The sequence below is a fragment of the Coregonus clupeaformis genome, chromosome 23, assembly GCF_020615455.1.
Source record: "Coregonus clupeaformis isolate EN_2021a chromosome 23, ASM2061545v1, whole genome shotgun sequence".
In the NCBI taxonomy this organism is placed as follows: Eukaryota; Metazoa; Chordata; class Actinopteri; order Salmoniformes; family Salmonidae; genus Coregonus; species Coregonus clupeaformis.
Window position 1 is genome coordinate 54036769 of NC_059214.1, and position 122083 is coordinate 54158851.

General features: G+C 45.1%; 2 protein-coding genes across 7 annotated transcripts; one reads left to right on the plus strand and one right to left on the minus strand.

Moving 5' to 3' along the window:
• Nucleotides 1-2867: 2867 nt before the first annotated feature.
• Nucleotides 2868-4039, minus strand: LOC121555095. The gene is made up of 2 exons (XM_041868902.2): nt 3117-4039; nt 2868-2979 (listed from the first exon to the last, which is right to left on the minus strand). The coding sequence occupies exons 1-2, from the start codon at nt 3921-3923 to the stop codon at nt 2869-2871; spliced, it is 918 nt and encodes a 305-aa protein (XP_041724836.2). The 5' UTR covers nt 3924-4039; the 3' UTR covers nt 2868.
• A 1981-nt stretch (nt 4040-6020) lies between these two features.
• LOC121555105 lies at nt 6021-87302 on the plus strand. Of its 6 annotated transcripts, XR_006657307.1 has the most exons (38): nt 6021-6335; nt 26907-26980; nt 27072-27105; nt 27336-27376; nt 27819-27870; nt 28785-28822; nt 30026-30215; nt 32975-35116; nt 38703-38830; nt 41157-41384; nt 41541-41604; nt 42171-42307; nt 42425-42496; nt 45477-45570; nt 45685-45734; nt 45858-46063; nt 58558-58625; nt 59153-59285; nt 65325-65493; nt 65569-66174; nt 67883-68664; nt 69241-69339; nt 76909-77155; nt 79351-79479; nt 79659-79813; nt 80154-80273; nt 80379-80599; nt 80799-80971; nt 81098-81318; nt 81407-81621; nt 81746-82027; nt 84195-84294; nt 84493-84698; nt 84782-84932; nt 85055-85184; nt 85316-85382; nt 86945-87008; nt 87164-87302. XR_006657307.1 is itself a non-coding variant. In XM_045206764.1 (37 exons), exons 1-37 carry the CDS (start codon nt 6267-6269, stop codon nt 86954-86956), a joined length of 7905 nt encoding a protein of 2634 aa, XP_045062699.1. In that variant the 5' UTR covers nt 6021-6266; the 3' UTR covers nt 86957-87302. The 6 variants fall into 6 exon arrangements, 4 of the variants coding, with proteins under 4 accessions (XP_045062699.1, XP_045062697.1, XP_045062700.1 ...); XM_045206764.1 differs by having other exon boundaries at nt 86945-87302; XR_006657306.1 differs by having other exon boundaries at nt 6023-6335; nt 85316-87008.
• Nucleotides 87303-122083: the final 34781 nt, after the last annotated feature.

The window sequence follows — 122083 nt, forward strand, 5'->3', positions numbered from 1 at the left end:
TCTCTCTCTCACACTCTATCTTTCTCTATCGCTCATGACTGATCACCTACCTGGAGGAATCTGGAATCCCTGAGGGTCTCCATGGATACCGCTGGAAGCTGTCATAGTCTGTAGATCTCTCTGGAGCACTGTGTGTGTGTGTGTGTGTGTGTGGTTAGGAGGTTGGACTCCTGAGGCCCAGGTGTTTATCGTGGTGTCTAAACAGGCATTTTTGAGGGACACACCAGAGCCTCTAAGGTCCTGTCACCACCAGCCTGTTACTGTGGACACTGCCCCAGGTCTCTCTCTCTATATTTACATCTCTCTAACATCCTCTCTTCCTTTCCCTCCATGTCTTTCTCACTCCCTATCCTCCACTTCAGTCATTTCTTCTTTGCCTATCAAATTTTCCACACAGTTTTCATGAGCTCTCTCTAAAGAAACGTGCCATAATAATTTTTGTATTTGATATTTTTTTTATTAACTTCCCTGAATTTGAACATTGGAAGTATTCCAGTGGTATAACATGTTATTAAAGCTCCTGTATGAGGATGGGAGGGAAGGGAAACATTCAGGTCTCATGACAGTGTGTGTGTGTGTGTGTGTGTGTGTGTGTGTGTGTGTGTGTGTGTGTGTGTGTGTGTGTGTGTGTGTGTGTGTGTGTGTGTGCGTGCGTGAGAGAGAGAGAGAGAGAGAGAGAGCGAGAGCGAGAGAAAGAGAGTGTGTGTGTTTATGGTCAGGTCATAAAGGACCAGCAGAATTCAGATCAGGGGAAGTCCACAGACAGGTAGCTCATTAGTACCAGAGGAAACAGACAGAACAGAGAGAGAGAGAGAGAGAGAGAGAGAGAGAGAGAGAGAGAGAGAGAGAGAGAGAGAGAGAGAGAGAGAGAGAAAAAAAAGAGAGCTGAGAGAAGAGCTTCAGTAACATCTGGAACACCTGCTTTGGGCAGACCAGGAGGAAAGAACAGACACTCAGCAACATAAATATGAGCTATTATCATGTCACACACGGAAACACCATACGGCCTGTTACTAATGATCCTGTCACGGCGCAAGTGTGTGTGTGTGTGTGTGTGTGTGTGAGAGAGAGAGAAAGAGAGAGCAAGTGTGTGTGAGAGAGAGAAAGAGAGAGACAAGGGAGAGAGAGAGAGAGAGAGAGAGAGAGAGAGAGAGAGAGAGAGAGACAAGGAGAGAGAGAGCGTTTTGGGGTGAGTCTCTGAGCTTAAGGGTGACACATTTCTCATAAAACCAATCTCCCCCTCTCCATCTCACCTCTCTGCTAGAAGAAGAATATGTAAACAGCTCTTTATTGATTTCTGTTATTATTTTATGACCAACTTCCACATGATTTAACATAATGCAGACAGTTGCCTGTGCTTCATTGCTATTGTGTTGGAGAGATAACTTAATAACTCTAATTAATAACAATATGAGCCTCTGATATATACACATAATAGCACATACACATACACACACACACACAGACACACACACACGTGCGTGTACACCGACACACAAGCACACAGAAGAAAATGTATCGCTAGTCCTGTTCGGAGAACTAAAAGTATTGTGGGGACAAGACAAGGCCAGAGTCAAACAGATCAACAGCAGGTGTACACACTCCTCTGACCTTCACTCTCTCTTCTAAGTTCCAAAATGTTTCTCACTCTCCCCCACTGTTACTCCTCTCTCTCCTGTCACTCTAATCGTAGGAGTTCAGACTGCTCTACACAGTTAGTGTGTCCAGATGTGTCTTATAACGTAACCTCTCCTCCCTCTTAACCATAAACTACAGCACACACATATATGCACACACACACGCACGTACACACACACATGCACACATAAATAAACACATACACACACACACACACACAAATATGCATGCATGCACACACACACTGCCGCCTCCTCCTCTTTCCCACAGCGCTATAACTCACCCAGTGAAAGGGTCTATTTGACCTCTCTGTCATCCTCCATCCTCACAGGGAACAGAGAAGCCACACCTGGACCACAAACAGACATACGTGACACACACACACACACACACACACACACACACACACACACACACACACACAGAGACACACACAGACACACATACAACACCACACCACACACACACAAACACCAGGGCCTGCCCATGGTCTGATAACCGTAAACAGGTCACCATAGGTATATTAGTAGTGTGGTCTCTGAGGGGTTCAACCAAAACTCAACCACATTCAACCAGGAGAGGCAAGACACATCCCTGTGAAGCTACTGGCTTCCTGCCCAGTGTAGAGCAGGAGTTTCCCTTTAACCACTGGTTATAAGCAAATAGTATATGTATTTCTATACAAAAATTGTTTTTGTATTATGTTATAATATACTACTATACTATACTATACTATACTACTATACTACTATGAGCGAATGGAATGGCATCAAACACATGGAAACCATGTGTTTGATGTATTTGATACCATTCCACCTATTCCGCTCAGGTCATTACCATGAGCCCACCCTTCCAATTAAGGTGCCACCAACCTCTTGTAATTCTCACTGAGTGAACATCTGAGTGAAAATACTAAAATGAATGCGAGAGGAATAAGCAAATACAGTATCTATGTTTCTGACATAGGTTAGTTGTTATTAGTTTATAGTTGTGATCAGTGGCACCTGTCTGTCTGTCTGTTTCAATGGCTGAGCAGGACAGTTCGCCATCAGAAGCAACACTTATACTGTAGAAGGAAAATACCTCAAGGAATAATAAACCACCATGAACTCAAATTGCCTTACTAATGTTGTTTATTAAATTAAATTAAATAGAAAATCTCAATTAAAATTTTTTGTGCAATACACCTTAATCAGGGATGTGTATAATCCCTCCTGACTACTTTCTTCTTTAGGGGCCATATTTGTCTTCCTTCGCCCTCTCCTTTTTCTCCCTCCTCTTTTTGGTTATATTCTTCAAGTAGCCTCTTATTCCAATGTGGCATGCACTTTTGCTGTGCACCTGGAAAAGGGACACAGTATTTTCACTCTTCAACCTCTACATTAATAATTTGGCTTAGGCTATTCTTTACCAAACCAACGATTCTGCATTATCCTTCTAATTATTAAAATAAATAAAATATGCACAGCCTAATCTACCTGTGCCTCTTTTTCCTGCAGAATCTTCTTCTGGGCTATCTCCGCTTCCATGTGTTGCATCAGTTTGGCCCATCCATCTTCTCTTAAGCTCCAAGCAATCTCCATCATCTGCATCTGGTCTGATAACCTGGCCTTGTCCTTGGCCCAGTCTCTCTGCTCATTTCCCCAGGCTTTCTCGGTCTGGACAATTTTCACCACCAGTCTCTGCATGATCTCCTGGAGTGCAGTTTTCTCTGTCTCTGCCATCTTGATCTCTGCCTCTGTTGTTTTCGAGGCACACTGGAGATCCTTGATGATCTTTTTAAAGCTCTCTGCATTATCTATTAGAGCAGATTTCTCCCTCTTCCAAAGCTTCTCCAGTTTTGACCACTGGTCTGAAAACATGGCTTTGGCCTTGGTCCAGTCTTCCTGCTTTTTCCCCCAGGCTTCCTCTGTCCGCACCTGTTTCTTCACCAGTCTCTGAATTATCTCCTGGAGGGCAGCTTTTTCTGCCTCTGCCCTCTCATTCCCTCTGGCCATCTCCTTTAGAGCTTTCTCTTGGACTGCATATTTATTCTGCTCCCACTTTACGCTCATTTCCAACTCCTGAATGTTTTTTATCAGGTGCTCATGCTCAGCTCTCCTCTCTCCTTCCAACTTTTCCTTCAGACGCTCAAACCTTGACTTTTTTTCAGCCGTTGGAGTAACATCAGAAGCAGCCTGCTCTCTCCTCACCACTGCCTTGGCCAGGGGGGCATCTCTAATAATCTCCAACTCCTGAATTTTTCTCATCAAATGCTCATGCTCAACTTTCCTCTCTTCTTCCATCCTTTCCTTCAGACGCTCAAACCTTGATTTCTTTTCAGCCGTTGGAGTAGCATCAGAAGCAGCCTGCTCTGTCCTCCCCACTGCCTTGGCCAGGGGGGCGTCTTTAACCCACACAACCTTAGACACCTGTCGAGACAGACACTGTTCAGTAGTTAATAGCTTTCTGTCCTTGGTTGCAGATACTGAAGGTTTTACTCAGCCTGGCTGTGCACTGTGCTGCTCTAATAGATATCAAGTTCAGACATTGTTCTGTCTATTGTCCTAACATGGTAACATGGTCCTAAAATAAAATACTTTATTTAGCTATATGTAATTGCACTTATTCTCCATTCTCTCATTGAAGTGACAATCAAATGAAATGTCAGTAGGCCTACAATGTCCTGGTGTTTATCAATATAGTCTACCAACAAACTATTTTACAATGCATGTTGTAGTAGTTATTACTTTTACTTTGAATGTAATGAGTCATACTTTAACATGTTCAGACTTACAGGTGGCTGTTCAGTGTCCATCACTTTGCCCTGCATTAGGGCAAGTTGTAGGCTATATTACAGGAATCCCTCTCACAAATATCTATAGTCATGGCTTAAAAATGCCCATAATATACTGTATTTTACTAATTCCAATCATATTTCTAAAAGCCATTTTAACCTAGCAGGAAATTAGTATCGAATTGTATCATCTGATTATCTTATTGGCCTATATTATAGCCTAGCTCCTTACAGCATTGTTTAGGCTAGCCTACCTGTTCTTCCTTCCTCCAAGATTTTCGCTGCATGGCTGAAAAACAAACCAAATTAATTTTGTCAATATGGTTATGCTTAAAAACGTTGATAGGTGGTGCGTTACACTATCCTACTGTTTGTTTTTGTCCTGGACAAGCGCAGGCCAGGCAGTGCGCTCTGATTGCGCAATAATGGCTTTGGAGCGTCTGCTATGTGTGTCATCAATGGCTATCAGTTTGATTGATGTTTGATAAATTGTCAACTAACGTAAATTAAATATGATTTTTTGCGTGCAAATCCAATAAAAATGGAAACAGTATTGATTCAGACAGTTTATGTCCATGATATTGCATGTTGCCTAAATTCTAATCTCTAATATTGAACCATATATAGCGGTACCATGCCCAAAACTAGAATGTGATCGATATTTCTACCATTGTACCAACATCAGAAACACCCAAACGTTTTTCTCCAGGGTCTCCTCTCCTGCAAGAGGTTTGGGCTCAATGAGAAAATAGCACATGTAGACTAACTACTGTATTTCACCTTTTAAAAGTTAGTAAAGCTGCTGAGATACTCAATCGCTTGATCTGCCAGAAACTAACTGGTTTATGCCCTCCACTTCTCCTGAGAGATAAAACTATTGTGAAAAATAATCACATTTCCCATTTTTCTCTCTCTCTCTCCTTCCTCAGTCTCATATCTCCTCTATTTCCTTGCAGCCCCCGCCCCACCCCATACTCTTATGAAAGACTTTCACGTGAAAACCTATCACATGCGAAATTGCATTTTCACATGTGAAAAACTTTTACATGTGAAAATCGATTTTGCACTTTCAAATCTAACTGTCACATGTGGAACTCTCACATGTGAAACACATGTGATCACATGTACAATTCAATTGATTTTTTCACAAGGGTTGTTAATCCATCTCCATTTAAACCCGCTCCTCCATATCGCTCTCTCGCTCTCGCTCTCTCTCTCTCACGCGCGCTCTCCGCCGGCGGCATATGGGGCAGGAACATGAGTCATATTTCATTAGGACAACACAAACTCTACACAACACAGACCCGCTGCGTCCCAGTCCAGACCACAGCAGAGTGCATTAGCGGTAATGATAGATCACAAAGGCATTCACTGGTAGGATGCGGAGAGGGTGAAACAACAATAATTCAACAGCAAGTGAACCCCTTCACTTTTCAGAGATTGTACACTGGGTGCATGGTGAGATTGTGCGATGCACTGTGCTTCCGTTCAAAAACGCGCTGGAAGGAGCGTGTGCCACATTGTTTCCGTTTGTGCGTGTGGGTCATTGGTGTGAGTGTGTATAGGTGTGTAGTGTCTTATATAGATAGCTGCGCTCCCCGCCGATGTTTGAACTTCGTGTCTGAACCTATAACCGATGCGTCACGTCGGCTCTGTCATTCGAATCCGCCGGTACGCCCACGCACATCACACGCTCGCTCCCAAGACGACACCGACTCCGTGACTCTCCAGTTGAGCTGGTGACGCTGCTCGCTCTCAGGCGGTAGAACGGGATGTTTGGCATTTGTACCGATTTGTGCTCGCACGGTGCGTCTTCTGTGAGATGGACCGAGGAGATGACCAGTGACCAAACATGCCTACAGTCCTCCGCGACAAGGAAAAACTTTCCAACGTCTGGTCACTGCTTCGATGCGCTTTTCAGGTGAGAAGAGATACATTAGGCTATCTATTCAATCAAGTTTATACGATAGTCAAGAAATAACATTTGTTTTAGGTTTTAGTTTTTCTTTGTTTTACTTGAAATATAGTATACTCTTTTGTAAAAAAATAATAATTGAACTTTATTTTTCGTCTGTAGGCTATTGTATTTCCGTTCTCATTTCAATTTACTGTAAAGTGAAACCGAAATGAATTATATGGAATAATGCAACAAAGCTAGTTAAGGATTTATTGCAAATTCAAAACAACAATTGATATGGTTTGAAATGTTATATTGATTTATACAGTCTATGGTTTGAATAGTCACGATGAGATGTAAAAGCAGTTGAGGAGTCTTGTGGTTAGAGACAGTTAAACCCATTTCCGTCGTTTGACAGGCCAAACGCAACCTTCTGTTTTCAGTTTAGATTGAAGCATGCACTGTTCTAAATATAGAAACGGTAAGAGAACTATGAAGACATTCAAATCCAACTGTACTACAAGTTCATCATATTGAATATGAGATCACATCGGTCTATGTGCGCTGTATAGGTAACAGATGGTTGTAGAATAGTTGGCCTGTATGCTGTTTGTTTGCAGGTGTTGTGATGGGTTGAGGTTGGTTTGGGCCGCTGGAGACCGTGGTGTGTGTCTGGGGGATTACGCTACCATTACTGTACCCTGCTGATGTGTTAATAGATGTGTGAAATGCATTTAGCATATTATGCACACATTCTACAGCTACACATTGAACACAATGACAGAGGTGCACCTCCACACACACACTCTCTCCCTCTCTCTCTCTCTCTCTCACACACACACACACACACACACACACACACACACACACACACACACCTCCATGCCAGTGCTTGATCACGCTGTGATGTGTGATTTGAAGGAGTCAGGCGCAGGAGGGTAAATCACAGTATACAGAGTTTACTCCATAATCCAGCGTAACCAGCCCAGTGCGCAAAACAGGCGCACAGGGAAAAATACCCCGGCAATACAAAATACTGAGCTCAACCGAGCTACTAATCCTCACAATGAACAATCACCCACAAGGACAAGGGGGCAGAGGGAACACTTAAACACGTACTAATGAGGAGAATATGAACCAGGTGTGTGTAATTGACAAGACAAGACAAATGGAATGATGAGATATGGAGCGGCAGTGGCTAGAAGGCCAGTGACAACGAACGCCAAAGCCTGCCCGAACAAGGAGGGGAGGCAGCTTCGGAGGAAGTCGTGACAGTACCCCCGGACGCGCAGTTCCAGCAGCCAGGAGGATGCGGAGCAGGGCGACCCGGATGGCGACGGTGGAAATCCCGCAACAGGGAGGGATCGAGGATATCCCTCGCCGGGTCCCAGCACTGTTCTTCCAGATCGTACCCCTCCCACTCCACGAGGTACTGAAGGCCCCCCACCCGACGCCTCGAATCCAGGATGGAACGGACGGAGTACGCCGGGCCCCCCTCGATGTCCAGAGGAGGCGGAGGGACCTCCCGCACCTAAGTCTCCTGGAGCGGAACAGCCACCACCGGCCTGAGGAGAGACACATGAAATGAGGGGTTAATACGGTAATCATGGGGGAGTAATAACCTATAGGTAACCTCGTTGATTCTCCTCAGGACTTTGAATGGCCCCACAAACCGCGGGCTCAGCTTCTGGCAGGGCAGGCGGACAGGCAGATTCTGGGTCGAGAGCCAGACCCGATCACCCGGTACGAAGACCGGGGCCTCACTGCAGTGGCGGTCAGCGTTGGCCTTCTGATGATGCACGGCGCGTTGGAGGTGGACGTGGGCAGCGTCCCATAGTGCCGGAAGACGTGTGTAAACAGGACCTCCGCAGTTTGCAGGGCCGTGGGGAGACCGGGCAGAGGAAGGAGGCGGCAGGCCTTGGAAAAGTGGTCCACAACAACCAGGATGGTGGTGTTACCTTGGGAGAGGGGAAGATCGGTAAGGAAATCAACACTCAGCTGAGACCATGGTCGTTGTGGAACTGGTAAAGGTTGTAACTTACCCGCTGGGAGGTGCCTAGGTGCCTTACTCTGGGCGCACACCGAGCAGGAGGAGACATACACCCTCACGTCCTTAGCCAAGGTAGGCCACCAGTACTTTCCGGTCAGGCAACGCACTGTACGATCGATACCTGGGTGACCAGAGGAGGGTGACGTGTGTGCCCAGTAGATCAGACGGTCACGGATAAGAGCAGGCACGTACTGCAGCCCAGATGGACACTGAGGTTGAGATGGCTCTGTGCGTAACGCCTGCTCTATATCCGCGTTCATCGGCCATACTACCAGCCTCTCCTCTGTGTCATACAGCCGTGACAATGTGTCTGCCTTCACGTTCTTCGTACCCGGGATGTATGATAGTGTGAAATCAAACCGGATGAAGAATAGGGCCCACCTGGCCTGGTGAGGATTCAGCCTCCTCGCTGCCCGGATGTACTCCAGGTTACGGTGGTCCGTCCAGACGAGGAAAGGGTGTTTCGCCCCTTCGAGCCAATGCCTCCACACGGTCAGGGCTCGGACAACAGCCAACAGCTCCCGATCACCAACGTTATAGTTCTGCTCCACCGGGCTGAGCTTCTTAGAGAAGCGCAGTGGTCTAAGGCACTGCATCGCAGTGCTAGCTGTGCCACTAGAGATCCTGGTTCGAATCCAGGCTCTGTCGTAGCCGGCCGCAACCGGGAGACCCATGGGGCGGCGCACAATTAGCCCAGCGTCGTCCAAGGTAGGGGAGGGAATGGCCGGCAGGGTTGTAGCTCAGTTAGTAGAGCATGGCGTTTGCAATGCCAGGGTTGTGGGTTCGATTCCCACGGGGGGCCAGTATGAAAAAAATAAAAAAATAATGTATGCACTCACTAAATGTAAGTCGCTCTGGATAAGAGCGTCTGCTAAATGACTAAAATGTAATGTAAAATGTAAAGAAGGCACAGGGGCGGAGCTTGGGTGGCGTGCCCGAGCGTTGAGATAGGACAGCGCCTATCCCTACCTCGGACGCATCCACCTCCACTACGAACGGTAGTGATGGATCGGGGTGCGCCAGTACCGGGGCTGAGGTGAGCAGACCCCTCAGGTTACTGAAGGCCCTGTCAGCCTCATCAGACCAGTGGAGCCGGGACGGCCCACCCTTCAACAGAGACGTAATGGGAGCTGCGACCTTGCCAAAGCCCTGGATAAACCTCAGATAGTAGTTGGCGACGCCAATAAAGCGCTGCACCTCCTTAACCGTGGTTGGAGTCGGCCAATTACGCACGGCTGAAATGCAATCTCCCTCCATCTCCACACCTGAGACGGAGATATCGTGGACGTAGATCGGGGTGCCTTGTAAGGATCCGACGGCGAGCGAGTAAACTGCCTCTTCCATCAATCCTATTAGCCAACGTTCAATCCTTTGAAAATACATTGGATGATTTAAGATTACGGTTATCCTATCAACGGGACATTAAAAACTGTAATATCTTATGTTTCACCGAGTCGTGGCTGAACGACGACATTGATAACATACAGCTAGCGGGCTATACGCTACATCGGCAGGATAGAACGGCTGACTCCGGTAAGACAAGGGGTGGCGGTCTGTGTATATTTGTAAACAACAGCTGGTGCACAAAAGCAAATACTAAGGAAGTCTCGAGGTTTTGCTCTCCTGAGGTAGAGTATCTTATGATAAACTGTAGACCACACTATTTACCAAGAGAGTTTTCATCTATATTTTTCATAGCTGTCTATTTACCACCACAAACCAATGCTGGCATTAAGATTACACTGAATGAGTTGTACAAGGCCATAAATCAACAGGAAAACGCTCATCCAGATGCAGCGCTCCTAGTGGCCGGGGACTTTAATGCAGGGAAACTTAAATCCGTTCTACCTAATTTCTACCAGCATGTTAAATGTGCAATCAGAGGAAAAAAAACTCTAGACCACCTTTACTCCACACACAGAGACGCATACAAAGCTCTCCCTCGCCCTCCATTTGGCAAATCTGACCATAACTCTATCCTCCTGATTCCTGCTTATTAGCAAAAACTAAAGCAGGAAGCACCAGTGACTCGGTTAATAAAAAAGTGGTCAGATGACGCAGATGCTAAGCTACAGGACTGTTTTGCTAGCACAGACTGGAACATGTTCCGGGATTCTTCAGACAGCATTGAGGAGTACACCACATCAGTCACTGGCTTCATCAATAAGTGCATCGATGATGTCGTCCCCCACAGTGACCGTACGTACATACCCCAACCAGAAGCCATGGATTACAGGAAACATCCGCACTGAGCTAAAGGGTAGAGCTGCCGCTTTCAAGGAACGGGACTCTAACCCGGACGCTTATAAGAAATCCCGCTATGCCCTCCGACGAACCATCAAACAGGCAAAGAGTCAATACAGGACTAAGATTGAATCGTACTACACTGGCTCTGACGCTCGTCGGATGTGGCAGGGCTTGAAAACTATTACAGACTACAAAGGGAAGCACAGCCGTGAGCTGCCCAGTGACACAAGCCTACCAGATGAGCTAAACCACTTCTATGCTCGCTTCGAGGCAAGCAACACTGAAGCATGCATGAGAGCACCAGCTGTTCCGGATGACTATGTGATCACGCTCTCCGTAGCCGATGTGAGTAAGACTTTTAAGCAGGTCAACATTCACAAGGCCGCAGGGCCAGACGGATTACCAGGACGTGTACTCCGAGCATGTGCTGACCAACTGGCAAGTGTCTTCACTGACATCTTCAACATGTCCCTGACTGAGTCTGTAATACCAACATGTTTCAAGCAGACCACCAAAGTCCCCGTGCCCAAGGACTCTAAGATAACCTGCCTAAATGACTACCGACCCGTAGCACTGACGTCTGTAGCCATGAAGTGCTTTGAAAGGCTGGTCATGGCTCACATCAACAGCATTATCCCAGAAACCCTAGACCCACTCCAATTTGCATACCGCCCCAACAGATCCACAGATGATGCAATCTCTATTGCACTCCACACTGCCCTTTCCCACCTGGACAAGAGGAACACCTACGTGAGAATGCTATTCATTGACTACAGCTCAGCATTCAACACCATAGTGCCCTCTAAGCTCATCACTAAGCTAAGGATCCTGGGACTAAACACCTCCCTCTGCAACTGGATCCTGGACTTCCTGACGGGCCGCCCCCAGGTGGTAAGGGTAGGTAACAACACATCTGCCACACTGATCCTCAACACGGGGGGCCCCTCAGGGGTGCGTGCTCAGTCCCCCTCCTGTACTCTCTGTTCACCCATGACTGCATGGCCAGGCACGACTCCAACACCATCATTAAGTTTGCCGACGACACAACAGTGGTAGGCCTGATCACCGACAACGATGAGACAGCCTATAGGGAGGAGGTCAGAGACCTGGCAGTGTGGTGCCAGGACAACAACCTCTCCCTCAACGTGACCAAGACAAAGGAGATGATTGTGGACTACAGGAAAAAAAAGAGGACTGAGCACGCCCCCATTCTCATCGACGGGCTGTAGTGGAACAGGTTGAGAGCTTCAAGTTCCTTGGTGTCCACATCACCAACGAACTATCATGGTCCAAACACACCAAGACAGTCGTGAAGAGGGCACGACAAAGCCTATTCCCCCTCAGGAGACTGAAAAGATTTGGCATGGGTCCTCAGCTCCTCAAAAATTCTACAGCTGCACCATCGAGAGCATCCTGACTGGTTGCATCACCGCCTGGTATGGCAACTGCTTGGCCTCCGACCGCAAGGCACTACAGAGGGTAGTGCGTACGGCCCAGTACATCACTGGGGCCAAGCTTCCTGCCATCCAGGACCTCTATACCAGGCGGTGTCAGAGGAAGGCCCTCAAAATTGTAAAAGACTCCAGCCACCCTAGTCATAGACTGTTCTCTCTGCTACCGCGACGGCAAGCGGTACCGGAGTGCCAAGTCTAGGTCCAAAAGACTTCTCAACAGCTTCTACCCCCAAGCCATAAGACTCCTGAACAGCTAATCATGGCTACCCGGACTATTTGCACTGCCCCCCCACCCCATCCTTTTCACGCTGCTGCTACTCTGTTAATTATTTATGCATAGTCACTTTAACTCTACCCACATGTACATATTACCTCAACTAGCCGGTGCCCCCGCACATTGACTCTGCAACGGTACCCCCCTGTATATATAGCCTCCCTACTGTTATTTTATTTTACTTCTGCTCTTTTTTTTCTCAACACTTTTTTTGTTGTTGTTTTATTTTTACTTTTTTGTTAAAAATAAATGCACTGTTGGTTAAGGGCTGTAAGTAAGCATTTCACTGTGATGTCTGTACCTGTTGTATTCGGCGCATGTGACCAATACAATTTGATTTGATTTGATTTGATTTAATGCAGTATCCGAGGAAGGAGACGGACTGCTGGAAAAACAGACACTTTTCTGCCTTGCCATAAAGGTCATTTTCCAACAGTCGGGCCAGCACTTTGCGAACCAGGGACACATGCTTGGCGCGCGTAGTAGAATACACCAGAATGTCATCGAAGTAGACCACTACATCGCGACCAAGCATGTCCCGAAACACCTCGTTCACAAAGGATCGGAAGACGGATGGAGCATTCATCAAACCGTAGGGCATCACCAGGTATTCATAATGCCCCGTGGTTGTGCTGAATGCTGACTTCCACTCATCCCCCTCTCAGACACGCACCAGGTTGTACGCACTCCGGAGATCTAATTTTGTGAAGAAGCGCACCCCATGCATTGACTCGATCATTGAAGGAATGAGGGGGAGAGGATAACTAAATCGTATCGTCTCCTTGTTCAGTGATCGATAATCAATGCAAGGGCGCAGACCGCCATCTTTCTTCTTCACAAAAAAGAAACTTGAGGAGGCGGGTGAAGTGGAGGGACTTATAAACCCCTGGCACAGGGACTCGGTGACGTATGTTTCCATAGCCTCCATTTCAGCCTGTGACAGGGGATACACATGACTCCTGGGAGGCACAGCGTCTACCCGGAGGTTTATCGCGCAATCCCCCGCCCGATGAGGTGGTAACTTGGTCGCCTGCGTTTTGGAAAACGTGTGCGCCAAATCAAGGTATTCGGGGGGAATGGGCAAGGTGGAGGTACTGTCTGGACTTTCCACCGTGGTTGCACCAACGGAAAGACCGAGACACCTACCCTGACACTCTCGCGACCACCCTGTGAGAACCCTCTGCGGCCATGGCCTCCCAAGTGGCGCAGTGGTCTAAGGCACTGCATCGCAGTGCTAGCTGTGCCACAAGAGATCCTGGTTCGAATCCAGGCTCTGTCGTAGCCGGCCGCGACCGGGAGACCCATAGGGCGGCGCACAATTGGCCCAGCGTCGTCCAGGGTATGGGAGGGAATGGCCGGCAGGGATGTAGCTCAGTTGGTAGAGCATGGCGTTTGCAACGCCAGGGTTGTGGGTTCGATTCCCACGGGGGGCCAGTATGAAAAAATAAATAATAATAATAATAATGTATGCACTCACTAACTGTAAGTCACTCTGGATAAGAGCGTCTGCTAAATGACTAAAATGTAAATGTAAATGAGAATGTGGGGTTGTGGAGTGCTAACCAAGGGATACCTAGTACCACAGGGAAAGCAGGAGACTCAATGATAAAAAACGTGACTTGCTCGCAATGAGTCTCGTGGGTAACCATAGTGATTGGTGTGATAACTTCCCTAACAAACCTGGACCCTAATGGTTGACTGTCAAGTGCTCTGATGGTGAGTGGATTGGATAGGGTAACCAATGAAATGCCTAGACTGTGTGAGAATGCCCTGTCCATAAAGTTCCCAGCTGCGCCTGAATCGACTAGCGCCTCACACTGGGGAACTACAATGTGATCAGGAAAGTGGATGGTACAGTGCGCAGCAGAGGGCTCTGAACAAGTGTGGGTGTTCGATACCTGGGGTGATGTGAGAGTGCCCTGCCTGCCGCCTCCAGACCCAAAAGAACGCTGACGACATCGTGCAGTGTAATGTCCCTTCATGCCACCAGAGTGACACTGGCGCTGTCGTCCTCCTCTCTCTCGGATCGCGGCTCCACCCAGCTCCATCAGCTCGTGATCCGAGTGGGCCAAGGTTGGAACGGGCAGCATGGTGTCCCGGGAGGTTAGCTCGCTTTGGACGTCCTCCCGTAGATGGCACCGGAAGTGGTCGGTAAGGGCCCGGTCGTTCCACCCGGACCCAGCTGCTAGAGTCCGAAACTCCAAGGCGAAGTCCTGCACAGTCCTCGTCCCCTGCCTCAGGTGGACCAGCCACTCGCCCGCCTCTCGACCTTTGGGTGGTTGTCCAACGCGGCTCCTCCTTCGTTCCGGACCGCGTTGGCCCACTCCAGGGCTTTCCCCAAGAGGCAGGAGACGAGGCCGGACACCTTCTCCCGCTCCGAAGTGGCCGGCCCGATGCTGGAGAAGTAGAGCTCCAGTTGGAGGAGGAATCCCTGGCAGAGAGCAGCTGTCCCGTTGAGCTCCCGTGGTCGGGATATATGGATCCCTATGGGTGCTGGGGTGTGGGTGGCTGGATCCGGTTGCCCAGCTGGTCTCGACAGATCGGGTCCTCTCTTCTCCAGGTGTTGGACGACCTGGAGAACCTGATCCATCGCTTCTCCCAGCTGGCTAGCATTGTTGAATGCTCCTGGACCCGTGCCATGACTCCAGGCATGCGCTCCTCTCCTGCTGACTCCACAGCAGGTGGGTGATTCTGTGATGCGTGATTTGAAGGAGTCAGGCGCAGGAGGGTAAATCACAGTATACAGAGTTTATTCCATAATCCAGCGTAACCAGTCCAGTGCACAAAACAGGCGCACTGGAACAAACATGCACACGGGGAAAATACCCCCAAAAAATACTCAATACAAAATACTGAGCTCAACCGAGCTACTAATCCTCACAATGAACAATCACCCACAAGGACAAGGGGGCAGAGGGAACACTTAAACACGTACTAATGAGGGGAATATGAGCCAGGTGTGTGTAATTGACAAGACAAGACAAATGGAATGATGAGATATGGAGCGGCAGTGGCTAGAAGGCCGGTGACGACAAATGCCGAAGCCTGCCCGAACAAGGAGGGGAGGCAGCTTCGGAGGAAGTCGTGACACACGCAGTCAGACAGGGGAGTGGAGTGACTCATGCACACGCGCACTCGCACACGCAGAGTGAGAAAAAGAACAGTCTCAACAGCCAATTATTGCAGCATATCCAAGGATATATATATATATATATATATTTATTTTTGCCTTTATTTATACAGGTTTTTCTTATTGAGATAAAATCTATTTTTCAAGAGATACCTGGTCCAACAACAACCACCAGTATTTTAGGAAGAAAGATAATGAGTAGAAAGAGGGACAGTAAAAGGGGACTAGAGATAGAGAGAAGAAGGACAGAGGAAGGTAGGATGGGGGAGAGAGAGAAAGGGGGGAGAGTGGGGGGAGTGTGGGAGAATATGAGCATCCCTCCCGTCATCAACAGCTGTGATTGTTTAGATATGATTCACCAACCAACATCAACCTCCCCTCAACCGTGTGTGAGTGTGTCCATTTCATACATGCAGTCCTGACTCCTGACGCCTTTTTAGATCCACTGAATCATCTCTATTACGATTAGGAGGCGGTGGATGCTCTCTCTCTCTCTCTCTCTCTCTCTCTGTCTCAGAGATATAGTACTGAAAGCATAAGCCACAGCTAACTAGCAAAATGTGGTGAGTAGTTGACTCAAAGAGAGAGAAAGACAATAGTTGAACAATTTTGAACAAATTAATTTCTTCAAAAATGAAGGAGAAGTGAGAGACAGAGAGAGAGAGAGCTATCTATATATATATATTTTTTCATGTTTCACTTTCACTTGCAGCTAGCTAGTTTATCCTACTCAAACACCCGACTCAAACAGAGAGGGATGCTATGTTAGCTAGCTGGCTATGGCCATACAACACTGGAACTCTTCCAAGTCAAGGTAAGCTTTTGGTTTTACGAATGTATTGCCACCGGGGCCCGCCGGTGTAACTGCTAAACTGCTTGCTGTACACTGTACTGCATGATTGTAGCGGGTTTACTAACGCGTTAGTTCTAGTAGCTATATTGACTATGACATTATAATATGGTGACAGCGATGTAGGCTGTGTGTAGCGGTTAGCGGTTATGATATGAAGGTTTGGCTTGGAAAGGTTTTTTCGCCTGGTCACAGACAGCTGATGTCCACAAGCAAAGGGAAAAGGTGAGAGGAGGAGAGCGCGTAGTTGCGAGAAGTACTTCTACAACGATCAAAGGAATCATGCTGTATGTATGTGGCTGCTATGAAAGTGAACTGTGTTTGCGTGTGATCAGGGGTGTATTCATTCAGCTGATTCTGTTGAACGAAACGGGGATAAACATACCTGTATTTGTCCAATAGAAACTCTCGTTTGCAACTGTTGGACTAGTGATTACACCCTAGATCAGCTAGCTAGATGCAGGCAAGAGTGTGCAAGGCGGTATTGAATGTGTCAATGTCTGTCACCTTGATTACTCAAATTTCTCTTGACCTGTGCACCTATGTTGTAAACTTTCATTCATAGGCTAGGTTGTAGCAACCTCATGATGCGTATAGGGAAAATTTGAGTGTCATGTAGTAGCCTAAACCTATTTATGTTACATTGAGCTGGGTAAATGAAATATGAATGACAGTCATCCAATATGCTGTAATATAAATAAGGCCATGCTCATAACATTTTTTATTGTCCTCCCTCATCTTAAACGGCACACACAGCAACTGGTAACAACATAACAAATATTTAACTTCAATAGTTTGGTTAAGTTTCTCTTGCACAAGGGTAAACCTGGTTTATGTGAGTTTTGCTAAATACACTGAACAAAAATATAAACAAAACATGCAACAATTTCAAAGATTTTACTGAGTTACAGTTCATATAAGGGAATCAGTCAATTGAAATAAATTCATTAAGCCCTAATCTATGGATTTCACATGACTGGGAGTACAGATATGCATCTGTTTGTCACATATATCTTTTTTTAAAAGGCATGGGCGTGGATCAGAAAACCAGTCAGTATCTGGTGTGACCACCATTTGCCTCATGCAACGCGACACATCTCCTTCGCATGGAGTTGATTAGGCTGTTGATTAAGGTCTGTGGAATGTTGTCCCACTCCTCTTCAATGGCTGTGCGAAGTTGCTGGATATTGGCGGGAACTGGAACACGCTGTTGTACACATCGATCCAGAGCATCCCAAACATGCTCAATGGGAGACATGTTCTTGTGACATGGGGCCATGCATTATCATGCTGAAACGTGAGGTGATGGCGGCGGATGAATGGCACGACAATGGGCCTCAGGTCACGGTCACGGTATCTCTGTGAATTGAAATTGCCGTCGATAAAATGCAATTGTGTTCGTTGTCCGTAGCTTATGCCTGCCCATACCATAACCCCAACACCACCATGGGGTAATCTGTTCACAACGTTGACATCAGCAAACCGCTCGCCCACACGACGCCATACAATCTGTCTGCCATCTGCCCGGTACAGTTGAAACCGGGATTCATCCTTGAAGAGCACACTTCTCCAGCGTGCCAGCGGCCATCGAAAATTTGCATTTGCCCACTGAAGCCGGTTACAACGGCGAACTGCAGTCAGGTCAAGTCCCTGGTGAGAACGACGAGCATGCAGATGAGCTTCCCTGAGACGGTTTCTGACACTTTGTGCAGAAATTCTTCGGTAATGCAAACACACAGTTTCATCAGCTGTCCGGGTGGCTGGTCTCAGACGATCCCGCAGGTGAAGAAGCCGGATGTGGAGGTCCTGGGCTGGCGTGGTTACACGTGGTCTGCGGTTGTGAGGCCGGTTAGACGTGCTGTCACATTTTGTAAAACGACGTTGGAGGCGGATTATGGTAGAGAAATGAATATTCAATTCTCTGGCAACAGATCTGGTGGACATTCCTGCAGTCAGCATGCCAATTGCATGCTCCCTCAAAACTTGAGACATCTGTGGCATTGTGTTGTGTGACAAAACTGCACATTTTAGAGTGGCCTTTTATTGTCCCCAGCACAAGGTGCACCTGTGTAATGATCATGCTGTTTAATCAGATTCTTGATATTCCACACCTGTCAGGTGGATGGATTATCTTGACAAAGGAGAAATGCTCACTAACAGGGAGGAATGTAAACAAATTTGTGCACAAAATATGAGAGAAATAAGCTTTTTGTGCGTATGGAACATTTCAGGGATCTATTATTTCAGCTCATGAAACATGAAACATGGGACAAAGACTTTACATGTTGTGTTTATATTTCTGTTCAGTATAGTTACAACGGTAGTCCTGTTTTATCAGAGTATTGGATATAGCCTCCGGTGTTAACCTGGTTCGTATGGGTAAATTTGGGCTGAAGTGCAGGGATAGACGTAGTATGTTGAGCACTGGGGTAGACTTGTTTTATATGAGTATCAAGCTTAATGCCCATGAATTTACCTGGTTTATGTAATGGGGTGTAGAGATGTACCAGGCTCATACAGGTCATGGGTCTGAATGGACTTCTATTGCCCTTTCTGGTAACACGTTTCTTGTAGAAAAACAGTGAATGAGGCTGGGGAACATGTGTTATACCACTGTACTATGAGTTTATCTATGAAATGGTTAGAGTATACAGGTCAGAGGTCACAGGACTAAGATATGCAGTTTTGGAGTGTGCAGTGGATAGCTGGATATATGTAAATGTTGATGACTTGGTGGAATACAGGCCTTGGCAAAGTGGGTAACAGGGCTGAGATAGGCAAGTAACAGGGCTGAGGTGTTTTGGCAAAGGAACTGGAGTCTATGGGTAATAAATAGGGCTTATAGGGCTAGGATATGGGTGTATCAGGACTTGATTGCATTAATATTAGGACATTGGCATGTGGGTGTTAGGTTTAGCACATTGGGGTAACAGGGCTGGGGTGTGTGGGTAATTGGGTTTAGATGTGTGGATAAGTGGGCTGAGGTATATAGATATTGAAGCTTGGGAATAGGGGTAAATGTCTGTTAATTTTATTATAGGCAGAGCACTGTATGTATAAAACATACTTTTTCACATACCTTTCAATATTCTTTTTCAAAAAGCAATATGGCTTATAGGGGTTACTAATTGTATAAGATGTGCATAGTGGGCATATCTGGAAAAATGTGGGAACAAATGAGTTAACACTAGGATCAGCAGAAGGCTACAGTAATGGTGGTGCAATACCCCCAGACACACACCATGCTCACTGCAGATTAGCTTACTTTACTTTGGCCAAACACAACAAACAGACAAGCAAGTCTCAGTGAATAATCTTGTTGATGTAGGCTCACATGCCCTGGTTGGGTTTCGCAACCTATATCTGACAAGGCATTCTCATTGGTTACTGGAAGACCACCACTGTATAGACCTCCACAACACCTGTTTTATCTTACTGTGTTGATGTTTCTGTCTCTATGACTTTTCTCAAACCGTTTTTCTGTCAAGGATATTCTAGGAGTTAGAGATGGTTGACTTTATACTCCTACCTGGCCTACAGGACCATAACTACTGCACTGATCTACACTGCTCTGCACTAGCTAATCAGGTGTGTAGTGCTGGGCTGGAACAAATGTGTGTGTTGGTACACGTTACACTTTCTCCTCTCTTAGTGGTGGTTGCCCTGAGGCTACTAGTAGCAGGCCTTTGGGGGAAATCTCTGTTGCTGTTGGTAGCTGAAGCTGAACAGAGCATGTTTGACTGTAGCCTGCCTACTGAAATACTGTCCCACTGTGCTGTTCCCAGTCTACATTTTCCTAGCCAAAAGACTAGCACAGGAAAGAGAAATGGAGAGAAGGGATGGAGAGAAATAGAGAGAGAGCAGACAGAGAGGAAGGAGAGAGGGAGAGTGGGGAAGGAGAGAGGAGAAATAGCAGAAGAAGAGGGAGGAGGAGAGGGAGCAGAGAAAGAGGGGGGAAGGGAGTGGAGAGATAGCGGCACACTGCTCACCTGGGAAGGCTTCTTGTTGTGAGAGGGGAGTAAGGGATGAATCAGTGTCCTTGGTTACTGAGAGGGAGGAGAGGAGAGAAAGGAGGAGTAGAGAGAGGGAATACTTGCCCTCTGGGTTTATGGGGAAAATGTTGTGTTTATGAAGAAGAGAGGGGAGAGGAAAAGAGTGAGAGAAGTGAATGCTGTATGTGTGTGTGTGTGTGTGTGTTAGACTAAATTGAATGAAAGGATACATGCTTCTCAGAGCAGACTCTCCTTACTCTCTTCAAGAGCGAGCTCTTGCAGACTCTACTGTTCTATCATGTAAGGGTTGGTGTGAGGTGTGACCCTGGTGCGGTGCAGGATAGACAGTAGGCAGTAGGCAGAGATGGTGAAACAAGGATCTTTAATGGTGGTCCCGAAGCCAGGATACAAAACAACGGACTTAACACGATAACAGAAAGGTGGAGCAAATAAATCTCCAAAAACAGACAGCCAAAATACGAAATATAGTAACTGAAATAATAAAGAAACAGGGAGAACACTTCTCAAGTACCTGTACAGACACTGATTAGTACTGCTGAGCATAGAGACACTAGCAGAGAAAACTGAGCAAGGGAACACAGGGAAGTGAGGGCATAAATACACAGGTGAACAGGTAGACACAGGTGACACCAATAGGATCATGATTAGTCCAGACTGTGAGTGAGAAGGTGCCTAAGGTTGTCGGAGGAGGACACCTAGTGGATCGCTCCGGAACTGCGACCCCCTCCTGTAACACTATCACACATGTCCATCTGTTTCAACTCTCTCTCTCTCTCTCTCTCTCTCTCTCTCTCTCTCTCTCTCTCTCTGTCACACACACACACACATTCACACACACCAGTGGCGGTTGGTGCCGTTTAAGATTAGGTAGGATTTTTTTTAATGGACATGGCCTTCTTTCTATTACAGCATATTGGATGACTGTAATTCCTATTCCGTTCACCCAGCTCAATGTAACATCGATAGATTTAGGCTACTACAAATTTTCCCTATACCCATCATTAGGGTTGCTACAACCTAGCCTACGAATGTATGTTTATAACGCAGGTGCACAGGTCGCGAGACAAATTGGAGTAATCAAGGTGACAGACATTGAAACATTCAGTACCGCCTTGCACTCTCTTGCCTGCATCTAGGTGATCTAGGGTGTAATCATTACTCCAAACAGTTGCAAAATGTTCCAAACAAAACAAGAGTTTCTATTGGGAAAATTCAGGTAGGTCTATCCCTTTTTCGTTCCGTTTGTTTCAATTTAATTTTTGAAGAAATATGTTCAAAACTGTTCAACTATTGTCTTTCTCTTTGAGTCAACTACTCACCACATTTTATGCACTGCAGTGCTAGCTAGCTGTATCTTATGCTTTCAGTACTAGATTCATTCTCTGATCCTTTGATTGGGAGGACAACATGTCAGTTCATGTTGCAAGAGCTCTGATAGGTTGAGGACATCCTCCGAAAGTCGTCATAATTACTGCGTAAATCTATGGAAGGGGGTGAGAACCATGAGCCTCCTAGGTTTACTATTGAAGTCAATGTACCCAGAGGAGGACGGAAACTAGCTGTCCTCCAGCTACACCATGGTGCTACCCCAGAGAATGCTTTTGAGGCTGTTGAGAGTGCTGTAGATCTTCATTTCAAAACGGTTTGTTTTAATCAGTTATTTGATGATGTGAATATATTTAGTATAGTTTTATCTAAAAAGGATAACTTTTTTAAACGTTTCACTATTTGTATTTTTCTGAAATTCACTGAGTAGGATGGTCCTCCCCTTCCTCCTCTGAGGAGCTTCCACTGACACACATTCACACACACACGCACACACGCACACCCACACAGCCATCAGAACAGATAAGGCCTGACCTTTTCCAGAGCCTGCTTCCTGTTCAAAGCGATACAAAAGTCGGCATGGACTAGACACACTCACACTCTCACACACACACACACACACACACACACACACACACACACACACACACACACACACACACACACACACACACACACACACACACACACACACACACACACACACACACACACACACACACACACACACACACACACACACACAAAAATAAAAGAGCAACAATAAAATAACAATAACGAGGCTATATACAGGGGGTACTGGTACCGAGTCAATGTGCGGGGGTAAAGGTTAGTCGAGGTAATTGAGGCAATATGTACATGTAGGTAGGGGTAAAGTGACTATGCATAGATAATAGATAATAAACAGCGAGTAGCAGTAGCGTAAAAAAAAAGGGAGGGATTGGCACTAGACTTGGCACTCCGGTACCGCTTGCTGTGCGGTAGCAGACCGAACAGTCTATGACTAGGGTGGCTGGAGTCTTTGGCTATTTTTAGGGCCTTCCTCTGACACCGCCTGGTATAGAGGTCCTGGATGTCAGGAAGCTTGGCCCCAGTGATGTACTGGGCAGTACACACTACCTACTACAGCCCCGTCGATGAGAATGGGGGCGTGATGAGTCCTCTTTTTTCTCCTGTAGTCCACAATCATCTCCTTTGTCTTGATCACGTTGAGGGAGAGATTGTTATCCTGGCACCACATGGCCAGGTCTCTGACCTCCTCCCTATAGGATGTCTCATCGTTGTCGGTGATCAGGCCTACCACTGTTGTGTCGTCTGCAAACTTAATGATGGTGTTGGAGTCGTGCCTGGCCACGCAGTCATTGGTGAACAGGGAGTACAGGAGGGGACTAAGCACGCACCGCTGAGGGGCCCCCGTGTTGAGGATCAACGTGGCAGATGTGTTGTTGCCTACCCTTACCACCTGGGGGCGGCCCATCAGGAAGTCCAGGATCCAGGATCCAGTTTTGAGGCACCATGGTGTTGAACGCTGAGCCGTTGTCAATGAATAGCATTCTCACGTAGGTGTTCCTCTTGTCCAGGTGAGAAAGGGCAGTGTGGAGTGCAATAGAGATTGCATCATCTGTGAATCTGTTGGGGTGGTATGCAAATTGGAATGGGTCTAGGGTTTCTGGGATAATGGTGTTGATGTGAGCCATGACCAGCCTTTCAAAGCACTTCATGGCTACAGACGTGAGTGCTACGGATCGGTAGTCATTTAGGCAGGTCACCTTAGTGTTCTTGGGCACAGGGACTATGGTGGTCTGCTTGAAACATGTTGGTATTACAGACTCAGTCAGGGACTTATTGAAAATGTCAGTGAAGACACTTGCCAGTTGGTCAGCGCATGCTCGGAGTACACGTCCTGGTAATCCGTCTGGCCCTACGGCCTTGTGAATGTTGACCTGCTTAAAAGTCTTACTCACATCGGCTACGGAGCGCGTGATCACATAGTCATCCGGAGCAGCTGATGCTCTCATGCATGCTTCAGTGTTGCTTGCCTCGAAGCGAGCATAGAAGTGATTTAGCTCGCCTGGTAGGCTTGTGTCACTGGGCAGCTCGTGGCTGTGCTTCCCTTTGTAGTCTGTAATAGTTTGCAAACCCTGCCATGTCCGACGAGCGTTGGAGCCGGTGTAGTACGATTCAATCTTAGTCCTGTATTGACTCTTTGCCTGTTTGATGGTTTGTGGGAGGGCATAGCGGGATTCCTTAAAAGCGTCCAGGTTAGAGTCCCTCTCCTTGAAAGCGGCAGCTCTACCCTTTAGCTCAGTGTGGATGTTGCCTGTAATCCATGGCTTCTGGTTGGGGTATGTACGTATGGTCACTGTGGAGACAACGTCATCGATGCACTTATTGATGAAGCCAGTGACTGATGTGGTGTACTCCTCAATGCTATCGGCAGAATCCCGGAACCTATTCCAGTCTGTGCTAGCAAAACAGTCCTGTAGCTTAGCATCTGCGTCATCTGACCACTTCCTTATTAACCGAGTCACTGGTGCTTCCTGCTTTAGTTTTTGCTTATAAGCAGGAATCAGGAGGATAGAGTTATGGTCAGAGTTGCCAAATGGAGGGCGAGGGAGTGCTTTGTACGTGTCTCTGTGTGTGGAGTAAAGGTGGCCTTGAGTTTTTTCCTCTGGTTGCACATTTAACATGCTGGTAGAAATTAGGTAGAATGGATTTAAGTTTCCCTGCATTGCCTCTGGATGAGCGTTTTCCTGTTTGCTTATGGTCTTATACAGCTCATTGAGTGCAATCTTAGTGCCAGCATCGTTTTGTGGTGGTAAATAGACAGCTACGAAAAATATAGATGAAAACTCTCTTGGTAAATAGTGTGGGCTACAGCTTATCATGAGATACTCTACCTCAGGCGAGCAAAACCTCAAGACTTCCTTAGTATTCGATTTTATGCACGAACTGTTGTTTACAAATATACACAGACCGCCACCCCTTGTCTTACCGGAGTCAGCCGTTCTATCCTGCCGATGTAGAGTATATCTCGCCAGCTGTATGTTATCTATGTCGTCGTTCAGCCACAACTCGTTCAGCCATAGTTTTTAATGTCCCGTTGGTAGGATAACCTTGATCCTAGGTCTCACGTTGAGGGAGAGGTTGTTGTCCTGGCACCACACTTCCAGGTCTCTGACCTCCTCCCTATAGTCTGTCTCATCGTTGTCTGTGAAAAGGCCTACCACCGTTGTGTTGTCTGCAAACTTAATGATGGTGTTGGAGTCGTGCTTGGCTACGCAGTCATGGGTGAACAGGGAGTACAGGAGGGGACTAAGCACGCACCGCTGAGAGGCCCCCGTGTTGAGGATCAACGTGGCAGATGTGTTGTTGCCTACCCTTACCACCTGGGGGCGGCCCATCAGGAAGTCCAGGATCCAGTTGCAGAGGGAGGTGTTTAGTCCCAGGGTCCTTAGCTTAGTGATGAGTTTTGAGGGCACCATGGTGTTGAACGCTGAGCTGTAGTCAATGAACAGCATTCTCACATAGGTGTTCCTTTTGTCCAGGTGGGAAAGGGCAGTGTTGAGTGCAATAGAGATTGCGTCATCTGTGGATCTGTTGGGGCGGCATGCAAATTGGAGTGGGTCTAGGGTTTATAGGATGATGGTGTTGATGTGAGCCATGACCAGCCTTTCAAAGCACTTCATGGTTACATGGCTACAAATCTAATAACTTGTATGCGATGAGGATTGGCACAAAGATCTCTCTCTCTCTCTCTCTCTTTCTGGCTTCCTATTCAGAGCTGGGCTCCTGTACTCAGAAATAGCAGATAACAGATAACAGATAGGATAGTTCACTGGGCACTGTCTCATAATCGCCCTGACAATTATCACCTCGATCATCAAAACCCTTGTCCTCCCTCTGGTAGACCAATGCTTCAGGGACATCACTTGCAAACACACACGCAAGCAAGTACGCACGCACACACACACACACACACACACACATACACTAACAAAAGAGAGATCACAAAGACAGCTACAAATATGCACAAAATACACAGAAGTGGATGTACATTATACACAAAGCGGTAGGAACAAAAGACAGGTTGTCACTCAAAACACATCACAGCCACAATAGAGGAAGAACCTGTTTCACAATGTGTATACGCTGTATCATGACACCTCTGAATTCACACACCGACACACACAAACATGCAGACACACACACACACACACATAGACATACACACAGATCATGGACAATTTATCACAGACACCCTACATCCCCCATCACCATCCCTCACCCTAATGTCTTTCAATGGTCAATGGTTAGAGTTAGATCTGCATGTTCTTTAGCTTAGCCAATGATAGTCACAGCAATGAACTGAATCCCATAGTGATGTGTTCCAGGCTAGAAATAGGCAATGGTGGAAAAAGTAGCCAATTGTCATACTTGAGTAAAAGTAAAGATACCTTAATAGAAAATGACTCAAGTAAAAGTCAAAGTACCCAGTAAAATACTACTTAAGTAAAAGTCTAAAAGTATTTGGTTTTAAATATACTTAAGTATCAAAAGTAAATGTAATCGCTAAAATATACTAAAGTATCAACAGTAAAAGTATAAATCATTTCAAATTCCTTATATTAAGCAAACCAGACGGCACCATTTTGTTGTTTTAAAAATGTACGATTAGCAAGGGGCACTCTCCAACACTCAGACATCATTTACAAACGAAGCATTCATGTTTAGTGATTCCGCGAGATCAGAGGCAGTAGGGATGACCAGGGGATGTTCTCTTGATGAGTGTGTGAATTGGACCATTTTCCCTGTCCTGCTAAGCATTCAAAATGTATTGAGTACTTTTGGGTGTCAGGAAAAATGTATGGAGTAAAAAGTACATTATTTTCTTTAGGAATGTAGTGAAGTAGAAGTAAAAGTTGTCAAAAATATGAATAGTAAAGTAAAGTACTTTTACTTAAGTACTTTACACCACTGTAAGCAGGGATGTAGAGAGTCATCTGAGCCCCTGTTTCAGAGTGAGTCCTGAGTCATGATAAATAGCACATCACTCCCTCTAGTGCCATACACCTTCTTTTGGCAAAAATATCCTCATAGGGCACTTAAGCCTGTACCATGAGTCAACCACAGAAAACTCAAATTCTTATAGTGTGTGTGTGTGTGCGTGCGTGTGCAGATGCTTGTCAGTAATGTTAGTAAAGTCTATCCAATCTCTGTGACCTCTGACCTCTAACCTTCCTACCCCCAGGACATTAACCACCCTGGCTGTCCCAGCAACCCTCAGGAGGTGGCCAGGCCCAGAGCTTCCTCTACAACCCTAAAGTAGGCCTGTGTGTGTGTGTGTGTGTGTGTGTGGGGGGGGGGGGGGTTAAACTTCATCAATATCTCTCTCTCTCTCTCTCTCTCTCTCTAGGAAGCAAAGCAGCACACTACTCAGCACAAGCAATGTATGTATTCACAGTCTAAGGTGTGTGTATTTGTGCGTGAGTGTGTGTGTGTGTGTGTGTGTGTGTGTGTGTGTGTGTGTGTGTGTGTGTGTGTGTGTGTGTGTGTGTGTGTGTGTCTGGAACCTTTCTCTGTCAGGCTGCTCAGGATTATATTATAAGAATTAAATGAATATGTTTGTCATGCCAATGTGTGTGTGTGTGTCCTCACTCCCTCTCTCTCTCTCTGGCAGCTCAGGGGGATGACCCACCCTCACCTGGCGCCTCAAAAATTGTAAGTGGGACATGAGAAACACGATCTACCTAAGGTCACCGAACAGTGGGGCCATGAGCCGGGGCTGTGATCCACACACACGCACGCACGTACGCACACACACACACACACACACACACACATGAACACACACAGAGGCAGTAGTACTAATCTGTCAGTTTTAGTTGTGCTGCAAACATGACGTAAAAACACCAGGACACCAGGTCAAAGGTGACCTGACATTTGTGTGAACTTTTCCAGTAGCAGAACAAAGAGTCTCCTAGCTTATTAACCCTTTATATCCTCTCTCTCAGTCAGAGGTGACATGTACCTCATTACCCCCTCAAAACTAGACTGTATACTTTTGTATACTTCATACTTCACTTCACTTTTACTTTACTTTAGAGTACCTTTACTTTACTTTAATCTTTCTCTTTACGTATGTTTTTCTCATTTTTCCCAGCATGCTCGCTGATGACTTGAAGCTCAGCAGTGACGATGAGGATGCTGACAAGGTAGGGAAGCCCAGCAACATTCTACAAACCTTTCGGAAAATGTTTACAACATTTCAGAATGTCTCTCTCTCATGACCTGAACTAAATGTTTCCTTACTTCCATCCGCCCTTTCTCTTTCCTCCCTCCTTCCCTCCACCCTTCCTCCCTCCACCCTTCCTCCCTCCACCATTCCTTTCTGCTCCCTCCAACCGTCCTTTATGTTCATCCTGCTGCACAGTAAAAAAAAAATAAAGCCAAAGTATTTTGGGGGGTAACTAGTAACAGGACTTTGTAACTGAGTAAGTTGGCTACATCCCTTATTTGAGGTTGAATGAACAACATAAGAAGGAGAGGAGAGAAATAGTTAGTTGGAAGGTGTGGTAGGAAGAGGGGGGAGAAGAGTGAGAGGGGCTCCCTGCAGTGAGTGTGGTTCTGGGCCAGGGCTGGAGTGAGAAGGAGAGAGAGAGAGAGAGAGAGAGAGAGAGAGAGAGAGAGAGAGAGAGAGAGAGCTCTCTGTAACTTGCTTTGGCAATGTTAACACACGTTTCCCATGCCAATAAAGCCCTTAAATTGAATTGAATTAAATTGAAATTGAAATTGAATTGAGAGAGAGAGAGAGAGAGAGAGAGAGAGAGAGAGAGAGAGAGAGAGAGCTTTGGCAGTGTTAACACACGATGCCAAGAAAGCCCTTAAATTGAGATTGAATTAAAGTGAAAGTGAAAGTGAATTGAGAGAGAGAGAGAGAGAGAGAGAGAGCTCTCTGTCTATTAGACTGGAGCTGCATCTCACACACATACACGTTTAAAGTGACGTCCCCTCCTTCTCTCCATTTCTCGATCTGTATTGATTTGATAGAACTGGAAGCAGATATCGTCTGGCACATAATGAATAACACCAGTCTCTTTTCTCTCCTTTGCTGTCATCTCTCTACTAGGGCCCTCAACGGTCAGCCCCCTGGGTTGGTAACAACAGGTACTAGATGTGTCTACTGCATTACGTGTGTGTGTGGGGGCAGCAGGCGGAAGAAGGCGGAGGGGGAGTTGCATTTCATTAGCTATTAGCAGACAGTCTCCTACACTAATAACCAGCTGCAGACTCTCTATGCTACGCCAGCTAAACTAAAGGTAAGGGAAGCTTTCAAATGGAATGGGTTAGCACTTTCATTGGCACTGAGTTACAAGCATGTAAATGCACAGTAGAGAGAGAGAGAGAGAGAGAGGTCTGTTTATAAACAGCGGTGTATAATAGGTCTTTATTTGAGGAGGAGTTGGTGGTGGGGGGATATTGTCGAAGGAGGGGGACAGCAGTTAGGGGTGTAGGTTATAATAATAATAATATGCCATTTAGCAGACGCTTTTATCCAAAGCGACTTACAGTCATGCGTGCATACATTTTTGTGTATGGGTGGTCCCGGGGATCGAACCCACTACCTTGGCGTTACAAGCGCCGTGCTCTACCAGCTGAGCTACAGAGGACCACATTAGCTATGCAGAGAGAGTTGAGTAGGGGAAACCTGCTACTACTGCCTGTATGAATACATTTAAATTTTTTACATTTAGCAGACGCTCTTATCCAGAGCAACTTACAGTTAGTGAGTGCATACATTTTCATACTGGCCCCCCGTGGGAAACGAACCCACAACCCTGGCGTTGCAAGCGCTATGCTCTACCAACTGAGCTACAGGGGAATAGAAGGCCCAATGTGTCTGTGTCTGACCATAGCTGGGTCTATTACTGAACATTCAGTGTGTGTGTGTGTGTGTGTGTGTGTGTGTGTGTGTGTGTGTGTGTGTGTGTGTGTGTGTGTGTGTGTGTGTGTGTGTGTGTGTGTGTGTGTGTGTGTGTGTGTGTGTGTGTGGGGAAGTAATATGAAAGGTAAGGATGTGTGAAATGTGACAGCTGGATGATAGACCAACCCATGTTTCTCTCTCCTGGTCACTCTTAAACACACACACATACACACACACACACACACACACACACACTGATAGTGATAAATGAAGAGGGCCTACAAGTGTGAATGCCCACATATTGTTTGTGTGAGTGTGTGTGTGTGAGTGTGTGTGTGTGTGTGTGTGTGTGTGTGTGTGTGTGTGTGTGTGTGTGTTCGTGCATCTGTGTGTTTGTGTATCTGTGTGTAAGCTGACCCTTCTCTGGTGTGTGTGTTGATTGACAGTCTGTCGGAGCAGCACACACACACACATGGTGGGAGGGTGAGACATTCCAGCTCAGACTCTTCAGTCTCAGACTCCTACAGTGAGTTGGAGGAGGAGAGCAGTAGCCAGTGCTCCCTTAGCTCAAGCCCAGAAACACACTCCGATCCTGGGACACCCACCGATGCTCAGGCCCTTGACTGCACCAAGGAGGTAATACCACCACGATCACTGTCTGTCACACTGCTGTCTGTCTGTCTGTCTGTCTGTCTGTCTGTCTGTCTGTCTGTCTGTCTGTCTGTCTGTCTGTCTGTCTGTCTCTATACCATATCTCTCTTTAGCTACCTCTCTCTCATGGCATTTCTCAATCTCTCTCTTTTTAGATATTTCTCTCTCACCCTTTAGCCTCTTATACCCTTTTACTCTCTTTTTTCTCCATCCCCCTTTTTCTCTCTGCCTCCTCTCATTTCAGATTCTCTCTCAATTCAATTCCATTCAAAGCGCTTTATTGGCAGGGGAAACATATGTTTACATTGCCAAAGCAAGTGAAATCTATCTGGTGAGGGGGAGGGGGAGGGAGGAATTAGGAATGCACGTGAGCTAGCATAGGGAGGGGGTGAGGGAGAGGGGGTGAGACCAGGGGGAGGAAGCAGGGGGAGGGGTAAGCAGGGGGAGGGTGGGGGAAAGCAGGCAGAAGAAGGCAGAGTGGAGTTGCTGTAGGAATTAAAGTTTGGGTGTCATGTCAACAAGCCCAGTCCCAAATAGGAAAGCCCACGGGAGGTGGGAGTCCCGGAGATTTGGTTTCACGCTAGCATTTCATTAGCAGTTAGCATGACAGTCTCCCACACTAATAACCAACTGCAGATTCTCTATGCTACGCCAGCTTACGCTCAAATAAGCTCAACTAAAGGTAAGGGAATCTTTCAAATGGAATGGGTTAGCAGTTTCATTGGCACTGAGTTACAAGCATGTAAATGCACAGTAGAGAGAGAGAGAGGAGAGAGAGAGAGAGAGAGAGAGAGAGAGAGAGAGAGAGAGAGGGGAGAGAGAGAGTGGTCTGTTTATAAACAGCAGGGTATAATAGGTCTTTATTTGAGGAGGAGTTGGTGGTGGGGGGATATTGTCGAAGGAGGGGGACAGCAGTTAGGGGTGTAGGTTAGCTATGCAGAGAGAGTTGAGTAGGGAAAACCTGCTTCTACTGCCTGTATGAATAGAAGGCCCTATGTGTCTGTGTCTGACCATAGCTGGGTCTATTACTGAACATGCAGTATATCAGGCCCCAATAGAGGTGGTGAGGGTGGGGGGTCCATGTGTTTTTCCTCTACATGGAGCGTTACAGTGTCTCCCAAGGAAGGGAGTATTTATTTACTGATTTCTATTGCCTTCTTGTCAAATAGCGCCAAGCCAGAACAAACTGAGAATTGACTAACTAGTTCCTGAAAATCATGCAAAGCATACTGGGAGTTTCCTTCCTCAATTGAAATACAATCAATCTCTGAGCTGAAGAGAGATCTTATCTATGGATGATCGAATTCTAACTGGGGTTTCAACCGAGCATATTCTGCGGGTGCCAGGGTTGGAAACAGTGCTCCAGAATTCCAGGTAGAGGGAAGGAGGGAGGGAAGGGAGGGAGGGGGCAGAGAGGGTACAAGAGATGCAGTGTCTTCTCTGGAAAAGGGAATGAGGGAGGGGGGGAGTGTTTGAGTAGAGGAGTAGAGGTTTAAATAACTCTGGTCAGCTACTGGAGAGAGGGAGCTAGATGGGGAGAGCGAAAAAGAAGACTTAGGAAAGCAGTGAGTAGATCCTCTTCTTTTTAAAACTCTCTTCTCTTTCTGGGTTACTGAGTCAGTTGTGTGAGTCATTTGATAAATGGGAGGGGGGGCTTTAGCCTCTGTCAGGGCAGATGTGTGTGGATTCCAGTGGTAGTAAAAAATGAAGGAGGGTTGAAGAAGTAGTCAATTTAAAGGGCACTGTTCAAAGTTTGAGCTTCTTAGACTATGGTTGAACGAGTGGCAGTTTTTACAGTGTTTTCTCAATGTACTCTACATGTGCAGTGTAGAACAGTTTAAAAAAAGTGGAGTTTTGACTGTGGTGGTAAGAGTGAAGCTGGGAGTGAGTAATGTGTGTTGGTAGTGTTTGTTCAATGGGTTGTGTGTTTTTAAAATAGTCCAATGTGTGTCCTGGTTTTCGAGGAATCTTTCGTTTACTCATGTCACTGTCACTTGCTATTTTCCCCTTAGTCTCTCTCTCTCTCATTCCATGACTCTATCCCTCCCTCCCCTTAGTCTCTCTCTCTCTCTGTCTCTCTGTCTCTCTGTCTCTCTCTCTCTCTCTCTCTCTCTCTCTCTCTCTCTCTCTCTCTCTCTCTCTCTCTCTCTCTCTCTCTCTCTCTCTCATTCGATCACTCTATCCCTCCCTCCCCCTTAGTCTCTCTCTCTCTCATTCGATCACTCTATCCCTCCCTCCCCCTTAGTCTCTCTCTCTCTCATTCCATCACTCTATCCCTCCCTCCCCCTTAGTCTCTCTCTCTCTCTTCACAGAAAAGTGTGACCATAAGACAGAACCCCCTCATCCTTCTTTCATCCTGTTCCTCACTACACACTTTAGAAACTTTAATAAAAAAAAAATATTGCACTGGCCTTCATTCAACATATCAATATTCTTGTGGGAAAAAGCTATTCGAATATATATAAATAGAATTTCTCGCTGATCAGGACAATTGTTGTTTTTGGCTTAACCCCAAAACCAGGTTATCTGTTTTGATTGAATATAGTCCAAGCACTTTCTGCAAGTTAATTATAGTGCAAGTTAGTGTTTAGAACCAATATGGATGTATCAAAGGTACCAATATGGATGTATCACATGATCCCTCTCCTTTGTTGATCCTACCTGACTGTTTCTCCACTCATCCCTCTCTCCTTAAATCTGTCATCCCTCTCCATCCTCTCATCTTCCTCTCTCTGTTTTCTTAGACATATCACTCCTTCACCACTCAGTGGCAGCTGGATAAGTGGCTGAAAAAAGTCCCCAAAAAATCCTCCTCCTGCGACCAGGATCCCAGCAATCACGACCACGCCCAGAGAGCTACAGAGCACCGGTCACCCGCCCCAGACCCCCACAGAGCCCCATCTCCATCCAGATCCAGAGAGGACTACAGCCCCAGCCAGAGCCCTGTTCCCAGCCCGCGCTTCAACTACAGCCCCAGGCATAGCCCTCGGCCTAGCCCTGGTTACAGCCCCTGCCCCAGCCCCTGTCCCAGTCCTAGCCCCAGCCCAAGACACAGCCCCATCCCTAGCCCGGTCCCCAGTGTCTGTCCGAGCCCCTGCCCAAGCCCCAGAGCCAGCTGCAGCCCTAGTTCCATTCCCCGGCACCCCCCTAGGAGTCCTAGTCCTAGCCTTACTCATTCTAGCCCCCGCCGCTATCCTCAGGTTCGGAGTCCTTATCAGGAAAGCCTCAGGCCTCCCACGCGGCCTAGCCTAACAACCAGCCCGAGCCATAGACCCAAAATCAGGCCCTGGATTGCCCCTGTACCCAGCACTGAGCCCAAGAGCAAACCAAGACACAGTCCATATCCTCAGCCTCCGCTTCAGCACAACTCCAGGCCTAAACCCACACAGAGCCAGCCTGTTCCCACTCCCAAGACTACAGCCAAGGCAGCCCCTGCTCTGAGCACTGAGCTGAGCCACAGGCACAAACACAGACCCAGGCCTAGTCCCAACTCGAGTCCCAAGCTTCATTCTCAGCCTAGCTCGAAACACGACCGCACTCTAGCCCCAAAAAGCCAACACCTATCAACCTCTGGACAAAGGCCCAAGGAGAGTAGCAGACACAGCCACAATTCCAACTCCAACCCCAGGCCCAGGTTTGGGCCTAGTTTGACAACCAGACTCAGTACCAGTCTCAGTCCCACACCCAGGGCCAAGCACTTACCCGCCACAGACCATAGCAGAGAGACCAGCAGTAGAGTTGGTCACTGTTCCAAATCGAGCCCCAAGCCACATTCTCAGCCTAAGTCCAAAGCTAGTTCTGGGCCTCGCGCTAGATCCAGCCCCAGCCCTAGACCCAAAGTCAAGTCCCGGGAGGCCCCTGCTCCCCACCCAAAGCTTCCACAGAAGAAGCCCCAATCCAGGGAGAGAAAACAGGAGGTGGACAACCAGAGAGAGACCCATGCACCAGAGAGGCAGGTAGACAGGCAGACAGAGGGAAAGGGGGAAAATGAGGTAGAGAGACAGGCAGAAAAACAAGGAGAGAGGCAGGGGGGGAAACAGAAGGAAAGAAAGGGGGAGAGACAGGGAGAGAGAAGACTGGCGGAGGAGCAGTTGCTAAGACGCCCCTGGGTCCAGAGCTCAGAGGAAGAGGAGGAAGAGGACATAGAGGAGAGAAAAAGGAGGAGGGAGGAGAGAGAGAGAGAGGAGAAGCGCAAGAGGAGGAGGAAGGAGCAACAGCAGCAGCAGAGAGGCGAATGGCAAGCGGTCCAGCCCAAGCAGAGACCTCACACCAACAGCGAGCGACGCCGCCATCCCATCGACCCACAACGCCACGGGACCAATAAAAAGAGGAAGAGTGAGGAGGAAGAAGAGAGACAGTCTCAGCAGGACCCTTCCCCTCTGCCGTCGCCCTCCTCCCCCACTCCTGTCGTCCCTCCCACGGACTCCTCCTCCTCTTCATCATCTTCCTCTTTGGTGTCGGACTCGGAGCCCGATCTGACTCCCAACGTCACCAAAGTCCAGGCCGACTCCACATCAAGCCAGCGTCCCATCCCCAGAAGAGGATACCAGGGCCCGGGGAGGCCCGCGGATAGCAGGCCCAGAGTGCTCTACCCCAGGCGCACCACCGCATCCAACCCAGGCCAGGGGCAGGAGATCCAGGGGAAGCAGAAACTCTACACCCTGGTCCCGTTTGGACGTAGTGAGCAGGCCGCAGACTCCCATCGAGGCCTGAGAAACTTGGTGGTGCAGATAGACCTCTCCCTGCTCGACAGAGTGCCTGATACTACGACAGGCACCCGAGCCTCTCACAAACACTCTTCCTCCTCCTCTTCCAAGCAGAAAGAGGCCATGAGACACCTGTGCATCCCCGAGACAGAGGGAGGAGACAGCAAGAGGAAACGCAAGGTAACACACATACTCCTTCTCTTTTTTTCTCTATAGACCTATAAACAAGATACAGTGGGGAGAACAAGTATTTGATACACTGCCGATTTTGCAGGTTTTCCTACTTACAAAGCATGTAGAGGTCTGTAATTTTTATCATAGGTACACTTCAACTGTGAGAGACGGAATCTAAAACAAAAATCCAGAAAATCACATTGTATGATTTTTAAGTAATTAATTTGCATTTTATTGCATGACATAAGTATTTGATCACCTACCAACCAGTAAGAATTCCGGCTCTCACAGACCTGTTAGTTTTTCTTTAAGAACCCTCCTGTTCTCCACTCATTACCTGTATTAACTGCACCTGTTTGAACTTGTTACCTGTATAAAAGACACCTGTCCACACACTCAATCAAACAGACTCCAACCTCTCCACAATAGCCAAGACCAGAGAGCTGTGTAAGGACATCAGGGATAAAATTGTAGACCTGCACAAGGCTGGGATGGGCTACAGGACAATAGGCAAGCAGCTTGGTGAGAAGGCAACAACTGTTGGCGCAATTATTCGAAAATGGAAGAAGTTCAAGATGACGGTCAATCACCCTCGGTCTGGGGCTCCATGCAAGATCTCACCTCATGGGGCATCAATGATCATGAGGAAGGTGAGGGATCAGCCCAGAACTACACGGCAGGACCTGGTCAATGACCTGAAGAGAGCTGGGACCACAGTCTCAAAGAAAACCATTAGTAACACACTACGCCGTCATGGATTAAAATCCTACAGCGCACGCAAGGTCCCCCTGCTCAAGCCAGCGCATGTCCAGGCCCGTCTGAAGTTTGCCAATGACCATCTGGATGATCCAGAGGAGGAATGGGAGAAGGTCATGTGGTCTGATGAGACAAAAATAGAGCTTTTTGGTCTAAACTCCACTCGCCGTGTTTGGAGGAAGAAGAAGGATGAGTACAACCCCAAGAACACCATCCCAACCGTGAAACATGGAGGTGGAAACATCATTCTTTGGGGATGCTTTTCTGCAAAGGGGACAGGACAACTGCACCATATTGAGGGGAGGATGGATTGGGCCATGTATCGCGAGATCTTGGCCAACAACCTCCTTCCCTCAGTAAGAGCATTGAAGATGGGTCGTGGCTGGGTCTTCCATCATGACAACGACCCGAAACACACAGCCAGGGCAATTAAGGAGTGGCTCCGTAAGAAGCATCTCAAGGTCCTGGAGTGCCCTAGCCAGTCTCCAGACCTGAACCCAATAGAAAATCTTTGCAGGGAGCTGAAAGTCTGTATTGCCCAGCGACAGCCCCGAAACCTGAAGGATCTGGAGAAGGTCTGTATGGAGGAGTGGGCCAAAATCCCTGCTGCAGTGTGTGCAAACCTGGTCAAGACCTACAGGAAACGTATGATCTCTGTAATTGCAAACAAAGGTTTCTGTACCAAATATTAAGTTCTGCTTTTCTGATGTATCAAATACTTATGTCATGCAATAAAATGCAAATGAATTACTTAAAAATCATACAATGTGATTTTCTGGATGTTTGTTCTAGATTCCGTCTCTCACAGTTGAAGTGTACCTATGATAAAAATTACAGACCTCTACATGCTTTGTAAGTAGGAAAACCTGCAAAATCGGCAGTGTATCAAATACTTGTTCTCCCCACTGTAGTTGTACAGTGCCTTGCAAAAGTATTCATCCCCCTTGGCATTTTTCCTTTTTGTTGCTTTACAACCTGTAATTTAAATGGATTTTTATTTGGATTTCATGTAATGGACATACACAAAATAGTCCAAATTGGTGAAGTGAAATGAAAGAAATTACTTGTTTCAAAAAATTCAAAAAATAAATAACGGAAAAATTGTGCATATGTATTCACCCCCTTTGCTATGAAGCCCCTAAATAAGATCTGGTGCAACCAATTACCTTCAGAAGTCACATAATTAGTTAAATAAAGTCCACCTGTGTGCAATCTAAGTGTCACATGATCTGTCACATGATATCAGAATATATACACCTGTTCTGAAAGGCCCCAGAGTCTGCAACACCACTAAGCAAGGGCCACCACCAAGCAAGCGGCATCATGAAGACCAAGGAGCTCTCCAAACAGGTCAGGGACAAAGTTGTGGAGAAGTACAGATCAGGGTTGGGTTATAAAAAAATATCTGAAACTTTGAACATCCCACGGAGCACCATTAAATCCATATAAAAAAATGGAAAGAATATGGCACCACAACAAACCTGCCAAGAGAGGGCCGCCCACCAAAACTCACGGACCAGGCAAGGAGGGCATTAATCAGAGAGGCAACAAAGAGACCAAAGATAACCCTGAAGGAGCTGCAATCTCCACAGCGGAGATTGGAGTATCTGTCCATAGGACCACTTTAAGCCGTACACTCCACAGAGCTGGGCTTTACGGAAGAGTGGCCAGAAAAATGCCATTGCTTACAGAAAGAAATAAGCAAACACGTTTGGTGTTCGCCAAAAGGCATGTGGGAGACTCCCGAAACATATGGAAGAAGGCACTCTGGTCAGATGAGACTAAAATTGAGCTTTTGGGCCATCAAGGAAAACGCTATGTCTGGCACAAACCCAACACCTCTCATCACTCAGAGAACACCATCCCCACAGTGAAGCATGGTGCTGGCAGCATCATGCTGTGGGGATGTTTTTAATCGGCAGGGACTGGGAAACTGGTCAGAATTGAAGGAATGATGGATGGCGCTAAATACAGGGAAATTCTCAAGGGAAACCTGTTTCAGTCTTCTAGAGATTTGAGACTGGGACGGAGGTTCACCTTCCAGCAGGACAATGACCCTAAGCATACTCCTAAAGCAACACTCGAGTGGTTTAACATTTAAATGTCTTGGATTGGCCTAGTCAAAGCCCAGACCTCAATCCATTTGGGATTCTGTGGTATGACTTAAAGATTGTTGTACACCAGCGGAACCCATTCAACTTGAATGAGCTGGAGCAGTTTTGCCTTGAAGAATGGGCAAAAGTCCCAGTGGCTAGATGTGCCAAGCTTATAGAGACATACCCCAAGAGACATACCCCAAGAGACAGCTGTAATTGCTGCAAAAGGTGGGGGGGTGAATAGTTATGCACGCTCAAGTTTTCTGTTTTTTTGTCTTATTTCTTGTTTGTTCACAATGAAAAATATTTTGCATCTTCAAAGTGGTAGGCATGTTGTGTAAATCAAATGATACAAACCCACAAAAAATCCATTTTAATTCCAGGTTGTAAGGCAACAAAATAGGAAAAATGCCACACGGGGTGAATACTTTCGCAAGCCACTGTACTGTAGCTAGTTTAGCATGGAATACTAATGTCACCCTTTACTGAGACCTGAAGTCCTTTTTACTTCAGAACTACAATATTAATTAATTAATTAAATTAATTAATTAATTAATATGCCATTTAGCAGACGCTTTTATCCAAAGCGACTTACAGTCATGCGTGCATACATTTTTTTTGTGTATGGGTGGTCCCGGGGATCGAACCCACTACCTTGGCGTTACAAGCGCCGTGCTCTACCAGCTGAGCTACAATAGCCTGGTGTCCGTGGTTCAACCATAATATGTGTTTCCTCCCAGTCAGAGAATGGAGTCCAGCACCACAAAGAGAGTAAGAGGAGTAACTCCCACACCAACGACCCCTCTACCCACACAGAGTCTACAACTCAAAGACGTCTAGACCCTCACTCAGACACCAGACACAACTGGTGAGACTGGAACACACACTCTCATACACACTCTCATACACACTCTCATACACACTCTCACACACACTCTCATACACACTTATACACACTTATACCCTCTCATACAGAAAACACTCATACACACTTATACACACTCTAATACACACACACACACACACACACACACACACACACACACACACAAACACACAGATATACACTGAGTATACAAAACATTAAGGACACCTGCTCTTTCCATGACATAGACTAACCAGGTGAATCCAGGTAAAGGCTACAGTATACAGTGCATTCTGAAAGTATTCAGACCCCTTGACTTTTTTCACATTTTGTTACGTTACAGCCTTATTCTAAAATGGATTAAATAACAAAATATTCCTCATCAATATACACACAATACCCCATAATGACAAAGTAAAAACAGATTTTTATACATTTTTGCAAATGTATAATGAAGAAACCCCCGGAAATATCACATTTACATAAATATTCAGATCCTTTGCTCTGAGACTCGAAATTGAGCTCAGGTGCATCCTGTTTCCATTGATCATCCTTGAGATGTTTCTACAACTTGATTGGAGTCCACCTGTGGTAAATTCAATTGATTGGTCATGATTTTGAAAGGCACACATCTATCTATATAAGGTCCCCACAGTTGACAGTGCATGTCAGAGCAAAAACCAAGCCATGAGGTCGAAGGAATTGTCCGTAGAGCTCCGAGACAGGATTGTGTCGAGGCACAGATCTGGGGAAGGGTACCAAAAAATGTCTGCAGCATTGAAGGTCCCCAACAACACAGTGGCCTCTATCATTATTAAATGGAAGAAGTTTGGAACCACCAAGACTCTTCCTAGAGCTGGCCGCCTGGCCAAACTGAGCAATCGGGGTAGAAGGGCCTTGGTCAGGGAGGTGACCAAGAACCCAATGGTCACTCTGACAGAGCTCCAGAGTTCCTCTGTGGAGATGGGAGAACCTTCCAGAAGGACAACAATCTCTGCAGCACTCCACCAATCAGGCCTTTATGGTAGAGTGGCCAGACGGAAGCCGCTCCTCAGTAGAAAGCACATGACAGCCCGCTTGGAGTTTGCCAAAAAGCACCTAAACAAGATTATCTGGTCTGATGAAACCAAGATTGAACTCTTTGGCCTGAATGCCAAGCGTCACTTCTGGAGAAAACCTGGCACCATCCCTACGGTGAAGCATGGTGGTGGCATTATCATGCTGTGGGATGTTTTTCAGTGGCAGGGACTGGGAGACTAGCCAGGATTGAGGCAAAGATGAACGGAGCAAAATACAGAAAGATTCTTGATGAAAACCTGCTCCAGAGCGCTCAGGACCACAGACTGGGGTGAAGTTTCACCTTCTAACAGGACAATGACCCTAAGCACACAGCCAAGACAATGCAGGAGTGGCTTCGAGTCTCTGAATGTCCTTGAGTGGCCCAGCCAGAGCCCGGACTTGAACCTGATCGAACATCTCTGAAGAGACCTAAAAATAGCTGTGCAGTTGTAACAGTGTTGCTTCCGTCCCTCTCCTTGCCCCAACCTGGGCTTGACCAGGGACCCTCTGCACACATCAATAACAGTCACCCTCGAAGCACCGTTACCCATCCCTCCACAAAAGCCGCGGCCCTTGCAGAGCAAGAGAAACAACTACTTTAAGGTCTCAGAGCGAGTGACGTTACCGATTGAAACGCTACTAGCGCGCACCGCTAACTAGCTAGCCATTTCACACCGGTTACACAGTGACGCTCCTCATCCAACTTGACAGAGCTTGAGAGGATCTGCAGAGAAGAATGGGAGAAACTCCCCAAATACAGGTGTGCCAAGCTTGTAGAGTCATACTCAAGAAGACTCAAGGCTGTAATCGCTGACAAAGGTGCTTCAACAAAGTACTGAGTAAAGGGTCAGTTTTTTTTGCAAAAATGTCTTCAAACCAGTTTTTCCTTTGTCATTATGGGGTATTGTGTGTAGATTGATACATTTTAGAATAAGGCTGTAACATAACAAAATGTGGAAAAAGTCAAGGCGTCTGAATATTTTCTAAATACACTATGTAAATGTGATATATCCGGGGGGATTTATTATGCATTTGTAAAAATGTCCAATAACCTGTTTTTGCTTTGTCATTATGGGGTATTGTGTGTATACTGATTAGGGGAAAATAACAATTTAATCAATTTTAGAATAAGGCTGTAACGTAACAAAATGTGGAAAAAGTCAAGGGGTCTGAGTACTTTCCGAATGCACTGTATATACACAGTCTGATACATACATACACACTCTAAAAAGTACTGACTGTGTCTTTTGGGGCTTGTATGTGTGAGCAGGTTCTTAGAGGACTATCTGGACAGTAAGAGGCCAATGTCCCCCCTGTCCCCTCTCTCTGACACCCCCGACCCCACCAAGCCCCCCATCAAAGCACAGCACCCAGAGCCTAAGATGGAGGTTGAGTGTTGTGTTGGGGTGTCAGGGCAGCCCCAGCCCGAGTGTGAATCATGGGGACCTCCTTTACGACGGGCAGGGGGACAGAGAGGAACCGTACCCAACCATGAACCGTGAGTGACTGACTGAAAAATAAGGCCACTGTCAGTCTTAATGACCACATTCTACAGCCCAACCTAGACCGTCAGAAGCAGTCAGTAGCTACCACATAATAATATATTTGTCTGCTCTTTCCTATTGACTTCCTCCCCCTCTCCATCCCTCTGTAGCCCACATCATGCTGAGTACTACATGCATGAAGCCAAGAGGATGAAACACCGTGCAGATGCCATGGTGAGACTGGTTCAGGACTGTGTTAGGACCAGAAGGACTGTTCTAACACTGAGTTAGGAATGTTCAAGTTGCACTATGCAGAAATCGCGCCGCCATTTCCTGGTTGCTAAAACTCTGATAGTTTCCCTAATTTCAGTTTATGTGACAAAATAAGCTAGTATAGTGTAGAGAATCATTGTACCATCTAAACTGCTGTGAAATATATATTTTCCATAACCAAAAATATTGTATTTTCAGCTGTTTGAAGCTGGTGTACAAAACCAAAAGCAAAAACAAAACTTAAGACCAGGAAGCATAGAAATAGCGCACATAGAACAGATCTACCGCTACTTAGACTTGCTTTCAGGTAGAACGATATATCTATAACTCACATTTCTATGTGAATTTGGTCAGGTCGCCCAAAGAATTACATATTGCCACTTTAAGACTGTTTCAAAGATATCAGTAATATTTTTAAGATAAGTTAGCTAAAATGATAAGGACCCTTTTACTCGATTAAGTGGCTAGTGAGCTCTTCCAACTTCTTTCATCTCCTATCTCACTTACCCAGTCTCTCTCTGTCTCAGGTGGATAAGCTGGGGAAGGCAGTGAACTATGTGGATGCTGCTCTCTCCTTCATGGAGTGTGGAAAAGCTATGGAGGAGGGTCCACTGGAGGCCAAGTCTCCCTATACCATGTACGCAGAGACGGTAGAGCTTATCAGGTGAGACACACACACACACACACACACACACACACACACACAAACACTCACACAGACTCACACACAAACACACACACACACACACACACTGTAACAGTGATCCTCTGTGGTTGTCAGGTACGCCATGAGGCTGAAGAGCCACTCTGGCCCAGGGGCCAGACAGGAAGACCAACAGTTGGCCGTACTGTGGTACGTATGTCACTAGCAACGATCGTTCAAATTGATGAAAGGTCAAAAATACAGTTCTGATCAATGTAAAATCTGCATAATGGAGTAAGATACTCAATGCTTTTTGAATTTTAAAAACCCATCAAACATTGACTGAACCATTGTTTAATGAGATCCAGAAAATCTATGGAATCCAGACAGTTTACGTGGCAATTTCAGTTTAATGTCAAATATCAAATGTTTTCTTCTTTGAAACAACCATGCCAACATTTTTTTTAACCATAAATGGCCTATTTATGTGTTTTGTTATTACATTGATGGAGTAAACTTTTGGAAATACCAACTAATTTGCATATACTCATGGCCATAATTAAAAAGAATAGCATAAAATTAGGCCTACTCTCTATACAATCGGCATCTTTCTTTGGTAGGCCTACCAACCCCTCACAATCTCCCAGCTTTCACCATGGCTTTCATTCATATTCATGATTGTTTTTGTCAAATCCTCTTGCATATTCAACATTAGGTGGAGACTGTGTTTAAGAAAAGGATAGTCACCTAACCTAAATGCCCTGCTCTAGAATTTTCAAGTGCAGAAATAGTTGTTGGTTGTTAATTTGGGAGCGGCTTCCATTGTGGCTGAGTTAGGCCTACTTTGTAAACATTAAATCTCAACTTTTTCAAACTCTACAAAAATTAACACTAACCTGTGCAACGATCGCTTTCGTGTCTTTCTTGTGATATAAATATTGTTTGTGAGTTTAATCCCTGTCAAATCAAATCAAATGTTATTTGTTACATGCTTCTTAAACAACAGGTGTACACTAACAGTGAAATGCTTACTTTCCCAACAATGCAGAGAGAAAGAAAATAGAGAAATAATAGAAAAGTAAAACACATAATAATAAAAGTAATAATAAATACACAATGAGTAACGATAACTTGGCAATATACAGGGGGTACCAGTACCGAGTTGATTTGCAGGGGTACGAGGTAATTGAGGTAGATATGTACATATACTGTAACTAGGAATAAAGTGACAGATAATAAACAGTAGAAGAAGCTTATGTGATGAGTCACAAAAGTTAGTGCAAAAAGGGTCCATGCAGATAGTACTGGTAGCAATTTGGTTAACTATTTAACTAACTATTTAGCAGTCTTGTGGCTTGGGATTAGAAGCTGTTCAGGGTACTGTTGGTTCCAGACTTGGTGCATCGGTACCGCTTGCCGTGCGGTAGCAGAGCGAACAGTCTATGGCTGTAGTCTTTGACAATTTTTAGGGCCTTCCTCTGACACCACCTGGTATAGATGTCCTGGATGGCAGGGAGCTCGGCCCCAGTGATGTAGCGCCTGCCAAGCAGTTGCCATACCAAGCGGTGATGCAGCCAGTCAAGATGCTCTCAACGGTGCAGCTGTATAACTTTTTGAGGATCTGAGGGTCCATGCTAAATATTTTGAGGGGCCCCCGTGTTGAGGGTCAGCGTGACGGATGTGTTGTTGCCTACCCTCACTACCTGGGGCGGCCTGTCAGGAGAGTGAGGTGTTCAGTCCCAGGGACCTTAGTTTAGTGATGAGCTTTGAGGGCACTATGGTGTTGAACGCTGAGCTGTAGTCAATGAACAGCATTCTCACATAGGTGTACCTTTTGTCCAAGTGGGAAAGGGCGGTGTGGAGAGCAATAAGGATTGCGTCATCTGTGGATATGTTGGGGCGGTATGCAAATTGGAGTGGGTCCAGGGTGTCTGGGATGAGGGTGTTGATGTGAGCCATGACCAGCCTTTCAAAGCATTTCATGGCTACAGATGTGAGTGCTACGGGGAGATAGTCATTTAGACAGGTTACCTAGGTGTTCTTGGGCACAGCGACTATGGTGGTCTGCTTGAACATGTAGGTATTACAGATTGTGTCAGGGAGAGGTTAAAAATGTCAGTGAAGACACTTTCCAGCAGGTCAACGCATGCTCTGAGTACACATCCTTTTAATCCGTCTGGCCCTGCAGCCTTGTTAACCTGTTGAAAGGTCTTACTCACATCGGCTACGGAAAGCGTGATCACACAGTTGTCCGGAACAGCTGGTGCTCTCACGCATGGTTCAGTGTTGCTTGCCTTGAAGCGAGCGTAGAAGGCATTTAGCTCGTCTGGTAGGCTCTTGTCACTGGGCAGCTCGTGGCTGGGTTTCCCTTTGTAATCCGTGATAGTTTGCAAGCCCTGCCACATCCGACAAGCGTCAGAGCCGGTGAAGTAGGATTCGATCTTAGTTCTGTATTGATGCTTTGCCAGTTTGATGGTTCTTCAGAGGGCGTCAAAGTGTCGGCGTTGAATAGATTCAGACAAAACCACACTATGTGCCATTGTTTACATTTTGAAGGGGACTTGCTTGTGTTTGAGCCGGCATAATGCACGTTTGCACAATCATAACATCGACAGGGAAATGTTTTTTGTACAAGCAAGAGTTAGAATGTTGTTAGATTAATTTGTATTTTAAGAATAATGACTAAAGGATTTCACCCCAAATACAGTATAAATGTGTAAACTGTTAGAATTATCAACCCACTAACAGAAGGGGGGCGGGACTAAACATTCCAGAGTAAGGAGAAAGGTGGAAACTGTTTAAGAAAGCCTCCTAAAAGGTGGGCGGAGCAAGGTGCCTTTGTGTGTAAAGGGGTATAAAACAGTATGTATGTGTTTTGGGCGCCAGAGCTCTCCATGACTAACAAATGTGCATTGCTTTTCTTTTGAAATAAATCGGTCCAGCGACAATTATTTGACAAGTGAATTTACACCTCACAAAAACAGGGGAATAATGGCGGGGCATGGTGGGCGGGGCATGCACATTGCTAATGTCACTTCCTCTCTGTCATTTCCTGTCTATTATTACCCACCTAGAAAATAATCACCTATAGGATGTGGATTATGTATTTATTTACTGGGCATTTCTCGTGTGTGTGTGTGTGTGTGTGTGTGTGTGTGTGTGTGTGTGTGTGTGTGTGTGTGGTCCCTAGTTTCCGGTGCCTTGCTCTCCTGTACTGGCAGATGTTTCGTCTAAAGAAGGATCATGCCCTGAAGTATTCCAAAGCTCTATTGGACTACTTTAAGGTACAAACCTCACCAGCAGCTATTTTAACTGCTGGATTTAGTATGATGCAATTAAAAGCAGACGTGTTAGATTAGATTGGTTAGATTGTAACCGTGTTTTATCTGTCGTCCCAGAGTTCTCCAAAAGTGCCTACTACTCCCCCAATCTGGAGCGACTCGGGAAAGTAAGAAAGACTCGCTCTCTGTCTCTCTTACCCCCCCCCCTCAATCACTCCAATGTTTTTGTGAATGTAGTATTACATTGATTTGACCTTAGTGAAGTATCATTGGGTTCTTCTCATCAACAGGGGCACAGGGGGACCTCCCTCATCACTCTCCCCGAGCCCCTCAGCCCTCACCCTGGGCTCTCACACTAGCAGCTCCCCCTCCTCCCTCATCAGCATTCCCCAGCGCATCCATCAGATGGCAGCAAACCACCTCAACATCACCAACAGTGTCCTCTACAGCTATGAGTACTGGGAGGTAGCAGATAGCCTGGCCAGAGACAACAAGGGTAAGAGAGACTATCTCTTTATTAGCAAATTAATAGATGGCCTGAAATGACCTCTTTGGTTTTTTTTAGAGAGAGAGAGAGAGAGAGAGAGAGAGAGAGAGAGAGAGAGAGGGGAGAGGGAGAGGGAGAGAGAGATATATGTACATAGTCAATGGTAGGCTAAGAGGGGACTCCTACGGTAGGTACACATATAGCTCATGTCTTGGCAGTAGTACTAGACTACTTTATCACTGACCTCAACCCAGTCTCTTAGAGCGTTCACAGTCAGTCCACTGACACCCCTATCAGATCACAGAAAATGATGTATGGATAAACCACTTCTCCAATCTTTTTGGCCCTATAACAAAGAACAAACAGCAAAAACATATACATGATCAAATAAAAATCTTAGAATCAACTATTAAACACTACCAGAACCCACTGGATTCTCCAATTACATTGAAAGAACTACAGGACAAAATACAAACCCTCCAACCCAAAAAGGCCTGTGGGGTTGATGGTATCCTAAATGAAATGATAAAATATACAGACCACAAATTCCAATTGGCTATACTTAAACTTTTTAACATCATCCTCAGCTCTGCCATATTCCCCAATATTTGGAACCAAGGACTGATCACCCCAATCCACAAAAGTGGAGACAAATTTGACCCCAATAACTACCGTGGGATATGCGTCAACAGCAACCTTGGTAAAATCCTCTGCATTATTATTAACAGCAGACTCGTACATTTCCTCAGCAAAAACAATGTACTGAGCAAATGTCAAATTAGCTTTTTACCAAATTACCATACGACAGACCACGTATTCACCCTGCACACCCTAATTGACAAACAAACAAAACAAAACAAAGGCAAAGTCTTCTCATGCTTTGTTGATTTCTAAAAAGCTTATGACTCAATTTGGCATTATACGACATTATAAAATCCATGTACATAAACAACAATTGTGCGGTTAAAATTGGCAAAAAACACACACATTTATTTCCACAGGGCCAGGGGGTGAGACAGGGATGCAGCTTAAGCCCCACCCTCTTCAACATATATATAAACGAATTGGCGAGGGCACTAGAACAGTCTGCAGCACCCGGCCTCACCCTACCAGAATCTGAAGTTAAATGTCTACTGTTTGCTGATGATCTGGTGCTTCTGTCCCCAACCAAGGAGGGCCTACAGCAACGCCTAGATCTTCTGCACAGATTCTGTCAGACCTGGGCCCTGACAGTAAATCTCAGTAAGACAAAAATAATGGTGTTCCAAAAAAGTTCCAGTTGCCTGGACCACGAATACAAATTCCATCTAGACAGCGTTGCCCTAGAGCACACAAAAAACTATACATACCTCGGCCTAAACATCAGCGCCACAGGTAACTTCCACAAAGCTGTGAATGATCTAAGAGACAAGGCAAGAAGGGCCTTCTATGCCATCAAAATGAACAAAAAATTAGACATACTAATTAGGATCTGGCTAAAAATACTTGAATCAGTTATAGAATCCATTGCCCTATATGGTTGTGAGGTCTGGGGTCCGCTCACCAACCAAGAATTCACAAAATGGGACAAACACCAAATTGAGACTCTGCATGCAGAATTCTGCTAAAATATCCTCTGTGTACAACGTAAAACACATAATGCATGCAGAGCAGAATTAGGCCGATACCCGCTAATTATCAAAATCCAGAAAAGAGCCGTTAAATTCTACAACCACCTAAAAGGAAGCAATTCCCAAACCTTCCATAACAAAGCCATCACCTACAGAGAAATGAACCTGGAGAAGAGCCCCCTAAGCAAGCTGGTCCTGGGGCTCTGTTCACAAACACAAACAGACCCCACATAGCTCCAAGACAGCAATACAATTAGACAACCAAATCATGAGAAAATAAAAAGATAATTACTTGACACATTGGAAAGAATTTATTGTATAGAATGCTATTTGGCCCTAAACAGAGAGTACACAGTGGCAGAATTCCTGACCACTGTGACTGACCCAAAATTAAGGAAATCTTTGACTATGTACAGACTCAGTGAGCATAGCCTTGCTATTGAGAGAGGCCGCCGAAGGCAGACCTGGCTCTCAAGAGAAGACAGGCTATGTGCACACTGCCCACAAAATGAGGTGGAAACTGAGCTGCACTTCCTAACTTCCTGCCAAATGTATGACCATATCAGAGACACATATTTCCCTCAGATTACACAGACCCACAAATAATTCCAAAACAAATCCAATGTTGATAAACTCCCATATCTATTGGGTGAAATACATTACATTTACATTTACATTTACGTCATTTAGCAGACGCTCTTGTCCAGAGCGACTTACAGTTAGTGAATACATATTTTTTTTATACTGGCCCCCCGTGGGAAATACAGTGTGCATCACAGTAGCAAGATTTGTGACCTGTTGCCACAAGTAAAGGGCAACCAGTGAAGAACAAACACCATTGTAAAAACAACCTATATTTATGTTTATTTATTTTCCCTTTTGTACTTTAACTATTTGCACATCATTACAACACTGTACAGTGGGGGAAAAAAGTATTTAGTCAGCCACCAATTGTGCAAGTTCTCCCACTTAAAAAGATGAGAGAGGCCTGTAATTTTCATCATAGGTACACGTCAACTATGACAGACAAATTGAGGGGAAAAAATCCAGAAAATCACATTGTAGGATTTTTAATGAATTTATTTGCAAATTATGGTGGAAAATAAGTATTTGGTCACCTACAAACAAGCAAGATTTCTGGCTCTCACAGACCTGTAACTTCTTCTTTAAGAGGCTCCTCTGTCCTCCACTCGTTACCTGTATTAATGGCACCTGTTTGAACTTGCTATCAGTATAAAAGATACCTGTCCACAACCTCAAACAGTCACACTCCAAACTCCACTATGGCCAAGACCAAAGAGCTGTCAAAGGACACCAGAAACAAAATTGTAGACCTGCACCAGGCTGGGAAGACTGAATCTGCAATAGGTAAGCAGCTTGGTTTGAAGAAATTAACTGTGGGAGCAATTATTAGGAAATGGAAGACATACAAGACCACTGATAATCTCCCTCGATCTGGGGGCTCCACGCAAGATCTCACCCTGTGGGGTCAAAATGATCACAAGAACGGTGAGCAAAAATCCCAGAACCACACGGGGGGACCTAGTGAATGACCTGCAGAGAGCTGGGACCAAAGTAACAAAGCCTACCATCAGTAACACACTACGCCGCCAGGGACTCAAATCCTGCAGTGCAATAGACGTGTCCCCCTGCTTAAGCCAGTACATGTCCAGGCCCGTCTGAAGTTTGCTAGAGTGCATTTGGATGATCCAGAAGAGGATTGGGAGAATGTCATATGGTCAGATGAAACCAAAATATAACTTTTTGGTAAAAACTCAACTCGTCGTGTTTGGAGGACAAAGAATGCTGAGTTGCATCCAAAGAACACCATACCTACTGTGAAGCATGGGGGTGGAAACATCATGCTTTGGGGCTGTTTTTCTGCAAAGGGACCAGGACGACTGATCCGTGTAAAGGAAATAATGAATGGGGCCATGTATCGTGAGATTTTGAGTGAAAACCTCCTTCCATGAGCAAGGGCATTGAAGATGAAACGTGGCTGGGTCTTTCAGCATGACAATGATCCCAAACACACCGCCCGGGCAACGAAGGAGTGACTTCGTAAGAAGCATTTCAAGGTCCTGGAGTGGCCTAGCCAGTCTCCAGATCTCAACCCCATAGAAAATCTTTGGAGGGAGTTGAAAGTCCGTGTTGCCCAGCGACAGCCCCAAAACATCACTGCTCTAGAGGAGATCTGCATGGAGGAATGGGCCAAAATACCAGCAACAGTGTATGAAAACCTTGTGAAGACTTACAGAAAACGTTTGACCTGTGTCATTGCCAACAAAGGGTATATAACAAAGTATTGAGAAACTTTTGTTATTGACCAAATACTTATTTTCCACCATAATTTGCAAATAAATTCATTAAAAATCCTACAATGTGATTTTCTGGATTTTTTTTCCTCATTTTGTCTGTCATAGTTGACGTGTACCTATGATGAAAATGACAGGCCTCTCTCATCTTTTTAAGTGGGAGAACTTGCACAATTGGTGGCTGACTAAATACTTTTTTCCCCCACTGTATATAGACATAATATGACACTTCTTTATTATTTTGGAACTTTTGTGAGTGTAATGTTTACTGTTAATTTCTTATTGTTTATTTCACTTTTGTTTATTATGTATTTCACTTGCTTTGGCAATGTAAACATATGTTTTCCATGCCAATAATGCCCTTTAAATTGAAATTGAATTGAAATTGAATTGAATTGACAGTGAGAGAGAGAGAGAGAGAGAGAGAGAGAGAGAGAGAGAGAGAGAGAGAGAGAGAGAGAGAGAGAGAGAGAGAGAGAGAGAGAGAGAGAGAGAGAGAGAGAGAGATCAGTTTGTTCAAACTAGGTTTCAGTGTTTTATTAGATTTTATCTAACTCCCCAACCCCACCCCCCACCCCCGCTTTCTCTATATCTCTTTCCCTCTCTCTCTCTCTCTCTCTCGCTCTCTCTCTCTCTCTCTCTCTCTCTATCTCTCTCTCTTTCTCTCTCTCTCTCTTTCTCTCTCTCTTTCTTTCCAGAGTTCTTTAACTACTTGAACACCCTGTCGGGGCCGTTGACTCTCCACAGTAGTATTACTCATGCAGTCCAGTACACCAGACAGGCTCTACAGTGGATACGCATCAGTGCCAACGTGGGTTAGTGGAGGGAGGGGCGAGACCACAGAGAATGATAGGAAAAGCATCCCTCTATAGTTCCCATTATGGCATCTGTGAGCGCACCGGCAGCGCCATTGAGGCAATCTCCATTTTTAAGTAGTCCATTTTATTCTTCACAGTTGGCTGATCCCTCCTGATGACCTGGTTGGACATGACTCCAACAGGAAGTTGACTGTCACCCAGTTGACTACATTAAAATGGTGGAAGCCCTCAATGGCGCTGCCCATGCTAACACAGCCTTTTGGCCTCTAGAGGCCTCTATCAATCTCTATGGGAGAGACCCAACAACCTGGTCTACGGGAAGGAGGGAGAGTGGGACACAAGTGATTAGAAATGGAAGATTCCCTCTGTATTCTACGTTTTAAGGATTAATACTCTTCAATTCTCAGCATGTATCATAAATTATGGACTGGATTTATACACAGTTGCTCCTTTCCTGGTGCTCATAGTGCTTCACCTTGTATGGGGGAAGGTGTTGTTAATCCTGCAAACAGGCAAAGGAACTGTTTTAGTATATCTTTACTCTTCATCTTCAGATTATCAGTGCAGATCTATAAACTTGCACATGGATTTAATGCCTTCAAACTCGCTGCTTTGCCAAACGTGCCACATATGTAATGACAAAACACACACAGAAACTGTCTAAAAAGGAAATGGAAGAGAAACATGGTACAGTGCACCTGTGAAGACTTTATGATTTCTCTACTGTACAAAATAACTAGAGACATATGACCTGGACTACATCTCCCATGGGCCTTACCAGGATTAATGGTTTCATCAGGGGAAAGGTGAAGTTGGGATTTTGAGTTTTATTTTGGACTGTCAGACCACTCATCCCAAAATGTAGACCAAGTTACTGGGAGCTATTTTGTATGACTACACTGTGTGATGGCCCTTTTAAGAACATTTTGAGATGCCTTTCACTTTTTTATGTATGTTGTATGTGCAATAGGTGTGTCAGATTATTAGTTTTTAACAAAAATATCCAAAAGATGGCATTTTGATTTTGTTTTGTTGCCGAGTGGATGGGCCAGCATTCATGTTCCTGTCTATGCAAAATTGCTATTTATAATATGGTGTAATGTAATTATCAAAAGTTGCATACCGAATTATATTTCATAAATGTATTTTTGATATTGCAATTTGTATGAATCTCCTTGTTTGTTGAAGCAAAGTTGGTATATGACCCCCTATAGCCTAACAACAAGGATTTATCCCCAAATAGAAAATGTTCACTGACACCTAGTAATCGCTCAGATACATCCTAAATTATATTTGTGTCCCCGCTCAACTTTCCATATTTAGATGAAGGTGTGTGTGTGTGTGTATTCCAGTTAAATGTATTTCTGATCAGACTGTGCTTCTCTCCTCCATCTCTCCCTGTCTGACTGACTCCCTACCCACTGGGCACACACTGGTTGAATCAACATTGTTTCCATGTCATTTCTACGAAATTACTTTGAACCAAAGTGGAATAGACATTGAATTGATGTTTGTGCCCAGTGGGTAGCCTCACTTTCTTTCTGCTCCCTCTCTCTCCCCCATCTTTCTGTCTTTCTTTCTTTCTCTGAGTAGGTTGTCTGATAGAGCTAGTTATTTTTTTCGACATCACTTATTACCCTGATGCCCTTTGCACCAATAGGAAGACTGCTATGGCAAGCCTCAGCATCCGCTGTCTGGAACCATAGCAACAGCTCGGAACAGCCAATGAGACTGGGGAGGATGTAGACTAGCCTACATCTGTGCGCGTGACAGGCGCAATACAATTACACCCGGAGAGAACATTTTTAAAAGCATCAGATAATCTATATTTAGAGTTGGCTACTGTAGATGAAACATGACAATGGAACAAACTTGAAATATCACATTTGCTTTGACTTCATGCATCGAATGTGCTTCTGTGGGGTTAACGGGTTTATGAATTAAATAACGAATGTGCATTGCACGCCATCCATTCAGTGAGATCACTGGAGCAGAGATTGGAATTGAACTGATAGTTTAGATGTTGCTGTTCACATCCGCATAATGTTCAGCGGCTGATAACAGATATTGCCACACGTTCCAACAGAGACTTTTGAGATAACGGTTCACCCAGTAGCAGTAGGCCTACACTGGACTGAACTGAAGTCTCAGAGCTCCACAGCGTTTCGGTATTCTCCGCATGTACGTCGCCCGTGCGTCATTTTGTGTAGTTTGTGCGCGTGCTAGGTTTGCTGGAATAATAGCGCCATCTGCTGGCCGGTTGGGCTAGGGTTTCTGAGGACACCTGGGCCAGTCTGCATCGAAACAAAAGATAAAAAAGTATCATTTTTCTGTCGCACTTTCTGTCACACACTCTGCCTAGTCTACACACAGCCCTCTATTTGGACTCTGGGACTCTAGTCCGCTTCTTGGTTGCATGCATGGCTTTTTTTCCGCCGAGAGCCATGGCTACCATAAATTATATGCATATTGTATATTGCTTGTTTCAGTGATCAGTCCAGGGCCCAGTTTCCCAAAATCATTTTAAGTGTAGGAATTTAGATGCTTTTGAGAAACGGGGCCCAGACAGTTTACTGCTTTGCGCTCTCTCTCTCTCTCTCTCTCTCTCTCTCTCTCTCTCTCTCTCTCATATGTTTACATTGCCAAAGCAAGTGAAATAGATAATAAACAAAGGTGAAATAAAAATAAAAAATAAACAGTAAACATTACACCCACAATGGTTTTAAAGGAATAGAGACATTTCAAATGTCATATTATGGCTCCCGAGTGGCTCAGTGGTCTAAGGCACTGCATCGCAGTGCTAGCTGTGCGATTTTCAGACCCTCCAGTTTAAGTGGAGGAATAAATACTTATTTCTGCGGTGGAGACCGATGAGGTATTAAAGGCTAGGACATTGGCAATGAAATGGAACGTGACACTTCACAGCGCTGCGTCAAGTGTAGTGTTGTTGACTCGCCACGGGGTGGCACGATAACCCCAGCCAACGGCAATGGGAGCTATCACTGACCCGACAGGGAGGGGGGTTTAAGGCGGTAAACAGTGAGGGGAGGAGCCAGGGAGTTGAGAGAGGGAGAGAAGGGAGGTAGAGAGAAAAAGCAGACAGGCTGCTGAAAATGGAGAGCACACGGAGAAAGGTGATCAGAGATTATTCAAGAACCCCGAGAGCATGTAAAAATAGGAAGACCACAACAGTTACACTAAACTCAAAATAAGGAATATCTCCACCGCCTAGACCCTTTAGAAGAAGAATCCAGCCTGCGACAACGACATTTAGCTGCTTGATTTCAGCACAAGATCAAGTCAGTAAAAGAGAGAAAAGGTGAGTAGCAAAGTGACTTCCGCTTTTACAATGGGAACTGTACAGTGTGGACACTTTGTAGCACACACTCGTGCACCTCCTGTTTATTCATTGTTGGGCAATTATGTAACATAATTTCGACCTAAGCAACGTGTCCTCACTGCACACAGAATTTGTGTACAGTCTGAATTGATACTCTGTAGCGCTGCGACACGATTCATTCGGTTACATTTGTTATTTACTAGCTAACTGCAGCTAGCTTGATTTGCATAATGATCTCTTTCTGCTTGCTTTTTCTGATAGTCTTCATTCGAGACTAACGTGGCTAGCTGAGCTTTTTAGGTCTGTGGTAGTGAAAATCACATGGAACCACACTAGCAGACAGACACAACATGACGAAGCAAGCAATACATTTCCCACACAGAATCAGGCGTGGATCTAGCTAACAAGCTTAGGGACACACATAGGAAATCGTCAATGCTAGTCCGTATGCATAGCTATATCTAGCTTAAAGTAAAATTAACCCCATTCGTGTGTCCAGCCAGTGCTCGTCATGCAGGTCGACCACAAATCCTTGTTTGTGTTCTGATCGAGGAGGGAAAGAGCAGGGAGGGGGGGGCTAACTAGACCTGTAGCCAACTCCAGCAAGGCCAGCAAGCATGACCACAGCAACCTGCTTACTTTAGCATTTTCAGTACAGTAAATTCAGTCAGTGAGGAGAGCAGTGGTGGCACAGCACAAGTCATGCTCCATAACAGCTCTCAGACAAAAAGGAAGAGGCTGCAGTTAGACTGATGTCTGCTGCTCTGCTCTTTGTACTGATTTTGATTTTCTTTGTAATGGAAATGAGTAATAATTGCTCTGACTTTGCCTGCTTTAGTAAATACATACTCTGTCCCTCCTCACACTCAGCATCTCTCTCATATCTAGCCTGACCGTCTATGCCTCTGGTGACAGCCTGGTACCAGCCCTTTTTTGATTGATTTATTTCACCTTTATTTAACCAGGTAAGCCAGCTGGATAAGAGCGTCTGCTAAATGACTAAAATGTAAATGTAAAATGAGAACAAGTTCTCATTTACAAGTGCGACCTGGCCATGGTAAAGCAAAGCAGTGCGATTAAAAACAACAACAACACAGAGTTACATATGGAACAATCAAAACGTACAGTCAATAACACAATAGAACATCTATATACAGTGTGTGCAAATGTAGTAAGTTATGGAGGTAAGGCAATAAATAGGCCATAGTGCAAAATAATTACAATTTAGTATTAACACTGGAGTGATAGATGTGCAGAAGAAGATGTGCAAATAGAGATACTGGGTGCAAATTAGCAAAATAAATAACAATATAGGGATGAGGTAGTTGGGTGGGCTAATTACAGATGGGCTGTGTACAGGTGCAGTGATCGGTAAGCTGCTCTGACAACTGATGCTTAAAGTTAGTGAGGGAGATAAGAGTCTCCAGCTTCAGAGATTTTTGCAGTTAGTTCCAGTCATTTGCAGCAGAGAACTGGAAGGAATGGCGGCCAAAGGAGGTGTTGGCTTTGGGGATGACCAGTGAGATGTACCTGCTGGAACGCATACTACGGGTGGATGTTGCTATGGTGACCAAATACAATTTTATTGGCCACATGCACCAAATACAACAGGTGCAGACATTACAGTGAAATGCTTACTTACAGCCCTTAACCAACAGTGCATTTATTTTTAATAAAAAAGTTAAATAATTAACAGAGTAGCAGCAGCGTAAAAAGATGGGGTGGGGGGGCAGTGCAAATAGTCTGGGTAGCCATGATTAGCTGTTCAGGAGTCTTATGGCTTGGGGGTAGAAGCTGTTGAGAAGTCTTTTGGACCTAGACTTGGCACTCCGGTACCGCTTTTCGTGCGGTAGCAGAGAGAACAGTCTATGACTAGGGTGGCTGGAGATAATGATCTAAGATAAGGCGGGGATTTGCCTAGAAGTGATTTATAAATGACCTAGAGCCAGTGGGTTTGGCGACGAATATGTAGTGAGGGCCAGCCAACGAGAGCGTACAGGTCACAATGGTGGGTAGTATATGGGGCTTTGGTGTCAAAACGGATGGCACTGTGATATAATACATCCAATTTGCTGAGTAGAGTGTTGGAAGCTATTTTGTAAATGACATCGCCGAAGTCAAGGATCGGTAGGATAGTCAGTTTTTCGAGGGCATGTTTAGCAGCATGAGTGAAGGAGGCTTTGTTGCGAAATAGGAAGCCGATTCTAGATGTAACTTTCGATTGGAGATACTTAATGTGAGTCTGGAAGGAGAGTTTACGGTCTAACCAGACACCTAGGTATTTGTAGTTGTCCACATATTCTAAGTCAGACCCGCCGAGAGTAGTGATTATAGTCAGGCGGGCGGGTGCAAGCAGCGTTCGATTGAAGAGCATGCATTTAGTTTTACTAGCGTTTAAGAGCAGTTGGAGGCCACGGAAGGAGTGTTGTATGGCATTGAAACTCGTTTGGAGGTTTGTTAACACAGTGTCCAATGAAGGGCCAGATGTATACAAAATGGTTTCGTCTGCGTAGAGTAGAGGTGGATCTGAGAGTCACCAGCAGCAAGAGCGACATCATTGATATACACAGAGAATAGAGTCGGCCCGAGAATTGAACCCTGTGGCACCCCCATAGAGACTGCCAGAGGTCCAGACAACAGGCCCTCCGATTTGACACCAACTTTATTGGCTGATCCCTCCTGTTGACCCTGTTGGAGTCATGTCCAACCTGGTCATCGGGTGGGATCAGACAATCTTGAAGAAGAAAATGTACTACTTCAAAACGGAGATAGCCTCAATGGTGCTGCCCAAGCTGTCACGAACCCTGTAATGGCACAGATACAAAGATGAGTCCTCTATCTATGTCTATGGTCCAGCCATCCCTGCTGCTTAAATGCTGCTGCAGAGTCAGGTAGTAGTAATACAGCGGGAGGCCCGTTAGAACTGTTCTGGAGACAGGTGTATTTTTAGCTCATAATGGTAAAGGTCATAACAGCGCCAGATAAAGCTGATCCTAAACCAGCAAATGTTGCAGGGCTAGATTAAAGACTCTGACTCTCCTACGTCTGTCTATTTTTCTCGGCTACTTTCTCTTTGTCTGATTGATTACTTGTCCATGGATGGGATGTAGGCCTAGGTTTAACCCCATATCTCCACCTCTTTCTTACTGCTTTCTACTCCATATAGGTTATCTGCCAATGTCTATTTCTGTCTGTTTCCCCTCCTCTCTTTCTTTTTTCTGTGCCTTGCTTTGTCCATAGCATTTCTACCCAAGGCTACATCCATTCTTTTTTTCATTTGGCTTCCTTCATTTTCTCCTTCTTGGGAGAATTTAAATTGCATACTCCTCGCGTCCTCTCTCCTCCTTCTCAAAGAACCATTGGAGGAGAAGGGCAGAGGGGCGGGACCTCTGTCTTTCTCATCCAATAGGTTTTGAGAAGGAGGTGAGGATGTGAGGAGTATGCAATTGAGATTCTCCCTATGTTTGATGTCACCTCCCTTTGAACTGACCTGAGTGTGTTCTTCCTGCTCGTGCTCATTTGCATGATTGGAGCACCTGGCCCTGGCAGGATATAAGTCACACGCTGCAATCATGGCAGCCAGCTACAGGTGATGGGCAGATTGGGAACACAGACGATCAGTGTTAAACCTGACTGCTTGTTCATTCAACAGATGTGCCATTCTCTGCTTTTGGATTCTTGTTGGCTGGCGTTCAGGCTCCCTCTCTCAGGGCCTATGTTAGGACAGGCTTACTGGCCTACTCCCTCTGGTCGAGACATGGGTCACAGACCAAGGCTGGGGTCAGTGCTAAAAGGAGAGTACACTCCAAAATCAAAAGTTGATGAGCTCTCTTTGCGCTTGGAAACACCCTCCTCATGTCAAATTGGACAACAGCCTGATTTGATTGCACTCAAAAAGCCCAATAGAGGAGGTTTGAAGAGAAATCGGTTTGAGATGAGCGCTACAATGCTCAAGGCCAGAACTAAAGGGTCCAGAGACATATAATTAAAAAATAATGTAATAAGAATGAGAGTATGAGGATTGTTTCATCATAATCACACCCTCTGAGATGGAGGCACACACAGGATATAGGGTGAGAGCGGAGAGCATCAAGTGTGAGAAAAATAAAATGTTGTAGAGTGTGTGTTTGAGGGACAAAGAGACAGACCAAGGAAGGTAAAATTATATGGTAAGAACACATTGGTCACCACACTTTCCCACACACGCTGTTGTACTGTTCTTCTAGGGCGGGGCCTGATGTAGATCTGCCTGTATCGATCACTAATTACAATACAAGCCTAATTAGTGTACTGAAGTTGGCTGATCGATCACCTAAAAACCTGATAACAAACCCACTGTGGACTGACTCCTTGTCATATAGATATGGCTCCTTAAAACACACTATTTCTCTATTTTTTTCTCGCACTCTCTCTTTTCCAGGTTTTCTCAGTATGAGTCGAGATGGACGGAGGAAGAGGGACAGGGATGACAACGGTTGGGCTTCCAGGGTGAGTAACTTTCTGTTTCTGTTGCCATGGAGACCCACGAGCGTGGCATTATCTGTTACATTGTCCAATTGGCTCACTTTAGCTCAGTGGGATAATATGGTAGTGCTAGTGCATAGTGAATTGTGCAAACAACCTAGGTTGATACCTGTGTGATTATGTGTACTTATGACTACTGATGAGAAAGGAGAGGCTAAGAATATAAAGTAGGAGAGAGTGTGCTCTGTATATGTCAGGCATGATAAGGTTTTCATCCTTAATTTGGCACTCCATTGACTTTGCCTGGAGGCCTGTTGCATGTGTGACTATCAGTCTGCAGTGAGTATTTCATGGTTTCATGTTAGAACAAATTCTAAAATGTGTGTAGCGGCGGCAGGTAGCCTAGCGGTTAAGAGCGTTGGGCTAGTAACCGACCAGGTGAAAAATCTGTCTGTGCCCTTGAGCAAGGCACTTAACCATAATTGCTCCTGTAAGTCGCTCTAGATAAGTGTCTGCTAAATGACTTAAATGTAAAATGTGTGTGTGTGTAGGGTGGCTACATGGCTGCTAAGGTGTCCAAGCTGGATGAGCAGTTTAAGATGGACGCCCCCAGAGAGAAACAGAAAGATGGAGCCTGCTCTAGCATCTTCACTGGGGTGGCCATCTATGTCAACGGGTACACAGGTGAGACACATGGGCATTAAGGCGTCAGCATGGTCTGGCTAGGCCAACCGAACGAGTGTGCTCGCATACTCCCTTAAAAGACCTTCGCTTGAAAAATGAGAAAAAGTGGCAATAGTACTGTTTATCCATCTTGAGACGCTGTAGCCAGCATACACTTCCTCAAAATAGTCCGAATTAATCTAAGATAACTCAAGAAATCGGTCATTAATTTTGACGTTTTAATCGCGCAATTTTACATCTAACTAAGCTGTTTGGTGCAGTATTTCAGAAGTTGAAAAATGTGCATGAAAACGAGTCCTGTCTCGTTGAATGACAACAAACACTTAATTGAAGGATCCCTACTGTTGACCAATCACTGTCGAAGGGGGCGTAGACTTCGGCTACCGACTTCAGCTTGCCTCGAGATAATTTGTGTGCATGAACAGCCGGAAAAAACCTTGCCGAAGATCAAAACAAAGAAAAATGTCACAAAATGTCGTCATAATATACGTATACTCAAACTGTTCCTAACTGTTTCGGATGGGAAGCATGCGGATGCCTTTACACCATACCCACCCTTCTCCAATTGATTCTATCCTTATCCCTCCTATGGATACTAAATACAGTCCTTAATGCTTTAATGGAGGTAGTAACCCATTTATACTTTCTAAGCAATTTTACTTTGATTGCAATTATTTCTCTAGAGAGACTGTGTGGGTGTGTAACTGCGATGTATGGACTGTGTGTGCATGTGGACTGTACAATAGACTGGCTCCAGTTGTTAGATAAGCCATAGAAGGCTTTTTTGGGATTGCTGTGCGGTCGACACGTTCTACCTCTTTAATTCTGTTTTCCCACACTGCCTTCCCCTCTCTCCTTTTATCCCAATCTCCATCTTTCATTCTTTTCTCTTTCCCCCTCTTATCTCCACTTTTCAATTTTTACCCCATTTCTTCTCAAATTCCTCTTTCCACCTTTCACTCTTTCCCTTAATTTTCTCCTCATTTCGCTTTTGTACCCTTTGTCTTTCCTCCTCTTCCATCTTCTCGTTTTCTTTTCACCTAGAGGAAATATAAATTGGATATGTAAATGATTTCTAAGAATATCACAGGGAGTACATGGAAATAACCTCTCACTCTCATATTTATATATACAGTGCCATCGGAAAGTATTCAGACCCCTTGACTTTTCCACATTTTGTTAAATTACAGCCTTATTCTAAAATTGATTTTTTAAATAAAATTCCCTCTGCAATCTACACACTACCCCATAATGACAAAGCAAAACAGGTTTTTAGAAAATGTTGCACATTTATTAAAAATAAAAAACGGAAATACCTTATTTACATAAGTATTCAGACCCTTTGCTATGAGACTCGAAATTGAGCTCCGGTGCATCCTGTTCCCATTGATCATCCTTGAGATGTTTCTACAACTTGATTGGAGTCCACCTGTGGTAAATTCAATTGATAAGGACATTATTTGGAAAGGCACACACCTGTCTATATAAGGTCCCACAGTTGACAGTGCATGTCAGAGCAAAAACCAAGCCATGGGGTTGAAGGAATTGTCCGTAGAGCTCCGAAACAGGATTGTGTCGAGGCACAGATCTGGGGAAGGGTACCAACAAATATCTGCAGCATTGAAAGTCCCCAAGAACACAGTGGCCTCCATCATTCTTAAATGGAAGCAGTTTGGGACCAATAAGACTCTTCCTAGAATCTGCCACCCGGCCAAACTGAGCAATCGGGGGAGAAGGGCCTTGGTCAGGGAGGTGACCAAGAACCTGATGGTCACTCTGCTCTGACAGAGCTCTAGAGTTCCTCTGTGCAGATGGGAGAAACTTCCAGAAGGACAACTATCTCTGCAGCATTCCACCAATCAGGCCTTTATGGTAGAGTGGCCAGATAGAAGCCACTCCTCAGTAAAAGGAACATGACAGCCCGCTTGGAGTTGCCAAAAGGCACCTAAAGGACTCTGACCATGAGAAACAAGATTCTCAGGTCTGATGAAACAAAGATTGTCCTGAATGCCTGAATGCCAAGCGTCACATCTGGAGGAAACCTGGCACCATCTCTACGGTGAAGCATGATGGTGGCAGCATCATGAGGTGGGGATGTTTTTCAGCGGCAGGGACTGGGAGACTAGTCAGGATCGAGGCAAAGATGAACGGAGCAAAGTACAGAGAGATCCTTGATGAAAACCTGCTCCAGAGCGCTCAGGACCTCAGACTGGGGCGAAGGTTCACCTTCCAACAGGACAACTACCCTAAGCACACAGCCAAGACAATGCAGGAGTGGCTTTGGGACAAGTCTCTGAATGTCCTTGAGTGGCCCAGCCAGAGCCCGGACTTGAACCCGATCTAACATCTCTGGAGAGACCTGAAAATAGCTGTGCCGAAACGCTCCCCATCTAACCTGACAGAGCTTGAGAGGATCTGCAGAAAATAATGGGAGAAACTCCCCAAATACAGGTGTTCCAAGCTTGTAGCGTCATACCCAAGAAGACTGGAGGCTGTAATCACTGCCAAAGGTGCTTCAACAAAGTACTGAGTAAAGGGTCTGAATACTTATGTAAATGTCATATTTCAGTTTATAATTTTTTATAAATTAGCAAAAATTGCATATATATACACACACACACACAGTTGAAGTCGAAAGTTTACATACACTTAGGTTGGAGTCATTAAAACTCATTTTTCAACCACTCCACAAATTTCTTGGTATCAAATTATAGTTTTGGCAGGTCGGTTAGGACATCTACTTTGTGCATGACACAAGTAATTTTTCCAACAATTGTTTACAGACAGATTATTTAACTTATAATTCACTGTATCACAATTCCAGTGGGTCAGAAGTTGACATACACTAAGTTGACTGTGCCTTTAAACAGCTTGGAAAATTCCAGAAAAATGTAATGGCTTTAGAAGCTTCTCATAGGCTAATTGACATCATTTGAGTCAATTGTAGGTGTACCTGTGGATGTATTTCAAGGCCTACATTCAAACTCAGTGCCTCTTTGCTTGACATCATGGGAAAATCAAAAGAAATCAGCCAAGACCTCAGAAAAAAGAATTGTAGACCTCCACAAGTCTGGTTCATCCTGGGGAGCAATTTCCAAACGCCTGAAGGTACCACGTTCATCTGTACAAACAATAGTATGCAAGCATAAACACCATGGGACCACGCAGCCGTCATACCGCTCAGGAAGGAGACGCGTTCTGTCTCCTAGAGATGAACGTACTTTGGTGTGAAAAGTGCAATTCAATCCCAGAACAACAGCAAAGGACCTTGTGAAGATGCTGGAGGAAACGGGTACAAAAGTATCTATATCCACAGTAAAACGAGTCCTATATCGACATAACCTGAAAGGCCGCTCAGCAAGGAAGAAGCCACTGCTCCAAAACCGCCATAAAAAAGCCAGACTACGGTTTGCAACTGCACATGGGGACAAAGATCGTACTTTTTGGAGAAATGTCCTCTGGTCTGATGAAACAAAAATAGAACTGTTTGGCCATAATGACCATCGTTATGTTTGGAGGAAAAAGGGGGACCTGCAAGCCGAAGAACACCATCCCAACCGTGAAGCACGGGGGTGGCAGCATCATGCTTTGTTGCAGGAGGGACTGGTGCACTTCACAAAATAGATTGCACCATGAGGAAGGAAAAGTATGTGGATATGTTGAAGCAACATCTCAAGACATCAGTCAGGAAGTTAAAGCTTGGTCGCAAATGGGTCTTCCAAATGGACAATGACCCCAAGCATCCTTCCAAAGTTGTAGCAAAATGGCTTAAGGACAACAAAGTCAAGGTATTGGAGTGGCCATCACAAAGCCCTGACCTCAATCCTATAGAAAATATAGAGGGCAGAACTGAAAAAGCATTTTCGAGCAAGGAGGCCTACAAACCTGACTCCGTTACACTAGCTCTGAATGGGCCAAAATCCACCCAACTTATTGTGGGAAGCTTGTGGAAGGCAAACCGAAACGTTTGACCCAAGTTAAACAATTTAAAGGCAATGCTACCAAATACTAATTGAGTGTATGTAAACTTCTGACCCACTGGGAATGTGATGAAAGAAATAAAAGCTGAAATAAATCATTCTCTCTACTATTATTCTGACATTTCAAATTTTTTAAATAAAGTGGTGATCCTAACTGACCTAAAACAGGGAATTTCTACTAGGATTAAATGTCAGGAATTGTGAAAAACTGAGTTTAAATGTATTTGGCTAAGGTGTATGTAAACTTCCGACTTCAACTGTATGTGTATACAGGACATGTAGAGGTCTGTAATTTTTATCATAGGTACACTTCAACTGTGAGAGACGGAATCTAAAACAAAAATCCAGAAAATCACATTGTATGATTTTTAAGTAATTAATTTGAATTTTATTGCATGACATAAGTATTTGATCACCTACCAACCAGTAAGAATTCCGGCTCTCACAGACCTGTTAGTTTTTCTTTAAGAAGCCCTCCTGTTCTCCACTCATTACCTGTATTAACTGCACCTGTTTGAACTCGTTACCTGTATAAAAGACACCTGTCCACACACTCAATCAAACAGACTCCAACCTCTCCACAATGGCCAAGACCAGAGAGCTGTGTAAGGACATCAGGGATAAAATTGTAGACCTGCACAAGGCTGGGATGGGCTACAGGACAAAATAGGCAAGCAGCTTGGTGAGAAGGCAACAACTGTTGGCGCAATTATTAGAAAATGGAAGAAGTTCAAGATGACGGTCAATCACCCTCGGTCTGGGGCTCCATGCAAGATCTCACCTCGTGGGGCATCAATGATCATGAGGAAGGTGAGGATCAGCCCAGAACTACGGCAGGACCTGGTCAATGACCTGAAGAGAGCTGGGACCACAGTCTCAAATAAAACCATTAGTAACACACTACGCTGTCATGGATTAAAATCCTGCAGCGCACGCAAGTCCCCCTGCTCAAGCCAGCGCATGTCCAGGCCCATCTGAAGTTTGCCAATGACCATCTGGATGATCCAGAGGAGGAATGGGAGAAGGTAATGTGGTCTGATGAGACAAAAATAGAGCTTTTTGGTCTAAACTCCACTCGCCGTGTTTGGAGGAAGAAGAAGGATGAGTACAACCCCAAGAACACCATCCCAACCGTGAAACATGGAGGTGGAAACATCATTCTTTGGGGATGCTTTTCTGCAAAGGGGACAGGACAACTGCACCATATTGAGGGGAGGATGGATTGGGCCATGTATCGCGAGATCTTGGCCAACAACCTCCTTCCCTCAGTAAGAGCATTGAAGATGGGTCGTGGCTGGGTCTTCCAGCATGACAACGACCCGAAACACACAGCCAGGGCAATTAAGGAGTGGCTCCGTAAGAAGCATCTCAAGGTCCTGGAGTGCCCTAGCCAGTCTCCAGACCTGAACCCAATAGAAAATCTTTGCAGGGAGCTGAAAGTCTGTATTGCCCAGCGACAGCCCCGAAACCTGAAGGATCTGGAGAAGGTCTGTATGGAGGAGTGGGCCAAAATCCCTGCTGCAGTGTGTGCAAACCTGGTCAGGAAACGTATGATCTCTGTAATTGCAAACAAAGGTTTCTGTACCAAATATTAAGTTCTGCTTTTCTGATGTATCAAATACTTATGTCATGCAATAAAATGCTAATTAATTACTTAAAAATCATACAATGTGATTTTCTGGATTTTTGTTTTAGATTCCGTCTCTCACAGTTGAAGTGTACCTATGATAAAAATTACAGACCTCTACATGCTTTGTAAGTAGGAAAACCTGCAAAATCGGCAGTGTATCAAATACTTGTTCTCCCCACTGTATATGTGTGTGTGTATGCTTTACTGCTCTTTAATGTCTGCCCCTGTTCTTCCTCTCTGGCTTTTGACCCTGCCTGTGTGTGTGCGCATAGGGGGGCCAGTATGTAAAAAGAAAAAATAATAATAATGTATGCACTCACTAACTGTAAGTCGCTCTGGATAAGAGCGTCTGCTAAAAATAAAAATGTAAAGAGTAGAATGTGGATATCAGCGCTAGTTCCATTCAATTCATTATATTTCTATACCTAGACCCCACTGCGGACGAGCTGCGCAGGCTGATGATGCTGCATGGGGGTCAGTTTCACATGTACTACTCCCGTTCCAAGACCACCCACATAATCGCCACCAACCTGCCCAATAGCAAGATACAGGAGCTGAGGGACAAGAAGGTGATCCGGCCGGAGTGGATCACTGACAGGTGGGTGTTGTGTTTGTGTGTTGTGTAATGTAATCTACATATAGTGTTTGAACATTCCTTTTTCCCTGCCTTCAGTATCAAGGCTGGCCATCTCCTGTCCTACCTGCAGTACCAGCTCTATGCCAAGCAGAAAGGCCTGAGCTTCCCCAGTGTGTGTGTTCGCCAGGGCCAAGAGGCTGCAGGAACCAGCAGCGGGGAAACCCAACCCAGCCACGGCCTCCCCGTACCCAGCCTCAATAACCTCATACCTGGCCACAACAACCCAGCCCCCAGCCTTGGGAAGCCCAGCCATAGTCATCTACACACAGACAATCTCCTCCCCCAGCATAATCCGCTAGCTGGCCACCTCAACCCCCAGCCCAGCCACTCGCTCCCCCTCCCCAGTCACCTCTACCCTCAGTCCAGACACCTTAGCCCAGGACGCGGCTTCCTCAGCCCCTTCTCCTCCAATCACCTCTACTCTGACCCAGGACACATCCCCCACCACCCACCCAGCCAAGGGCAGCCCAAGCAAGGCTGCATCCGGCCTCTTGCTCCAGCCGACACCCACCCGCAGACCCCCGATCCCATCCCAGCTCACCCCAGCGATGAGCACTCTAAACCTGGGCACGCACAACCTCAGTCCAGCCCCTCCTTCTCCAACCACCTCCAGCACAGCTACCGGGATCTGGACTTCAGACTGTGAGTGTGTTTGTGTTTTGTCTATGTGTGTATTGATACAGTGCCTTCGGAAAGTATTCAGACCCCTTGACCTTTTCCACATTTTGTTAGGTTACATCCTTATTCTAAAATGGATTAACTTGTTTTTTTCCTCATCAATCTAGACAGAATACCCTATAATGACAAAGCAATAACTGGTTTTTAGAAATATACCATTTACATAAATATTCAGACCCTTTACTCAATACTTTGTTGAAGCACCTTTGGCAGCGATTACAGCCTCAAGTCTTCTTCGGTATTACACTACAAGCTTGGCACACCTGTATTTGGGGAGTGTCTTGGCTGTGTGCTTAGGGTAGTTGTCCTGTTGGAAGGTGAACCTTTGCCCCAGTCTGAGGTCCTGAGCGCTCTGGAGCAGGTTTTCATCATGGATCTCTTTGTACTTTGCTCCGTTCATCTTTCCCTCGATCCTGACTAGTTTCCCAGCCCCTGCCACTGAAGAACATCCCCACAGCATGATGCTGCCACCATCATGCTTCACTGTAGGGATGGTGCCAGGTTTCCTCCAGACGTGACGCTTGGCATTCAGGCCAAAGAGTTCAATCTTGGTTTCATCATGGTCTGAAAGTCCTTTAGGTGCCTTTTGGCAACTCCAAGCGGGCTGTCATGTGCCTTTTTACTGAGGAGTGGCATCCGTCTGGCCACTCTACCATAAAGGCCTAATTGGTGGAGTGCAGCAGAGATGGTTGTTCTTCTGGAAGGTTCTCCCATCTCCACAGAGGAACCCTAGAGCTCTGTCAGATTGACCATCGGGTTCTTGGTCACCTCCCTGACCAATGCCCTTCTCCTCTGATTGCTCAGTTTGACCGGGCGGCCAGCTCTAGGAAGAGTCTTGGTGGTTCCAAACTTCTTCCGTTAAAGAATTATGGAGGCCACTGTGTTGTTGGGGACCTTCAATACTGCAGAAATTTTTTGGTACCCTTCCCCAGATCTGTGCCTCTACACAATCCTGTCTCGGAGCTATACGGACAATTCCTTTACATTTACGTCATTTAGCAGACGCTCTTATCCAGAGCGACTTACAGGAGCAATTAGGGTTAAGTGCCTTGCTCAAGGGCACATCAACAGATTTTTCACCTAGTTGGCTCGGGGATTATAACAAGCGACCTTTTGGTTACTGGCACAACGCTCTTAACCACTAAGCTACCTGCCGCCCCAGGTAGCAGAAACCTCATGGCTTAGTTTCTGCTCTGACATGCACTGTCAACTGTGGGACCTTATATAGACAGGTGTGTGCCTTTCCAAATCATGTCCAATCAATTGAATTTAACATAGGTGGACTCCAATCAAGTTGTAGCAACATCTCAAGGATGATCAATGGAAACAGGATGCTCCTGAGCTCAATGTCGAGTCTCATAGCAAAGGGCCTGGATCCTAATGTAAATAAGCTTTTTTTTTTTTTTTTTTTAAATAAATTTGCAATAATCTCATCTGTTTTCGCTTTGTCACTATGGGGTATTGTGTGTAAATTGAGGGGGAAAAAAGTATTTAATCAATTTTATAAATAAGGCTGTAACGTAACAAAATGTGGAAAAAGTCTGAATACTTTCCGAATACACTGTATATGTATATTGGTGCTGGCATAATAACATACAAAAGTAGGGTGCACATAAAGAACATTGGTTTCACGTTGTGATTCTAAATTCCCACGTCTCTCTCTGTCCTAAAGGAATGGATCATTACTGACCTCCTATGACAAGACGAGGACCGCCCAAATAAACTGGGTGCAAGACGGGGGCATTGAGGACCCCTGTCCTGTCAGACCCCCAAGAGGGGCGAAGGACCCCCCTCTGACCAACGGTCACACCCACCCTGTGAATGGTGCCTTAAAGCCTCTGGATCTCTCCCCCAACCCCACGCGACCCACCACGGACAGAGCCCTGAACCTTGACAGCAAGTCCACAGGGGTGTCTGTGTCCCTGCATCCTGCCAGCCCCCTATCCAACTCCTCTTTGAAATCTGACCCCCCCAAACTTCTCCACAGCCCCCCCAGAAACCCAACCCCTCCCCTTGTGTCTCACTACAGACACCACGCACAACTGGCCAATGAACAGAGACCCAAACCCCCGCCGCCCACCTATCAGGAGGCAACGGCTGCCTCGGCGTCCCGCCCCCTCGATCTCCCACCTCCGAAGCCCTGTCAATCAGATTCCCCTCCTGAGAAACCCCTCCCCCTTGCTAACCCAAACCCCTCCCCTTCTCCTGTCCGTCTGAATGGCAGTCACCACAATGACTTTTCTCCTAACCCCGCCCCTCTGGAAACCAACCACCAATCATCACTGGCGAAGACTGGGGGGATCATCTCAGAGTACTACTCCCACTCTCGTCTACATCACATCTCCACGTGGAGAAGTGAGTTCTCTGAATATGTCAACACGCTGCAGAGCACGAGGAGGGCCACAGGCGCCACATTCCCCGGGACAGACAGGCTCAGATGCCAGAGGAGAGAGGGTAAGGAGGAGGAGGAGTGTGTTTGGAAGGGATGGATTGGATGGTCTCTATCTGATGACATGTGAATTCTGATTACTCAGTCATGTCTCTCTCTCTCAAATGTCAGTGGAAACATTCTGCATGTTGTTAATGTCATCAGGGTTTATGGAAGGGTGAGTCTGAGTGGAAACATTCTGCATGTTGTTAATGTCATCAGGGTTTATGGAAGGGTGAGTCTGAGTGGAAACATTCTGCATGTTGTTAATGTCATCAGGGTTTATGGAAGGGTGAGTCTGAGTGGAAACATTCTGCATGTTGTTAATGTCATCAGGGTTTATGGAAGGGTGAGTCTGAGTGGAAACATTCTGCATGTTGTTAATGTCATCAGGGTTTATGGAAGGGTGAGTCTGAGTGGAAACATTCTGCATGTTGTTAATGTCATCAGGGTTTATGGAAGGGTGAGTCTGAGTGTGACACATTTTGCTGACCTTATTACGTGAGGAGTAGCTGTGTGTACATGTTAGTGTGTGTTTCTTATTCTGTGTATGTTACAAGTCTGTCTCTCCTGATTTGTCTGTCTGTGTGTTTGTTGTTCAGGTTCCTCAGCTGCTCCTGGCCCTCAGTCCTGTATCCTGCATGTGGACATGGACTGTTTCTTTGTCTCTGTGGGGATCAGACACCGGCCAGCCCTCAAAGGTGCGCACACACACACACAGGGCTGTGACGGTCATGGAATTTTGGATGACGGTTATTGGTCAGCCAAATGACCACGGTCACCGTAATAACCATTAGAATACCCCCCCCCCCGAAAAAAAAATAATAATATATATATATACACACACTACCGTTCAAAGTTTGGGGTCACTTAGAAATGTCCTTGTTATCGAAAGAAAATAAATTTTTTGTCCATTAAAATAACATCAAATTGATCAGAAATACAGTGTAGACATTGTTAATATTGTAAATGGCTATTGTAGCTGGAAACGGCTGATTTTTAATGGAATATCTACATAGGCATACAGAGGCCCATTATCAGCATCCATCAGTCCTGTGTTCCAGTGGCACGTTGTGTTTGCTAATCCAAGTTTATCATTTTAAAAGGCTAATTGATCATTAGTAAACCCTTTTGCAATTATGTTAGCACAGCTGAAAACTGTTGTGCTGATTAAAGAAGCAATAAAACTGGGCATCTTGAGACTAGTTGAGTATCTGGAGCATCAGCAATTGTGGGTTCGATTAGAGGCTCAAAATGGCCAGAAACAAATAACTTTCTTCTGAAACTCGTCAGTCTATTCTTGTTCTGAGAAATGAAGGCTATTCCATGCAAGAAATTGCCAAGAAACTGAAGATCTCGTACAACACTGTGTACTACTCTCTTCACAGAACAGTGCAAACTGGCTCTAACCAGAATAGAAAGAGGAGTGGGAGGCCCTGGTGCACAACTGAGCAAGAGGACAAATACATTAGTGTCTAGTTTGAGAAACAGGCGCCTCACAGGTCCTCAACTGGCAGCTTCATTAAATAGTACCCGCAAAACACCAGTCTCAACGTCAACAGTGAAGAGGCGACTCCGGGATGCTGACCTTCTAGGCAGAGTTGCAAAGAAAAAGCCATATCTCAGACTGCCCATTTTAATATTTTATTTTTATTGGCCAGTCTGAGATATGGTATTTTCTTTGCAACTCTGCCTAGAAGGTCAGCATCCCGGAGTCGCCTCTTCACTGTTGACTCTTCACAGCCTCTCTCAGCCTATTGCGGACAGTCTGAGCACTGGTGGAGGGATTGTGCGTTCCTGGTGTAACTCGGGCAGTTGTTGTTGCCATCCTGTACCTGTCCCACAGGTGTGATGTTTGGATGTACCGATCCTGTGCAGGTGTTGTTACACATGGTCTGCCACTGCGAGGACGATCAGCTGTCTGTCCTGTCTCCCTGTAGCGCTGTCTTAGGCGTCTCACGGTACGGACATTGCAATTTATGGCCCTGGCCACATCTGCAGTCCTCATGCCTCCTTGCAGCATGCCTAAGGCACGTTCACGCAGATGAGCAGGGACCCTGGACAACTTTCTTTTGGGGGTTTTCAGAGTCTGTAGAAAGGCCTCTTTAGTGTCAAAAAATTTCATAACTGACCTTAATTGCCTACCATCTAAGCTGTTAGTGTCTTAACGACCGTTCCACAGGTGCATGTTCATTAATTGTTTATGGTTCATTGAACAAGCATGGGAAACAGTGTTTAAACCCTTTACAATTAAGATCTGTGAAGTTATTTGGATTTTTATGAATTATCTTTGAAAGACAAGGTCCTGAAAAAGGGACATTTATTTTTTTGTTGAGTTTATATACAATACCAGTCAAAAGTTTGGACAAACCTACTCATTCAAGGGTTTTTCTTTATTTTTACTATTTTCTACATTGTAGAATAATAGTGAAGACATCAACACTATGAAATAACACATATGGAATCATGTAGTAAGCAAAAAAGTGTTAAACAAATCAAAATATATTTTATATTTGAGATTCAGTTGGTAGAGCATGGCGTTTGCAACGCCAGGGTTGTGGGTTCGATTCCCACGGGGGGCCAGTAAGTCGCTCTGGATAAGAGCGTCTGCTAAATGACAAAAATGTAAATGTAATTATTCAAAGTAGCCACCCTTTGCCTTGATGACAACTTTGCACACTCTTGGCATTCTCTCAACCAGCTTCATGAGGTAGTCACCTGGAATGCATTTCAATTAACAGGTGTGCCTTCTTAAAAGTTAATTTGTGGAATTTATTTCCTTCTTTATGCGTTTGAGCTAATCAGTTGTGTTGTGACAAGGGAGGGGGGTATACAGAAGATAGTCCTATTTGGTAAAAGACCAAGTCCATATTATGGCAAGCACAGCTCAAATAAGCAAAGAGAAATAACGGTCCATCATTACTTTAAGACATGAAGGTCAGTCAATACGGAACATTTCAAGAACTTTGAAGGTTTCTTCAAGTGCAGTCGCAAAAACCATCAAGCGCTATGATGAAACTGTCTCTCATGAGGACTGCCACAGGAATGGAAGACCCAGAGTTACCTCTGCTGCAGAGGATAAGTTCATTAGAGTTACCAGCCTCAGAAATTGCAGCCCAAATAAATGCTTCAGAGTTCAAGTAACAGACACATCTCAACATCAACTGTTCAGAGGAGACTGTGTGAATCAGGCCTTCATGGTCGAAATGCTGCAAAGAAACCACTACTAAAGGACACCAATAAGAAGAAGAGACTTGCTTGGGCCAAGAAACACAAACAATGGACATTAGACCGGTGGAAATGTGTCATTTGGTCTAGAGTCCAAATTTGAGATTTTTGGTTCAAACCGCCGTGTCTTTGTGAGACGCAGTGTGGGTGAACGGATTATCTCTGCATGTCTATTTCCCACCGTAAAGCATGGAGGAGGTGTTATGGTGTGGGGGTGCTTTGCTAGTGACACTGTCTGTGATTTATTTAGAATTCAAGGCACACTTAACCAGCATGGCTACCACAACATTCTGCGGTGATACCCCATCCCATCTGGTTTGGGCTTAGTGGGACTATCATTTCTTTTTCAACAGGACAATGACCCAACACACCTACAGGCTGTGTAAGGGCTATTTTACCAAGAAGGAGAGTGATGGAGTGCCGCATCAGATGACCTGGTCTCCACAATCCCCCGACCTCCACCCAATTGAGATGGTTTGGGATGAGTCGGACCGCAGAGTGAAGGAAAAGCAGCCAACAAGTGCTCAGCATATGTGGGAACTCCTTCAAGACTGTTGGAAAAGCATTCCAGGCCTTATTCTGAAATTGATTAAATGTTTGTTTTTTCCCTTATCAATCTACACACAATACCCCATAATGACAAAGCAAAAACAGGTTTTATTTTTGTTTTACAAATGTATTAAAAATGTAAAACTGAAATATAACATTTACATAAGTATTCAGACCCTTTACTCAGTACTTTGTTGAAGCACTTTTGGCAGTGAGTACAGCCTCAAATCTTTTTGCGTATGACAAGCTTGGCACACCTGTATTTGGGGAGTTTCTCCCATTCTTCTCTGAAGATCCTCTGTCAGGTTGGATGGGGAGTGTCGCTGCACTGCTATTTTCAGGTCTCTCCAGAGATGTTCGATCGGGTTCAAGTCCGGGCCACTCGAGGACATTCAGAGATTTGTCCCGAAGCCACTCCTGCATTGTCTTGGCTGTGTGCTTAGGGTCGTTGTCCTGTTGGAAGGTGAACCTTCGCCCCAGTCTGAGGTCCTAAACACTCTGGAGCAGGTTTTCATCAAGGATCTCTCTGTACTCTCTCTGAACACGGTCCCGTGTAGCTCAGTTGGTAGAGCATGGCGCTTGCAACGCCAGGGTTGTGGGTTTTATTCCCACAGGGGGCCAGTATGAAACTGTATGCACTCACTAACTGTAAGTCGCTCTGGATAAGAGCGTCTGCTAAATGACTAAAATGTACAGTGAGGGAAAAAAGTATTTGATCCCCTGCTGATTATGTACGTTTGCCCACTGACAAAGAAATGATCAGTCTATAATTTTATTGGTAGGTTTATTTGAACAATGAGAGACAGAATAACAACAACAAAATCCAGAAAAACGCATGTCAAAAATGTTATAAATTGATTTGCATTTTAATGAAGGAAATAAGTATTTGACCCCTCTGCAAAACATGATTTAGTACTTGGTGTCAAAACCCTTGTTGGCAATCAGAGGTCCGACGTTTCTTGTAGTTGGCCACCAGGTTTGCACACATCTCAGGAGGGATTTTGTCCCACTCCTCTTTGCAGATCTTCTCCAAGTCATTAAGGTTTCGAGCCTGACGTTTGGCAACTCGAACCTTCAGCTCCCTCCACAGATTTTCTATGGGATTAAGGTCTGGAGACTGGCTAGGCCACTCCAGGACCTTAATGTGCTTCTTCTTGAGCCACTCCTTTGTTGCCTTGGCCGTGTGTTTTGGGTCATTGTCATGCTGGAATACCCATCCACGACCCATTTTCAATGCCCTGGCTGAGGGAAGGAGGTTCTCACCCAAGATTTGATGGTACATGGCCACGTCCATCGTCCCTTTGATGCGGTGAAGTTGTACTGCCCCCTTAGCAGAAAAACACCCCCAAAGCATAATGTTTCCACCTCCATGTTTGACGGTGGGGATGGTGTTCTTGGGGTCATAGGCAGCATTCCTCCTCCTCCAAACACGGCGAGTTGAGTTGATGCCAAAGAGCTCCATTTTGGTCTCATCTGACCACAACACTTTCACCCAGTTCTCCTCTGAATCATTCAGATGTTCATTGGCAAACTTCAGACGGGCCTGTATATGTGCTTTCTTCAGCAGGGGGACCTTGCGGGCGCTGCAGGATTTCAGTCCTTCACGGCGTAGTGTGTTACCAATTGTTTTCTTGGTGACTATGGTCCCAGCTGCCTTGAGATCATTGACAAGATCCTCCCGTGTAGTTCTGGGCTGATTCCTCACCGTTCTCATGATCATTGCAACTCCACGAGGTGAGATCTTGCATGGAGCCCCAGGCCAAGGGAGATTGACAGTGCTTTTGTGTTTCTTCCATTTGCGAATAATCGCACCAACTGTTGTCACCTTCTCACCAAGCTGCTTGGCGATGGTCTTGTAGCCCATTATAGCCTTGTGTAGGTCTACAATCTTGTCCCTGACATCCTTGGAGAGCTCTTTGGTCTTGGCCATGGTGGAGAGTTTGGAATCTGATTGATTGATTGCTTCTGTGGACAGGTGTCTTTTATACAGGTAACAAGCTGAGATTAGGAGCACTCCCTTTAAGAGTGTGCTCCTAATCTCAGCTCGTTACCTGTATAAAAGACACCTGGGAGCCAGAAATCTTTCTGATTGAGAGGGGGTCAAATACTTATTTCCCTCATTAAAATGCAAATCAATTTATAACATTTTTGACATGTGTTTTTCTGGATTTTTTTGTTGTTATTCTGTCTCTCAATGTTCAAATAAACCTACCATTAAAATTATAGACTGATCATTTCTTTGTCAGTGGGCAAACGTACAAAATCAGCAGGGGATCAAATACTTTTTTCCTCACTGTATGTATATACTGTATTCTATTATACTGTATTTTTGTCAATGCCACTCTGACATTGCTCGTCCTAATATTTATATATTTCTTAATTCCATTCTTTTACTTTTAGATTTGTGTGAATTGTTAGATACTACTGCACTGTTGGAGCTAGGAACACAAGCATTTCGCTACACCCGCAATAACATCTGCTAAATATGTGTATGTGACCAATAGAATTTGATTTGTGTAGATTGATGAGGGAATTTGATTTATTTAATACATTTTAGAATAAGGCTGTAACGTAACAAAATGTGGAAAAGGGGAAGGGGTCTGAATACTTTCCGAATGCACTGTGTATACCTAATATTGAGTTGCACCGACCCCTTTTGTCCTCAAAACAGCCTCAATTCATCGGGGCATGGACTACAAGGTGTCGAAAGCGTTCCACAGGGATGCAGGCCCATGTTGACTCCCATGCTTCCCACAGTTGTCAAGTTGGCTGGATATCCTTTTGGTGGTGGACCATTCTTGATACACACGGGAAACTGTTGAGCGTGAAAAACCCAGCAGCGTTGCAGTTCATGACACACTCAAACCGGTGAGCCTGGCACCTTCTACCACACCCCGTTCAAAGGCACTTGAATCTTTTTTCTTGCCCATTCACCATCTAAATGGCAGACATACACAATCCATGTCTCAATTGTCTCGAGGCTTAAACATCCTTCTTTAACCTGCCTTCTCCCCTTCATCTACACTGATTTGAAGTGGATTTAACAACTGACATCAATAAGGGATCTTAGCTTTCACCTGGACTCACCTGGTCAGTCTATGTCATGGAAAGTTTTTAATGTTTTGTATACTCAGTTTATATGGTGGTCGGATCCAGACCGATCCAATCCAAGTGAGGGAAGCAGCAGAAAAGCCAATTTCTAAGCTACTTTATTATCCGGAGCTTAGCGAGGGAGAGCGGAATGGAGCAACTAGCAACAGACAGGAGGGGCCGTGCCGTGTGTGAGTGACACCGGGTTCAGAGGGAGAGAGGGACAGCAGCAACCACGCCAACTCTCGCTAGTTAGACAAACTTCTAGCTTCCATGTGTTATTTATCATCCCATTTGAATACATAGTACCCGTCTTCTTGACTGCATCAAACCGAGTAGAGAAGCTAGCTAGTTAGCAAGCAGCTTGATGGCTAACTAGCTAACATTACCATCCTGCATCCCACTGCTGTCTTTCCTCTGACGCTAAGCAGGGTTAGTCCTGGTCGGTCCCTGGATGGGAGACCAGGTGCTGCTGGAAGTGGTGTTGGAGGGCCAGTAGGAGGCACTCTTTCCCCTGGTCCCAAAAAAAATATCCCAATGTCCCAGGGCAGTGATTTGGGACATTGCCCTGTGTAGGGTGCCGTCTTTTGGATGGCACTTAACGGGTGACACTTATCGTAAGAGTAGGGGTGTTAACCCCGGGGTTCTGGCTAAATTCCCAATCTGGCCCTCATACCATCGTAGCCACCTAATCATCCCCAGCTTCCAGTTGGCTCATTCATCCCCCTTCCTCTCCCCTGTAACTATTCCCCAGGTTGTTGCTGTAAATGAGAATGTGTTCTCAGTCAACTTACCTGGTAAAATAAAAAGCTAGCTAGCTATGCTAATTGAGGCAACATGCTTTTTCTCCCCGTCCTAATTACAAATAACAACTACTCCGTTCAGATTATTAAGTATCAGCCTAACGTTACCTGTTGGCTCTTACCTGTTGGCTCTTGGTCGCTGTAGCATATCCTTCTCATTTAACTTTTAATTCCGTCATTTTATTTTTTTCATCTTCCGTTGGTTAGATAATCTCCTAACTTGCTTTGCCATACACTGAGGCGCTTTGGCTCTATGACTGTAGTGCGGTTTGATGACTTGTGATTGGCCAACAACAACAATAAGTTACACGTGCCACTCGTGAAAAATAAGCAACATAAATGATATAATGTTCTCTGTCTTTCTCTAGTGGGTCTGCACGGTTCCTTATGGGCAAATCAGTTGTAATTACACATACCCGAGACCATCTTATCAGAACTGATTTTTTTTTTCTTCTTAAAACATTTATGACTAACTGTCGGTTATACGGTAATTGTGCCAGTCCCACACACACACACACACTCTCATGTATTTGTATGCCACAAATCTAGTCCTAAACTGCCCAGTGCCCACTAACTGCCCACCTCCTCTCCTGCCCCCAGGGAAACCAGTAGCTGTGACCAGTAACTGTGGTCCAGGTAGAGTGGCCCAGAGGGCTGGTGTTGACTGCCAGCTGGAGCTGCAGTACTACCAGAGGAAATACTCACATGCAGGTGTCTCAGAGAGGAAGGATGGGGACCTGGAGGAAATGACCGCGGCAGAGAGTCACGTCTCCCACGGCAACGGCATGGACCTGGACACAACTTCCCTCTCTATGGCTGAGATTGCCTCCTGTAGCTACGAGGCCAGGTAACTCTCTGTCTCTCCACACTCACACACCAGGGTTAGGCTCAATTCAGAATTGAATTGAGAATGCCTTCTTGAATATAATTTTATACGGTGAAATTCAAATGCCTCTTCTTTTCTTTTATTAAGTGTAGTCAATACAAATGTACATAAAACATAAAGCATGTCATTATATACATGCATATACAGTGGGGGAAAAAAGTATTTAGTCAGCCACCAATTGTGCAAGTTCTCCCACTTAAAAAGATGAGAGAGGCCTGTAATTTTCATCATAGGTACACGTCAACTATGACAGACAAATTGAGGAGAAAAAATCCAGAAAATCACATTGTAGGATTTTTTATGAATTTATTTGCAAATTATGGTGGAAAATAAGTATTTGGTCACCTACAAACAAGCAAGATTTCTGGCTCTCACAGACCTGTAACTTCTTCTTTAAGAGGCTCCTCTGTCCTCCACTCGTTACCTGTATTAATGGCACCTGTTTGAACTTGCTATCAGTATAAAAGATACCTGTCCACAACCTCAAACAGTCACACTCCAAACTCCACTATGGCCAAGACCAAAGAGCTGTCAAAGGACACCAGAAACAAAATTGTAGACCTGCACCAGGCTGGGAAGACTGAATCTGCAATAGGTAAGCAGCTTGGTTTGAAGAAATCAACTGTGGGAGCAATTATTAGGAAATGGAAGACATACAAGACCACTGATAATCTCCCTCTATCTGGGGCTCCACGCAAGATCTCACCCCGTGGGGTCAAAATGATCACAAGAACGGTGAGCAAAAATCCCAGAACCACACGGGGGGACCTAGTGAATGACCTGCAGAGAGCTGGGACCAAAGTAACAAAGCCTACCATCAGTAACACACTACGCCGCCAGGGACTCAAATCCTGCAGTGCCAGACGTGTCCCCCTGCTTAAGCCAGTACATGTCCAGGCCCGTCTGAAGTTTCTTAGAGTGCATTTGGATGATCCAGAAGAGGATTGGGAGAATGTCAGATTAAACCAAAATATAACTTTTTGGTAAAAACTCAACTCGTCGTGTTTGGAGGACAAAGAATGCTGAGTTGCATCCAAAGAACACCATACCTACTGTGAAGCATGGGGGTGGAAACATCATGCTTTGGGGCTGTTTTTCTGCAAAGGGACCAGGACGACTGATCCGTGTAAAGGAAAGAATGAATGGGGTCCATGTATCGTGAGATTTTGAGTGAAAACCTCCTTCCATCAGCAAGGGCATTGAAGATGAAACGTGGCTGGGTCTTTCAGCATGACAATGATCCCAAACACACCGCCCGGGCAACGAAGGAGTGGCTTCGTAAGAAGCATTTCAAGGTCCTGGAGTGGCCTAGCCAGTCTCCAGATCTCAACCCCATAGAAAATCTTTGGAGGGAGTTGCTCTAGAGGAGATCTGCATGGAGGAATGGGCCAAAATACCAGCAACAGTGTGTGAAAACCTTGTGAAGACTTACAGAAAACGTTTGACCTGTGTCATTGCCAACAAAGGGTATATAACAAAGTATTGAGAAACTTTTGTTATTGACCAAATACTTATTTTCCATCATAATTTGCAAATAAATTCATAAAAAATCCTACAATGTGATTTTCTGGAATTTTTTTCTTCTCATTTTGTCTGTCATAGTTGACGTGTACCTATGATGGAAATTACAGGCCTCTCTCATCTTTTTAAGTGGGAGAACTTGCACAATTGGTGGCTGACTAAAAACGTTTTTTCCCCACTGTACAATAGTGTTGAAACAATTGATTTTCAGGACATACCCTTAAAATGAATGATCAAGGAAAACAAAACCTGTATGTGAATGTTATAAATTTATGTTTAATTAATTATTTTAATTTGGTTAAATATGGTGGAAATACTGCGTTTCCCAGAATGCATTAGTTTAATCCTCAAATTGACCCTAAGGCCTTCAAAAAGAAGCCAAACAAATGAAATGGTTGGTGGAAATATAATTGGCTATTCTAAGCACTAAGCTTAAAATAGTATATGAACATTGCTTCCAGAGAAAAGGGATATATTCTTTGGTATCTGGAAGTTGACTTGCTCTTAGCCTATCTAATGTCCTATGTGCATTCCTGACGGGGCAGAGGTGCATTCCAACGAGGCCAGGTTCCATACACACTCACACACGCTCTACCCTATAGTAATCTGTAGTCTCTTTTTTTTCTGTCTGTCAGGCAGGCAGGTGTGAGGAATGGGATGTTTTTTGGCCAGGCCAAACAGCTGTGTCCCTCCCTGCAGTCTGTCCCTTATGACTTCCAGGCTTACAAGGAAGTGGCACTGGCTATGTACGAGACCCTCGCCAGGTACGGATGTAGGGATTTACAGATACTCCATCTCTCTCTTTTTCTCGCTCACCTCCCTCTCCCTTTCATCTGCTGTTAGTCATGACCCCCATGACTATTCTGATTCCTTTGTTACTTGTTAGGATTGTAGCACAATCTCATCTGATAAACAACAAGTTGATTAAACCCCCCCTCTGTAGTTATACTCACAACATCGAGGCTCTGAGTTGTGACGAGGCGTTGGTGGATGGCTCCGCCCTGCTGGCTGAGTTGGGTGTTACACCTGAAGAGCTGGCCAGTGCCATCCGGACAGACGTCAGGGAGAGGACAGGGTGCACTGCCTCGGTGGGCATGGGTGAGTGGTGCCACGCCTTCCTCTGCCACCCCTGGGTAACATTCTGTATGCACAACAGGGGAGGAAACGTTTGCAAACGGAGGGGGCATTATCTAGGTTGTGTTTATGCACCAAATGGCAGAAAACAGACTGAAACAGGGAGGGACTCTTATCTGGCCTTGTCCAATAAGAAATGCTCCTTTTTATTTTCCACTTCAAAATGTTTTGCTACAGTGTGCTTGTGCTCTACTGAATACGACCCTGAACTTCTAGGGGAGCAAGGGGAGTTGACTGCCATTGTTTAGCATATTTTCCCTCCCACTCAGTCACACTTGTGACCTGTCACCTCTGACCTCTCCAGGGTCCAACATCCTGCTGGCGAGGATGGCGACCCGGAAGGCCAAGCCGGACGGACAGTACCTCCTGAGGTCAGAGGAAGTAGACGACTTCATCAGGGACCACACGGTCACTAGCCTGCCAGGTGAGGATACTACAGCACCACCTGGTGGACACACTGCAACTGATCATCTTTCTGGTGGTGCATTTCATCATCTCTACCCATCCCTCTACCCCTCCACAATCTCAGGTGTGGGCCGTTCTATGGGCGGGAAGCTGGCGTCTCTGGGTGTGAGGTCATGTGGGGACCTGCAGCAGGTGTCTCTACAGCGGCTGCAGAAGGAGTTTGGCCCTCGCACCGGGCAGACCCTCTTCAGGTTCTGTCGAGGTCTGGATGACCGGCCCGTCCGCAGCGAGAAGGAGAGGAAGTCTGTCTCGGCCGAGATGAACTACAACATCCGCTTCACACAGGTCAGGACCAGATTTGGTTAGAGCTTGTTTGATCTGGTCCACTCCACACAGGTCATAACTGGTTTATACTGGTCAGAACCAAGGCTTATTCAAGGAGGCAGAATACTCGGTCAGAATGGAATATCTTGTGTAGAACCGATGTTCTTCTTTCACTGCTCAAGGTGAGAGGCTTTTCTGTCACTCCATTCTCTCTCACCAGGTGGACGAGGCGGAGTCGTTCCTGACCAACCTGTCCATGGAGGTACAGAAGCGTCTTCAGGGGGTGGGGCTTAGGGGTCGCAGGCTGACCCTAAAGGTCATGGTGCGTAAGGTGGGGGCCCCGGTGGAGCCATCCAAATATGGTGGTCACGGCATCTGTGACAATCTGGCCAGGTGAGAGAGCAATCGACAAGAGTGACACACTGAGGGGACATAATTCACTCACCTCTCTCCTTATCCATTTCTCTGTCCTTCTTTCCTCTTCTCTCTCCCTCTGTCCTCTCTTTCCTCCTCTCTCAGGTCAGTAACCCTGGCCCAGCCGACAGACAGTGGTCAGCTGATAGCCAGTGAGGTCATCAAGCTGTTCCACGCAATGAGGCTGGAGGTGCAGGACCTGAGGGGGGTGGGCCTTCAGGTGCAGCTCCTTGAGGGGGCCCACTCAGCCCCCCATGGCCCTAAAACGCGCTCCATCAGAGACATGCTTCTGGCGCAGCGGCCACCCACCCAACACAACCACACAGGTGTGTGTTTGTGTGAGATCTTGTTAGTGATTACCTAAAGGAGTCATTCTTCGAGCCATTCATTAACCTCTGCTCTCTCTCTCTTCAGATTCGCTACCTAATGCTCCTGTTGCTGACTCAACCACCAATCAGGAGAAGAATTCCTCTGCCAGAGTCCCGCCCCCCTTCTCCACTCTCCGCCCTCCTTCACCTGCTGATCCAATCCCAGGGACGAGTAAAGAAGAGCCGCCGCCCCCTACACGCACACCTAACCATGTTCGGACACGCCTCAACATCAGCATCGAGGTCCCCTCTCCTTCACAGGTTCTCCACTCCTAGTTCACCAGTGCATTGCTCTCATTGAAAATCCATTGGGTTGGCTATGTTTTTGATGCATCATTTTCGGCAGTTTGAAAGCCGCCCTTACTTGTGTGTGTCCATGTGTCAGGTGGACCGGTCAGTGTTGGACGCCTTGCCTGCAGAATTGAGAAAACAGGTGGAGCGCTCCTGGACCCACAGAGACGCAGAGGGATCCCACAACGGGTCACACCACCGCCCCTCTAGCCCTCACCCCTCTTCCCCTCTTTCTTCCCCCTCGTCTCCCCTTCTACCCTCCTCTCCTCCTCCCCCCGCTGCCCTTCCTGTAGGAACACTGGTGCTTCAGATCCCCAACCAGCCTGGACAGACCGGCTCCACGGGCATCATACTGGAACTGCCTGACTTTTCCCAGGTACACACACAAAAACATTCTCATTAATGCCAATACCCCCATTACACACACACACATACAGTACCAGTACCTATTCATTCTAGGGTTTTTCTTTCTTTTTACTATTTTCTACATTGTAGAATAATAGTGAAGACATCAAAACTATGAAATAACACATATGGAATCATGTAGTAACCAAAAAAGTGTTAAAATATATTTTTGATTTGTTTATATTTGAGATTCTTCAAATAGCCACCCTTTGCCTTGATGACTGCTTTGCACACTCTTGGCATTCTCTCAACCAGCTTCATGAGGTAGTCACCTGGAATGCATTTAATTAACAGGTGTGCCTTCTTAAAAGTTAATTTGTGGAATTTCTTTCCTTCTTAATTGGTGGAATTTCTTTCCTTCTTAATGCGTTTGAGCCAATCAGTTGTGTTGTGACAAGGTAGTATACAGAAGATGGCCCTATTTGGTAAAAGATCAAGTCCATATTATGGCAAGAACAGCTCAAATAAGCAAAGAGAAACGACAGTCCATCATTACTTTAAGACATGAAGGTCAGTCAATACGGAACACTTCAAGAACTTTTAAAGTTTCTTTAAGTGCAGTTGCAAAAACCATCAAGCGCTATGATGAAACTGGCTTTCATGAGGACCTCCACAGGAATGGAAGACCCAGAGTTACCTCTGCTGCAGAGTTCATTAGAGTGTGCAAAGCTGTCATCTAGATAGAACTGCCAAAGGGGGCGGAGTTGCAATCTACTGTAGAGATAGTCTGCAGAGCTCTATCATACTATCCAGGTCTGTGCCCAAACAGTTTGAGCTTCTACTTCTAAAAATCCACCTTTCCAGAGATAAGTATCTCACTGTTGCAGCTTGCTACAGACCCCCCTCAGCCCCCAGTTGTGCCCTGGACACCATATGTGAACTGCTTGCACCCGCCCACCCGACTAGAATCGCTACTCTCGGCAGGTCTGACTTAGAATATGTGGACAACTACAAATACCTAGGTGTCTGGTTAGACTGTAAACTCTCCTTCCAGACTCACATTAAGCATCTCCAATCCAAAGTTAAATCTAGAACCGGCTTCCTATTTCGCAACAAAGCCTCCATTACTCATGCTGCTAAGCATGCTCTCGTTAAACTTACTATCCTACCGATCCTTGACTTCGGCGATGTCATTTACAAAATAGCTTCCAACACTCTACTCAGCAAATTGGATGTAGTCTATCACAGTGCCATCCATTTTGTCACCAAAGCCCCATATACTACCCACCATTGTGACCTGTACGCTCTCGTTGGCTGGCCCTCACTACATATTTGTCGCCAAACCCACTGGCTCCAGGTCATCTATACATCTCTTCTAGGCAAATCCCTGCCTTATCTTAGCTCATTAGTCACCATAGCAGCACCCACCCGTAGTATGCGTTCCAGCAGGTATATCTCACTGGTCATCCCCAAAGCCAACACCTCCTTTGGCCGCCATTCCTTCCAGTTCTCTGCTGCAAATGACTGGAACGAACTGCAAAAATCTCTGAAGCTGGAGACACTTATCTCCCTCACTATCTTTAAGCATCAGTTGTCAGAGCAGCTTACCGATCACTGCACCTGTACACAGCCCATCTGTAATTAGCCCACCCAACTACCTCATCCCTATATTGCACCCCAGTATCTCTATTTGCACATCTTCTGCACATCTATCACTCCAGTGTTAATACTAAATTGTAATTATTTTGCACTATGGCCTATTTATTGCCTTACCTCCATAACTTACTACATTTGCACACACTGTATATAGATTTCCTATTGTGTTATTGACTGTACGTTTTGTTTATTCCATATGTAACTCTGTGTTTGTTGTTTTTATCGCACTGCTTTGCTTTATCTTGGCCAGGTCGTAGTTGTAAATGAGAACTTGTTCTCAACTGGCCTACCTGGTTAAATAAAGGTGAAATTAAACAATAAAAAAGGCAAAGGGTGGCTATTTGAAGTATCTCAAATATAAAATATATTTTAATTTGTTTAACACTTTTTGGGTTACTACATAATTCCATATGTGTTATTTCATAGTTTTGATGTCTTCACTATTAGTCTACAATGTAAAAATAAAGAAAAACCCTTGAATGAGTAGGTGTGTCCAAACTTTTGACTGGTAGTATATATTACATCTCTCTCTCTGTTTGTAGGTTGACCCGGAGGTGTTTGCAGCGCTCCCCAGAGAGCTCCAGGAGGAACTGCGTTCAGCGTACGGCCGCAGAGAGACCGCCCAGGCCCAGGGGATCATGGGTAAGACCAGAGACCAAAGATGTAGAGCAGAAAACAGTATATCCATCCAATACACTGGAAAGAACCGTAGACGTTCGACAAATTATAGAATTCAACTCTCTTTGCATTACCCCCTTATCTCTCTCCATCTCTAACTCTCACTCCTTTCCTCACCTCCTTTGTCCCCCCCCCTCTCTCAACCACTCTCTATCTCTGTAGCAGAGCAGAGGAACCCCCTGTTGCAGCTGAAGCAGGTAGGGGTGGGGGCGGGTCGGGTGAAGAGGCGCTACAAGAAGAAGAACGCCAACTCCAGCCCCGCTAAGAAAGGCCCCTCCCCTCTAAAGAAGCCCCACCCACCAGGAAACAGCCCCGCCAAAGCCCTACAGCACTCGCTCAGACCGAGGGACCTATCCAGCGGCCTCAAGGTGAGCCTCTAGACACTTATCCAAGGTCAGTTAATGTTTTTCTGAATGGCTTAATGATTGGCCCTGAACTGACCCCCAACCAGCTGGAGAATGGACCTTCCACATCCTCCCTAAAGCAGGATGTCCCAGAGACTCTGTCTAAGTTCACCCCTCGCCCCGAACCCACCCTGGCTGGAGCCTGTGATTTCACGGACATCCGAACACTCCTCAGAGAATGGGTCACTACCATCTCAGGTACAGAAGGGGGAGTGGGTCGGTCAGTACCATCTCTGGGAATAAGGGGACATTTGCTGTCATACAGTAGTAGTTGTGTTTTTGACTGTTTGTTAATGATGTGGTTGTGTGTGAAAATCCAGGTCTTTGTCCTTTCCCCCCGCCCTCAGAACCCATGGAGGAGGACATTCTGCAGGTGGTCAAGTACTGCACTGATCTGATCGAGGACAAAGACCTGGAGAAACTTGACCTGGTCATCAAGTACATGAAGAGGTACGGTCCACTCATGGTCTAACTCTCCCCTCTTCTCAGTCTCAGTCAAGGACCACTGGGCCAAGGTTAGTACTTTTCAGTTTTGTCCTCTGTTCCATTCATTTATTTTCACGTATCCTATGTGATTGCAGGTTGATGCAGCAGTCTGTGGAGTCTGTATGGAGCATGGCCTTTGACTTCATCCTGGACAACGTGCAGGTGGTGGTACAGCAGACCTACGGCAGCACTCTGAAGATCATATAGGAGAGGACACGGCAGGCTCTAGCCAAGTCTCAAATCACACCCTATTCCCCATATAGTGCACTGGTCAAAAGTAGTGCACTAGTATGTGGGGGATAGGATGCCATTTGAGATCCAGTTTTGCTCCTCCAAACGCTCTGCATCAAATTGTTCTGTTTGTTGTGCCACTGTTTCATCATCAAACTATTACATCATAATCCTGTGGGAGGAGCTGTGTCCTAACCTGGACACTTGTTCTCTTCTTGTGACATCACAGTGAAAGAGTTCTGTGGCATTGTGACATCCGCACAGCCAGCTCCATAGAATTAGGAATAATAGGATCTCTATGGCAAGCTCTCTATCTGACTATGACATCAGCAGAGCCTGACCTGCGTTTTGTGTTGGCTTCATTATAACACACGTCAGCAGAACAGAGCACAGAAATCGTCTGCAATACACTTCAGCAGCCTGAAAATCAACTCGGCCCAACACGCACTGTCCCAACCTTTCATTGGCCGGGGGGGGGCAGGAACCCTCCTTCTGTAGCCCCTATTGGTCAGGACCCACTGAATCTCATGAGTGATGGCTGACTCAGCCATTAGGTGTGTGAATATGCCAAATATCACAGTCTGATGCCTAGAGATGGTGGCCATGGAATCTCCTTGCCATCTCGACGGTCTACTCTGCCCCCCCACCCCTTTTCTGTGACATCCAGGGTTTGGAGGCAGAAAGAAGGAAACCATAGACATCCACTCTTCCTGGTTCTGTTTCTTTTCTCTCTGCTTTTTACCAGTCGTTCTGTTACTCTAAGCTCTGCCACCATAGCCTCAGAAGTATCTGCAAACTGACATGGTAGCAAAAAGATGCAAAAACACCATGTTTGGGAGATTGTTTTTGGTTTGGTTTTTAAAAAGCAAGCAATTTTTTGTACCTTTCCTCTGCAAAAAAGTGCCAAGCCTTGTTGTTATGGCATGTAAATAGTGTTTTCAACACCTCTTGTTAAGTTTCAAAAGAAAAAGCTTGTTTCTATATAGACATTCTTATTTGTTTTCTCTTGTATTGGTTACAAGTAGTGTGTTATTAACTGTTGTTAGTTCTCTTGCTCTTTCATCGTGGGTGTGTGTTTGTGATGGGATGGAAACCAGAATTTGGCCAAAGCCCTTATGTTACTTTTTTATGCAACCTCTATAGGTTAAGACAGAATCTCAATGGTCTGAAGTGGCTTCCTCTCCTTCAACTACACTGATGAGAAAATATAGGAGAATCAATACCGTATCGCTTTGGATAGCTACTATGTGACGTGCAGATTTATGAAAGGAGGTGAGGAGAGGAAGCCATTTTAGATTGTGAGGCACCCACTCTCCTTATGAGCTGTCAATGCTCTCTGACATTAAATGAAATGATAATACTCGCTTGTGACCTCACAATGTCACACACATTAAATGTTCTCTTATTGTGACATCGCGGGATACAAATGTTCAAGAGAACACACATTTGTTGCAAAAAGAAGAACTGACAGTTTTCTCTCATTGTGACATCAGCAGAGTGGATGACATGGTGGTTTTGAAATGGTTTCTACTGTACCTGATCCATAATCATATAACGGTGAGTATGCTGGTGAAATTATTGTAGTTCTAAACACAGGACACAAGCAGACAACCCGTAATTCTGAGTTTATTTCCTTAGAATTTGTATGCTGTGATCTCTGAGTGAATGTGAAATACTCACTTTTCCTTTCATCTGCCCTAACTCTACTAAAGGGAAGGGCCAGAAGGAATTATCTCATTGGACAGTGTACCTGTCTATCACGACTGACCCGTGCCTGAAGACCTGAAGCTGTGACATCATTTGTATGTTTTCTAAGAACTTGTTAATAAACTTGGAACTTATAAAATTCTTGATTTTGAGTTGGTGTGTGATTTTCAGTTGGTGTTATTATGATCCTTTGAAAAGGATGATTAAACAAGGCAAAAGTAAACGTGTCGTCCCCCACGAATGATGCAGTGCTCCCCTTGGGCCAATCAGTGTAATTTTGTAATATACAGATCTCTATGGCAATACTCATTCACCCAAGTTTTGTCAAAATGGGGCCAGTGGTGTCAGAGATCACTTGGATTAGCTAGATTCATATGCCTGAGCATGTGTGCCAAATTTCATCACTTGAGTCAAACAGATCAAGAGATATCAACATGTGCCTGTTATAGCGCCACTGTGAGGTCGATATGAATGCTCTTGCAAATGTTGAGTCTTGACAGTGTTTGCAACATGTGTACCAAGTTTTGTTACAATATGAATATCCTTGACTGATTTATATGCATTTAGTTGCCAGACCACACCCACATGAATATTTATTGGCCAATAGTGGCCATGTTTTGGTTACCAGTCTGGAAAATATTGCATTGAAAGAACTTTTCCATACCCTTACAAAAAAAGATTGCAGTTTTGAAACTGCAGTAAAAGTGCAGTAACTGCAGTCGACTGTGGGATTTTGGATGCAGTAATTTTTGCCTTGTCTGGCAGCGAAACAGTTCATTCAGCCTCATTTACTACCTTTTCAAAAAACATAGCTGATATGGCTGACTTGCTTAAACAAATGTGGTTTCTACTGACAATTGAGATGTACAAACTATGGCATAAGAGGCAATCCGTAATTTCGATTAAGACATTAATGAGCGAGCTAGGACGGACGTAGTCAATGTTACTAGATGTTCAGTACTTTTGAAATGTACAACGACAGAATTCAGAACATGGGCCGATCTTACAGTATTCTCCCTGTACACCAAGTCAGAACCGTAGGATAAATAAAGGGGGCATATAAGCAGACAATGAAGCTCTTACAATATTTGATGATGACATTTCTCTAAAACAGGCTATAGGCTACATGTGCACCACCAAGTCGGAGCTCTAGAAAGAGGCCTGAGTTCCCGACTTGGAATTCCGAGTTGGATGACCGTTCAAAACGTATTTTCCCAGTCGGAGTTCATTTTGTCCCAGTTGTCTTGAACTCACTGAAGTCTGAGATTTCCCAGTGTTAAGTTGCGTCAATTCAAATCTGGTATTAGGAACAAAAGAGGTCAATACGCGTCTTCTAAAATAGACTAGTATTTTAATTCATGCAAACCACTTCAATGGTAAATATGATGTTCGTATATACGGGTCCACTGAAATACCACGCAGGGCACTCAGAGAACTAAGCCATTGTTATAAGTTCTTCTTAAAATACTCTGACAGAGATAGTTCCCGCTCCCTGCTGGCCAATCAGAGTAGAGACTGAGCGTGGTTTAGACTTACTCAGCCAATCGTTGGCGCACAGGCTGGTCCCAGACCCTTGGCGCTTCACTGTTGCCAGGTGTCTAGTTGTTTTGCAACTTATCCAGAAAGTCAGCACTTTTGCAGTACACATGTCCTTGAGTATGATGGTTTAACAAAGAGGCAGTGTGTATGTGTCTGTGAGAAATACAAGTTCTTATCTCATCCTACCCCCTAACGTTCCTCACATGAATCACAGCTTGTTATGTGAAACAATTTATATCAGTACAGTACAAACCTTTTATGTTTAATCATTAATGCATTCTTTCTAAGCTAGTCATCACATCTAGATCCCCACACCAGTTCAGTGTTTCCAGTTGTTTTGAACGCAGCAGAAGTCATGCTGGATTGACAGCATGGCCAATGTTGAATGTTTATACTTTTAAGCTTGGAAAAGAGACCCTTAAACCCAGACTTGGACCACATATCCACTCCACTGAGTAGCAGGCTAGTGATTGCTTTGCAATGCTTGCAGTTAGCCACTGATTCCTTCCAAACCACTCATTGTTGAATTTGTGATTTCCAACTTGTTGTGTAATGTTTATGTCCAATGGCCAATGAGCACCGATACGTTTTATGTATAATTTCTCTTCATATGACAAGGATTGAAAAGGATTTGCCAGTAGATTGTCGACTTAATTCATGATGATGACTGCTAGCTTGCTTGCTAAGATTTTGTTAGTATGATGTTAACTTGATCAGTCCAATCAAAGCTACTGTAGATATAACGTGATTTGACGTCATTTTATCTGTGTCCAATGACCTTGAGCCTTCTTAGATGGGCACTTCTAATGTAACTCTATGGCAGCACCCAAGGGGCTTGAATTGTCGGTGACGTAGTGTCCCCATGAGTGACAGAACACTGAGCCAATCGCGGCGCAACTAGAGAACATTACCAACCACTACGCTCCGTATTTTCCGCTGGCTGCCCCACCTCCACAGAAAGCACTGAGCTAGGCCGAAACACCTGAATTTTGGAGCTGCCTTACTCAAGAAAGCAAAAAAGAGACCATGTTTGTATGCGGCTATATTAAGTCAATATTTTTTATTTTTTATTTTATTGTTTGCAAACTTGTTTGCTCTGCCCTGAATGACGGGTCGCCACTGAGTGTACTGCAGTTATACTGCACTGTAACTGCAGTTACACTGCAAAATGACTGCAGTGAAAATAAAATGTTATTTTGGATGCAGTATTTGCAGCATACTGCAGTTATACTGCACACTAACTACAGTTATACTACTGTGTACTGCAGTACACTCTGTTTGCATTTTTTCCCCCATAAGGGTAGTTGCCACATATCAAGTTTTGTGCAGATCGGTCATTCGGTGCCAGAAGAGTAGCGTTTTGAGTGTTTTTCACAAAATTCTAAATGGCGGAAAATCCATCATGGCGGACCTTATGGGACCCTCTGGCAAATGTGTACCTTGGCAAATGTGTACCTTGTGAGGAGAAGGACCTATGTACCAACTTCATGACTTTATAATATAAATAATAATATACAGTGGGGAAAAAAAGTATTTAGTCAGCCACCAATTGTGCAAGTTCTCCCACTTAAAAAGATGAGAGAGGCCTGTAATTTTCATCATAGGTACACGTCAACTATGACAGACAAAATGAGAAAAAAAATTCCAGAAAATCACATTGTAGGATTTTTAATGAATTTATTGGCATATGATGGTGGAAAATAAGTATTTGGTCAATAACAAAAGTTTCTCAATACTTTGTTATATACCCTTTGTTGACAATGACACAGGTCAAACGTTTTCTGTAAGTCTTCACAAGGTTTTCACACACTGTTGCTGGTATTTTGGCCCATTCCTCCATGCAGATCTCCTCTAGAGCAGTGATGTTTTGGGGCTGTCGCTGGGCAACACAGACTTTCAACTCCCTCCAAAGATTTTCTATGGGGTTGAGATCTGGAGACTGGCTAGGCCACTCCAGGACCGTGAAATGCTTCTTACGAAGCCACTCCTTCGTTGCCCGGGCGGTGTGTTTGGGATCATTGTCATGCTGAAAGACCCAGCCACGTTTCATCTTCAATGCCCTTGCTGATGGAAGGAGGGTTTCACTAAAAATCTCACGATACATGGCCCCATTCATTCTTTCCTTTACACGGATCAGTCGTCCTGGTCCCTTTGCAGAAAAACAGCCCCAAAGCATGATGTTTCCAACCCCATACTTCACAGTAGGTATGGTGTTCTTTGGATGCAACTCAGCATTCTTTGTCCTCCAAACATGACGAGTTGAGTTTTTACCAAAAAGTTATATTTTGGTTTCATCTGACCATATGACATTCTCCCATTCCTCTTCTGGATCATCCAAATGCACTTCAGACGGGCCTGGACATGTACTGGCTTAAGCAGGGGGGACACGTCTCGCACTGCAGGATTTGAGTCCCTGGCGGCGTAGTGTGTTACTGATGGTTGGCTTTGTTACTTTGGTCCCAGCTCTCTGCAGGTCATTCACTAGGTCCCCCCGTGTGGTTCTGGGATTTTTGCTCACCGTTCTTGTGATCATTTTGACCCCATGGGGTGAGATCTTGCGTGGAGCCCCAGATCGAGGGAGATTATCAGGGGTCTTGTATGTCTTCCATTTCCTAATAATTGCTCCCACAGTTGATTTCTTCAAACCAAGCTGCTTACCTATTGCAGATTCAGTCTTCCCAGCCTGGTGCAGGTCTACAATTTTGTTTTTGGTGTCCTTTGACAGCTCTTTGGTCTTGGCCATTGTGAAGTTTGGAGTGTGACTGTTTGAGGTTGTGGACAGGTGTATTTTATACTGATAACAATTTCAAACAGGTGCCATTAATACAGGTAACGAGTGGAGGACAGAGGAGCCTCTTAAAGAAGAAGTTACAGGTCTGTGAGAGCCAGAAATCTTGCTTGTTTATAGGTGACCAAATACTTATTTTCCACCATAATTTGCAAATAAATTCATTAAAAATCCTACAATGGGATTTTCTGGATTTTTTTTCCTCAATTTGTCTGTCATAGTTGACGTGTACCTATGATGAAAATTACAGGCCTCTCTCATCTTTTTAAGTGGGAGAACTTGCACAATTGGTGGCTGACTAAATACTTTTTTTCCCCACTGTAATATGCCACTTAGCAGACGCTTTTATCCAAAGCGACTTACAGTCATGCGTGCATACATTTTTGTGTATGGGTGGTCCCGGGGATCGAACCCACTACCCTGGCGTTACAAGCGCCGTGCTCTACCAGCTGAGCTACAGAGGACCACTTTAGGTCTAACGGGGTGCCTGGTGGTCTGGGGAAAGATGCTATTATATGACACTATCTCCCAACAGATTTCCCTGTACTATAAATATGTCTGTCCTTACTACTTTCATCCCATTGTCTCTACCAGCAATCTAACCCATTGTTCCGACTCAATGTTTTAATTTCCCCTCTACCTAACTGCACCTGTATATCCACAATATTATTTTTCACTGCTTTTCTTGCTATTATATCTACTATATCATGTCCATAAACTCCTGTCTGAGGAGATTGCGTCATCCATGAATCTGTCGGGGTTGTAGGCAAATTGGAGAGGGTCGCGAAGGGAGGAGGTGTGGTCTTTGGCTAGCCTCTCAAATCACTTCATGATGATGGAAGTGAGTGCTACGGGTCCGTAGTCATTCAGTTCAGTTATGTAGCACTATATTGGATCGCACCAATACCGTATGCTTCCGTGCGGCAGAATACATTCCTTGTCTGTGTGACTTTTCAGTCCACCGGAACCCTCCCGGTTTCGGGTTCGGGGACAGTGCCAACCCCGCAAGTTCGGGAGACTGTATGTTTCGTTCTGGCAGGATTGCAGTTCTCCCCAATATCGCGAAGCGCACCACGTGTCGTCTCTCACAGGGCGCAGCCATCTTGCCTAGACTCTTGTGTGTTCCACGACAGTGTTGCCAACTTAGCGACTTTGTCGCTATATTTAGTGAGTTTTCAGACCCCTCTAGCGACACATTTTCAAAAAAGCGACTAGCGACTTTCTCTGGTGTTATTGGAGACTTTTGGAGACTCTGACGTGAAAGCAGTATCGTTCTTCTCAACGAGCAGCGGGTGCTTTGTTACCCCCGTCCCAAAGCACTCACAGGCGGCCCAGTCCTCATGCAGCAGTCCCTCCCAGCTGCAGTCAGAGCAGGAGATGTTCACCCCTCCACTTCCAGACTGCAAATGAATCGCGCAAGCGGGAAGCCGCCGCTGGCTGATCCCGCCCTGGCTTACATTCAGGGCAGGATGTGAATGTAGGGTGTTTTTTACTCACTTTTTGTCTCTCCCACGACGTTATTCCTCTCTCCTACAGCATCCATCACAATTACATGCACATGGCCAATTATGCAAATTAGGTGATTACGTCATTTAGCAGGACAAAGCAGAGTTATAAACACAGTTTCCCTTAAGTCCTGCCAACCTGAACCCCCATGTATATAGCAAGAGATAAGCTATAAACTTGGCGTGAGTTACACTCGACCCACATGTATAAAGCAAGAAATAAGCTACTGTTGGCTTTAATTATTTTTCCACAAGGAAAAGCTACAACCATTCATGTCTTCTCTCCTTCATTCAGATAGCGTACAAGACAGGCTGATACTGTAGGTCCGTAGTCATCTTTACTATTATACAGTATTGAGCAGTGTTTACTATAGTCATAGTGCATTACACTGTTGCCTTAATAATTTTTCCACAAACAAAAGCTACAGCCATTCATGTCTCCTCTCCTTCAGATAGTGTATGAGACTAAGGCTGATACTGTAGGTCCCATTCTATACTATCATACAGTATTGCGCAATGTATACTATACATTTACATTTTAGTCATTTAGCAGACGCTCTTATCCAGAGCGACTTACAGTTAGTGAGTGCATACATTTTCATACATCACTTTAAACCTGGCTTAACAGCACCTGAGGAATGCGCCACTCTTCACTTCGCTGGCTTTTAAGTCACACTGATTAAGGGTGGCTCTTTGACCCCCTCTGGGCTTCAGTCTGCCACCTCTCCAACACTGTTGGGCCTATGACATTTAGACTACCCTCAGCAAATCTGAGCCACAGAAACAGTGTGATCGTTTGTGCAGAGATTACTCTGGGCATGCAGCCTCTGTGGTCACTGGCAGCAGCCAGCCAGGTAGAGGATTAACAGCACTACACAGCACGGTCAGACACATCCACTTCTTTACTTCAGCACCTTCTGTTATAGACCCTAACAGAAAGTTAACACATCCCTTTATACTTTAGGTTACCCAGATTCTTGTGAATTCAGTTGAAAAACACAGTCAGTCTTATGGTTACCCTCAGCAAACCACAAACATACCAAAGACACCAGAAAAACATAACCCACTGTTTTTCTCCTTTCTCAGTTGAGGGAACATGCAGCTTAAGTTATACAGTATCTGTCTTTGAAAGTAGGCAATGAAGACTGAAGAGTCCTCTAAAATGCTAAGGAACTCAGGACTCAGGTCCAACACTACCCTACTTGTCCAATATTGTGATTGAAGTTGAATACTTACATGCACCCTCGGGACTGACTGCATGAAAATGCTGGTAACTGTATGGTAATTAGGGGTTTGATAAAGATACCAGGGTAAAAGTTTCATTTATCTCGGACTAAATTGCACAGAGATTACTGGGGTCCTGTACTAGGAACCAAAGATGTGTGTATATTTACAAACAGAATATATATCTCTGCAGTATACTCAGGAAATTAAAAACATGTTTTCAGGAATGGGTCACAAAAAAGTTCTGATTTGAATAAAGACTGCATTTTCCACTTTGTAGGGGATTTGAGGGTGTAAAAAATAGACATTGGCTAGCCTAAGTCCACTGGCTGTTTGCTTCACAATTCACTTTTACTGGGAAATTGGACATGTTTAATACTGTTGTTTGTCAAAGGGCTTATAGATATGTTGTGAAGTGCTGTATTGAAACATATTGACAAACCATATGAAAAAGAGATTTGGAGGATGAATCAGTGTACCTGGCCCTGAGTATTGCCAACATAACATCATACCCTTGGAAAAACAAAAGTTGCTCTGAAATGGTTGTCAATTTGCCACACAAATAGCACATGACCTTTAAGCAACTACAGTGTGAGATACTTAATGACATCTCAAATTCTACACTCTCACCTTTGACTGTGCAGCAACCCACTCCTCTCGTTGACTCTGCTCTTTGCTGCAGATCTCCTGCAACCCCAGTTCAGCTCTGCTGTTGCATCAGTCAGGAGGACTGGCATGCTGCTGCAGAGACACCCCAAACTGTTCAGCCAACCAGTGCACTCTCCCTTGGCTGTTGTTCAGTGGGACTAGGCCATGGTGAATAGATTATATTTAGAGCTACAACTACACCATAAAATAGGGCCTCTGCCTATATTGTACTCTACTATCTGCCTCTTTTTTAAATCACCATCTGAGTGATGAGTGTGTTTGTTTAAACATTAAATATTTAAAATGACTGCTGGCACAGTGTTGGTAAACACTTCCACTGAATACATGAATGGCTTTCAACATAGGGTATCAGGAATGAACCATTTTTGTGTTGTGACCTCAATGAGGCAGCCTTTATCCTTTCACACTTATGATAGCACTAAAGATATGTGTAGGGTATGGGACCATAAACACAAATTGCTTTATTACCATCATTACATGTTTAAAAAAAGTTAGTGTAGTCATTTACCAGCTGAATAAAATGCCAAGCTGACTTATGACCAACAACAGTAACATGTTGACATTGCATCAAGGTAAGCAGCTTTTGGTCCATTATCAGATACCTGTCTTTATATCATATAAAGCTACATTGAATGGTATCAAAATCGTATTATTTATTACATTCATAAGACTAGCATATTATTAAGAGGCAACTTTCTATTTTCTTATATAAATCTACACATGGCTCTAATACATAACAGATCACTTGGCCAATGCCTACTAATATTTTCTAGACCGCAGGAATGCAAACAATTAGGCTAGATTTATTTTATTTTTTTATTTTTTATTTCACCTTTATTTAACCAGGTAAACCAGTTGAGAACAAGTTCTCATTTACAACTGCGACCTGGCCAAGATAAAGCAAAGCAGTGCGATAAAAACAACAACACAGAGTTACATATGGGGTAAAACAAAACAAAGTCAAAAATACAACAGAAATAAATATATATACAGTGTGTGCAAATGTAGCAAGTTATGGAGGTAAGGCAATAAATAGGCTATAGTGCAAAATAATTACAATTAGTATTAACACTGGAATGATAGATGTGCAAGAGATGATGTGCAAATGAGCAAAATAAATAACAATATAGGGATGAGGTAGTTGGGCGGGCTAATTTCAGATGGGCTGTGTACAGGTGCAGTGATCGGTAAGGTGCTCTGACAACTGATGCTTAAAGTTAGTGAGGGAGATAAGTGTCTCCAGCTTCAGAGATTTTTGCAATTTGTTCCAGTCATTGGCAGCAGAGAACTGGAAGGAATGGCGGCCAAAGGAGGTGTTGGCTTTGGGGATGACCAGTGAGATATACCTGCTGGAGCACATGGAGTAGATCTGCTATGCCTGCCAAAGAAGTCCTCACCTTTGTAAGGGGGACAAATAATAAACTGTGTCAAAAGGGTAAATGTGCCATGTGGCATTGTGTATGAAGTTGACAGGATGTTAGGCAATGTATCTCCTTTTTTAAATGACATAGTCGTCAGAAATACATAGAGGAAGCAAACATGCTTCAACTAGCTTTAGTGTTAAAGCAAATATTCTAATATAAAAAACAAAAAAAAGATTTAGGTGTAACGTTGCACTGATGGTGTTTTCATGACAACTGGGAACATGGAAAAAACACGGTCAAATCATGACATCATTGATGTTCAGGTCGGAAAGTCGGCGCTCTAGGAAGATGCCTGATTTTCCGACATGGAATTCCGGGTTGGATGACCGTTCAAACCAATTTTTCCCCAGGAGCTCGTCTTTTCCGAGTTCCCAGTTGTCTTGAATGCACTGAAGTCGGATATTTCCGAGTTCCCAGTTGTTCTGAACGCGGCATCAGCTATAGCTCTACTGTTTAGATGCAATGACAAAGCGACGTAGAGGGATGCGGTGCGCTAGCGTTCACGCAGACGGGGGCGGAAAAACAGCACGACAGTGCTCTCACAACACACATGTACGACAATAACAACAGCGTATATCAACGAAAATAATTAAAACACAGACAAGAAAAGAGGACAGTCTCTGCTTAACATAAAATAGATGTATTACCTTTGGAATATAGGGATTTGGGGGAATTCAGGTTGATATCCGCGCTGAATAGAGATATAAAATCAGAGGACATCGCAATGCCTCTGAAGAGGAGGGGAAATCGGACCCACTCAGATATGAACGTCGCTGAGCTAGCAAGCTAGAAATACATATTTCTCTGACACTGAATTAATGGTAAATAAATACTACTGACAACAAACTGTGGTGTCTAAGGAATTTATGACTTTGCTAACGTTTGCAAATGGTATCTTGGAGGATGTTGATTCAGCTTAGGGAAGCATCTGGGGAGCAGTTTTATAGGGGCACCCCATAGAACAGAGGAAGTCTGTTGTGTGGAGTCATGGGATTGGTCTCTAGGGAAAAGCACCCATATCATGGTAAAGATTATAAATACTTGGTTGAGACAAAGGAGGACAGAACAACATATTATTTTGGGTCATTGTTCTCCAGATGCCTGCAGATGTCTGTAAACTTACGCTGAAATCTTGTGATATAAATAAACCTTTATAATCAAAGTACAGTGTAAGCGGACTCCTTGTTCTAACAGCATAATTAGCATTATTATTTAGATACAACAGAAATGGCGACGAGGAACGTTTGGGACGTGATGCGTCTCTCCAGTGTTCCATTCATGTGCTGCGAAGTGACTCCCGCTCAAGACGCAGGCTCATAAGGTGAGATTTCTCACAATTTTGTGCGCTGGTTGGCTCGCTTGCTTATGGGTGTGTGCGCTGGAGAAATGTACCGTTTAAAAGACTTATGTGTGCAAATTTTGCTGTTATTTGCTGTGGGATAGGAGTCCGTTCTAAAATTCTAAATTTGTTTGCGCTGGTAACAACGCAAACAGGGGGGGAGTGTCTATAATTATTGAAGAATAGAATGAAGGAATAAGGCCAAAGTAAATGTATGTCATGAACCCTGCATCCTGAGTAGGTTCCTGCCTGTGTTGCCATTTTTCTGCTCGGAATCTCCAGTTTCCTGAGGGTTCGTGAACGCTCCCGGCCTGGTTGCCGGGCGACGTTGCTAGGCGGGAGATCTCCCGATTAACCGCACCTGCATCTCATCAGCGGTCTGCACACCTGGTCCTGATCATCACCCTTCTTAAGCCCTGACCTGACATCCATTCCCTGCCGGATCGTTAGCCATGAACAGTATGTTTGTCAGTGTATCAGCCTTGGAGTTTCTAGCGTTAGTTTTGTTGTTTTGCACCTTGTTGGCTTGCCGTGTACTTACCTCCGTTTTGTTTCTATCTGCAGTCAATCTCCCGGAACCTTCACCCAACCCCTGCCTGGTTGTCGGCGGCTGCCGAGCCATTCTTGGATCTGCCACTGCACCTCCACCAACTCATCTCCGCCGCCCGCTCTGTCCCCTGAAATATTCTACATCATTTTTTTGAATCTGTTAAATAAATACTCACCTTCGTTTCAACTCACCTTGTCCTGGTCTGCTTCTGGGTTCTGGCTTAGTAAACCGTGACAGAACGATCCGGCCAGAAATGAACCCAGCGGACCTGGACTCTGTTCGCCATGCCATTACCCATCAGGAGAAGATGTTGGGACAACATAGCACGGCACTACAGGAGATAGCATTGTCCGTTCGGAACTTTTCTACCAGTCTGACGAAGATCCAGGCTCAGCTCAGTTTGCCGGTGGAGAATCCACGACCGGTTTCACCCATCTCGCCTGCCGCTTCTGGAGCTGTGCCCTTCCGTGAGCCCAAGGTTCCGACGCCTGATAAATATGAGGGGGAGTTGGGAAGATGCCGTTCTTTCCTTATGCAGTGTGGATTAGTGTTCGATCTACAGCCCCACTCTTATGCCACAGACAAGGCTAGGATAGCCTTTGTCATTGAGTTGCTGCGTGGTCGAGCTCTGGAGTGGGCTTCAGCCGTTTGGGAACGACAGGACACCTGCATGGCTTCATACCAGGAGTTCACGGCCGAGATGAGGAAGCTATTTGACCATCCCGTCCGAGGTATGGACGCAGCTAGGCGCCTGTTTTCGCTTCGCCAAGGAACTCGCAGCATTGCCGACTTCGTGATCGAGTTCAGGACTTTGGCTGTGGAGAGTGGGTGGAATGAGGAGTCTCTGCAAGCGGCCTTTTACCAGGGGCTGTCGGAGCAGCTCAAGGATGAGTTGATCTCCTATCCGGACCCTAGTGACCTGGACAGCTTGGTAGCCTTGTCTATTCGGGTGGATAACAGAGTTCGAGAGAGAAGGAGGGAGAAGCAATGGGGCCCGTCCAATCAATCAGCTTCTCAGTTCCCAGTCGGGTCAGGGGGTGGACCAGAATACGTCGATCATTGTCCACCACACAGGATTAGTGGAGAGGTCCTGCCTCCAGATTCTGAACCCATGCAAGTGGGGCGGCACGGGTTAACCAAGGAGGAGCGCCAACATAGACGTAAGACCAACTGCTGCCTCTACTGTGGTAGTTCGGGACATTACATCTCCACTTTTTCCCGGCGGTCGTCAAACTGCTCGGCTCGCTAAAGTTGGGAGGACTTTTAGCGAGCCAGTTTCAACCTCTCAATACCTCTGTCAGACCCCGTTTCCCGGCTACCCTCATGAACAGGAATCAGAGTTTAGCGATTAACGCTTTCGTCGATTCAGGTGCCGATGGAAGCTTTATTGATGCCGAAGTGGTGGAACAGCTGGGGCTTTCCAAGGAGCGATTACCGGAAGCCATTGAAGCTACCACTCTGAACGGCAGTAGTCTGGCACGTATCACGATGAGGACTGAACCGGTTAAGATGCTGTTGTCAGGGAATCATTCTGAGGTGATCTCATTCTTCATTCTGCCTTCTTCCCATGTTCCTCTGGTCCTTGGATACCCCTGGCTGAAAGAACACAATCCCACGTTCGATTGGGTGACTGGCAAGGTAACTAGTTGGAGCCTTGATTGTCATGCTAACTGCCTCAAGACTGCCTGTTCCCATTCTGTTCCCAGTCAGGTGATTGAGGCTAAACCCCCAGATTTGTCCCTGGTTCCCGAGACATATCACGATTTGGGGGAAGTGTTCAGTAAGCAGAGGGCTCTGTCACTCCCTCCCCACCGACCATATGATTGTGCCATAAACCTGTTCCCTGGAGCTGTCTATCCCAAGGGACGGTTATACAGCATCTCCCGACCTGAACGTGAGGCTTTGGAGACCTACATCAAGGAGTCCCTAGCTGCTGGTCTCATTCGTCCCTCGTCATCACCCCTGGGGGCAGGATTCTTCTTTGTGGGTAAGAAGGATGGCTCTCTTCGACCGTGTATTGATTATCGGGGGTTGAATGATATCACGGTCAAGAACAAGTATCCCCCTGCCCTTGATGAGCTCTGCCTTCGACTCCTTACAGGGTGCTACTGTGTTCACCAAGCTAGACCTACGCAATGCGTATCACCTGGTCCAGATCAGAGAGGGGGACGAGTGGTTGACGGGTTTCAATACACCGATGGGTCACTTCGAGTATCAGGTGATGCCGTTTGGACTGACCAATGCTCCAGCAGTGTTCCAGAGTATGGTGAATGATGTCCTGAGAGATATGATCGGTCTCTTTGTGTTTGTTTACCTGGATGACATTCTTATCTTCTCGAAGGAACCTTCCAGCCACGTCCAGCATGTCAGGCAGGTTCTGCAGCGATTGTTGGAGAATCGCCTGTTCGTGAAGGCCGAGAAGTGCGAATTTCACGCCCACACTACATCCTTCCTCGGGTACATCATCTCAGGGGAGAGATTAGGATGGACCAGGGAGAAGGTTAGGGCGGTTCTGGAATGGGCCCAGCCCGGTACGAGATTGCAGCTCCAGAGGTTTCTGGGGGTTTTGCGAATTTCTATCGCAGATTCATCCGGGATTACAGCCGTGTGGCCGCTCCTTTAACTGCCCTGACTTCCAGTACCAGGACCTTCAGTTGGAATCCTGAGGCGGACCGAGCGTTCCTGGATTTGAAGAGGCGATTCACCAACGCACCGATTCTCTCTCAACCTGACACGGCCCGTCAGTTCGTCGTGGAAGTGGATGCGTCTGATGTGGGGGTTGGCGCCATCCTGTCCCAGCGATGCTCCACTGACGGGAAACTCCATCCCTGCGCCTACTACTCTCGTCGTTTTTCGTCTGCAGAGAGGAACTACGATGTGGGTAACCGGGAGCTTCTCGCGGTGAAGCTTGCCTTGGAGGAGTGGCGCCACTGGTTGGAGGGGGCGGAGCAACTGTTTATTGTCTGGACCGACCACAATAATCTTGCTTACGTGCAATCGGCTAGACGCGTCTCAACTCCCGTCAGGCCAGGTGGGCTTTGTTTTTGGACGCTTTAATTTTTCCCTGACGTTCCGACCTGGGTCTAAGAACGGCAAGCGGGACGCCTTGTCCCGGATGTTCTCCAAGACGGAGGAGAGTGGGGCCAAGACCGAGACGATTCTTCCCCGGAACTGTGTCGTGGGAGCAGTTATGTGGAGGATTGAGGAGGAGGTTATGGCGGCCCTTCGGACGCAGCCCTGTCCCGGTAACGGTCCACCCGGTCGTTTGTTTGTGCATGAGTCGGTTCGTTCTGCTGTCCTCCAATGGTCCCACGCCAGCAAGATGGCTTGTCACCCTGGCGTGGCTCGGACGATGGCGTTACTTCGCAGACGATTTTGGTGGCCGGCCATGGGAGAAGATACTCGGAGGTTTGTTGCTGCCTGTCCAGTGTGTGCGCAGAATAAGAGTGCCAACCGGCCCAGCTCTGGACTACTTCACCCCCTCCCTATTCCCCGGCGACCATGGTCGCATCTGGCCCTGGACTTTGTCACTGGGTTGCCCTCTTCTGAGGGGAACACGGTCATTCTGACTATCGTGGACAGATTCAGCAAGTTCGCCCACTTTGTGCCCATTTCCAAGCTTCCCTTGGCCTCTGAGATGTCCGAGATCCTGGTTAGGGGAGGTTTTCAGGGTCCACGGGTTGCCCAGTGACATAGTTTCCGACCGTGGCCCTCAGTTTACCTCTGCTGTCTGGAAGTCTTTCTGTTTGGCCATTGGAGCTACAGTCAGTCTCACATCTGGTTTTCACCCCCAATCTAATGGTCAGGTGGAGAGAGCCAACCAGAAGATGGAATCCACGCTACGCTGCCTTGTCTCCTCCAACCCCACCTCCTGGGTCTCTCAGTTGCCTTGGGTTGAGTATGCCCACAATACTCTCCCTACATCTGCCACTGGGATGTCTCCCTTCCAGTGCCTGTATGGCTACCAACCTCCCTTGTTTCCTTCTCAGGAGAAGGATCTCTCAGTGCCCTCTGTTCAGGCCCACATTCGTCGTTGCCACCGGACCTGGCATCGGGCCAGAAAGGCCCTCCTTAGAGTTTCTGACCGGTATCAGCTCCAGGCGAATCGTCGCCCGGATTCCCGCCCCCACCTATACCATCGGCGATAGGGTCTGGTTGGCCACACGGGATCTTCCTCTGCGGACTGAGTCTAAGAAACTGTCACCGAAGTTCATTGGTCCGTTTGTGGTGGAGAAGGTGATCAATCCTGTTGCGGTTCGACTCAAGTTACCTAGAACGCTCAGAGTCCATCCCACCTTTCATGTCTCCTGCCTCAAGCCTGTTCTCCTCAGTCCTCTGTTACCCCCTCCGCCTCCTCCTCCTCCCCCTCGGATGATCGGAGGTGGTCCTGCCTACACGGTGCGCCGCATTATGGATTCCAGACGGCGGGGCCGGGGTTTCCAGTATCTCGTGGACTGGGAGGGGTATGGTCCTGAAGAGAGGAGTTGGATTCCTCGGCGCCAGATCCTTGATGCTGACCTCCTTCGTGACTTCTACCGCCTCCATCCTGGCGCTCCGGGTAGTCCGCCCGGTGGCGTTTCGTCGGAGGGGGTACTGTCATGAACCCTGCATCCTGAGTCGGTTCCTGCCTGTGTTGCCATTTTTCTGCTCGGAATCTCCAGTTTCCTGAGGGTTCGTGAACGCTCCCGGCCTGGTTGCCGGGCGACGTTGCTAGGCGGGAGATCTCCCGATTAACCGCACCTGCATCTCATCAGCGGTCTGCACACCTGGTCCTGATCATCACCCTTCTTAAGCCCTGACCTGACATCCATTCCCTGCCGGATCGTTAGCCATGAACAGTATGTTTGTCAGTGTATCAGCCTTGGAGTTTCTAGCGTTAGTTTTGTTGTTTTGCACCTTGTTGGCTTGCCGTGTACTTACCTCCGTTTTGTTTCTATCTGCAGTCAATCTCCCGGAACCTTCACCCAACCCCTGCCTGGTTGTCGGCGGCTGCCGAGCCATTCTTGGATCTGCCACTGCACCTCCACCAACTCATCTCCGCCGCCCGCTCTGTCCCCTGAAATATTCTACATCGTTTTTTTGAATCTGTTAAATAAATACTCACCTTCGTTTCAACTCACCTTGTCCTGGTCTGCTTCTGGGTTCTGGCTTAGTAAACCGTGACAATGTATACAAATTAGGACATTGCGAATCTATGGAAGCCCTCTAACGAGGCGATCATTAGGATGGGCCGAAAAATCCTAAAAGCACGTTAGGTGAATTTAGGTAAGTCCCGGGGACTTTGGGTTGTGGTATATATATTCGGTTGCAAGTTACCGCTCAATTTATGGTTGACGAATGATATGTTTGATGTGACCGCTCATCGAAATGTCCGCGAACTCGTGGTAGCAGAAATTTAGGAACAATGGAAATATACGGCGCAATGGAGGTAGAATACTACCTTAGAGGTCCGTAGGAACGGAAGAAGCCTCTTAAACTGTGTATGTATGTGTGTGTGTGGGAGAGAGAAAAATGGTGGAGTTGAGACGTCTCTGTTGTGTCTGAGCAGTGTGTCGACCCATGTTGGGATGGGATTTGTGTTGGAGATCTTGTGAGTCTCCGTGGGTGAGAACGTTGGTGGTTGTTAACTATATGTGAGCCCCCTGGAAGGACGTTAAGGTTAAAAATGTCATGACTCTCTATAAAAAGAGAACGTTTACTAACTATTAGAATATCATGAGCCTACAGGGAGGAGTTTTTAATAGTGTATAGAGATGTTTTGTAATGGATAAGAAAATCACTATAAATCTGCAGATTAGGATAAAGGGAAGTTAAGAAACTTCAAAGTAGGATTTGTGTTTTATGTTGGTTTGTGAGCTCTGTTAAATGTTACTGTTTGCCTCATGAAGAACGGAGGTAAAGTTGGCGTGTCTACTTTCTGTTGTTTAGCTGGGAGAGAGCTCCCTCCACTCTGAAATCGTATTGGTGAATGTACTACGCATGCGTGTGATTTTATGACTTTAAAGTTACGTAGTGCAAATGTGCCACTCCCCTGCCTGCACTGAGCTGCTGGGAGACGCAGACTCGGAGCAGGCAGAGAGAGAGAGAGGAGAAAGATTTAGACACTAATAGTGTATTCTGTTTGTTAAATCGGCTGTTGTTTAACGATGAAACTGTTTTCATGAGACCTATCGAATTGATAAACTAGAGATATGTTGACGGATTAAAAATAAATAATAATAATGTTATTGAGCTATTTATACTATTCCTGAGTTAAGTTGTTTGCTTATTTCTTAGCGCGAATGTGAACAGAGGAGTATTGAATGGTTGAAATAACTCAGTGAGTGCATAAAATACTAAATTCTTGTCTGTCCTTTGTTATTCTGTCATATGAGAGATGAGAAGGAGGAGACAAAGAGAGAGAGGAAGTGCTGACAAGTACATCACGCGACAGGGTGTGCTGCAACGGATCCAGTCAAACTAAGGCCAGTACTGTTCTATTTACAAAACTTACCTTCCCATACAGGATATTTTGTGTGCCTAGCATATTTGATCTTGTGACAATTTGACAGGGACTTGGCAACAGACTGATCAATTGATACCAGGGCAGCAGGTAGCTTAGTGGTTAAGAGCGTTGTGCCAGTAACCGAAAGGTCGCTGGTTCTAATCCCCGAGCCGACTAGGTGAAAAATCTGTCGATGTGCCCTTGAGCAAGGCACTTAACCCTAATTGCTCCTGTAAGTCGCTCTGGATAAGAGTGTCTGCTAAATGAATAAAATGTAAATGTAAATATTGGAGTTTTTGTGCATAAGTTGGTTTGATTAGAGTTGTGTTGGGAATCGAGTACTGACATTATTCTGTAAAATTAAGGTCATTGGGTGCTTATTAAGCAATTGGTTTGTGAGTACTGTAGTGTTGCTGGATTAAAGGTCTTTCTTTTTTGGATTGCTCTGAAGTTGACTACTTTCCTTTACTTTTCCTGATCGGATGTGTTAAGATTGCCACTAATTAATAAATTGGTAAAATAAAAATAAAATAAAAATAAAAATAAAAAAAACATTATATATATTGATTGATTGATTAATTAATTAATTAATTGTTTAATAAAAATAAATAAATAAAATAATAATTAAAAAGGGAGGGAACCATAAGCTATATAGTCTAAAATAATAAAATAATTCACAATAAAGGAATATAAAAGAGTTGTTACAATGGGGAAAAAGGACATAAAAACTATGAAAGTAATTACTCCTGTTTATGTAGTACAAAATAGTAATCCCCTAGTTAATGGTATTGCAAGGTTATCTGGAAAATGGAATAAACGTTGGCCTGACATTGAACAACCATGGCCAGTGGAAGGGACTCTTAACCCTGACGTCATCAACATAATGAAAGTGCTTCTGTCAATTCATAAGGCAGATCAAAAGAAAGGAAAAAAAGGGAACAACATAAAGAAAAGAGACAAAGAGAGCTGGGTGTTCTTAAGCTGTTTGAAAATGAAGGACAAAAACTGATGAAAGATACCAACGATAAAAGAAACAAAGGTATAGAAAAAATGGTAAAAGAAGTGAAGGTGACAGAAAAATGAATGACAGAAGTCAGTACACCTTTCTCACATACGGATTCAGCAAAAAGACCCCCACCTTATGAGAAAGAAGTAGAGTTTAAGGACGTCTATCCTCAGCTTCCAGTGATCATTCAGGAGGGTGATTATTGCATCAGAGATGAAGATGAACGAATAATAGAGAGAGGACAAGCAGAAACGACCATAAAAATGAATCCAAACTCCAAAAGTAAGAAGAAAACGAGATGTCTGGAAACTAAGGGTGGAGTGAGGTTCAGGAGGATGGAACTTGAAGATGATGATGATGATCAGAGTGATTCAGAAGAGATCATGGGTGGATATGACCCTGTGATCAGACGGAGGTTGGCCAGAGCAGAAAGAAGGGGTGATGGATGTTTGAAGAAGAAGAATACAAGATATTCTAGTTCTGATGAAAGCGAAGATGAAGACAGCGATTAAGATTTGGAGATTAAAGGTGCTTCATATTCAAGAGGATTTTATCCTACAATGACTAGCACAGAAGAAATAGAAAGAGATATAGACCGATGCGTATCATGCCTGGATAAAGCGAATAATTTAGAAGAAGTAAGAGAACTGGAACAACAACTCAAGAAGCTGAAGATACAGAAGAAAAAACTGCTGAGAAAAGGACCCCAAGAATTGGAGAAAAAGTATACATTGAGGCCAAGGAAAGAGGGCACCAGTAAGAAGATGATGCCAGTGATCATTCGAGGACAAAACCTAGAATATAAGCCTTTGCAAAATACCGATATGTCAGATATACTTGAGAAGCTGCCTACTCTTCAAGATGGAGCCTATCCTTGGATTTCAAAATTGGAAGAAATTACGGTGGGAACACAGTCAGCCATAGGAGACATTAAGATACTTTTGGCTAATCTCCTTGGGATTCCAGATATGGTAGAAATATTTCAGAGAGCGGGACTCAATAGATATGTGGGGACTGCAGTGAACGACCCTGAATTGTTGGCTGCAAGTAGGAATCGGCTGTGGAGAGCACTGAAAGATACGTTTCCAACAAATGTGCATCCTGATAACATTCTGATTGATCCACTAGGACAACAAGAAAATCCGAGAGCCTATGTGTCAAGAGTTCATCAAGTGTGGAGAAATATTACTGGAAATGATCCAGATGTGAGTCAAATTGAGCAGTCAATTTTGAGAGCTAAACTGCAGATGGGACTGCCCTCACCAGTAAGGAGCAAACTGGCAGAGGTGGTTGGACTTGGAAGCATGACAAAAGGTGTCTATACAGATCATATAGCCCATCAAGTGGATCTGTACAGGAAAAAGGAACACAACCAGAAAGAACAGGACCAAGAAACTCTCAGAAAACTCAATCAAATACAACTAGTGGAGAATAAGAAGGAGAAGAAACAAGCTTTGGTTATGCAGAATCAGTGTGCACCAAATCAACAATCACTGCCACAGCTTCAACCGGACCAGTTCCAACCGCAATTGTGCCAGCCACAACTAGTGGTACCACTTGTTTCATATCCACAGCCAGTTTCTGGACAGACACAGAATTGGAGAGAAAGATACAGGAGCAGGTGAAGATCATCTGGAGGACAGGTGAACCCCTATAGGGGCCCGGAGCAAGGATTCTAGGGGTGCCTAGAAGATCCGAAAGGGGGGTGTCAGCTGGTAGCACCAGTTAAGGGGAAAAAGATCCAACAATTGAGGTAAAAATAAACAACCGACCATTGGAAGTGATGATGGATAGCGGAACGGCTTTTATCTGTGTTCAGCCTGAAGAGGTTACACATCTCACTATGTAAAATCAACTAATTAGGACAGGGATTCGAGGGAGTGAAACAGTTGATTACTCTTAAGGAACCAATTGAGCTCTGCTATAAAAGTCAATAAATTACAATACCCATACTGGTATCAGAACATACACCTATTGCATTGTTGGGAAGAGATGCATTGTGTAAGTTGAACTGTACAATAAGATGTACACCAGACGGCTGTCTGGTAGAAGTGCCAAAGGAAAAGGTTTACCAATTGTTTATGATGACAGAGATGGATTTGTCTTTAGTATTCTGGATTGGAAATCTCAGTGAAGATTCTTTAAAGAAGGCTAAGATTAGGAGACAGATCATAAAGGAGTAGGGTTTTTGGGAACCATATTTGCTTGAAAAGATTGACTATATCATAGGAAGGTGCACAATCTGTCTGAAAAATAATGTTCGCAGGGGTGTGACCGTTCTTCCTGGTTACATTCCTACACCGAGAGGTCCTATGCGTGAGTTGTTTATCGACTTTGTTGATATGATAAAACCAGTTGATGGGAAAAGATACATGATGGTGGTTGTAGATAGATTTTCACGATGGCCGGAGGCCTGTCCAACCAAGCGAAAAGATGCTCAATCGGTTGTCAAGTTCTTGTGTAAAGAAGTCATAAGCAGGTGGGGATTACCCGATCGAATATCCTCAGATAATGGGAAGGAATTTGTGGATAAATCAGTGAAATTGATGTTGCAAAAATTGTGAATTAAGCAACGTCTTGGAGCAGTTTATCACCCACAAAGTCAAGGGATTTGTGAAAAAATGAACGGTGTCTTGAAAAATCGCATTGTCAGCATACGGGTCTAAACTGGATAGCGGCGCTTGCTTTAGCATTAATGGTGTGTCGCTCAAGTGAGTTGCGTGATCTACGTATGACACCCCATGAATTGGTAACAGGAAGAAGGATGCCTACGCCTTGTTTGCGAACAAGCGGAAAGGGTCCAAGCTTGGCTCTTTTGGAAGATGAAATGAGAGCGTACGTTACATATATGGACAATTTTCATAAAAAGTTGTTCACATATGTTTCTGACAGGCAAAGAAAATAAGAGGTGCAGGAGGAGCTTGATGAGAAAAAAAGGAGTACAGTGCAACCTGGGGACAAGGTGTTCGTGAAGGTATTTAGAAGGAAGTGGTATAACGAACGTCGTGAAGGACCATTTGAAGTTGTTCGTAGTACTGGAACAGCTGTCCAGGTTAAAGGGTCTCCCACGTGGTATCATTTGTCACATTGTGTTAAAGCGCCTGGAGAAGAGGTGCCACGCGCAGAGAGAGAGGATGTTGAAGGCTCAAGAGAGCAGGATGGAGATAGGGGAGAAAAGGAAGAAGGAGAGATTGTCAATGTTGGGGATAACGTTGATGATAATGTTTATGATGCCAGAGATTACTCTGCAATGGAGGGAAAGGAAAGGAGATTTGGGGAAATTGATTTTCAATACGTCCCAGAAACAACAGGGAATATTTCCGTGGAATGTGAAGCAGCGGAGATCACCAAGGGCAACTCTGTTACAGGAGAAGCTGGTGATTCGGTTAGACAAAGTAGGCCCAGACCAGTTAGGAGAAAGTCAGACCAAAACGTTACGAAAACTAGGGTTGAAGTAACTCTGGGACAGTCAGCTCAGCTCCCACGTAAGTGCACGAGAGAGAACAGTGGTGAAGGGAAATTTAGAGTTCAGTGGGAAGATAGATATGGCTGGAGTTTAGATCTGTTAGGAGCAGATGCATTGAGAAAGTATGCGTTGCTGAATGATAAGAGAAGAATGAAGATTGAGGGTGATTGCAGTATCTATATTTACGATTCCCAGCAGGAAGATCAAGGTGATTATAAATGTATTTTTTATAATCAACCGTTTGAAAGTGAGGGATTAGAGTTGGGACTGAGAGTTAATGTAGTGACACTAGTGGTGATAGATGGAAATACAAGTAAAGAGTTCAAAGCTTTAGGGAAAATGGATGAATCAACAACAATGACATCAACACTTCAGCCTATTATAACAACAGTGAGAAGCAATTCAACTCTTTCAACATTGACAGTTATTAAAGCTATAATATATCACATTTGATTACAAGGGAGCCAATCGCTCCAGCACCAATTTTAGAGGAAAAGACTGTCATTAGGGTTAGGATGGGTGGTACAGCTCATCTTCCTTGTAGATGTGAGAGATGGAGTGGGGGTGGTGACGTTCCTCCCACATGGAGAGATAATTATGGAGAAGAAGTGTTGTTATCAGGACCAGAAGTAGAAGCTGTGCCCCCTAGTCAAAGGAAGTATATTTTGTACAACGATATGAAGTGGAAGAGGGTTATGAGTGATTGCTCACTTATTTTGCGTAATGTTACATGGAAAGATCAGGGAGAATATATGTGTACTTATTTAGTGCAAGCATTAAAATTTGTTCCGGCTAAGAATTATTGGTTAAAAGGCAATGTAACTCATAAGGTGACGCTTATGATGGAAGATTTGAAGTCTGTTGAAGCTTCCACAGTCACCAAAGGAGTTCAGGAGAAGTATATTACAGTAGCCACTCCAACAGTAAATAATACACAGAGGATATCTGTAACTTTCCCACTGGAAATAGTTGAGTGTTAATACATCAACTAAAGCAACTATTTTAATAGCAACTTTGAAAGAGATTAATGGTACGACGGCAATAACAAATGTAGGAAATATGACACAGACACCAACAACAACTTTTCTGAAACTAAAGGATGTAGCAAGAGTGACTCAGGAGTTTAGGATACGGATGGAGAGTGCTGTCAATGGTAGTAAGGATAGTGTTGAGATAGGAGAGCAGATGGTAGTAGAGAATGATGTAGATTCATCTGAAATAGTGCAGAATACTATCATGGAGGTACAGGATGAGTTCTTTGATTTTAATGGAAGACAATAAGATATATCTGATCAATACCGCTCGTTAGGGAAGAGAGAAACTAAATGGAAGGCATATGGATTTGATTATTCTGTTTTGCAAATTAAAGATGGATGGGCAGGTAGGAATCTTTGGTTCCAATAGTTAACTCATTCTGTAAGATCAGTGAGGAATCTTGAGGGTCCATGTCTGTTGAGAATTTCAGCACAAGGCACATGGGGTTCTATCTTAGAGACGGTAGCTAAACCTCTATCAAGTACGTGTCAATCTTATGCTTTATCATGGCTGTTGTATCAGCAACAATCATTAACAGATACAATAATGTCGTTGTCGAAACATTTGTTTAGGCCTAGGTTTAAGTGTTCTTGGTTAAATGAATTACCCTATGTGAATTTGTTAGAAGGGAAGGAAAATCAGTTAACAGTGATTCCTGAAGCATTGGAGGTGAAACCAGTGAGGGCTAAAAGCAGTTTTTGTTGAAATAAAACATATGATGGAAAGGGGATGTTTAGGGGAATAGCAGATGGTGATGATTATATGATGACTTTGGGTAAGCATGAACATAAGGTTAGTAATGAGAAATATAATGTAACTTTTTATGATCCAGTTAGTAAGAAGAGCAGGACTTTGATGGTGAAAGATCAGCTTTTGCCTGGTAATGTGACTATTGGAAATTTTAGAGATATTTGGTGGGTTTGTGGTGATAAAGCGTATATATTCTTACCCTATGGATGGAAAGGATGTTGTTACATGTTGAAGTTGAAGCTTCCATATGAGGTTTTTAAAATTAAAAGAAGGGAAGCTCGGGGAAAGAGATAAATCTGATTCTGAAAGAGAGGAATTTCATAGTCTGGAAGCCTACCATTGGAGGATAAGTCTAGGAGAGAAGTGGGGACTGGGACCTTTTCCATGGTATGGTGTAACATTTTTGGCAGATCACATTGATAATATTACCTATACTTTGCAGGGTTTTGCAAATGAAATGATAAGAGGGTTTCACCTTCTGTCGAATACTTAAAGAAGTCACAGACTGACGCTGTTGAAACATGACATGGCTCTTAACTATATTTTAGCAAAACAAGGTGGCTTATGTTTGGCTATGAATTTGATGGGGGATGATTGTTATACTTTGATCCCAGATAATTCCGATAATATCACTAGTGTTATAGATGCATTGAAGAATATAAGGGATGCGTTTGGTAGATCTGAAGGGGCTGGATGGTCAGCGAAGGCTTGGTTGCAAGATCAGTTAGGCCCAGTGGGAGCAGTGATAGTTCAGATTTTAGTTGCAGCTCTGATAGCGCTGTGTGTGATGTTTTGCTTTTGTACTTTGTTGTTGACTTTTGCGAAGGCTATGATATTGAGATGGGTTGGAGTTGTGATGCCTGGAGATAACACTCAGATGCCGTTGTTAACTGTTACTGATCTAGATGAAGATGAACAAGTGGGACTGGATGGAGTATTGATGGATAAATATCCATTTTGAATATCCAATCATTTTTTAAATGTTTTTAAATATTAGTGTGATTTTAGTATTTTGTGATGAATCAAAGGGGGAAAATGGTATGTGATTCATTTTATATATAATTTTATATATAATTTTTAGTTGATATTGATGTTTTAATTTGAATGTGTTGTTTTGCAAAAGATACTGTTTGGTATTTTCTTTTCTTCCAGAAGCATATGGGGGAATGTGTAGAGGGGATTCAAATACTCAAACATGGACAATATGAAAGGACAATATGAATGGACTGGAGGAAGTGGAACAAGGAAGGTGTGGAAATGTTCCGATTCCATCATCAACGATGCATTGGAAGTCGACACTGCTGAGGAGATGAAGTGTAGTGGACTACATTCCAGTGTCTGCAATGATATATAGACATATTTGCATGTGTAATACATAATTTGTGTCATATTCTTTCTGTATAAATGTTTGTAGAATGATATTTGCTGTTATTGGGTACATGTGGGGATCTCAGATGTTTTTGTTTATTTTGTGGATGCTTAGGGATATTGGGTCTAGGCAGGGATAGAGAGAATCCACAGGAGGGTCCGATGGGTTGACCAGCCTGAATGTGGACATTTTTAATTGTATTTTGTTTGCTGAGGCTTTCATGTGTAGTCAAATTGCATCATAGTTTCAAATGCATTGATAAAGATTTATGAATTGATCTGGAGTACTTAGGTGGTTGCCTGGGGCAGAGGGGCCGTGAGAGAATTTTACTGTCTTGATTGATTGATGGATATTTGGAAAGAAAGCTGCCAGACAGGTTTTTCGCTCTCACACTCCATAGAGATTTGTTCATATTTCATAGAAATTTATTTACACTCCATAGAAAAATGTGTTTTTGGTTTATTGTTAAAGATACTCAATAAGATAAATTGTTATTTGTCATAATCCTATTCTTTTTGTTTTCGAGACTTAATTAGTCTCGAAGGGGGGAATATGTGGTGTCTAAGGAATTTATGACTTTGCTAACGTTTGCAAATGGTATCTTGGAGGATGTTGATTCAGCTTAGGGGAGCATCTGGGGAGCAGTTTTATAGGGGCACCCCATAAAACAGAGGAAGTCTGTTGTGTGGAGTCATGGGATTGGTCTCTAGGGAAAAGCACCCATATCATGGTAAAGATTATAAATACTTGGTTGAGACAAAGGAGGACAGAACAACATATTATTTTGGGTCATTGTTCTCCAGATGCCTGCAGATGTCTGTAAACTTACGCTGAAATGTTGTGATATAAATAAACCTTTATAATCAAAGTACAGTGTAAGCGGACTCCTTGTTCTAACAGCATAATTAGCATTATTATTTAGATACAACAAAACAAAACTCTATTTGACATACAGGCTATGTATATCTTGAACCAGTCGTTATTAGCCTGTGTAACGCGCTTCTTTCTGCCTCCGTTACATGCGTTTATGGTAGCCCAACCATAGTGAGATTACACTGTTGTTTTTTTCACACAGTTGCTGGGTCGCGATAGTTTTTGTTACACTATTTTACAGTACAGACAATAACTATCATAGTTTCCCATGGAAACTCACATCTCAGCTCTATTACACTGAGGGTTTCAGTGTGTAGCTGTGTTTACTACAGTTCTGTTGCACAAATTTACAGGACAGACAGTAACTATCCAATAATTGGAAACTGACAGCTCTATTACACTACTGTTTATTTTCACACTGTGTGTAGCTGGGTTTACTATAGTTTTTCTGTTGCATTACTTACAGTAGGCTACTTACAGTAACTATGTTAGTTTCCAGTGACTATCCTAGTTTCCCTTGGAAACTCACTTTTCAGCTATTACTCTGCGGTCTTGCACAGTGTGTAGCTGGGGTTACTAGTTTTCTGTTGTACTTACAGTTAAGACAGTAACTATCCTAGATTCCCCTGGAAACTCACATTACAGCTCTGTTACTCTGCTGTTTTTCACACAGTGCGTAGCTGGGTTGGTGCTCAATAGTTTTTCTGCCACACATTACAGTACATAGTACATACAGTAACTATTCTAGCTAGTTTCCCTTGGAAACTCACAACTCAGCTCTATTACACTGAGGGTTTCAGTATATAGCTGGGTTTACTATTGTTCTGTTACATTAATTTACAGTGCAGACAGTAACTATCCTAGTTTCCTTTAACTCACGTAACAGCTAGATTACATTGCTGGTCTTATGCAGTGTGTCACGGTTTCGGCCGAGGCTGCCTCTCTCCCTTGTTCGGGCAGGTTTCGGCGTTCGTCGTCTCCGGAATTCTAGCTGCCACCGCTGTATGTTTCATGTTCGTTTGCTTTTGTCTGTTTGTTTCCACACCTGTTTCTGTTTTGGCGTAATTAGTGTCCTATAAGTTTCTCGTTGTGTTTGTCTAGTGTTGTGTGTAATTATTTTCCGTCAGTTGTGTGTATTGCTCGGTTGAGCTTCTCTCCACTACGCTGGAGTATTATCGCACCTGTTTGTGCGCGGTTACATTTTGTCGCACCTGTTTGTGCGCGGTTACATTTTGTCGCACCTGTTTGTGCGCTGTTTCTTTTCGCCGTTGTGCGTAATTTTCGCCTTCGGGCCAAGTTGTCCTTTTTGCCTATGTATGGGCAGTAATACAAGAGATTGGAATATCGTTCTGAGTCCTGCGTTTGATTCCACCATTACACCTACAGCACGCCCTGACACAGTGTGTAGCTGGGGTTGCCATATTCTTTTGTTAAACTGCAGGGTATACACTACCCATCTCTTCTTCCCACAGAGAGAAACTACAATTTCGCCTTGAGAAATGCGAGGTGTTGTCACGCCCTGGCTCTGGGACTCTGTTATGTTGAGCCAGGGTGTGTGGTTTCTATGTGTTTTGTGTGCTAGGGTGATTGTCTAGTTCGTTTGTTTCTATGTTGGCCGGTGTGGTTCTCAATCAGAGGCAACGTGAATCAGCTGTTGCTTGTTGTCTCTGATTGGGAACCATATTTAGGTAGCCTGTTTTTCCACAGTGTTTGTGGGATCTTGTTCCGTATGGTTTGTATTGTGACCAAGGACTTCACGTTTCGTATCGTTTGTTGTTTTGTTCGTGTGATCTCTAATAAAAAAGTATGTTCACATTCCACGCTGCGCATTGGTCCACTTCCTCCGACGATCGTGACAGAAGATCCCACCATAACTGGACCAAGCAGCGTGTCCAGGAGCCGACGCCAGAGGTGACTCTGAAGGATATCAACCTCGACTGGGTCAAGCCGCGGGAGGAGGAGAGAGGTTGGACTTTGGAGCAGAGGAGCGAGAGTCTGGCGAGAGCCATGGAGGCCTGGCCCACGGGAAGGAGAGACGCCCAGAATTTTTTTAGGGGGGGGCTCACGCTGTGGACGACGGGGCAGCAGGAGGCCGGGATAGAGTGGTTCAGCGGTTTGGCAAAGGAGGCCGCCAGGTTACGGGAGTCACTGGTCACCAGGGGGAAGGAGAATGTAGAGGCACGGCGAGAGGTACTGGGGTGTGTTGCCAGTCCGGTCCGGCCCGTTCCTGATCCCGCGTAGGGCCAGTGGTGTGTGTCCCCAGTGCGGTCCGGCTTGTTCCTGTCCCTCGCACCGAGCCTGTGGTGCGCGTCGCCAGCCGGTCCGGCATGTTCCTGCCCTCGCACCAAGCCTGTGGTGCGCTCGTCAGCCGGTTCGGCCCGTCCCTGCTCCCGCACCAAGCCAATGGTGCGGCGTGTCAACCGGTCCGGCCTGTTCCTGCTCCCGCACCAAGCCAGTGGTGCGCTTCATCAACCGGTTCGGCCCGTCCCTGCTCCCGCACCAAGCCAATGGTGCGCGTCGTCAGCCCGGTCCGGCCTGTTCCTGCTCCCGCACCAAGCCAGTGGTGCGCTTCGTCAGCCAGTTCGGCCCGTCCCTGCTCCCCGCACCAAGCCAATGGTGGCGTCAGTCCAGCCGGTCCGGCTGTTCTGCTCCCGCACCAAACCAGTGGTGGCTTCGTCAGCCGGTTCGGCCGTCCCTGCTCCCGCACCAAGCCAATGAGTGCGGCGTCGTCAACCGGTCCGGCCCGTGCCTGCTCCCGCACCAAGCCTGTGGTGCGCGTCGTCGCCGGCACAGCCCGTGCCTGTTCCACCTGTGCCTGGTCGGCACCGGTCAGCTGTCTCCACTCGGAGCTAGAGCAATCCGCTCCACCAGTGTTCAGTCCAGCTCCGGTCGCAGGGCCCGGAGACCGGACCAGGCGCTTTGGGGGGTTAGAGAGGAGTGGGGGTCAAGCCCGGAGCCGGAACCGCCTCCGAGGAGGAATGCCAACCTGGCCCTCCCCTGTTCGGTTTATGTTTGGCGCGGTCGCAGTCCGTGCCTTTGGGGTGGGGGTACTGTCACGCCCTGGCTCTGGGACTCTGTTATGTTGAGCCAGGGTGTGTGGTTTCTATGTGTTTTGTGTGCTAGGGTGATTGTCTAGTTCGTTTGTTTCTATGTTGACCGGTGTGGTTCTCAATCAGAGGCAACGTGAATCAGCTGTTGCTTGTTGTCTCTGATTGGGAACCATATTTAGGTAGCCTGTTTTTCCACAGTGTTTGTGGGATCTTGTTCCGTATGGTTTGTATTGTGACCAAGGACTTCACGTTTCGTATCGTTTGTTGTTTTGTTCGTGTGATCTCTAATAAAAAAGTATGTTCACATTCCACGCTGCGCATTGGTCCACTTCCTCCGACGATCGTGACAGGTGTCCCTGCCCACAGGCAGCGGACTAAGTCTAAGAAGGGTGGCACTCTGCTGTCATCCTGAGGTGCTTGCCGCTGGCATTGGCAGCTTCTCACAGGCCCAGATGCCAAACTGAGAGAGGCAAGTGGAGTCCCTATGGGCACTGAATATAGTGATGGAAGGCTACCAACTCCGATGCCTGCCACCACTATAGTTTTGGCGCCTCAAATGTATCAGGGTCTTCTAGTGTTCATGCCCTGGTTGACTGAATCTTTCCGAATGAGTTCAGATGAAGGAGTATCAACCTACATCCTAACCCCTCATTCTGGCCAAGGGTTCTGTCTGTTGTGCTGTTTGTTGCTATTTGACTATCTGCCAAACGTTTTCGTTTTTTCCTCATTCAACTTTTTCACCCCGGACATGGTTCTACAGGACCTCCACCAGCCGAAAAAGTCAAGTAGTAAAGTTAACACTATTCCATCTAATTGCAGTTGTTGTACTCATAATATACAGGAGAACTATCGTCTTATGGTGAGGATAGCCGTGTTACAAGCACAGCTTCAGATGCAATCGTCAGGCAAGGGCAATTTAAGTGTAGGAAAGGATGAAACAGCATCTGTGCCACCAGTAAGTACAGATAGTAGTATAAATACCCCCGCACAGTCCACGCAGCCAGACAATTTTCTCAAGGCTTCTGGAAAGAAATGCTGTCATGCTCAACCGGTGTTGCTCATTCAGCCGACAGAAACTTTCAACCGGTTCTCCCCATTAAGCAAAGAGTCAGAGGCCGAGCCTTCTCAGGTCTCTCCTCCACCTGTTACGGGGTCTGAGCCGCCGAAGCCTCCCACCATTAGCTCGGAGAAATTGAAAACCCTTGTCATTGGCGACTCCATTACCCGCAATATTAGACCTCAAAATAATCATCCAGTGATCATACACTGTTTACCAGGGGGCAGGGCTACCGACGTAAAGGTTCATCTGAAGATGGTGCTGGCTAAGGCTAAAACTGGTGAGTGTAGAGAGTATAGGGATATTGTTATCCACGTCGGCCCCAACAATGTTAGGAACATAGCTTCAGCGTGTAAATCAGCTAGAAAGATGTGTGGCATCGAGTAATTGTCTCTGGCCCCTCCCAGTTAGGGGGAGTGATGAGCTCTACAGCAGTCTCACAACTCAATCGCTGGTTGAAAACTGTTTTCTGCCCCTCCCAAAATATAGAATTTGTAGATAATTGGCCCTCTTTCTGGGACTCACACACAAACAGGACCAAGCCTGGCCTGCTGAGGAGTGACGGACTCCATCCTTGCTGGAGGGGTGCTCTTATCTTATCTATGAAGATAGACAGGGCTCTAACTCCTCTTGCTCCACAATTAGATAGGGTGCAGGCCAGGCAACAAGCCAGCCTGCCGGCTTAGTGGAGTCTGCCACTAGCACAGTCAGTGTAGTCAGCTCAGCTATCCCCATTGAGACCGTGTCTGTGCCTCGATCTAGGTTGTGTTAGAAATTGCGAAATTCAAATCTGGTATTGGAATAAGAGAAAACATAATCAAGAGATATTCAATCCAAGCTACATTTATTATATGCAAAATGTATGTATGATAAGTATGATGGTTCGTATACGGGCTCACTGAAATACCACGCAGGGCAGACAGAGAACTGATCCATTGTTATGAGTTCTTCTTAAAATACTCTGACAGAGATAGTTCCCGCTCCCTGCTGGCCAATCAGAGTAGAGACTGAGCGTGGTTTAGACTTACTCAGCCAATCCGTTGGCGCACCGGCTGGTCCCAGACCCTTGGCGCTCCACTGTTGCACACTGTTGCCAGGCATCTAGTTGTTTTGCAACTTATCCAGAAAGTCAGCACTTTTTTGCAGTACCCATGTCCTTGGATGGTTCACAGATCACAAAGAAGCAGTGTAGTCTAGTATTTTGAGACACAAGTTCTTATCTCATCCTACCCCCTAACGTTCCTCACATGAATCACAGCTTGTTATGTGAAACAATTTATATCGGTACAGTACAAACCTTCTATGTTTTAATCACCAATGCATTCCTTCTAAGCTATTCATCACATCCAGATCCAGTTATGAGAAAATAGATCCCCACAGTTGAGCAAAACAAAACATGGCAGTGTTCGCCTTAGCAATCTCACTGGAATAAAGACCTCCTCCATTCCTGTCATTATTGAAAGAGATTGTGATACCTCACATCTCAAAATAGGGTTACTTAATGTTAGATCCCTCCCTTCCAAGACAGTCATAGTCATTGAATTAATCGCTGATCATAATCTTGATGTGATTGGCCTGACTGAAACATGGCTCAAGCCTGATGAATTTACTGTGTTAAATGAGGCCTCTCCTCCTGGTTACACTAGTGACCATATCTCCCGCGCATCCAGCAAAGGTGGAGGTGTTGCTAACATTTATGACAGCAAATTTCAATATAAAAATACAAATAAAAAGACTGCGTTTTCGTATTTTGAGCTTCTAGTCATGAAATCTATGCAGCCTACTCAATCACTTTCTATAGCTACTGTTTACAGGCCTCCTGGGCCGTATACAGCATTCCTCACTGAGTTCCCTGAATTCCTATTGGACCTTGTAGTCATGGCAGATAATATTCTAATTTTTGGTTACTTTAATATTCACATGGAAAAGTCCACAGACCCACTCCAAAAAGCTTTCGGAGCCATCATTGACTCAGTTGGTTTTGTCCAACGTGTCTCCGGACCTACTCATTGCCACAGTCATACCCTGGATCTAGTTTTGTCCCGTGGAATAAATATTGTGGATCTAAATGTTTTTCCTCATAATCCTGGACTATCGGACCACCATTTTATTACGTTTGCAATCGCAACAAATAATCTGCTCAGACCCCAACCAAGGATCATCAAAAGCTGTGCTATAAATTCTCGGACAACCCAAAGACTCCTAGATGCCTTCCAGACTCCCTCCACCTACCCAAGGACGTCGGAGTACAAAAATCGGTTAACCACCTAACTGAGGATCTTAATTTAACCTTGCGTAATACCCTAGATGCAGTTGCACCCCTAAAAACTAAAAACATTTGTCACAAGAAATTTGCTCCCTGGTATACAGAAAATACCCGAGCCCTGAAGCAAGCTTCCAGAAAATTGGAATGGAAATGGCGCTCCACCAAACTGGACGTCTTCCAACTAGCTTGGAAAGACAGTACCGTGCAATATCGAAGAGCCCTCAATGCTGTTTGATCATCCTATTTTTCCAACCTAATTGAGGAGAATAAGAACAACCCCAAATTTATTTTTGATACAGTTGCAAGCTAACTAAAAAGCAGCATTCAACAAGAGAGGATAACTTTCACTTCAGCAGTGATAAATTCATGAACTCCTTCGATGAAAAGAACACGATCATTAGAAAACAAATTACTGACTCCACTTTGAATCTGCATATTTCTCCAAAGCTCAGTTCTCCTGACTCTGCAAAAGAACTGCCAGGACCTAGGATCAATGGAGACACTCAAGTTTTTTAATCCTATATCTCTTGACACATTCATGAAAATAGTCATGGCCTCTAAACCGTTAAGCTGCATACTGGACCCTATTCCAACGAAACTACTGAAAGTGCTACTTCCTGTGCTTGGCCCTCCTATGTTGAACATAATAAATGGCTCCCTATCCACCGGATGTATACCAAACTCACTAAAAGTGTCAGTAATAAAGCCTTTCTTGAAAAAGCCAAACCTTGACCCGAAAATGTAAAAAACTATCGGCCTATATCGAATCTCCCATTCCTCTCAAACCTTTTAGAAAAAGCTGTTGCACAGCAGCTCACTGCCTTCCTGAAGACAAATAATGTATACGAAATGCTTCAGTCTGGGTTTAGACCCATCATAGCACTGAGACTGCACTCAGGAAGTTGGTAAATGATCTTTTAATGGCGTCAGACCAAGGCTCTGCATCTGTCCTCGTGCTCTTAGACCTTAGTGCTGCTTTTGACACCATCGATCACCACATTCTTTTGGAGAGATTAGAAACCCTAATTGGTCTACACGGACAAGTTCTTGCCTGGGTTAGATCTTATCTGTCGGAAAGATATCAGTTCGTCTCTGTGGATGGTTTGTCCTCTGACAATTCAATTGTACGTTTCGGTGTTCCTCAAGGTTCTGTTTTAGGACCACTATTGTTTTCACTATATATTCTACCTCTTGGTGACCCCATTCGGAAACACAATGTCAACTTTCACTGCTATGCGGACGACACACAGCTGTACATTTCGATGAAACATGGTGAAGCCCCAAAATTGCCTACCCTGGAAGCCTGTGTTTCAGACATAAGGAAGTGGATGGCAACAAATGTTTTACTTTTAAACTCAGACAAAATATAGATGCTAGTTCTAGGTCCCAAGAAACAAAGAGATCTGCTGTTGGATCTGACAATTAATCTTTATGGCTTTACAGTCGTCTCAAATAAAACTGTGAAGGACCTCTGCATTACTCTGGACCCTGATCTCTCTTTTGACGAACATATCAATAATATTTCAAATCAGAAACTCTTTGTCCAAAAATGATGCAGAAAAGCTAATCCATGTTTTTGTCACTTCTAGATTAGACTACTGCAATGCTCTTGTGATGAGTGTGATTAGAAGGAGTCAGGCGCAGGAGGGTAAATCACAGAATACAGAGTTTATTCCGTTGTACACAGTTGCGCTGGATAGCGACAACAAAATACAGGCACAGGGAACAATCTACCCCGGCAATACAAGGTACGGGTAGCTCCAACAAAATACAGGCACAGGGAACAATCTACCCCGGCAACACAAGGTACGAGTAGCTCCACCGAGCTACACTCAACTCACATAAAACAATCACCCACAAGGACAAGGGGTCAGACGGAACACTTATACACAGACTAATGAGAGATATGAACCAGGTGTGTGTAATTGACAAGACAAGACAAATGGAATGATGATATATGGAGCGGCAGTGGCCAGTAAGCCGGTGACGACGAACGCCGAAGCCTGCCCGAACAAGGAGGGTAGGCAGCCTCGGGGGAAGTCGTGACAGCTCTACTCTCCGGCTACCCGGATAAAGCACTAAATCAACTTCATTTAGTGCTAAACACAGCTGCTAGGATCCTGACTAGAACCCAAAAATTTGAGCATATTACTTCAGTGCTAGCCTCTCTACATTGGCTTCCTGTTAAGGCTAGGGCAAGGTTTTACTGCTAACCTACAAAGCATTACATGGGCTTGCTCCTACTTACAGTGGGGGAAAAAAGTATTTAGTCAGCCACCAATTGTGCAAGTTCTCCCACTTAAAAAGACGAGAGAGGCCTGTAATTTTCATCGTAGGTACACGTCAACTATGACAGACAAAAATAATTTTTTTCTCCAGAAAATCACATTGTAGGATTTTTAATGAATTTATTTGCAAATTATGGTGGAAAATAAGTATTTGGTCAATAACAAAAGTTTCTCAATACTTTGTTTTATACCCTTTGTTGGCAATGACACAGGTAAAATGTTTTCTGTAAGTCTTCACAAGGT

Bases quoted from the DNA above. Each gene is read 5' to 3' on its own strand.
- LOC121555095 (XM_041868902.2), bottom strand. From the start codon at position 3,923: ATGGAAGAAGAGAGGAAAGTTGAGCATGAGCATTTGATGAGAAAAATT. The intron at 2,980-3,116 runs GTAGATTAGGCT...TCCCTTTTCCAG, and splicing joins TGCAGGAAAAAGAGGCACAG to GTGCACAGCAAAAGTGCATG.
- LOC121555105 (XM_045206762.1), top strand. From the start codon at position 6,267: ATGCCTACAGTCCTCCGCGACAAGGAAAAACTTTCCAACGTCTGGTCA. The intron at 77,156-79,350 runs GTAACTCTCTGT...TCTGTCTGTCAG, and splicing joins TCCTGTAGCTACGAGGCCAG to GCAGGCAGGTGTGAGGAATG. The intron at 79,814-80,153 runs GTGAGTGGTGCC...TGACCTCTCCAG, and splicing joins CACTGCCTCGGTGGGCATGG to GGTCCAACATCCTGCTGGCG.